Genomic DNA, 142,199 nt, shown 5'->3' on the forward strand with positions numbered 1-142,199 from the left:
CTAAGGTAGATGCTTGCACTTCTTTTAATGATTTAATAGATCTACCTAGCTCATCCCTTTGCAATGAGATATGTGTTAAGAATATTATTGTAGAGATATATGATAATCTCATTACACAAGAAAATGATGAGCTCAAGCAAGAAGTAAAAAAAAAAGTTAAAGAAGGACTTAATAAGATTAAAGGGTAAGAACAATGTCCAACCTTCTTAAGATAATCATGCTATCATGGTGAATAAACTTGCGGAGGGATCCACCGTGAAATGCTTCAAATGTCATGAAGAAGACCACAAATCCTTCCAATGCAAGCAAATTAAGAAGGAGATAAAAAAAAGAAGAACATCATGCACCTCTCTAACAAGACTTCCAACATATACACCAAGCCCAACTACAAGAATGAGATCAAGAGCAATCACTACAATCTCAAGGAAAAGAAAAATATGAAAGTGGTTGCACATATAGTTGGGATAAAGGATCAGAGATGGAACCAACTCATTTGAGTGGCTAAGAAAGTCATCACCAATGTGAAGGGACCCAATCGGTTTGGGTTACAAAGAATACTTGAAGCCCGAGGCGGCTATAGGGATTTAGAGACTTGTCTTACAAAATAAAGTGAAGGTTCAAGCTAAGAAGCCAATTGTATAAGATTGAACGCTTTGATGAAGATCATAATCATCATATACTCAAATCCCTATCCAAAGGTAAATAAGGCAAATGTACTAGATGCAAAATATTTTAATTATTGTAGCTCATTTGCCTTGTCTAGGATTGCATGTATTTATTTCAATTCATTGCAATGTCTAGTGTAGATTTTTATATGGTAGATTGCTTATGTTTCTCTTTTTTTTATGTGTAATCTACATGGTTTATTAGTTATAAGTTTCTTTCATGGCACTAGTTTCACAATTAGTATCTTTTATATGCCATGAATCAATCTATAGGGTACCCTTCCTATTGATTTAATAACAAGTGCATATGTCTTGCAAGTATTTAATACTTGTATGCACCTATTTATGGGGAGTATATCCTATGGGTTATGTTTTTGAGGCTAACATGTATTGCTAGATGTATCTTTTATAGTCTCATGGAGAAATCAACACGTTCCTAGATATATGCAATGCTTAAAGGCTCTAATTGATATCATTAGCAACTTATTTCTACATTTAAGCTACATCCACGCATGATATGATTTAAACTTTCTACATCTACTTATTGTCTATATGTGCATATATTGCTACATTACTACAAGTGGTATTCAGAAGTGAGTCTTATTATATGTATGCACACATAAAGGGGGAGTTTAGATTATATCATGCGAGTTTCATGAATTATGATCCTTATTTATCTTTTTCAATTGATATCAATGTCTCATATCCTTACAATTGTATATCTTTTCAATTGGTATTATTTCATTGGATCATGATTTATGAAGCTCTCACTCATGTGCTCTAACAAATTTCCTCGAGTTCAATATATATTTATAGCTTTTTTTTTAGATTGTTGACAAAAGGGAGAAGTTTGATGACAAAAGCAAAAAAAACAAGATAAAAGATGTCTAGAAATATCAAAGTTGATAAATGGAAGAAGAAGATACAAGAAGCAACATGAGACACCGATCTTGACAAAGGAGGAGAAGCTCTTATATGAGTCTGATCAAGGGAGATATTGACAATGGAAAAAGTGAGAGCCATAACTGTCGGTGAATCAGGAACCAGGGGTCCCCGAATCCCGAGGCCAGGCCAACATTCTGCCATGTGGCGCCTTCCCGCGGGGTTCATCTCCGCGAGGCCTTCCCGCGGGGTTCATCTCCGCGAGGTACGAAAAGACTAAGTCCCGGGAGAGGGCGTTCGGGGCCATGAACAGTGGTCCCCGAGTACCCGGGTTCCCCGATGATCTGCGAAGACCAAGTGACCGGGAAGATAGTGCTCGGGGTCATGAACAGTGGCACCCGAGCACCCAAGTACCCCGAGGACCCGAGGAAGGTAGTTCCGGGAGAGAGTGCTCGGGGCTGCGAACAGTGGCCCCCGAGCACTCGGTTCTCCGAGGATTCGAACAGTCAATTCTGAGAGAGAGTGCTCGGGGAGGTGAACAGTGACCCCCGAGCACTTGGTTCCCCGACGGCCCAAGAAGTCATTCGTCGGTGGCCCCACAGGGGTCCAGCGATGAGGTGTCAGCTTGTGAAAGGCCCGATGTCGCATTTAAGAGGGCGCGTGGCCTGTCACCTCCAACTGCTCCTGCCACGCTCAGTGTCAGTCCCTGCCACATTCTGGCAGAAGGGCGTGGGGACATTTAATGCACGGGTCCCATCCCGCGTCATCCGGCGCGCCTCGGGATAGCATCGTAAGGCCCGAGGTGCCCTGCCTGCCGCCCTGCTGTGTCAGACGAACAAGACCGGACGGGCACGCCAGGCTGCTCTGCGACTGCCCAGTGGGCACTCTCCACGGCGCCCGTTGCCAGCGCCATCATGGCGACCGAAGACAGCGCGGGGGGGCGCGTTTTCAACCCCCCGTCACTTCGCGCTGGCGAGCCCATGATGACTGTCTTTCCATTTATGGCGCCTTGGAACTCGTGCCCTTCTTTTCGGGGCACGCTACCGCCGGTGAGTATTTAAGGGAGCCAGCGGGCATGGGCAAAAAAAACTCTCGAATTCTCAGACAACTCTCAAAGAGCGCAGACGCCAAGACTCGGAGAACATCTTTGTACAAGCATAGAAGCTGAGACCACCGAAGAACAAGGAGACCTAGGATAGACAAACATTCTTGTAACCAGCAACATTCCTGAGAGATATTCTCAGGGCATTTATAGCATCCACACAGGAGTAGGGTATTACGCTCAGTGCGGCCCGAACCTGTCTAAAAATCCCTCTAGTGCATTTACTGTGTTCTGCATTCGATCCTTCCACCCCACCTGCCATCGCATTTACACCCATTTATTTATCCCGCAAACATATTCAGAATCATCCCCCGGCCGAATCTCAAAAAGGGGTCCCTCAGGATCCCTGCGATAGGAGTTCACCCTCCGACAATAACAATAGGGGACTAAATGGTAAGAATATGCATCCAAACAATATGGTAAGACTTTGTGCTCTTTACGATTGATATCATTTATTATTTGTCATATGCTTTGATTGTGTTGTCATTAATCACCAAAAAGGGGAAGATTGTAGCGAAAATGACCATATTAGACAATGGTTGTGATTTTGGTGATTAATGAGAACATAGTCATTGGGGCTAACATGTTTGTCAAGAATATATGTTAGTAGGTCTTATGGATGCAATACATCAATAAGGCATCGTAGCCGCGATAAAGTTTGATTGAATTGGATAAGTCTTAGGAAGATTTATCTCATTGTATGGTCCAATGCAGAGAAGTTTGCACACACCAGAGCATTGCGTCAAGAGGCTATCAGATAGTCCGATGAATAGGACATATGACCACCAGAGTGTTCCTGAAAAAAGGGGAGATGGCTGAGGACCTCACCGGATAGTCCGATGATCTGCACTGGGTAACACCGGAGTATATTATCTAGTGGCAAAGTGAAGGCTGATAACTTCATCGGATGATCCGGTGCTCTGTGTGTTGAACTCACTGGAGTATTTATGACAAATGGGGAGAAAACCGAGGACCTCACCGGATAGTTCGGTGATCTGCACTGGGTAACACCGAAGTATTTCCTACAAAGAAGAATACAAGTGGAAAAGACTAAAGATCAATCCACGAGATGGTCTAGTGCTTGTTTAGTTCACACCAGTTTATAGCATCGGAGTATTTCTTGTAAAAGCAACTGCAAGTGTTGAAGAATGAAGAACCGAGAGTATATCCTAAGTGAAGTTCTAATGTGAAATATGGGTGATATTCATGCAATCGATACCATGTGATAATTTTTTTTTACTGAGTTCGTTTCTCTACTTTATTTACGTTTCCGTATTTACTTTTTTCAATTTACTCTACAAGAGTATGTTACAATCATCTTAAACGGTAGACTAGACACACTAGATAAGTCTAGAACATATTTAGATAAAAATTAAGATAAATTTATCTTATGATGTTTTTAAAGCTATTAATTTATAAATATATTAATTCATTCTCCCTTACAACATCATCATTACTCACAAGAGAGTAATTTCCTCCATCCCCGCTCCCTGCCGAGGATGGGTCTCCATCACGATAGCAGTAACACATTATTATTAAGAATAGCAATAAATTAGTATAATTTTATTATCAAAACAACAATTTTAAAGGGTAAAAATTAACATAAACTGACTTATGTACATGTTAAAACAGATATAACATATAATATAAAGTTCTATCAACTGTATAAGAGGACAATCGAACATTCCGGTCCCTGCGTACCCATCAAGAGATTTTTTTTTCCCCTCTCAAGTGCACCACGGGGCAAAAGAAGCCTCCATCCCTGTCCCCTAGAGGAATTTCCCGACGGGAAACGGAGAAAGGGGTCCCATTGCCATCCCTTGTGGCGCAGGCTGTGGTAAGTCTTCTTTTCCTCGTGATCTTTCGTGACGAGCATAAAAATGGGTCGCTGTTGTACTCGGCATGTCCACGTAGGCGGTCCCCTTCTGAAGCTTACAATACAATCGTCGCCATTGCCAGATCTGTGGCTTTGTGAAAATAAACAATTGAGCTGCTGCCTCTGTGGGGGCCATGTGACTCTCGCCATTGATCGACTCGCCTCCGTGTGCAAGTCAGCCCCACTTGATTTTTCTGCTCCCCCGCCTCCCTCGTTCTTCCTCCATTTAGCCCTTGAAATGCTCCGAAAAAACACAGTTTTTCCGCCCTTTCACTCTGGATTAGGTGCCAGTGACTGGTGAGAGACTGCAGTTTTCTTCGGCGGTGGGCGTAGCAGTGACACCTGCAGCGGCGTCTCTTTTATCTGCTCCGCAAGGGCGCGCGCTCGTAGACTCTCTCCACATGCCCCGCTTTATCTAGCTCTCAACTCTCATAGCCATAGCAGGCCAGCCTCCCGACTCCTCTCCCTCCCATTCTTCTTCCATCCTTTCCCTGCTGCTCCTCTGCTCTCCTCTTCTGAGCTGCTTCCTCCCATCGCCGTGTGACGGTGTGAGGCATGCTGCGTTGGAGGCGGCGGTGGAAGTAGCTTCTTGGTTCGGGGGATTAGGGGTACAACGGCGGCGGCGGAGGTTGGTATATAGGGTGGCGTCGTCTTCTCAGGGGCTACTCGGAGGATGCGTTTCGCGTTCCTTTGTTTGTGCTCGGAGTTTCTTTAGATGTCCGGCTCATGATTCCCTTCCATATTTGCTCCCGCCATACCATCCGCGCCTGCTTGGCCGCGCTCCTGCTATTTTAATGCATGCCTTCTCCTAGTCTCGCCTCATAAAAAAATTAATCCTTGGGATCTGAGGGGATCAGCGGGGGTTGGTAGGATCGCGGGCAGAGATTTAGCCAGGAGAGGAGAAAAAAACTAGTTTTTTCCCTGTTAGTTCGAGAGCGCCGTTGATGAGCTTCGGTGGCATGTTCGATGGCGCCGGCTCCGGCATCTTCTCCTACGAGGCCGGCGGCGGCGCGGGTATGCACAACCCCGGCCGCCTCATCCCCACGCCGCCCATCCCGAAACCCGCCGGCTTCGCCGCCCCCGGCCTGTCGCTGGGTCTGGTAGACTCCATCTCCATGCGCTCACTGGTTTCATCATCATGGGTTTCTCAGGTTTTGTGGTTCGTTGTTGTGCTTATGTGTGATTTTTGTTTGTTGTTGTTTTAGCAGACGAACATGGACGGGGGGCAGCTGGGTGACATGAGCCGTCTTGGCCTGATGGGAAGCGGAGGAAGCGGGAGCGGCGGCGACGGAGACTCGCTGGGCCGCGGCCGGGAGGACGAGAACGACAGCCGGTCTGGCAGCGACAACATGGACGGCGCCTCCGGCGACGAGCTCGATCCGGACAACAGCAACCCGCGCAAGAAGAAGAAGCGCTACCACCGCCACACGCCGCAGCAAATCCAAGAACTTGAAGCGTGAGTCTTATTAACGTCTCGAGAGATTCCATGGAAAAAAATCGAGTTTTTAGACCTAAACATCTGCACATACAGTGTGTTCAAGGAGTGCCCCCACCCGGACGAGAAGCAAAGGATGGAGCTCAGCAAGCGGCTCAACCTGGAGAGCCGCCAGGTCAAATTCTGGTTCCAGAACCGCCGCACCCAGATGAAGGTTTGGACTACATAGATCGGTCAATCCATGGACGATATGTGTCTCTGTGTGTGCTTGCGTGATGATAATTTTGTGTCTTGCATAATCGTGATGAGCAGACGCAGATCGAGCGGTACGAGAACGCGCTGCTGCGGCAGGAGAACGACAAGCTGCGCGCGGAGAACATGACGATACGGGAGGCGATGCGCAGCCCCATCTGCTCCAACTGCGGCGGCGCGGCCATGCTTGGGGAGGTGTCCCTTGAGGAACAGCACCTGCGCATCGAGAACGCGCGCCTAAAGGACGAGTTCGACCGCGTCTGCGCGCTCGCCGGCAAGTTCCTCGGCCGCCCCATCTCCTCCGCGAGCCCGCCGTCCCTGCAGGGGTGCTCCGGCCTCGAGCTGGGCGTCGGCACCAATGACTTCGGGCTCGGCTCCCTTGGCGCTTCGGTGCTGCAGCCCATCCCCGACCTGATGGGCGCTGGCCTGCACGGCTCCGTGGGTTCGGCGGCCATGCGCCTGCCCGCGGGCATCGGCAGCCTCGACGGCGCCATGCACGGTGCGGCCGAGGGCGTCGACCGCACCGTGCTCCTCGAGCTCGGGCTCACCGCGATGGAGGAGCTCGTGAAGGTGGCGCAGATGGACGAGCCGCTCTGGCTCCCCCGTCCGGACGGCAGCGGCTTCGAGACGCTCAACTTCGACGAGTACCACCGCGCTTTCGCCAGGGTGTTCGGGCCGAGCCCCGCCGGCTACGTCTCCGAGGCCACCCGCGAGGTCGGCATCGCAATCACCAGCAGCGTCGACCTCGTCGACAGCCTCATGGACGCGGTACACAAACATTTTCAGCCATGTTTAATCACATACGCGCTCCGTATCGTAAGTACTGACACGACACATGTTTCGTGCGCGGTTTCAGGCTCGGTGGTCGGAGATGTTCCCGTGCATCGTGGCGAGGGCGAGCACGACGGACATCATCTCGAGCGGCATGGGCGGCACGCGCAGCGGATCAATCCAGCTGGTGAGTCCCATTCGCGCAGTTGCGTCACGCACGCACGGGCCTGCCTAGGCTGGCCGTGCCACAAGCCCACGACTACTCCTACTGGCGTACGTACGAGATGTGACGACGTCGTGCTGGACTGCATGCAGATGCACGCGGAGCTGCAGGTGCTGTCGCCGCTGGTGCCAATCCGGGAGGTGGTCTTCCTCCGGTTCTGCAAGCAGCACGCCGAGGGGCTGTGGGCCGTGGTCGACGTCTCCGTGGACTCCGTCCTCCGCCCCGACGGCCACCACCACCACCACCACGCGCAGAACGGCGGCTGCGGCGCGGCCGGCTACATGGGCTGCCGCCTCCTCCCCACCGGATGCATCGTGCAGGACATGAACAACGGCTACTCCAAGGTACGCGCTGTCCGTCCGTACGTCACCGTGGTTGTGCTCGTCCGACTTGATTGCCTTAAATCCGCACGGCGCAGCGGCATGCGGCGGCTACAGTGCTCAGTATTTTATGCTCCTACGCGTGCGCGTACGTGGGTGAGCGAATGAATGCATCCAAGGCTGCACTGCGCTGCGCACCAATCGATGCGCGCAGGTCAATGTCCCTCGCGTAGAGGCTTGGCTCGGGCGCCGAGACGTGTGTGCGATCAGTTGGTTTCCGTGCCGTCTGCGAAGACTCAGACTCGGAGGTCTCAGGCTCAGTGGTCTGACGCGCAGCGAGCTTGACCTGTAGCTGGGCATCTAGCTCGGGGTATCACATGATCTTCTTACCCAATTTTGAACCATTTCGATGCTTCTGCGACCATATCCTCGCGCCGTACGTGCACCGAAATGCCCGTGCCGCTCGGTCGCAGATATAGATCCAGTTTTTTAGGGTATCATGTAGTTTAATCACTGGCAAAGCTGGTGTGTGCATGCAATGTGGTCGATAAATCCAAACCTCCCATGTTATTGTTATGACCCATGGACAACTCTTGGTTGTAGATCTTGTTTGTTTCCTGGGCTTTAACATATCTTTTCCTGCAGTGCCGCTACTGTAGTGTATAGTACACGTCTAGCTAGGGTTTTTGCAGTGGTCAACTGGGTTTCTTCTGAGCCCTGAATTCCTGATGCCTTGCTTGTTTTGACGATGATGAGCAGCATGCAGCTGTTGTGGTGCATGTGTATTGCATCGCTTGTCCTCTTGCGTGACGGCGTACGCCTTCGATCGATCTTATCGTGGCCATTTGCTGCGCGTCTTTTACCTTACGCGACCAGCGGCGCTGCCCCTTTTACCTGCCTCCACCATTACTGCCCTGTGGCAGCAAGTGGCAGTGGCATGCACACATGGGAGGTGGGATCTGGCAGCTCGTGCTAACGCTGCTGCTATTGCTTTGTACTGCGCGTACGTGTACGTGCTGTACCGCAGGTCACGTGGGTGATTCACGCGGAGTACGACGAGACGGCGGTGCACCAGCTCTACCGCCCGCTGCTCCGCTCCGGCCAGGCCCTGGGCGCGCGCCGCTGGCTCGCCTCGCTCCAGCGCCAGTGCCAGTACATCGCCATCCTCTGCTCCAACTCCTTCCCCGCGCGCGACCACGCCGGTGAGTTCTGCGTTCTTCGTACATGCATAGGACTGGAAAATGGTTACGAATGGCGTGCGTGGCTAACAATGGTGGTGGCGGTGGTGGTGTGCAGCGATAACTCCGGTGGGGAGGAGGAGCATGCTGAAGCTGGCGCAGCGGATGACGGACAACTTCTGCGCGGGGGTGTGCGCGTCGGCGGCGCAGAAGTGGCGGCGCCTGGACGAGTGGCGCGGCGGCGAGGGTGGAGGAGGCCCGGGCTGCGGCGCCGCGGGGGAGGGGGAGGAGAAGGTGCGCATGATGGCGCGACAGAGCGTGGGCGCGCCCGGGGAGCCCCCCGGCGTGGTGCTGAGCGCCACCACGTCGGTGCGGCTGCCGGCCACGCCGCCGCAGCGCGTGTTCGACTACCTCCGCGACGAGCAGCGCCGCGGCGAGTGGGACATCCTCGCCAACGGGGAGGCCATGCAGGAGATGGACCACATCGCCAAGGGCCAGCACCACGGCAACGCTGTCTCCCTCCTCCGGCCAAATGTAAGTGCTCACGTTTCACTCACTCGCGTTTACCATTGTTTTACCATTGTGATTAGTGAATGAGCTCTCTCTCTCTATCCATTTGGATTTTTGATACCACTTGTTGCTACAGCTTTTCAAGTACCTAGTACTGTACCCTGGCGCTGTATTTGTGGGTATATGCATGGGTTGAGGGACACAGTGACATTAAGAAGAGGACAAACAAGAAAAGGTTAAAAAATCGCATTGGCGCCATATATATCACCAGAAACTGGGGCAGGGTTGACATTTGTGAGAAAAAGCTTTTCTACCATGCTTGGAAGCATGCATGCAGCCTAGCTGCCCTTGTCCTTGCTCACAAAAGCCTGCCTGGTCTTATCTTCCCTCTGTGAACTCATTTCTGGATCTCTTCTCTCTCCTTTCTCTTTTGAGGTGCATCCTGACTGATTGAATCTGAGATTGACGACTAGTAGTGTAGTACTCTGTGATTTTATCAAGACAGTTATTCCAATATGATAGTTTATTCCTTCCAAAATTGGCTCCATACTCTCTGACAGATTGATGTGATTCTTTTACACTTGCAATGGTTAATTTAAATTTTTTTGATTTGCCTGCAACTCTACAGTGGTTTTGCCAACAAAAAGCATGCATCAATGCAATTCACACAATACAATTTCCACGTGCATTTCATACTAGTTAGTGAAAAGTCAACTGATGCTCAAGTCCATTTGTTCTCTTCAGATTCCGACCATTTCACAAGATCCTTATATACACGCTTTTGTGTTTGGAGATGTTGCAGGCAACAAGCGGCAACCAGAACAACATGCTGATCTTACAGGAGACCTGCACCGACTCATCCGGCTCCCTCGTGGTGTACGCGCCGGTGGACGTGCAGTCCATGCACGTCGTCATGAACGGCGGCGACTCCGCGTACGTCTCCCTCCTCCCCTCCGGCTTCGCCATCCTCCCGGACGGCCACGGCGCGCCGTCAAACCCCGCGCAGGGCTCATCGCCGAATGCTCCTTCCACCGGCGGCAACACCGGGTCCCTCGTGACGGTGGCGTTCCAGATCCTTGTGAACAACCTGCCCACAGCGAAGCTCACTGTGGAGTCGGTCGACACCGTCAGCAACCTGCTCTCCTGCACCATCCAGAAGATCAAGTCGGCGCTCCAGGCCAGCACCATCTCGCCCTAGTGGGCATTTGACATGGATTCCGGCCACCGACCGGTCTCGCTAGCTAGGCCGGAGCCGGATGCCATGTCAAATGCTTAACTTGAGGCCATGGCAGATTTTACAAGCTCGGGTTAGCTCATCATGCACTTCAGAATGGTACAACAAGAATGGCGGCCATGCAAAGAAACTCTTGCAGGCGGTGTTCGATTGAGAGGCCCTGCCAAAAAGAAGAGGAAAAATAAATTATATAGTGTGGAGTATATTTCATAGAGCTAGCAATGGGGTGAGGTATACAGGGATTAAGTCAAGAACGAACCGTGCGCTAGGCTTTGCTTGAGCAGACGTGTTTAACTGTGGCTTAAGCTTGAGGCCGATGTGGTGGTTCGGGTATTGACTTAAGTCTCTGGTAACGAAATTAAAAACCCCTATGGCTTCTCCTAAATACACATCTAGCACTTTGTTCTGTCCACTTTGTTAAGAGTTTTTTTTCTATTTTTTTTTTCTTTCATTCTCTTCGTCTAGTTCTGCAATATGGGAAAATATAGAGTGAATGCTGATCAGAGGTACCTAGATGCATGGTTGGTGTTTGTTTAGTTTGCATAATGTCTTTTCAACTATATGCAGAACGTTTATTTGATCTAGTTGATATATATCGGGGTGATCTCCCACTGAGATAGTATGTTGTCCTTGACGATGCGGAAATTCTCCAATCGGCCGCTTGGCCTCGCGTCCCTGGGTCGCAACTCGGGAGTTAGCTCAATCATATCGAGACTCTTTTTTATCGTAGTGCAGGGCTGTCTTTCAGTTGCCCATTATGGTGATAACTTCTATAGGATCTAGGATCTTGACTGTCTGGTATGCATGGTGGGTGACAACCATGAACTAGGCTATTGTTGGTCAATCTAGTATGGCGTTATATGCGGTCCCATAGTCAGCCACATCGAACATGACCATTGCGGTTTTGAAGTTGCTCGGTGAACCTAATGTGACGGGTAGCTCGATCCGTCCTAATGGCTTGGCCAAAGAACCAAGGGTACTCCCAAAGAAGGGAGAAGATAGATTCAACGTACTCCTCAGAATCTACAGGGCATCTAGTGCAATAGCGAAGATGAGGTTGATAGAACTCGCTCCATCAACTAGTACGTGGCCCTTCTGCACATTGTGCACCGTGGACTCCACCATGATGGGGTATCATACAGGGCGTTTGACACACGAAGGGTGGTAGGACTAGCTGAAGGTGAGGGGACCTCCGACCACTTCACTCACGGACTCAAACCCGGTATGGTCGTGCATACTTCACGGACCACCGATTTGTACTCCATATTCAAGGATTACGTCACGGCTCCCCCGAAGATATGGTGAAATATATGCTCGGCCTGCTAGAATCCCAGAGCCGATTGGTCAGGGATGACCCCGTCCTCACCATCTCTATTGCGCTTGGTCTTACGCTCCCTGAGCTCCTAGTCGATAATGTCCCGCACGACCTTGCACTCGGTCAAGTCATGGGTGTCGATACGGTGGATTGGGTAGTAGCCTTTGCCCTTCTTCCCAACTTCTTTCTCGAATTGGCAGCGCAATTGGCTAGTTTTTTTCAATAGCCATGACGTCAAGCGGCCCGACCTTACACTTGTTTTTTTTTCTTATCCTTCGGGCTGACTCCTTTGGAAAAAGTGGGTTGATCGGAGGTCGGTTGTGGCTTCACATTGATCTAGTGCTCTTGAGCCTCAATGACTTGTGTGCATTTGTCTGCAAGCTCAAGGAGCTTACTGGTGCTCCGAACCTCCTTTTATGGCCAGCTTTTCAACCATCTTCTGGTCTCTGACCCCCCCCCCCCCTCCGGAATGCTATGGTCATGGACTTACTTGTGATATTTGGAATGGTGTTCCAATATTCGATGAAACACCGGATGCAGTCTTGTAGCAGCTCACCCTACCACTGTCTGACCTTATACAGATCATTCTCGACCCCTAGTCGGGAATAAGTCCCTTGGAAGTTAGCAACGAACTGGTCACACAAGTCTTCCTAGGACCAAACCGACCCGCGAGAGAGATTCATCAACGAGGATCGTGCTGAACCGGTCACGATGGTTGGGAAGTAGTTTGCCATGACCTTCCAGTCGCCTCCCGTGGCCTCACCATGGTGATGTAGATCTGCAAGAACTCCTCTAAATTGGTAGAACCGTTGTGTTTTAGGGCTTGGATCGGTCGGGACTTGTTCGGCCAGCGCACCTCTCGCAGTTGTATCGATAGAGCGTTGCACCCCATTCCGTAACGAGGAGTCACTTGCTGATAGGTGGTCACGCCGCGCCCATTGTTGTGTGCCGTGCTCGTGAGTAAAGCTAGGTAGCTAGAACCGTTGTACTTGTGTTTATGCTTTTTATTTAATTCTTGATTTTATTTGAGATTACAAAAATAGTCTAAATTTTTTAAACGTTTTTATGAGCAAACTAGAATTCACTAGCAACCCGTTTTAATTGATTTGATCAAAAAAGGCTGAGCCTATATTTAACTAAAATTCTCCAAATAAACCTAGTTTTATAAATTATAGTGATTTTTATTTCCCCAAATAAATTTCCAAAAATCTAGAAAAATCACTAATATTCATATCATATGATGTACTAATTTATAAAAATATTTCCAACCCTAGGTTATCTGGTGAAGAAAGTGAGTTCCTTTGTAATACTCTATTTATATGTATTTTTATCATTTCATGTGGTATTCTCTTTTTAATTCAATTTGAATAAAAATAAACTCAAACATGGACAAAACCTACAATTAAGGGGTAAGTTCACCAAAAAAAATCATCATAACCAACTCAACATCATCATTATATACACAAAACAAGTGCATAATATATAATGAGAGACTTAATAGATGCATAGCAAGAAGCCCAGTTATTATGCTATTTAATTAATAGATATATAGTTTTTGAACCTCTCAGATTAATATTAAGTCTCCTTTTGCCATTCTCTATGCTTCATTTATTCCTTGTTCTCTCTTCTTGCTTTGAGAGATGACATACTTATATGTATGATCTCATTTGGTTGTTTAAATTTCAGATATATCATTTGTCATATATAAATATTAAAACTTGCCGTGTCACTATCTATTTTGAACAGATGAATGTAAATATATATTCGTAATTCTTGGGTTTTATGCTTCTTAAATGTCTGACTTAGTAGTAGTTGTCAACCTATCATGCATGCATGGTTCAGTTTAAATATAATATTTAAGGATTTACCTATAAAATAGCAATAATCTATAGTGATCAAGGAGACAACTGTATATTATATTTACATATTTTAGGCTAGCATAGTTCATAAGGCTGGAAAAGTGTATAAATGTGTGTTTGGTTGTAGGGCGATGCTAGGTGGGATAGGGCTATCTTTATTTTTTGGATGTGATGAATCAATTTTATGTTTGATTTGATAGGTGAGATGAGCTAGTTTTCTGTTTGATTGGTGTGATTATAATGGATAGTATAAGTCAGTTTTCTGTTAGGTTGGTAGGATGTAATGATGAGCTGAATTGGTTATGATTTTTTTTTTTGAACTTACCCCTTTATTGTAGGTTTTGTACATGTTTAAATTTATTTTTATTCAAATTGAACTAAAAAGAGAATATCACATAAAATGATAAATTGCATATAAATTGAGCATTAAAAAGTAACTCACATTTTCCCCATATAACCTACGGTTGAAAATCTTTTTATAAATTAGTACATCACATGAGTAGAATATTAGTTATTTTTGTAGATTTTTGGAAATTTATTAAAGGCATTAAAAATTGCTAAAATTTATAAAAATAGTTTTATTTGGATAATTTTAATTAAATATCGACTCAGGTTTTTTCGATCAAACCGATTAAAACGGGTTGCTAGCGAGATCTAGTTTACTCATAAAAATGCTTGTAATTTTTTGAGCTAATTTTGTACTCCCAAATAGAATTGAGAGTTAAATAAAAAATATAAACACACACATACAACAGTTCTAGGTACCTAGCTTTCTTCGCGAGCGTGACACACAACAGTAGAATGTATTCGGCAGCTCATATATCAAATACGATGCACAATACCTTATTCGACATATAATGTGCTAAAAACATCTAGGCCTAACTTTTTCGATGCACAATATACTAAAAACCCAATTTTAATAAGTAAGATGCTGAAAACACATGCTATATTTATACATACAATAATTTACTATCTATTTTTCATAAATACAATTTAATATATTATCTATTTTTGAATTTTGGTCTGAAACTTTTGAGGAGCCAGTAGATAGATGGGGTTAGACCATCTCCAGCAGCTACCTTAAATTTTCATCCTAAAAATACTATTACAGCATCCACTATCACTATTACATCATCCCTTATTTTTTCATCTCCAACATCTATCCTATTTTCTAACTTTTACTTCTCTTTTTCTCTCCGGGCTCACTGACAACCTCTGTAAACAGTATTACTACATAACACACTGTTTGCTTTCCCGAGCCCACTGGCAGTCTATATGAACAGTGTTGCTACAGTTCATGACCAGTGCAACGCAAATTACTGTACCAGCCGGATTTGAAAAATACTACCTACCTCTGCTGGGACTTAATCCAAACACGGCTGTAGTATCACAGCATCCGCATCGGTGTGCGTGCAATGCAAAACGAAGGGCAGTATGGGTATTCGCTAGCTTGGGTGTAGTGCGGGCCCCGCATTACCCGGCCAGGCAATAAATCGTGGTAGGCTGCGGCGCTGCGCTTGCCTGTCCATCCTGCTCACCGCACGGCGACCGAGGGCTCACAAGATTCATTGCCTTGCCCCCCCCCCCACCCCCGCTCTGCGTTGCACCCGGCACCCCACCTCAGATCCGCTGACCCCCCGGCCTGCATGCTTCTAGATTTTCAATAAATGAGCTATCAAGATCATTTACTACATAAACGTAGTATTTACGTTCAGATTCATATTAAAAAGTGGATAAAACAAAAATAACATAGATAAAAAACATAAAGTAACTAAGAAAATCAACCGAAAAATATATATCAATAAATGAAATAAACAAACAAGATAACATGTATGTCCACGTACAATAAAGAATTGCTTTTCCATTGCGACCCGGTTGAGCGCTGGAACTTCTTGCCCGTCCGTTCCTGCAGGTTCTGAAAGGTTTCCTACGAAATTCCTGTGAAATCGATCCCAGAGCCTATATTGTTACGTAACAAGTTTACGAGCCATACACCGCACGTGACATGTGACAACTTACTTTAAATCTGCAAACCCTGCTGCACGCACAAAAAAATCCGCTTTGGGAACTACCCAAACAAGACCTCTCCATGCACGAACGAACGCGTGGTTGTTGCATCAGTGAGTCACCGATGGTACCTAGCAACTGACGAGGAGTCATGAATGGTGGTGGCGATAATAACTTTGTTGAGCTTTCTGAGACGTGCCAGGCCACTCCTCTCTGGTGCGTACGGCGGATATCGCTGGGCTCGGAAGACGACGTTGACCTCCGAGCGGTGGTACGGGGCCGGCACGGCGCGGCACCGGCACGGCACGGACGTTGCCCGAGTCGCTGTTGGCGGCCGCCGCACAGGCCCGATGCGCACGGCGATGCCCTTGCGAGTTGCAACACAAAAGTCCTCCTCCCCCTTCAGCAGTGCAAGTAGGCTGCAGCTTCCTGTCCTCTTTTTAGATCAGTTTGTTTTTTTTAAAGCTATTTTTGAATTTTAACTATTAGTTTTTAAAATAAAATTTTAACTTCTCAGTAAACTATTTTTTAGAAAAACTATTCTCAATTTCTAATTTATTTTCTCAGGAATAAACTTCTGATTTCTCCAGACATCATTTTTTAGCAACCCGTTTATTTATACTTATGACTTTTAACAGCAGAAAAGACAAAAGCAGCAGAAAACCAAACAAACATGCTCTTAGGACTGATATGTGTGTAAGAGATAGTAAAATATAGAGATCATAAGAAATTTAATAGAACAGTTGACTCAATACACAGGTCTGTTTGAAAGATAGCAATTTCCTCATCATACTTTGTGAGGAACCAAAGCTATCAAATTTCCTGCAAGAGCCTTGTGAAACAACTCCGCTCCAAACATGTGTTAGACGTTAGACTAGGGGTGGCAACGGGTCTGCCCCCGTTGAATTTTGCTAGTCCGCACCTGACCTGAAACCCGATTTGTCAAACCCGACCGACCCCAAAATAAATAGCGGATGTAAACCGACCCCCGGCCCTGGATTCGGCGGGGACTCGAGACCCAACAAGGACCCAAAACCTGCTCCCACCTTTCTCCTTTCCCTATCCCAACTCTAGAGCTGGCACATGTACATCTCACCGCTGCAGCGCTGCCACCTACTCTCCCTAGCTGCCCCTCCCTCTCCCCTGCGGATCCCTCACCGGTTCACCACCAGCTTCTTAGTCCGCTGCCACTGCTCCTGTCTCGCGGGCGTCGGCCCTGCCTATCACAGTCGCGGCAGCGAACAAGCGGATGTTGTGCGACGCCGAGACCACAGGCGCCATCCACCTGAGGACCTCTCTTGCCCAGACCACGCAAGGGAAATCAGAGTCAAAGGCTGCCCGTTTCTCCCGTCCTCGCAACCACCACGTCTTCGACCTCGTCATGCTGCTCTTCAACCAGAGCACGGCAACGGGTGTGGCGGCGAGCGCGAACTTGTCGAGCGCACCGTTTTCGAGCATCGGTGGCCTTCCCCAAGCGCGGTGTCAGGTACAGCGGCGGACGTGAAGGCATGAGGCGCAACGTTGCCGAACGTGAGGAGCATGATGGTGGCCACAGAGGGTGAGAGGCGGAGCCGCTGAGGTGGGTGGAGAGATAGGAGACAACGGAGGTGAAGTGGGCCCTCGTGATGGCGGCGAGGAGGCAAAACTCGGAGTGGCTTGTCGCTGCACCGAGGAGACCAGAGCAACCATGGCGATGGATTTGGATCTAGGTGGGGTGGGGCGTAGGGTACTGGGGTGGGGGTGTGGTGTGGCCGTGTGGGACACGAGGGTGAAGAGAAGGTCAGGATGGGCCGGGGCCCGAGGAGGTGCCAGGTGTGGATTGATCAGGGGTTTAGGTGGGTTGGTGGGGGAGGAATATGTGAAAGAGATGTGGAGTTTCTGGGGGTCGTGTGGAACCCGTGGGTACTAAACCAATCCTGACTCTGAACCCAACCCAATTCGAAGCTCCGACCTGATAGCCCCGTGTGGCGATTTTTAGACCAGAACTTGCCTCTGTCGAGTCTGAAATCCATAGAGACCCGATCTGACGGAGCTGACTACCACCCTTAGACGTTACCTTCAACATGAAGATTAGCCTACACTAACCTCAAGTGGCTAGACTAGACCCTCCACTGACAGGTGGGGTCCCAATTTACACACAACCTTCCTGCGTAATATACATGGCCCCTCACGTGCCAATAAGCGATTTTGGTTGACCGATCCACTATATTCTGGTACCATGATCCACACCTGTCTATGGAGCTAGCAGATAAAGCTCAATACTCAGGGGCAGATCAGTAGAGGCACCACGAAGACATATACCTTTATTTAAATTCTTGTTTTTCAGTAAACTTTAATAGATTTAGATTTTTTTTCCAAAGCTAGAAGTCTCGATCACTGTTACGCCTGCGCTCAGTTTATAGACCGGATCCGTCCCTATCAATGCTCATCAATATATCATCGCAGAAGAAAGAACTCTATTGATGCTCAAGCACTGCACCTCTTAAGAGCCACTGTTCATGCACAGTTATCATGTACGCCTTCCCTGCAACAAAGCTGTAGCCGTTGGTGACTTGCTGTTCATCCCCTACCACAGAGATCACCGTTTGCGAGTACTGGCAGCTTGACGGCAGAGAAAGGTCGGGAGCAGTCCCAGCATCGTCGATCTTTTCACGTGTTGGGTTTGCACCTCGCGATGAACAGAAAGGTTGGCAGAGAAAGCTACTGATCCAGTCAAAAGAAGAGGAAAAACGCTGCTGACAGTTGTAGCGACCCGTCGCGATCTTGAGAGTTGCCGGTCATGATATGTACGGAGTAGAACATGTTGGCTGCTTCACCCTTCTCAGAGACCATGTATACACTTGAAGGGAAAACAGTTAGTGATATCTTGCCACCTTCAGTTCACGTGGCCCTGTCCCCGACCTACCATTCTCGACATTTCTCATCTTCTTCCCGGTAATCTCTGTCGCTAAACAGACATACGTAGCCTGTACACTTATACATTTTTTATTGACTGAGGTATATCGATCCAGTTACCGAGGCAAAAGCATTCTTCTGTGATCTGTTCACGTATATAATAGTAGCTCCATACGGCCGTAACGCTTCTGCCATTGATACTGTAGTTCGTGGGCGCGATCAACGCCGAGGAGCTTTGCCGACACCAGGGTGCGCATGGAGTACATGGCAATGGCAGCAACCAGCTAACAAACAGCTGCTCGGCCGGGAGAGCAAGGCGTAGGGCGAGAGCACGTTGCTGGTTGCAACCGGACGTGCGATTGCGCTCATCCAGGAAGGAAACATCAGCAAGTTAGACTGCATCAGGAACGCAGCATCAGCAAAAGCTAACGCATGTTTGTCAGAGACGTTGTAGTAACAGTAGCATCTAGCTGATTATTACCTTGACCAGTTGACACAGGAAGCACGAGACTGCAGTCCAATGCTATCCCGATGTCTCGAATGCAATGGAGACCGCAGCACCACACTACTTGATCTTTCGAATCCAATGGAGCACCACAGCACCACACTACTTGATCTGACGGTTGTGGGGTACGAGGATTACTGCCGGGGACCAACCAGGAGGTAGACCAGTCTGAGTTCCATTTATTCTCAGATGAGTAAGAACATTCGGCGTGTTACATCTGATTTGCTTGACGCCAGTAACATCAAACTTCCTGTAGATTAGCATTTGCACAACAGATTTATTGTATTTTATCAGACCATCAAAGCGCTAACTTCCGATATCATGCATTAAAAAAATATTAGCAGAATGAAGGAACAGCTATGGCTCTATTCACATCCCTGACGTTTACCTCTTCCTTACCACTTCGTGGAGCTCTCATGATCCTCTGACGTTTCCCTGATGCCCTCCTTAACCCTGGAACAAATGGTACTGTGGTACCCACGTCGGCCTCCTGATCCCTTCCAATCAGAGCCTGCGCATCGCATATTCATTTCACAAGATTGTTGTTGAACCATAACAAACAGAAGGTCCAGTGATGCACCTAATATAATTTAATCAACTCAAATAATGGATACCTCATGCCACATCAGCCTTGGACCAATCCAACCCACCTATTTGCAACTCAAATAATGGATACCTCATGCCACATCAGCCTTGGACCAATCCAACCCACCTATTTGCAAAGGCTCAACAGAGATGGCATAAATCTATTCTAAACCATACCAAACAAACCTACCTAAAACGCCCATTAACTCTTAACTCAAATTAGCACACTTTATTCAGCAGCTGAAAGCTAATGTCATGCCAGCATACCTGTAGGCCACAACACAGCTAGTATAGGCAACAAATATGGAGATATTCCCAGATCTGATAAATATGCGTGTCGAACACATGACACTTCTCTTTGCTCTGGACCATTCAAGTAACATAGTCAGCTCGGTTCCAGATAAAATGGGCTTACTGCGTCAAAGCAAAGCTATCTTTGATGATTTCCCCAAAAGAAGTAACAATAGAACAGGAGAAAAAGTAGAGGACAAAAGAGATACCCGAAACAGAAAGCAAAGTTAGGATGTAGATAGTAATGCCAATTATCAACAACATTATATCAAGTGAAAGTAACCTTGATATGTCATCTGAATCAGACACAATGTGGCCCATTTTATGCATTGCAATCTGCTGTACTTTCACATCTTAAATGAGGTTTAAGCTTGATTGATGAACAAGACTCCTTCACCCAATGCTGTCATCAATAAATCATGCGAGAAACAGACCATTAAGCATTAGCATCTAAAAACACTAGCAGATAGACAATTTTTCAAGAAAAGGGCAGACAGATAGATAGCAAAAGAAGCAGAACCAAGTTACATCACACAAGAAGGCCAAGTGAGAAATGACAAACACTATCTTCTGACATGAAAGACAAGATTATTATTGCTATCTGCAAGGAGAGCTAACAATCTCAAGTGGCAAACTGACAGCAAGTCAGTTTAGGTCAAAATACAACCAAATCGGTTCCTGTTTATTATTCAACTATTATGGAATGAATCAGTAAAACAAAGCTTGTCAACCATGCTCAAAATCCAAAACAGAACGTCAACATTTTGGAAGTTACAGCATCTTCAAGGCAGTGATCAGAGTAAACAAAAGACAGCATCATCTCTCCAGACAATGTCAGACATGATATCAGTAAGTGACATCATGTACCAACTATTTGCCTTCAAAGGTTTTGTAGCTGAAATTCAGAGCCTTCCAATGATAGTACTATAGAATAACACAAGCAGTACTGCACAGGTCCAAATCACTACGTGCATCTGTTCAGTGTATAACACAACAGTGACAACAAGGACCACCTATCAGCATGACATCCGGCAATGATCAGGCCTAAAAAAGGCCAGCGGCGAGCTACAAGAACCTCCATGATTCTGTTCCAAACTGAATGGACTAGTCATGCACAATTTGTACTGAAGCTTCATCATTGCCTTTCTGTGTGTCTATTGATTGTTCTTTCAATCATAAAAAGCTTGGTTCATTGCATGGACACCAAGCTGCTCCCGACATTCAAATCAAAACATTTGTTGTTTTTCTATTTTTCTTAAGTTTTAGCAGGAAACTGAAAGAATCTATGCTGATGATCAAGGGATTATAGATATTCAGAATTGGATAAATGTCTGAAAGATAAGTAAAGCTGATTAGGTTTGTATGTTTGTCGTGCAGTCACTGAGTGCAATGCAATAGAAACATTCCTTTAGCAGGTTTCAATTTCATTCAGCTGTTTGACAAGTATGATGCTAGTAACATCAATTGATTTACAGACATAGTTGCATATGTAGATAATAGCGACCAGATTGAATATTGAAACCGTTCAGAGCCGAGCCCTTCTTTTTACTGAACCTTACAATCACTTAGAGTGTCAGACATGCTCAGGTCAGGACTATGGACCTAATAAGCATATAATGAGAAACCATTATCCCAGTTTGAGAGGGCTGTAAGTTATCTCGAGTCAGCTATTCCAATGGGCTCAACAAAACAAAATGACTGAAAGAAGATACATAAACACTGCAAGTCAAATGCAACAATGCTCAGTAAATTAAGTATCATAAGTACAGACAAAGGCCTGACCTAATCCCGGCTCAATCCTCCACATCCAAACAAGCCCTGAGAACATCAGAAAAACTGGCATAGGACCAAACATGGCTATTAGTTTATCTGGAAGGAAAAATATGTACCCAACAGTTACCCTTCAAATGGTTGTTCAAAAACAAGGATTGTTTAAGCTAATATTATTACTTTTGGATAAATATCAACATCTGCAATTTTTATGGTCAGATTATTGCATTTCCAAATATCTTTGTCATGACATAGCAAGACAGTAAACAATCCCAGGCATTAAATTTCATGTGAGACAGTTAGTCAGTTAGTCTAACTGTAGCAGTTATGATAATGGTCAGTTTTGAAACAAGACACAATCTGCTTTGTTTCAATAAATCAGCCAGTGTCTTTACTTTTTTTTCCCTTTCCAATAATTTATTTCACTCTGTTGATACTAAATGGATGCAGATAATAATAAGTTCCTTATTGGTGCTATCACCCCACCATTTTAACTGTTTGCATACATAACATAAGGAATAATCAAGATAACTATCACAGACCTAATGCCAATCCCTAAACATACACAATTTTCAGTGGGCCAAACAAAAGACAGATCCACTCCTTGTACTAGAGTACTCAACACTTGACTAATTAAGCTTAGAAGCATAGACTCTGAGTTCTGAAAGGTGTTCTCCTGCCTGAGTTCTATCTTCGCATTGGGTCGCAAGGGAGGAGGACATCCAACCATTCACAGCATATGCATGGACGCATGGTAGCACCTAGGGTCTTCACTTCCACAGTACAGTGATTCACATTTTACTCATGGTGTCATCAATTTTAGCCAGAGACCTCTTCTCAAATTGGAGACTCCAAACGTAGCATCATCTCATCAGTCCAAATCACACCACCGCAGTGATTATGCCAATACAAGAAGTAACCTTTCCAAATGAGGTCAATGCCTGTTCCAGAATCAAGCTGCCCAAGTTGATGCCCTGTGCCGTCATATGATTCTATTACTCACTCAATGTAGAGTGATTCAACACCCGAGTCCTCCCCACTATCGGCACCATCAGCGGCAACATTCTTTTTCCGGCCACCTCCATCCCCAAGAAATTCATCCCTCACTTCAGCTCCACCGCGGTGACCACCACCAAGCTCATCCCATCCACGACCCATGCTGGTGAACATCGGGTCCAAACTCGCCTTCTGTGGGCTCATCATGAGGAGCTCCTCCAGCCTCCGTCTCGCTGCATATATCTCATTCGGCTCAACAAGTTCCCCTTTGTAGTACGCCTCCCTGAGGAACACCGTGTGCAGCTTCCCCTGATTCCCCCGCGTGGATATGTAAAATATGCCCTGGTATTTAAGCAAGAACTCCTTGATCTTCTTGGGCACACCGAGCGCATCGCGGAACAACGCCAGGCGCTCCAGTGTGGTGCGCTTCTCAACGGTGAGCGAGAGCAGCTCATGGACGGCAGCGACCGCACGCTTCTCCGTGCGGCATTGTGCTTCCAGTGAGCGCAGGTCATGGCCTGAAACGTCCACGTAGGGTGATGCGTAGGGGGGGCGCTGCCATTTCCAGACAGCGATCCGGAAGTACTTGCCGATCTTGAACCCTGGCGGGAAACGAATGGGGAACGCGAAACGCGCGTCCACCACGCCAGAGCCTGGGGCGCGGTGCTCGCGGTAGTGGCGCTCCCGGGCGTGCTCGACCGGTGGCGACGGTGAGGTCGGGCGGGTCGGTCGGGGAGGGTAGGAACTCAACGAAGCCGTCGGGGGTGAGGCGGAAGAGGGAGGGGTGATGCAGGATCACGGAGTCGGCGAAGTCGTCGGGGAGGCCGAGGTCGCGACGGAGGAGGTGGATGTGCTCGAGGCGGAGGCGGAGGCGGCGGTGCGGGGGCGCGAGGAGGAGGAGCTTGCTGACATGGAGGCGGCGGTATTGAGCCGGGGCAACTAGTTCACCCAAAAATTAACTTTGGTGAATTCACTTAAATTTTAATATTTTTTATTACGTGGAGGCTCTGTCTTGATTTTTTTTTTAATTATGCTAGTCAAAACTTAAACTTGAGATATCTAGATCTGATATCATATTAAGTTGCATATATCAATTAGTCCACCTAAAAGATTAAGCTGATATGAAAAGATGATCAATTCACTTATATTTTAAGCGGGGTGAAGTGAGTGTGGAGCATGCGGTGGACGGGGTGGAGGAAGAGGTGGAAGGTGTGCGGTGGCACGAGAGGGAGCAACCAAGCAATTAGTATCGAAGGGCGTGAGACACGAGAAGGAGATGGACATGGCACGACGAGGTGGCAGTGCAGAGGAGGATGGAGTGTAGGGAGAGGAAGTGGTGGACGCGCTTCTGGACCTCCATGATGTCGTTGAAGGCATGGCAGCGGACGCTCTACTACTTATGAGGGATGGAGATGGACTTGGACTAAAGGTGGTCAAGTAGGCCAGGCCAAATAGGCTGACACGAGGCACGACCATTTCGGCCTGGCTCAGGCACGACACGACACGACGACTAACGGGCCGTGTCGGCACGGCACAAGGGCTTTGGCCATGCCCAGGCCGGAGCTGCAACACGACGGGCCAGCACGGCACAACCCGTTTAACTGTTTCTATTTTTTAATACCTTATATAATTTGTTTAGATCTAATATCATATAGAATATATTGTGTAATGGTAGTATGTTTGACTCCCAAGCAGAAGTTCGTGTGTTCAATTCTGGGTGACAGCAAGTTTTTGTGGTTTTTTCTAATTTTCCGCAGGCTGACGGGCTAACAGATCAAAAAAGGTCATCGGGCATACCGTGTGTGGACCGACACGACACGACCCAATCTTAAGTGGGTCGTGTCTAGGTTAGAGTCGCAACACGTAGGCCAGCACGGCATTGTCCATTTAACTAACGAGCCTAAATGGACCGTGCTTCAATGGGCTGTCGCCCATTTAGCCACCTCTGACTTGGACGAATAGGCTGTCGCCGCCACACGTGGTGTCGTCGGTGGTCGGAGGGCAGGAATACGACGAAGCATGGAGGCTTGGGAGGGGTTTTGCACGGTGGTGATGGAGAGTGGGGTTGAAGTGTATTAGGTTAGGCCAAGATGGTATAAACTGAGTTTGATCTTAGACTATTTTGGGCTCGAAGGATTAAAGTCCGAAACACAAATTAGTAGCGCTCTAGTTAACCATACATGGTTTTATTTGAGTCTAACCGTGTGAATTTTATGATTTTTTTATTTTTATACTTTAAATAAAAAATTGCAAATATATTTGTCCCTTTTGAAAAATTATAAATATGATTTATTTGGTTAACCATGCATGGTTTATTTGGGCCCAACCACATGGATTTCTTATTTTAAAATAAAAAATTACAAATATTTGTTCGTTTTAAAAAATTACAAATATGGTTTACTTGGTTAACCAGGCATGGTTTATCTGGGCCCAACCACATGGATTTTATACTATGCCTTAGTTTGTTGCCAATTTTTTGGTGATCTTTTAGTTCATCCTCACCAAAACTTAGCCAAATCCATGAGCAACCGTTTTGATGCCTAAAATTTAGCAACATTTGATATAGCAATTTGGTCATGAGTTGTGACCGGCGGCTTGACGTAGATATTCAGGACGCATTTGAGATCATTAATTGTCATGATAAATCAACAGTGAGAGAAATTGATTAACATCCTCCAATTCCCATATGATGGAGCGGCGGTGCCCGACTTAAATTCCGTTGAGGACCGATAAAGTAGGAAGTGAAAGGCAGTCATTTTGCGATTACTCCCACGTGACGTTTTGGGTAATGTTCTGATCAAAATTTTAAAACTTGATCATCACTATATTTCAAAGTATTTAGATTCGAAATATGAAAATCATATGTATAGATTTTTAAAACTATTTTCATAATATCACAACTTTATATCAAATAGAAAATACCGGTCAAAATTACACTTTGAAGACCGTGTCATTGTCTAAACCGTTCATGTATTCGTGAATGGAGAGAGTATTCATGAACAAATACGAACCAAGGTCATACACGCGCTCTGCCATTTTTTCAAGAAGAAGATGAATGAACAGATGCTACGCAACTGCTGCCTATGGTAAGGAATTGTGCAAATGAAAGTGGTGCCCAGCTGGCCATGGCCAACATCTGTCATCACGAAGCTCCTCCCTCCATATGGATTTTTCACTCATCTGTGAGTTTACCTTGCATACACTGAAGGCATGAGCAAGGAGCAGCAAAGAAACAATGCCATTTGTTGCGAAGGGAGTGCAGAGATGAATGGGTCCAGGACAGCTTGCCCAGCTCGGAATGATTGAGGCGTTGGGACGTCGTCAGAGCACAGCTTCAACCAAGCAGCAATTTACCGAGACTTGAGTGGACGGCCTGCAGAAGCTGCCACCGCCATGTGGATGCTATGCTAGATACACCACTCGTTTCGCCAGTACGCGAGGTCGATCGCAACGTGATTGCCTGATTGGGCACTTGAGACTTGCGTACCAGCTGCTGAGCAGAGCAGCTCGGTGAGGTGAAACAAAGCGAGGAACCACTGTTCGTAGAGTTGGCCCTTCGTGTGGGCACAGTGATGGCAGGCTATCATCATCAAGCTGGCGAGATGGACGACGATAAGCTAGCTGCAACGCGAGCGAGCTCACAGCTCACTGACAGTCTCACATGCTCATGCTGGCAGCTGGCGAATGGCGACAGCGCAGAAGCAGAGCTCCAGCCCATGGATCATCAGACGACGAGGCAACGAGCGGCCATGGATGGTTAGGTCGATGCGACACGGGGCGTCCCATGCGAGGCCGATGCACGTGTTGTAATATTTGCGATATAATGAGCATAAATATATATATCCCAGATAACAAATACAAAGAGCAGAAGGAACTTCTGAGCAAATACAAAAATCTAGCAAAAAGTTCTGTTATACTGAAATAACAGAACCTAATAAAATAGCATCTGAAACTGAACTGGACTGGATGCATTATTGCAATGGCTCTCAGATTATGATTATCAGGTGGCCTCAAATCTTTAAAGATTTGTACCATAACTGATCTAGACAGCATATCATCGATTAAATCAGAACATGAGATCATACCTAGATAGTATTCTTGATCTACTAAGCTCTGAAAATTACATACACTTGGGCAAAAGAACAATACCAGAATGACCTGACAACAGAACCGTATGTAAACAAAAGGTTCCTCAACAGCATAAGCCATAGGCGCATGGAACATACAGGGACAGAGATGAATCCATGTTATGCTGTAATCTAAAGCAAGATCATCAAAGCTCATATCACAGAATAGAACATACTAGGATGTTCCTGCCCAAGTGTATCTATCAAGACAGTGACAATAATTGAACAAATCAAGATCTAAAGACAGATAATAATCTTGACAATCAAACTCAAAAACAGGTCACTGCATATGATTTAAGCAGAGCTTCAAAAATACATCTATTGTACTCAACATTCTAATTTAATCTCATCTAATTAAATCATCACAGAGCATGGTTTATATAAGCATCCAACAGTTCAGATCTGAGAGAAAACTCACAGGGAGAACGATGCAATCAAATCGGTCACAGAGGATAAGCACGGCGAGGGAGCCGCTGCCCCAGAAATCCAATTCGCCGACGTAGACGCCGACGTGGAAGACGGAGGTACAAATCCTCACCGCACCGCAGACGGCGCGTGCGGACGAGCCTTGACAGTCGCAGCACCAGAGAGCACCAAGACAAGGAACTCACTCACCAATTCCTTCCTGTATCACTATCATCAACACTTAATCCAAGCTTCACTCGGATTGTGCTCGGGAGATGATTCCCAGGACCAAAGAGGTGAACCAGTGAGAGAGAACAGGGTATGGAGGGGGAAAAACCTCATCTGCGCAGAGGAGTTCAGCGCCTCTTTAAAGTAGCGACAGCCATGGAGCCTTCCAGCCCTCGTTCCCGAAGGAACCGGAGGCAGTTGCGCCCTTCCGCCGCCACTCCGAGCAGCCGCCAGCTCTCTCCATCGTGCGCCCCCAACTTCCAGGGATGCCGAATGAGCTAGAAGCCCTAGCCAGCTCCCTTTTAGCAGGCCATTCACAGATCTCGGCCCAAATGGAGGAAGAAAGCCCGCCGGACAAAGCACAATGAGCCCATAAAGGAATATTAAAATTTCCAAGTAAATACAACAGCACGTGCCTAGCTACGGCGTCGGTGCGTGGCTGCATGCAAGCTTTCGTTGCGTGCGGTGGCGCTCAGGGCCGACGGCCTCGAGCCATCACGCCGTGCGCGTAAATGCAACGCAGGACGACATGAAACCATCTACCAGATTACCACGAAAAGCTGATCTCCACAGTTATATCGCGGTCGGCCGAATTTTTCGATTTTAGCCTTTTTTTTAACTTTTATTCTAAGTATAGATCTATATAGAAATAATGTTAAAAATAGATCTTTTTTACAGCACTATAACATTTGATATTGCGGTTGAATAATACTGTGTCGTAAAAATTGATGTCGTGTTAGCTACCGTATACGATCTTTCGAATCTAAAATATAAGGTCTCTACCACAACATTAAATGTCACGGTGTTATGCTATTTTTAACCACGATGTTAAATATCATGACGTTGTATAAAAGGATTAGTTTAAAAAAATTATTTTTGCATAAATCTATTTATAGAATATGTTAAAAAAGTCAAAATTTAAACATTCTACCACGTTCCAGATCCGTTGCGTTGACACTAGTTCCCGTCTGCTCCATGGAGTGTAGAAGTACGAGAGCCGTTCTCTCCTCCCAGAGCTGTACGAGTACGGCCCCGGAGCACCGTTTTACTCGGTCTCGTGCCGTACCTCACCAGAGAAAGGAACGGAAGCCGACGGTGACAGCCGCGAGAGGCGTACGTACGAGCGACAACTGGCCCGGCAACAACTCACCACCTCAACGCGCTCTCGCCCACCTCATCACGATGCGGTGCCGTGCCGAGACGCGGCACCTGCGTCTCCACCTCGGTCTCCACGCGCTCCGCGCCTCCTCGTCACGTCAGGGATGAAAACAACGGAAACGTTCGGAAAAACTGTTAACCGTTTTTATTTTTATATTTTCTTTTGAAAACGTAATCGAAAACGAAAAACCGAAAACGAGTATGAACTAAGAATATCGAAATATCAAAAATGAACCAATCCGAATATAAATATGCTAGTATCAGTCAGGAACCGATAATTTAAAATAAGAATACCGATTTGTAAAACAATGACTTTAAGCATCAGCCCGACACATAATTAATTCATACTAATAAAAAAAAAATCATATATAGATGAACCACATAATAACATAAATATCAACTGAAAAAGTAACTCGAGTATTCGACATAACATACAATCATACAAATACTAAGATTGGAGATGGCGTAAGAGCTTGAAAAACATCAGTAGGTCAGTAGCCGACTAAGCCTGGACCACTTAGATCTAGTTGAACTTTAGGATAAGAGCTATGTTTAGACTGGCCGGCCGAACTTAGCATGTAGGCTGTATTATGATTTGTGAAATTTGATCTCAATTAGAAAAATAGAAGATTCTAAATTAAAAACGAAAAATCCGAAAACGGTTCAAAAAAAAACCCTATAACCGTTTTCATTTTTACATTTCCTCTCGAAAACAGAATAAAAACAGATAAGAAAATAAAAAAACGTATCGAAACGGAATTTATCCCCGCCCCGCGCGCGGCCTGATCCTTCCATCAGCGAGCGGAGCTGCCGTTCTCGGCTCTCTTCCTCACGCGGAGCAGCTAATCCACCCCTCCCCACCCGCTCCCCCAAGTAAACCCGAACCGCTCCGGCCGCGGACAGCAACGCCTCACCGCCCGGTGGTCCCGGGGCCCCACGGACCCCGCGCGCCAGCCTGACGGCGCCCCACCCACCGCGGGCCCTGACGGTCGCTGTCGCGTGTCCCCAGCTGCACCCACACCATTTCATCTCTCCCCTCCTCGGCTCTTCTCCTCGCTTCCAAGCGACACCCGAAGCGGCAGCGAGAGGCAACAGCCACCACTTCAGCTTCCCCTTGGCTTCTACTCCACTGAAGCAGGCCGAAAGGAGGAAGCAGACAAGAGGAGGAACCCATGGCGAGCAACGGCGACGGGAAGGGCCGCGTGGCGGCGGCGGCGGGGGGAGGGTACGGGTACGGTTACGGCGGATACGAGGGGCCGGGGGAGAGGAAGTGGTGGCCGTGGCTCGTGCCCACCGTGATCGTCGCCTGCATCGCGGTGTTCGTCGTGGAGATGTACGAGAACAACTGCCCCAAGCACGGGAGCACGGTCGGCGACGGGTGCGTCGCCGGGTTCCTGCGCCGCTTCTCGTTCCAGCCGCTTCGAGAGAACCCGCTCCTCGGGCCGTCGTCCTCAACGTATGATGTCGCTGTACATGCTAAGCTTTCTTTTGCTGAGTCGTGCTGTCGTGCCAAATACTACTCGAATTGTGGTATTCTTGGTGTGCTTGAGGTGGATTTGGGAGGGGAGACTGGCGAATTTCGATGATTTATGTTTTGTTTGGGATCTTGCGGTTTGATGGGGATGATACTAGTAGCAGAAAGTCGTGATTTTTACCACGTTCGTAGTTAATTTTTGAGCAAAAGCTGGATTGTTGGGTGGTTTTGAGGGTTTACAACTCGCACGTTGTAGTAAGAGCTGGTGATTTTGTTGGTCCGAGGTCTAGGGGGAGGAAATCTCCGAGCATTTCTGCTGCTGTTCGAAGCTTGTGCTCCGGGAGAATCAAGTCACGATCTTTTGCTTCTATACTTTAATCGCTTTTTCCTTAAGTCCTTTTCACTTTTAAACTCCGAGCAGGGAGTTTTTGATGTGACGGTGACAGTTCAGATCTCTGTCGCGACTAGCTTGAACTGATCTAAAAGCCTGCAATTTCAATTTATTTGTCCAATCTGCTCCATAATTACCCAGCAGTTCGTCTATATCCAAGGGTCTATCTCCACACACTGAAAATAGCTTAGATTTCATCTACTCGCAGTTCTTCAGTACCAAAATCACAGAGGCTGTGAGCAACGATGTTCTTGATGGATACTGTTAGCTTTGGCACTTCTGTTGGAATATAGGTGGTAACCGGGTGACAAGGTTATGTTCAAGGCGTAGGATTCTGTATTATAGCGATATATTATCTTTCATACTAGCTAAGTGCCTGATCGCAACGAAAATATAAACATTGGACATCAAGCACAAACTTAAAGTATGGAGATATGGACGCGCCATGCAAGCACCGCCCAACGAATACAAATTTCTTCATTTATTTTCATTAGTAAAATGGGTCCCATATACGTAGTAGGTAACGAGGCGGGGAGGCTCGAGGACGAGGGTGGATGGCAAAAATAGGTAAATTATTCAAATTTTAGAGGTTTTTATTAGATGTGAGAAGAGCAGGAGAAGATGTGACGGTGAAACCAACTTGTGTTTTATACAGTAGAGATTCTATTCTACATTGAATCATGGGAACTGCTTTGACTTGTGTAAGCGTTTGTTTTACCTCTGGCCTTTGCAGAACAAGCTAAGATAATAACACATTCTGGAGTTACCTGTTTGACCGTATTTGCATGCCAGCTTATTTTAACTGTAACTTATGTCCTAGGATTGTAGCTCCATGGCCACATACATTTTTTCGTCGTGAATGTCGTCTAGATTATACTTCCTCTGTATGATAGTGAAGGATCTATGCCATGATTGTATTAACAGTAGTTTTTTTTTTGTTTGCCAGTTTGGAGAAAATGGGAGCTCTTGACTGGAACAAAATTGTTCATCAACACCAAGGGTGGCGCCTTATTAGTTGTATCTGGCTCCATGTTGGCCTAATCCATTTGGTCGTGAACATGCTAAGTTTGTTGTTTATTGGAATCCGACTTGAACAGCAATTTGGGTTTGGTAAGCTTATGACAGTACTGAATTATTGTAGTTGTAACTTCTAGGATATGGTTTTCTTATCTGTTGAGAATTTATTTGAAAGATTTTTGTAAATTCTCTTCTTAGTATTCCAATGTAGACCAACCAAAAAATTTACAATCAAATGCTCCCATATCTGTATTTCTTACACGTAATTATTTTATACTGAGACTGGTTTTCTTGCCTGCAAGTTCGCATTGGTGCCATATACCTACTATCTGGTTTTGGCGGTAGCGTGTTGTCTGCGCTCTTCCTACGGAATAACTACATCTCTGTTGGTGCTTCTGGACCTTTATTTGGCCTGCTAGGATCCATGCTTTCTGAGCTACTCATGAACTGGACTATTTATTCCAACAAGGTCATCAAAAGAGATCTATAAGCATACATTTTATTCTATTCAGCTGTTTGATAATCGTTTTGCTTATCGACTTAAATTGCTCTTGCAGGCAGCAGCCATAATAACTCTCCTGTTTATTATTGCACTCAACTTGGCTATCGGGATACTACCTCACGTCGATAACTTTGCTCATATTGGTGGATTCGCGACGGGTTTCCTTTTGGGTTTTATTTTGTTGGCGAGGCCTCAGTTTGGTTGGATGGAACACCGTGAGTTACCACAAACCAGCCAACCTCCCAAGTACAAAGCATACCAATATGTTTTGTGGGTTGTGGCGCTAGTCTTGCTTTTGGTCGGGTAAGTGAATCCGTCAGAATGTGGTTCGGTATATATTTGTTGTTGTCATGGTTTTATGTGTTTAAGCATGTTGCGGAAATGTTAGTGCAAAATATGCGTGATTCTGGACTAATGCCGAGCACCTTTTAGCTGAGCTACTTAGCTAGTACTTGTTTTTATGCTAGCTTTGAATGGAACTGATATCAAAGGACTCATGGTGCAGGTTTGTGATTTCGCTGGTGATGCTCTTCAAGGGAAAGAATGGGAGCGATGGCTGCCACTGGTGCCGCTACCTGAACTGCGTGCCAACATCGAAGTGGAACTGCAACTCCTAGGCACCTTAATTTTCTGTTAAACTTTCGGCGAAATATGTAGCGTTCAGATTCAGAAGACCATTTTTTATGCCTGTATGTCTGTAGATATGGACAAGTTCTTTGTTCTTTACTGGATTGGGGTTTCCTGGTTTCTGTAAACTACTTGTCGGGCGTTGTATGTTTATAACTTGAGCGTTATACCGTTTCCGATCTGCTGTTTAGAATGCCAGATTGTTCTGTCTTTATTTTTTCGTTGATCAGTAAACTGAACTGGGCTAAAATCCTTCCAACCGGAAACCACAGCTGTAGTCCATTGTTTATATTGGAAAAACGTTTAGCGATGTCCACGCAAGCCGTCCTAGCTCAGTGGTAGAGCGCGTGGCTTTTAACCACGTGGTCGTGGGTTCGATCCCCACGGACGGCGTCTCTTCTTCCGATTTTTTTGAAGCTCTCCACTCCTCACGCTCCGCTTCTCCGGTGGCGGCAACGGCAACCGCTGTGTCTCCTCCCCGCCCCCCTCTCGTCGCCGTCATCCCCGTCCTGCTCGCGCTCCTCGTGGCCGGCGGCGGCGGCGGCGTGGAGATCCTCTCCAAGTCCCGCCTCGAGCGCTGCGCCCGCGACTCGGGCGCCGGTGGCCGCCTCTCCTGCGACCGCTCCTCGTGGCCGGCGGCGGCGGCGGCGTGGAGATCCTCTCCAAGTCCCGCCTCGAGCGCTGCGCCCGCGACTCGGGCGCCGGTGGCCGCCTCTCCTGCGACCGTAAGATCGTCCTCAACATGGCCGTCCCCAGCGGCTCCGTAAGCGCCTCTGCTCCCTCCCGCCCACCCGACATTTCCACTACGTTCCGAGCTGCTCGTTCTGATTGACCGTCGCGACGCTGGCGGTGTGCGTGTGTTGGGTGGGGTTCCAGAGCGGCGGCGAGGCGTCGCTGGTGGCCCAGGTGGTGGAGGTGGAGGAGAATGACACCCAGGCGACGCAGACCATACGGGATCCCCCCGTCATTACCATCAACAAGTCTGCCGCGTACGCGCTCTACGCCCTCACCTACGTCAGGGTAAAGTTTTTACTGCTCTCTAGCAGGTGTATTTCTAGTGACAAAGTTGATGCACACTGTATGCGCGCTTTGATACATTTATTGATTTAATCCATCCTTTGTGCCTCTACAATGTTGGGTTTGGATGTGCACAATTTTGTGTGTAGATAGGTTTTGGTTCAGGGGAATTGGCCTTATTTTTTTTAGTTGTGGTATTCGATCCGAACATACTATTTCCAAGCTTTTAGTGATGCCCTGAATCTATGGCTGTTCCATTATTGTGCCTCTATTGTTGAAGTGTGGGTTCAACAAAAGTCATGATCAAGGTTTTTGAATTGGCTCACCTTAGGGAGACTTCACATGGTACCAGGTTTGGAAATGAGATTATAGGATTTCTGAAATGTTCCCAAGCTACATAAGTTTTCGAATACCATTCAATATGCTTTGATATCACTTGATGCCTGGTTTCAGGAAACCGAGGTGGTTTTGTGCCTTGAGTTGTGAATTGTGATGACAGTCTCTTTTGTTTGCGAAATTTTCATGTGCATTTGCTCCACGGTTTTGGTTCAGATTGTTGTAAAGTTTTTACTTTGTCAAATCAGTATAATTCATAGTGTAATTCAAGCCCTTCTTTGTTTGTATCTTCAGGATGTTGCTTACAAACCTGAGGAACAGTTTCTCAAGACACGCAAGTGTGAGCCAGATGCCGGTGCTGACGTTGTTAAATCTTGTGAAAGGTAAGATATTTCGTGATTTAAGTTGATACATCATCATTGTTTTTCCAGTTAGTAGATCTTCACAATCACTTTCTTTTCATTTTTAGCACAATTTCATGAACTGTAAAAAGTGTGTGATCCATGTCATAACATTCTTGGACATGAGTAGGTTATAGTAGTATGGATCTCACTCTGCAGTACATTTATGTAGCTTATAAACTTTAGGAGTGCAACACATTATCTTTGGGAAGTATACCTGTTAGTAACTACAAACAATCGTGGTCACTTTTGTAAAGAATTTTTTGTAGGCCTTTTAGTAGATCCTTATACTGGGTCATATCTATGACTCTTTCGGTGGACTTCAGAATTTATTTAACATATTCAAAGTTGTATATATACCAATAATGCTTTTTCCATGATTATGGTTAGGCTATGGGATGTGAATGGTCATATAATCGAGCACTCAGAGGTGAGAAACAATTTTCCTATATAATTCTTATTATCTCAGTATCTAGATATATGATAATATTATACCTTCTATTCTGCATGGTCGAGTATACCTTCTTTTCTCTAAAATTGACTCCTAATTTTAGCATCACACTATGCCATATCACCTAAAAAAACACCAGCCCTTGGATCAAACTCAAATCAAATGTTAACCTTCAGATCATAAATACTTAATAGATGTTCTAGTTAGCCACACTTTGGTTGAAATGCTACAAGTTAGTTAAAATGTATACATCAGGCATCCTTTCCTGAAAAGACACGTATCTATGGCACCCTTTAGAAATCATAAATAGTCTAGAATTGTTGTTGGTAGTAAGCATCATTTCAACGGCCCACAGCAAGCATGGGAGATATGCTGTTATGTACTAAAACATAGGCATATATCATGACATGCTTATGTAGTAGATTTACCTGCATATTCTGTAATCTTGATTGGTTTGTGTTATTATTTTGACATCTGGATATAATTTGAAATCTCCTCATGATGCTCACTTTTTCCTCTATGTTGGCCTGCACTAGCCTGTTTGCTGTCCATGTGGGCCTCAACACCGTGTACCTTCATCTTGTGGAACCTTTTGTAAGTTCGGAAATGTTTGTGCATGCTCGTGCTTTTTCAGTACACTACATGACACATCTTTTACACTCATCTATTTTGTAGTTGATAAAATGGTCAAAGGAAAAGCTAATACGGCTCATTGTCTACGATTTCCAAGTGATTGGTACGGCATTATTTGTATGTACTTTCGTTCTTTATTATATTGTAACGATTAACTGAATAATTCCTTGACTGTGTCCACTGAGTTTACCAAAATAAAATGTTAATGTCTTGGCTATGACTTTTTGGACTTGTCTATGTCATTTGGTAAATTGTCCGAACTTGACTAGAGGCTAACATTCTTCATTACACAATGTATAATATATTATGCTAATCAGATATTATCTTATTCATTTTCCCCATGCTACCATCATGGAAGTAGGCCCCTTCATATTTCAAGACCTGTTTACCTCTTTTGATGCAGGGAAATACTTTCTCATTTTAAACTTATATACTCTTCACAACTTCCCAGGGTTTCCTTGATTATTTGTTCTGGTCCAATGTGAGTAAATATGTGTATATCTATTACTTTATTTTCTTATGAACAGGTTCCATGTTTTTGGAATTGGGACAAGGTCTCTTGGGTTCAGCATCAGAGTACAAGTGAAGAAAGGCTCTTCTGTATCGGTATGATTTGAAATTTTGCAATAGGTCTTCCAACTAGTAGCAGTTGAGGACTCTTGAATAAATTATCAAATGAATTGGTCATGCTAATTCTTGTGCTCTTAAGCAAACATACCCATGATCTGGACTCAAAGGAAATTTGGTAGGCTCGGTGTACTATACCGTTATTTATTTTGTTGATGGTTGAGATGGTTTTCCTTTTTAGAAACTAAGATTTTGAACATTTATGTTTATTTATGAAACCAAAGTTTGTTTGGAGGGCTTTCTTTTTCCTACTCTTATTTGCAACTGTGTTATGCTAGATTTCTGGTATGCCACTCACTTTAGAAGTGTTTCATATTTTTTACCAATTATACTGCAGGAGGTTGTTGTTAGTCCAGATAATAGAACCGTTGTTTCTGGAGATAACTTTCTGAGAGTAAATCTTGTTGGCGACTTTGTTGGTTATACAAGTATTCCATCATTTGAAGACTTCTATCTTGTGACTCCGCGGAAGGTACATCATCATGTTATGATAGGTGCCTTGACACTATCAATACATTTGCATGTTCTATTATGTGACATTAAACATTCTTTTAACGTGTTATGTTGAAGGGTGGTGGTAGTGGTCAGCCGGAGGTCCTTGGGAATGAATATTCCAGGTGGATGCTGTTGGAGAGAGTTCGTTTTACATTAGACGGTCTTGAATGCAACAAGATCGGTGTTGGTTACGAGGCTTTCCAAAACCAACCTAACTTTTGTTCATCACCATTTTGGAGCTGCTTGTACAACCAGCTTTGGAACTTTTGGGAGGTAATTATACAACTACAACCAGACCTTTTCAACGCTCCTTTTTTTTGCACCAGGATGAGAAATTCTGTTGTATTGATCCTATAGAAGAGTACAAAACAGAAATTCTACATATATTGGCCACCACTGGTTATGGCAAATTCAATGTGGCAAATGGACCACACTGAGTTTCTCTTTTTCTTTTGGCATCCTGAGTGATATTCTAAATTTCAAACTGTTTCTATCAGTAATTTTATACTAAAGTACTCCTTGCATTTAGTTTTTGTGCCAGTGACATCATCATAAGAGCATAAGTGCGAAGTTTCTTCTTATTAAATCATTATATGCTCGGTCTTGAAAGACTCACCATTTGTTTCAGGCTGACAAAAATCGGATAAGCAGGAACCAACAGCCCCAATATGTTGTGGATGGAAGGTTTCAAAGGATCGACCAACATCCAGTTATATTTTCATCAGTTGCTTCCCTTCTCTTATACTCATTTGCCAAAGTTGGATAAAGCTTTTGACACCCCTTACAGAATGAATGTGTTCATACTTTTTCTGTGGGAATCACAGAAGTTCTTAATACCAATTTGCTGGTAGAACTGAGTGCTGATGATATAGAATACGTCTATCAGAGGTAGTAATGATACTTATGCATTTTGATTAACAATTACAGCTGGGTTAATATTGCTAGACCACACTACCACAGCCCTACTTTAAAAACCAGATACTATTCCAAATAATGACTGGTTCTTTAAATGTATGTCATGTTTGACAAATAATAGGGAAACAAACATTGCTACTCTTGTTTCATCTCAAGTCCTGCTACAGAGTACATGTACATTTTGACGTTCTTTATCAAATTAGGATCGTGTTCTAATCTGTTGCACTTTCTTATCAGGAGTCCTGGGAAGATAATTAGCATTAACGTTCCTACACTTGAAGCCTTAAGTCAAGTTGGTACTGCAAAAGTCACAGCTAAGAATATTGGTAAACTGGAGGCTTCGTATAGCTTGACGGTATGGATCTAGTCACGGAATTTGCACCTTTGTTTACTTAGATGTCCAGCGTTGGGCCTTCGAGTGCCACTGTGGTTCAGTGCACTTTCAGTGCTTTCGTTTATGAGGCCCCCATCAGTCTTGTAGTGGGCGGCGCCTCCAGTGGCTTTCTTTCTTTGCTTCTTGTTGATTTTTCAAACTCTTTCCTCTATCTAATAATTAAGGCAGAACTCCTGCCATTTCCGCAAAAAATAATATTAAGGGCCTAATAATTTTGCAATATTATCCTTGCATCCTATCAGTGCTTTTTGTTCTTTTTATGGTTTAATGGTGTCAAGATCCTAGTTCTACCCTTGCTGAGTGTGAAACTTTCGTGTCTTCTATGTAGTACGAGGTCAAAGTAGTAGACGAGCTTATCTGCAAACATTGACTTCGATTTTCTTGAAATTTAACCAGTGGTTTGCTCCTTTTGTAGTTCGACTGCTTAAGTGGCATCAATTACGTGGAGGTAATTTTTACTATCATCTACATATTTGGTGCTTCTGTATGTATTCTTGGTTGCCAGACCTGTACATGTTCCTTGCTTGAAAAGTTCTTCGACATGTCATTAGTCTAATCAAGTAAATGTAGAATGTCATTCGATATAATCAATAAGCTTCCTGGCGATATAATCAATAAGCTTCCTGGCTATTCTGGACCTTTTATATCTTTTCATTCTCCTGAAGTTTGCTCAATGTCTCTTTCAGGAGCAGTTATTTATCATGAATCCTGATGAAGTGATTGTATGATCATTTTATTTGCGTCCATCAACAGATCAAGCAGCAAAATATCGATGTGCAGGTGGGCTAGAAATAGTAGTAGATCTTAACATCAGTTGTGCTGTCAATGTTTCCTTGTTAGGAATTAACACGACATTCCTATGCTCCATTTCAGCTATTCTGAAGGCATCAGATTTTAGTGAACTTGACAGAGCAGAATGCCAATTCTCTACTACAGCCACAGTTCTTGATAATGGAACACAGGTTCTGAAAAGTTTGTGCTTGCTTAATGATTCTTCTGGAATTCATTAGCTTTGTTTCTGTTAGAGTAACCTCAGAAAAGTACACTAATTCAAATTTGCAAACAGTCTTGAATGTCAATTTCTATGCTCCTTTGCCTAAAAGAAGAAGAAATCTCTCTGATCCATTTCTTGAATTGCTTTGATGATATCATGTCGTACATCTTCGTGGAGCATAATTATTATGTATGAATAAGCAGCTCAGCCACACTTTTTTTCCCCTTCATTGAGAAATCTTCAGAGTGCCCTGAACAATTCAATCCGTTCATTCTTGCCACAACAATACCGATGCCTTTTTTTTACCGTGACAAGGATATGGGTGTTTGCCCATGCTCCGTGGTAATACATGCTTACTTGTTGCTGTCAAAGCTCTGTAGATCAGTTCATCGAATGACCACAATAAGGGTGGCATCAGGGGTTTCTTTGAAGCCGTCAAAGCCTTTTGGCGCACGCTCTGGGATAGTGTGATCGATTTCTTTACCGGCAGACTGTGCAGGTACGTTCAATGCCATCCGGTTTGCATATTAGATCAGACACGTTTTTTGTTGGCTCTGCTCAGTTCCGTGAACAGCATATATGTTGTTGCATTTTCTGACCCTGACCCTATCATCTGGGAGCAGGACCAAATGTTCGAGCTTTTTCGACTTGAGTTGCCATATTCAGTACATATGCATCGGCTGGCTTGTAATGTTTGGCCTGGCACTTTCCATAATACCCGCAGGTAAGTACATCTTTGATCATTCCATTGTCACGAGACGTCAAAAGCTTAAGGCGAATTTTGCACCTGGACATGACAAACGGTCCACCTTTGGCTTGCAGTTGCAGTGCTTTTGTGGCTTCTGCATCAGAAAGGATTCTTCGATCCCCTGTACGACTGGTGGGAGGACCTGTTCGGGCCGGAGCCGCACGACCGCGCGCACCCGCGGCACAAGAAAGGCCACCACCGGCACTCTCACCGCCACGGCGACCACCCCCACAGGCACCACGCGCACCAGAGGCGCAGGAGCGGGCCGATCCACCACCACCACCACGTCCTCCACAGGCACGGCGGGCAGCAGCCCGACACAGCGGCGGAAGGCCACCGGCACAGGCACGACCGGGCGCTCGGCGTGCAGCACAGGGAAGCGGGGCACAAGCACCGGCACGGCAAGGCTGTGGCCACGGCGCTGCACTGGGACGGGCCAAGCCGGCTGCGCGGGACGGAGGAAGCCGTGGAGTGCAGGGACCGGAGGCGGTACGAGAGGCGGCGCCGGGCATGGGCAGCACGACCGCGAGCGCCACCACTCGCGGGCGGTGTAAGCACGGCTGTGCCGATCTCGTTGTGAAAGCAAGTTGTCCGTCGTATAGTGTGTGTTACTGATAGGAAGTGACATGCACGTTTGCCTCGTACTCGAGTGGTTCACCAAAATATTCGGAGTGTGATTGGAGATATTGGAACAGACTGTGAGCTACGCTTGAGGCGACACCAAGGTTTCCTCCTCTCGACTCGGGGAAGCACAGTGCCATGCAACCCGGTGATGTAGGTGGTGGTGGTGGTGTTGGTGCAGTGGTGACGATGAAGTAGTAGCCGCGGCTTTCAAGACGATCCAGCATCGCTTAGGATCAGGATTAGAGTTTGTTAGGGTTTTGAGTACCTTACGGGATAGCTAGATCCGTAAAACGCTGACTCCTTTATATTTATATAGCGTTGTTCAATTTAGGATTACAATTATGTGTTGGTTGTGCCTCCGATTGTGGAGCGTGAGTAGCTCTCTTAAGTCTCGGACTTTAGTTATCTGTCGAGATTGTAACTAGCATTCTTTTCTTTAATCGTAAGGCTGTAAGGCTAACATCATAAGCTCATTTCTCAATAAATAACACATCAAGATAATGTGTTACAACGGTCAATAAAGCGTCATTAAAATCTCAGTAACTATAGTGTACTATTCCATCTCGAAATGGATATGCACTACGTTTAATGGGAGTTGATTTGCTTTATAGCCTTATTATTCAGAATCATAGGCTTTTCAATAACTCTATGTCGGCAATATGATTATGAAAAATATTGGGTGATAAGTCTTTAATAAGCGGATGCGCAAGATTTGACTTAGTATTTATATAATGGGAAAAATGCACAAACCCCCCCATAAGTCACTCCATTTTTGAGATTCACCCCCATAAGTCATTTTGTTGCAAAAACCCCCCCAACAGTAATTTAGATTTGCAAAAACCCCCCCAGCAATTGTTTAATCCAGAAAATAGGTTTTCTTTAATATAAAAAATATGTAAATTCTTTAATAATTTAGATAAAGGTTTTAAAAATGATTCCTTTGGTGAAATAAATAAAATGAAATGTTTTTAATTCTATTAATCTTATATATATATATATGTTTTTCAATGATAAAATAAATATTTTAATTATGAGAAAAATTTAGAAAATCTAGAATAATGTTTTAATAGGTTTTCTATATTTTTAATTATGGAAAAATGGTAAATAATTAGAAAATAAAGGGAATTTTTAATTTTTCTAGGTTTTCTATGTTTTTAATTTTAGATAACACATAAGGCAAATGTATAAGTTGCAATGGTATAAAGGGAATTTTCTCTAATTTGTCCGGCCGGCCTACCCATTGGTATGGCACTTGACCGCATTCCAGCGCTCGGCCTCTCTTCCGTAGATGCAGAGAGTTCGGCAAGATTTAGCATCAGTCTCCATTGATTTATCATTATTTGTGAACACAAATAATAAATAAAATTATATCCTTATTCCTCTAAGGGACATAATTAAAATATTTATTTTATCATTAAAAAAACATATATATAAGATTAATAGAATTAAAAATATTTTATTTTATTTATTTCACCAAAGGAATCATTTTTAAAACCTTTATCTAAATTATTAAAGAATTTACATATTTTTTATATTAAAGAAAACCTATTTTCTGCATTAAACAATTGCTGGGGGGGTTTTTGCAAATCTAAATTACTGTTGGGGGGGTTTTTGCAACAAAATGGCTTATGGGGGTGAATCTCAAAAATGGAGTGACTTATGGGGGGGTTTGTGCATTTTTCCCTTATATAATTGACGCTAATAGTTTGATCCTGAATTCTATCTTTTATAACACGGTATTTAATATCAATGTATTTGCCAACAACATTTAACTTGTTGTTACTCATATAGGAAACTGCGGGCTGATTATTGCAGTATGTGGTAAGTGGTTTAGAAATATTGTCTAACACTTTTAATCCCGAGATAAAGTTCTTAAGACATATAACCTACTCGTAGCCTCAAAATATACCACAAACTCAGCTTTCATAGTTGATGATGCCGTAAGGATTTGCTTGGAGCTTTTCCACAAGATAGATCCTCTAACGAGTGGGACTACCATAGTCTAACATGGATTTCTTAGTATCCACCCACATCGTAAAATCTGCATCCGAATAACCCACAACGTCAAGAATATCAGATTTTCTATATATGAGCATGTAATGCTTAGTGCCTTGCAAATAACACAAGACTTTCTTAACGGATTTTCAATAGTCTGATCCTGGATTTGACTAATATCTGCCAAGCATCTTGGTTACAAAAGTTAAATCAGTGCACGTACAAACTTGAGCATACATAATGCTTCTAACAGCTGAAGTATAAGGAACTGACTTCATCTGATTAGTTTCAAATTAGTTCCTTAGACATTGGAATATCCTAAACTTATCACCCTTAATAATAGGAGTAGGCGAGACATATCACTTATACATATTGTATTTCTCTCTGTCGATATATGCCTTTTGTGACAAACCTAATACTCATTGGAACCTATCTCGGTGAATCTCACTGCCAAGAACATAAGAAGCTTCACTGATATCCTTCGTATAAAAAATTAGAGAAAAAAAATCTCTTAGTATCATACATCATGTCCTTATCGCTGCTGGCTAATGAGATATTATCCATATAAAGAACTAATATGGTGAATTTACCCCCTTTAAACTTAACATAAATGCAATTATCTACTTCATTTTTATTAAAGCTAAAGTTTGTTATGACTTTATCGAACTTAAGATACCACTGTCTAGACGTTTGATTTAGTCCATAAATTGATTTCTTAAATTGATATCCCATATGTTCCTTGTCTTTCATGACAAAACCTTCCGGTTGAGCCATGCAAATATTTTTTTTAAGTCACCATTAAGAAATGTTGTTTTAACATACATTGGATGTAGCTCTAAATCATAATGAGCCACAAGCGCTATAACAATTCTAAAAGAGTCTTTAGTTCAGACATGCGAAAATGTATCATTGTAGTCAATCCTTTCTCTTTGTGAGAAGCCTTTTGCTATAAACATTCCTTTCAACCTTTCAATGTTTCCCTTAGAGTCATACTTAGCATTATAGACCCATTTACAGTCTACTGTTTTGCATCCGTCGGGAATTTCTACTAAGCCACATACATCATTAGTGCTCATAGACACTACTACAGAAATAGGTTTTACTGTCGGCTCCAAAACCACCTTCACTGACGGTTTTGGAGCCGGTAGTGGGTAACGGGAAGTGATAGTCGGGGGACTATCACTACCGGTTCCTAAGCCAATAGTATTGCTCCTTTTAGAAACAAAAAAATGAGCTGGCTCAATTCCGAGTTGACTCAGCTGCCGCTCGCGTTGCCGCTCGATATGGTGCTCCCGCCACCACTGTCGTCAGGCACTGCTGCCACCGGAGAGGAAGCCAGCACCATGCTCATGCTCCAACCCCTGCCGCTGGGCTCTAGAGCCGCCCAGAGCGTGTGGTCGGCGTCGAGCTCCACGTCCGAGGCATCGTCAAATCCCACCCAGGCATCGGAGAAGTCGAGGAGCTACCACACTGCGCTAGAGTCACGGTGCTACGGCAGGAGGGGTGCTAGACCACGTGCTTAGGGGTTCAGGACCTTTAAGGCCTCACTGAACTCCTTATCAACCATGTCGCTCATCCGGCACAGGGTGAGGAGAGCCATGGCAGCGCCGACGGTGGCGTGCGGCGTGAGATGCAGGGTTGCCGACATCCACGCTTCCCAGTCGGGTAACCCACAAGGGAATTTAGCGCGATGGTTGGCGCCTTGGAGGCCGAGGTGCGTGCCATAGAGGACGAAGGTGTGTCCGATTTTTAATATGAACCGGCAGTGATAACTCATTATCATCATCGGTTCTTTTCTAAAATCGGAAGTGATATTGATTTTTTTTTTTTACGAACTGACAGTGATAATTGTATCACTGCTGATTTTTGATGATCTAGCAGTGATAAGGCCACATATGGGGGTTTATGTAGTAGTGAGACTTCAATTCATCCTTCATGATATCAAGCCACTTAGATGAATATTCACTCATCATGGCTTCCTTATATGAGTTAGGATCATCTATCTTTCCTATATCATTAACATCTTTATTCATGTAAATCACATAATCATTCAAAATGATAGATCTCCTGCCCCGTTGTGATCTCCTGATGGATTCATTAACTATTGCAGGACTTGGTACTGCAGGGGACTGCTGAGGCTCATCGTTAGGTGCAACATTAGTAATTTCAGAGTCCGTAATAGGGGGTGTAACAACAATATTCTCTATTAGAGGTGCAACCACCTGAGGCACAGGAACGAAAGTCTCTTGGATAAGCGGTGATGGAACATAAACCCACTTCTCCTCGAGATCTATTTCCTTTGGCTCCAGCTCCCCACTAGTTCTATCATTATCTAAGAACACAACATGTCTTATTTCTACAAACTTAGTTATTCTATCAGGACAGTAAAAATAATACCCCTTAGATATTTCGGGATATCCAATAAAATGACAACTCATTGTTTTAGGATCTATTTCCTAATATATGAATTAAATATTTTAGCTTCAGCAGGATAGCCCCACACATATAAGTACCTCAAGTTCAGTTTCCTCCCAGTCCATAATTTATAAGGAGTTTTGGGTACTGGTTTACTGAGAATCCAATTTAGTATATGCATGACTGTCTTTAGCGCTTCCATCCACAGTCCAACCGATAAACTGAAATAGCTAAGCATACCCCATACCATATCCATTAGTATACGATTACGTCTCTTAGCTACCTCATTTTGCTGAGGTTCAACAAGTGTGAAATATTAAGCTACAATGCCATTTTCCTGAAGGAATCTTGCAAAAGGGTCAAGATTTGCCCATATGAGGCATGCCTCCCATAATATTCCTCCTCGATCCGACCTCATTACTTTAATATTTAAACTGTGCTGATTTTCTACTCATCCTTAAACATCTTGAATTTGTCGAGAGATTCAGATCAATCCTTAATGGAAAAGATATAACCATAATGAGAGAAATCATCAGTGAACGTAATGAGAGAATCAAAACTATTCACTAATGTCACAGGAAAAGGACCACAAATGTCCGTATGAATTAGTTCTAAAAGTTATGTGCTTCGAGTGGTTCCCTTCTTAATTTGCTTAACATACTTTCCTTTAATGCAATGTATGCAATGGTTTGAGTCAGAGAAGTTTAAAGGGTGAAGAATCTCTTACTTAATGAGATGCTCAATTCTCCCCCTCGAAATATGACCCAAATGACAATATCACAATTTTGAAGAAGTCTCATCATTTGCACTTCTCTTGTGTTTATTGTTCACATCACACACATCCATAGACACAGATGATTCATTTAGATGAAGCATATAAATTTGTCTTGTATAACAACAAGACCAATAATATCTGAATTAAACTTAATAATGCACTTATTATTTCTAAAATTACATTCGAATTCATCATTATCTAACAAAGAAACTGAAATAAGGCTTCTCCTCATGGTAGGAACATAAATTACATTATTGAGATGAAGAATGAAGCTGCTATCTAATGCTAAAGGTAGTGATCCAACAACTTCAACTTCGGCTTCCTTTCCGATGGTGACTCTAAGACTTTGCTTCCCCCTTCTTAGGGTTCTCACGGTAAGAAATCCCTGCAATGAATTGATAACATGCATCGTAGCACTTGAGTCAATCCACCAAGAATTAAGAAAAAAATTGGCATAAAGAGATTCATCAATTAACGTTATAATATCATTTAGGAAATAAATACAATCATTCTGATGGTGCCCTGGTTTGTGGCAGAAATGACATTCATCCCCACCTGATGCTCCATGAGATGCAGGAGCAGAAAGAGCAGGTGCATTGGGCGCTTTGTGTCCTAACTTATCAGATTTATAGGAGAAATACAGTTTTTTCTTAGATTTATGATCCCTTTGAAATTTTCTCTTGCTAGGGTCGCTAACATGATGCACATAATCTTTCTTTTCAGCCCTCAGCCTCTCCTCCTCTTGGACACACATGACAATCAGATTGCTAATGATCTACTTCTCCTTCTGAGTGTTATAGTTCATCTTAAAAGGAGTGAGTTCAGGAGGTAGAGAGGTCGTAATGAAATGGACGAGAAAACCTTTAGATATCTCCATGCCCATGACCTATAGCATTCCAACCATATCATTCATCATCATTATGTGCTCTCTGAACTTGAATGGAAGTGTTTCTAATGGGCATGTTCTGAGCTCTATCTCTGATTATACCTTGGACATCTCCTCTAAGAAACCATCCAATTTGGGCCAAAATGCTTCAAAATAGAATCATCATTTTCCCATCTCATTGTCTCGGAGTCCAAGTAATAGAGGGCAGTGGTCTGAAGCCTTCGTAGCTGCGCTCTGTAGTAAGCAATTAGGGAACAATTGTTACCAGTCGTAGGTGCAGAACACCCGGTCAACTTTGACCAATGTTGGAGAGTCTCTTTCATTTGACCACGTATATTTTCTCCTGATGAGAGGTAATTCCTTGAGCTCAGTGCTATAAAGCAGCCATCGGAAATGGCCCATCATTACACGATCTATGTTTTGGATTGTTTTTATCCTTTGACCGATAAATAAGATTAAAGTCACTTGTTATCATCTAGGGGCCCGGGCATTAAGCTCTAATATCTCATATCTCTTGCATGAAGAGAAACTTGTCAGCATCTGCTTGAGGTCTATATACACCAGTCATCTACCATGTTTCTCTATTTGTATGTGAAAGTTGGATTGAGACAGAATAAACATCCACTCTTGAGGAAATGACCAAGCAGCTTCCATCCCGCCAAACGAGCAGCACTCCACCTACGACTCCAGAAGCTGGCAGGAAAACATAGTTACAGAAGTTCGGTCCTAACATAGACAACATTTAAGTGTTGAGAGATATCTGCCATCTTCATCTCTTGTAAACATATAATGTCGGTGTTCACATAATTAACAACATCTCGGACATAATTTTTATCTCGCGGTTGAGTTCAACCCGCGAACATTCCACACAAAAATATTGGAAGGATTCATGGTGAAAAAGGATGATAACGATCGAGAGCCGCTAGAGCTTGGATGTGCGACATTGTAAGCGGCTAGCTAGAAAGTTTAGCATAAGTGTCTTGTGCTTGTTGATCTATCCGCTCTTGCTCGTCGATGATCCCAAGAGTGCGCATCACTTTCCTACGGGGTTGTTTTGTTGGTGAGTTTGGCGACTCGACACTGACTCTAGCAATGCGACGACTACACCATGGAATGAAGCCAGGTGGTAGTGTCTTCTTCCTTCTCTTCTATATTTTTGGAGCAGGAGTAAAAGGAAATTAATAATACTCATGTGTATCGGTTCAGCTCAAGAATTACACATGATGGTCATACCATACTCTGATCATTCTAGCTTCCACTTATCAAATATTTTCTTCAATGCATTCTTGTTCTCATCTAGGTACTTACCATCTATATCCCGATCAGTTGGAGATGGGACATCCTCTCCTGTTATATAACTGATGGTCATAAGTCAAAAAATATATATATATCAACAATAAAATTCATTACAAACGTTATCACTCACCCCATTTCTATGTTTCTCTCACTATAGCAACAAAGAATGCATCGTCCCCACTTCTACCAGAAATACCTGAAGTGTGAAAAAAATTGGGCCATGCCAAACCAATAACTGCCTTTGCATTCTTTCCCCTCGCACTCCATGACCCAGTGTCAATCCTCTGATGCATAGCGGCTTTTGATACAACAACATTGTAATCCCTGACACTTGGTGGCTCTCTAGTCGAAGATGTCCTCCTAAGCATCCTCTTTGAAACATTGCCTCCTCTAGTACTTCCACTACCACCTCCATACTCGTAGGAATCACCTGCCCTCCTCCTGAACTCTTCCTCCTCCCTAGACTGAGCCATGGCACGTTGCACATGTTCCTCTTCCGTCTCATCATTATCGCTTGTCAAATCTACGTGGGCAGCTGCCTCTTGTCTCCGAAGCCTCTCCTCAGGCCTTCTCTTCCTCTTTTCTCTTGCCCTATCAAGCTCACGCATGAAGTAATCACACACATTTGGAGGCACCATATCTCAACTTATAACATTCGATCCGCGCCCTATCAAATGTTCTTTTAACCTTATGGCACCACCGCCTTTCTTTTCCTTCTAACAGTAATTGCACATAAACCCCGAGGCCAAGTTATCCCCGTGCTGTCACACCACATCTCTATCCATCATTGATTACTGCAACACAACATATACTAGGCGCTAACCAACATTTACGGACACTGACCAACTCTAACAACCTAAAAATCGACCATAACCAACACTACCTAGTGAAATTAATTATATCCATACATGTTAAATTGATAAACATATAATGTCATGTTGCTATTCAAGCACATTTAATGAAAAATCATAATCGAGCGAATTTAACAAAAAATCGCTAGGATTTAGGCGGTTACCGATCGAATCGCGTCGAAATGCACTCGGAGTCGGGCCCTCTGCTTTGCTCAGTGTATGCAGTCGGTAACCGCTCCAATGCGGTCGGTAACCGACGCTTCTCGTTCCATTTTTTGGCTGTCTCCGTCGGATTTCTGCACCAACGCAGCGGATCTGGCCGGCCGGGCGACGGAGCTGCGGTTTTTGCCGTGGGACGACACGAGGGAAAAGTGAGCTGCGACGCCACCGACGAGAAGAGCACATGCGCCCTTATCCACTCGGCTAGGCCGAAACGGGCCGTTTGCACTGTGCATTCGACCCGTTTCGACCTTTTTCCAATATTCTGATGCTTTAACACATATTTGCTGATGTAAACTTTATTTTTTTTAATTTTTTTCACAAATAGTCTTAGAATTACCTCTAGTTTTTTATTGATTTTTTTTAAAATAAATTTTCTCAAAACCAATTTGAATATTTAATTCAAAATCGATTAATGACTATATTATAAATTCGATTAGTAGTGATATGACCAATAATCACGATTATCAACCGATAACCGTCGCAACCGTCCACCCAACCCATTCCTATCACACTCCTATTGCCATATGTGGGGACTGAGATCCTCTGATGTGAGAGAGTCAAGGCATGGATAAACAGTAACTGTGACTTTACCTCTCTATGAACTATCAGATCGGAAATAAATGAACGAGATCGATCGCTACAGCTCTGATACAGTACCGTACTACAGTGCAATCGCTACGGTATTTTATATACAGTATATTTGTTACAGTAAATTGCTACAGTACTCGAAGAACTGTTAACCATCTAAAAAATACTGTTCGCCGGTGACTTTCTTCTTCAAGTTAGAGGATCCGTTACCGTATGGGGTTGGTGTTGCAAAAGACTTAGCAAACAAGTCACCGGCTCGGTGCCTGAGAGATCAGAAGATTCAGAGCACCCCTCTTCAGTTTGCCGTCTCTCTCTCTCCTTCACGCACCTCCTCTCCCCTATCCTCTCCCTCTCCCTCCTTGGCGTTGCGTCGCCTCCGATTACCCTCTCGCTATGGCGAGGCCGCCGCAGGAGGCGATCGACACCTTCGTGAGCATCACGGGGGCCGACGAGGTCGTTGCCGTCCGCAAGCTCGAGGTAGCGCCCAAAACCCCTTTCTTCTCTTCCTTCTGTTCAGTTCCGGCGCTGGAATCTCGCGTGACCGCTCGGCTTGTGGTGGATTTGGTTGTGTCGGGTGGGGCGTTGGGGTTTGGCGTTTAATTGTCTTCGGATGTGAGGCGGATGTGGTTGGGGTTGGGGTTTGGGTGTGATGCGATGCGACACCGTTGGATGAGGGGGTGTTCCCGATTTGTTTCACCACTTCAATTACTTGGCTTGTTGAATCCGTGGAGGCGCTAGCGAGTGCTGGGATTGTCGTGCAGTTATGGAATGGAATTACGTTACCAAATCCCGTGGCTTATCTTGTCCCCCTGCTATTGTAATTTTTATTCTTTATAGTTCATCAAAGTCCCCTTTTCTTAAAAATGTCATCAAAGTTCAATTTCTGCTCCTCGCGGAAAAAGGGCCCAATTTAGTCACAGTGCATCCAATTTGATTAACATTGTTTGCCTGATCTGGCTCGATTTGCTGTTCCTGTTCCAAATGAGTTACTTCTTTTTAAAGCAACCAACTGAATTACTTGGGTCATTGTGAACTTGGGCTCGTAGCATTTGTGGAAATTTCTCCTGCATGTCTACATATTAGTGCTCTACAACTGAATTGGAGTTAGCTCAGGCAGATATTTCGTAGTTACATTTCCAATAAGCTTGTTGAGTGTTGACTGCACTTGGTGTCATACCATCACCGAATGTCTTAAGACGTAACACACATAACAGTTCGCTACTTTGATATTCATACGGTTTCCTTTTTCAGAAGGTTAGCTAACTCTTATCTTATAGATATTGCCTCCAAAGTGGTAGTTAAACTGCAACATTATTTGCCTTTGTTGTCATCTACCTATCATCTAGTCATAATGGCTAACTGACGAATTTAACCCAGGAACATGGCGGTGACCTTAATCAGGCCATCAATTCACATTTCAATGAAGGAGACAGCACGTTGTAAGTGTTTCAAATTTTCCCACCATGTTCACTTTGGATATCAAAGTTTGCTCCAGATATCCATACTGTACAGATTAATGATTAATGATAAGTTGGTGTTTTACAGGAACAGAATCAATCAAAACATTATACCTGCTAGCCATGATGATATGATGGATCTGGATGGACCACGTGATAATACATTTCAAAGATCTTTTCCTGAAACTTTCCGAGACCCTTTCGCGCTAATGGATCCAAATTTTCAGCAACAATTTTTCGATAGAGTTGGCTCCACTGATAGTTTCAGTCGTGGACCGCTGGTTTCACACCCTAGAGAGGTGAGAGAGATACCTACTGAAGTTAACGATAGCAACCCTCAGACAGGTCTATCTGGTCAGGCCCCCGTTATCGACGATGTGACTGGACATGAGTCTTCACATGGCCCTGAAGTTCGTGAAACTATCATAATTGATGATGAGGATGACGGATTGTCATCTGCACCATCTGCTCTTCGTTCTAATATCCCTAGCAATTCACCATGGTCAAATCCTTCTGTGCCAACTGCTCCTCCATTGGTTCATGTTAATGACTATGATGATGACATAGAAGAGGAAATGATTAGGGCGGCAATCGAAGCTTCAAAGACGGATGCCGAGGGACTGGCATATGTAAACTCCTTTTTTTTTATCCAACATGCTTTTGTGAATATTGCTTATAATGTGTTTCCCTAATTTTTCAATAATTGTCAGACAGTGGAGCAAGGAAGAGACCAACATCCAGAGGGAGTAAGCTTGGGAAATCATTCTGATGAAGCAGACATGGGAACTGCGGATGGAACAGTTAGAAGGTGAATATTAACTTTTACTACCAAGCTCTTTACTCAGGTTACCTTACTACAGCATCACTTAATTCCTGATACGTGCCATTTCCTTTTGGAGGCAAGGACTAGCTTCAGGAAAGGCTGGAACATCTAGGGAACCAATAGATGAGGAGAGCTTCCAAGAAGAGACCGAAGATGTAGAAGAACAACCGCTAGTTAGACGTCATTCCAGGCGTTTCCCTTCTGGGAACGAGTTAGCACAACCGGTGCACCCAGGTGCTAGCCCTGCGTTAAATTTTCAGCCTCAGATTAACTTGAACGATCGCCAGTATAATGGAGATGATTTCCCATCTGAGGTATTATAATATGTGATCCCCATCTGCACTGTGACATTTGACAGTATTTGCTTTATTCCTCACATCCTTCTTTTGTAAAAAGTGGGGTGGCATTTCTTCTGAGGAACATGACGAAGCTGTTATGCTTGAGGCTGCAATGTTTGGTGGAGTTCCTGAAGGACCAACATATCCGTTTCCCATGCCTTCTCACAGAAGCCCAACTCATTATCCGCCAATAGTGCATTCTCCGCCACCTGAATTAACTGAACAACGGTTATTACGAGAACAGCAGGTTTGAGGTCTAAGCTTTACCCATTTATTGGTAAATACCACAATATTAGGTGAGGACTATTTATTAAGTTTGATTTACAGGATGATGAGTACCTTGCATCGCTCCAAGCTGATCAAGAAAAGGAGTTAAAGGCCCTACAGGAGGCTGAGCTCCGTCACCTGGAAGAAACTGCCACAAGAGAAGATGCTCTTGAAAAACAGAAGCAAGAGGAGGAGGAAAGGCGTAAAAAGCAACTTGAGGAAGAGGTACATTTCTGTTACATATAATTTTGAAGTTGAATGGATGATAGGCAACGAATGTTAGATAACTAATGCATCAGTTCGTCATTGTGAGCACATGAATCCTGGTGCTCTTGTTATCTAATGTTGTGGGATTGGTTTAGGTTTAGATGGTGACTTACTCATCAGGGTAATATCCTATGTTTAGTCGAGATTGTAAGCAATGTGGACTGTAGTGCAGATGATCCTGTCTCAACTATTTTAGAGAAAATAAAATGTCATGTATGAGTGAGATCCATGTTCATCTTGGAAATAGAACACAAACTGGCAACAGTGTCTACTTTCCAGGAGACTTTTTACGATAACCAGCCACGTCGCTTCTCTAATTTCACTGAGGCTTACTTCATCTGTATATTCGTTGTTTATCCTATCTGTTTTATTTTTTTACTGGATATCTGCTTCTCTGTTTCTTATGTTGTCCCTCATATTTTATGAAAATAGGAGCTAGCATCCAATCTCGCATCAAAGCAAGCAGCATTGCCGTCGGAACCACCTCCAAACAATGAAGGTGCTGTGACACTTGTAGTTCGCATGCCTGATGGTAGTCGACAGGGACGTCGGTTTTTAAAATCTGATAAACTTCAGGTAAACAATTTTGAGCTGCCAGAATCCAGAACAAAAGCATTCATTGGAGTTGCTTCTTCCTTTCTCTTGTTTTTTTAAAAGAGACATTAATACTTGCATTGCATTTGGCTTTCTGATTTTTCTTGCAGTTCCTATTTGATTTCCTAGACATTGGCAGGACCTGCAAGCCAGGGACCTACAGATTGGTAATTCTCTACCACCATTTTAATATTTTCTTAAGAAGCCAGTTGGAATTATTTTATTCATGAGTTATGACATGTTTTGTGACATTTGAGCGATCTGTTATGCAACAGAGTGCTTGAGGTCCCTGTATTGACCTTTTTATGTTTCTGTCGCTGAGGTGCTTCTAATTAGCAGCTACGAATTCATCATGTGTTTTTTTATGTTCCTGGAAGCGCTCCTGGTTAAATAGTGTATATTTGGTAGGCTAGTGGGCTATGCAGAGGAGCATTTGGAAAAACCGTTGCCACACAAAAACCTTGCCCATCTGGATTTTGGATCTCTTGAAACTGGTCATTTATCGGTGGTATTCTGGCAAAACAGTATATATTTGGCAGGCTAGTCATATTGTTTTTTCATTGTGTTCCGTAAACCATCTATAATCATGTACAAGTGTACCGTGGGGTAATACTACGAAAGTTGGTAGAAACTGACCAAGCCAGTGAGGACTGATATGACTGCTAACCGGCCAGTTATCACTTGTTTCAGAACCCCTGAGTCCTGATGCAGAGTTCAGTTCTGTGTAACTATGAAATGTGGAAGTACAGTTAAATTCTTGCAACTATTACAATCGTCCAGTCTTATATTTACCATTCTGTATCATGCAGGTGAGGTCATACCCAAGGCGTACTTTTACCAACAGTGAGGGTGACGTATCATTCAATGATCTTGGCCTAACAAGCAAGCAGGAAGCCCTATTTCTTGAACAGATTAGAGAGTAGAGCATAAGTGTTAGTCATGGATAGAGATACCATATGGAATTGGAGGTTTTTTACGTTGTATACTTGCTTCCGCCTTTTGTCGGTAAGAAATTCAGTCCGTCGTATGGTTCAGTTGAGAATCCATGTTGAAAAGGTCAAATTCTTTTGTGGCACCGCGTCATGACACTGCGCTTTCCGTATTTTATGTTATGCCTGTTATGAAAGGTCTACGTCAGGGTAAACCGTGAAAGGCATGGAGGCAGGGTATGTATACAATGTGACACCTTACACAATTCATTTCAAAGAATGGAAAGCAATGATGAATCCTGCCGTGTAAAGTTTCACTATCTCTACATTCTATTGGTTCCTGTCGTACGTGTTCGTGCCCGTCGTGTCGATGTCGTGTGGCACTGTGATGGAAGACGCACGTTCGCACAATCGAATGCATGCAAAGCTCAAGGGCCTGCAAGGAGGTTGCAGCAATTGCAAAATGATATTTCGAGCGGCCTTAAGAGTTGCATTATGCTAACACATTCGCTGGGATCAACAGACACGACAGCCTGAACCGATCAAGGAAGGCTTGAAGAAACGAAACGAAAACGATCGAGGACACATTGGTGTGGGACAACAGACGTCGACAAGAGCACCAAGCTGTCGACGATGTTCTTATTCTTCTCGTTCTCCTTGCGCTTGGAGGCATTCTTCGCCTTAATTCGTCTCACGCACTGCACCGGCGATCACTCTGCGTGCATGGCAAAAAGAACGATCTCTTCAGCACAGCAACATGTAAATTTGATCGACCAGGGCGCAAGTAAACGCGCGTGTAAGCAAGAAGTGATCTTACGGCAGCTGATCGGCGGGAGGCCGCACTTGGGCGGCAGGCTGGTGATGATGCCGAGGGTGCCGCAGGCGCAGTCCCTCGAGACGTACAGACCCCAGCGCGGCGCAGCACTCCGCCCGGCACGCTGTAGCGTGCGCAGGGGGCCAGCCCGCTCAGCTGCGCCTCGGCCCCGTGCGTCGTGCCGCCGCCCAGCCCCAGCACTAAGCAGCAGCAGCAGCAGCGACAGCGCCACGAGCGGCTGCACCTCGGCGGCCGTCCTCGCCATCGCAAAAGCACCGGAGCGTAGTACGCCTCGTACGTGTTTCCTCGTGCGGCGCGCGAAGCAGCACTGCTGGCTCAGCTTGCTCGTTGGGTGGTGCGCGAGAAACGACGGCGGCGCGATCGATTTATAGGCGTGCGCGCGTGAAAAGCGACGGCGGCTGCGAGCCTCGCGTTGCTCACCTACTGCGCGCGCACGCACGCACGCACGCAGTGGCTGGGCACTTCGACGGAGGAAGGGCATCGCAAGCTTGTGAGCCACCGAACGTTCGCGCACGGGGAAAGATGTCGGACACCTGAATCAGAGTCGGATTCCGTGTCTGTATCTAGGTTGGACCTTCAGGGCCTCCCTGTAAGAGAAGGACACACTGGGCCGCTGGACCAGCTGTAGGCTGCCCAAGCCCACACGCTCGCGCAGTCACAGTTCTGAATAGCTGATAAATTAATCTAAAAAAACTGAAAAATTAAACTTCCTCTCAAATTTTTTTTTTTGTGAAAGCCCTCAAAAAAATAATTGAAGTGACTCTGCAAAAAGAAGTGATAATTAGTCGTCATCATGGGCTAATCGCCTTGCTACTTCTCGAATATTCCCATGGTAGAATGGTGATCGCGTTTTGCAACTTTTCTCCGAATATATTCCACGCAGATGTCACCTTCCATTTAAATTACCGCCACTTTTGGAGTTTATACGTCGAGCCTCTGAGTTTATACAGTGCAGCAGTAGTGAGCTTGAAAAGATTATGAACTAGCTTGCACCACGCGTGTTGCCATGAGAGGAGTCAAAATTGTAAATTGCCATCATAATATATATCCGTAATATGCAACCATATAATATGTTATACCACATATAACATATTGTATATGTTATAACATATATGTATTCATATATATTACACATGTTATATCCATGTATGTATCCATGTGTAATTATATATCATATATGTAATTATATGTTGTATACATATGTATCCATGTAGTATATACTAACAATATAGTATCATGTATCTATATGGTACAAATTGTGCGATCATGTACTATGCATACATACGCAATTATTAGTAATATGTAATATTGTAACATATATGTTATGTTATATATATATATATATATAACTTTTTATATACATACAATTACAATTATATATGGTAATATGTAATATCCATATATATAATATGTTATGTAATATGGACACAATATTGAAATGGTAAAAATGCATATAATGGACCATCGCAAAGAAAAATACTTTTTCACAAAGTAACCTAGTGTTGGAAATAATTTTAGAAATTATTACAACACATGAGAAGAATATTAGTGAATTTTTTCAGATTTTTAGGAATTTGTTTTGGGCTTAAAAATTGTAAGAAGTTCTAAAAGTAGTTCTCTTTAAAGTTTTTTATTTTGAAACCTACACTAGGTATTGAGGTGAATACTTTTAAAATGACTTTATCATGAATCATAGAGCGCATAAGAAAAAGTTTGTGAATTTTGAAGCATAAGAAGCCTCACTGTCCGAATACAGAAAGAGTGGAGGAGAAGCCCACCATGCGGATACTGTTCATCCGAACAGTGCAATCAGTATGTTGGATAACATCAGCCACGCGACAGAGGAGCAATGAAAAGGAATTTCTGTGCCACAATTTGGTAACAAAACCGTGCGAGATCGATCAACTGGAAGCTACTGTTCTGTAAGGACCTGCTGTTTTGTTTCTGAGTTGTAAGCCACTCCCTATCTATGTGATAAGGACCTGCCACCGGTTTGGTTCACCTAGCAATGGAGCGGCATGAGGGTGCAAGCCTAGGTGATGTGATGTGCTCATGGACAGCCTAAGCGCATTGTTAAACGCTGTGAGCCCAGGTGATGTGATGTGCTCATGGACAGGACAGCTAAATACAGATGCGTCATTGCAGCATCCATAGCTTATCCTGCGAATTTAGGATTTTTAAAATGAGGTTTAGTTAACGAAAGGAGAATGAAAAATGAAGTAGTTGCATAGTTAAGAATAAGGGTATCAAGAAATAAAGAAAACAATCAAAAGAAAACAAAAAGAGGATAGTAAGTGGTCTACATCACTTTGACTTATGAGCAACCACGCTCACGTCGGTTGAATAAAAGCTTCTGGAGTAGCACATACACAGTTGGTTAGAGAGAGGGGAGAGGGAGAGGGAGGCGGCAGCGGCGCCATCGATCACTCTGTTCTTCTCCGCTGATCCAGAGGTAGGAGGCAAGGTACGCGCAGCTATCCCCTTCCGGTTCTTTTAAGAAGACAATCGTTGGATGATTGTGCGCTCTTGATCTGGAACGATTTCTCTTTGTTCCTTTTGTTTCTTGTGTGATTGGTTTCTTGATCGGAAAGAGATGGAATCCCAATACTCCTGCGTCAAAATTCTCTCTTTTGCTTGGTCCCTTGGGCCTGTGGCAATTGGAAGGCAGATTCTCCTCATACCCATGCAATTCCGTAGTGATTTGGATAAAGTAGTAGTCATTCGATAAATCAGACCTATATTCGGTATGGAAAGAGCAGGTTCACATTGCAAACATCAGCTTTCACTGGAATCATGAACTCGAAATCCAAATGTTACTTCAGTTCAGACGATTGCTCAAACATGTTTAAATCTGTAACGTTGATTTACTCGTTTCAATCCCGCTCTTCACCGCCAAATTGTTGCAGGGAGGTGCCATATTCCATCAATGGCGACTCCCACCACCTATTCTGTCCGCGTCTCCTCAGAGACTCACAAAATCGAGGCCTGGTTGGCGTCTGACGAAACTCTGGCTAGGCAGCTGCAGGAGGAGGAGAACTCGCGTGACGCTGCCGCCACGAGAGAACTCGCCGGTACAGCTCCACTCCCAGAATCTATCGATCACTTCGTTTTACGCGATTCCATTAGCTGTACTCAACTCACCACATGTTCATGATCCATTTGTATTTCAGGTAACGTGTCCTTGGAGCCATCGTCACCGGCTGTTGAGTACAGGCCAGGACAAAATGCAGCTCAGGTTTGTTGCTTTGGCACTCTTCTGTTTGAACTTTTTGGTTCATTGGGATCGCCATCTTACATTGAAAGGGACTCCATTAATCGGAACTCTGAACTCAAATACTGTCGATGATTTGTTTGCGCATTAGGTTACGAGGGAAGACAATGTTGACCCGGATAATATGTCGTATGAGGTATGTCAGTTATTCTTTCATGAAATGGAAGGAATGATGTGAATTTCTCATGCCATGTAGTATATGGTAGCAAAGAGTAAAATTTTAGGGCAAGTACATTGGTGCTATTTTATAGGCCATCTCATGTATTGGTACGTAGTCTTGAGATGATTTAACAGACAACCTGTGCAATGGATTGTCTTTTTCGCTGTCTCATAGTAATTTTATAGTTTCTTAATTTGTGCATTAAACAAATGAATATTATGAATGTATGGCAATAACAACTCGTACAATAATGTGGGAGTAGTCTGATAGTCATAAATTTTAGCTTATCATACCATCGCTTTGCAAAATAATGATATCCTTCTCTCTCCTCCACATCACCTAAAATCCTCTACATAGTATTGCATGAGACGACCTATGAATAAGATGGCTGATGTGCCCTAACTTGGGGGTTTAGGTAGAACAATTAGTTTTCTCTTTTCTGAACATACCTCGTGTGAGGAATAGAATATTCAAGGTATACAGCATGTTTGACTGTATTCCTGTTGTACTGGGCTCCCAAGCACCGATTATAGTGTCCAGCATAAATGTGGAGTGAATATTGATCGTAGAAAAAACGGCAATTCCTTTTTTTCTGAGATTGTGTTAAACCCTACTATCCTAGTGGTAGTGTCACTTCTAGCTACTGAATGTTCAGACTGCTGAACTGAAGTCATGATATGGTTTGGTTCATTCCTGTCCTTGACTACTTGTGCTGTTACTAAGGGTCAGGCCAATGGAGCCAATTTCAGTGTTGACTTATGTCCACATGCTTTGAAATTAAGGAGTGCAACTTCCATGCTTTATAGAATGCTTAAAACCCCAAAAGTGCAAATTGTTTTGAATTACATTAGAGTAAGCCGGACATGCTAAGTTCACAATTATAGAACAAGAACTAGGATTTATACAGACCACAAGTCTTGAGTGTCCTAAAACATTCAGGGGTTCTCTTTGGCTGGGCAGCAGCAGCTACATCTTTCAGCTTCAGAGCTTTAATAGAAATCTATTGCTTATGTTGGATCAAACAATAATCTTATTTATAGGGGATTCTTATTGTAAAAATTTTGTAACTGTTGTAGCAACTACAAGCAATGGGGGAAGCAGTAGGAACTGAGTCCAGAGGATTGTCTGATGACCTGATATGCTATCTGGTGCCATTTAAGCACAAGTGCAACTTCTTCTCCAGGAAAAAGAACAGTGAGGAGTACGTGACAGTCACTTTTACTTCGTCAGATTTGCTCATCCTTTTTTGATTTTGGTAGTTATTGTACACGTTTTAAGTTTCTGACGAATACATAACTTCATGGTATCTTCCGTGCAGATGTGTGATCTGCAAAACGACCTATAAAAGCAGGCAGAGGCTGATAAGATTGCCATGTAGCCACTGTTATCATGCAGGTTGCATAACCCGCTGGCTTAAGATCAACAAGGTACAGTACAGTTCTGGTTTGATATCTTGCTTCTAAAATCGAAAAAGGAGAAAGTGTTCTCTTCCTTGTATAGATGCTAATATATGCTTCAGATGTATGAACATTTTTTTGAAATATGAACAAAATTTCTGCTGTATTTGAATATCTTTTATGAAAGCAACTCCCAGTTTGTATGCATCAAATAGAGAGAGTATGCATTGTCTGAACTCTATTTGATGCATAGATATTATTTCCTGCTAAAACTTAGGTGTCATGGTAGTATCACCTGATCTCTACCTTTGTGTTGATTCAGGCATGCCCAATCTGCAACGAGGAGGTATTTGGATGAACTACCAAGGCTCCTGGCAAATGCTGCAGCTTCATCGTTGCACTGTGTTTTCAGAACGCGTTGGGCTCATAGCCTCATATGGCCCAATACTATGCGAGTCTAGTTGGCCTCGTGTGCTTAAGGAAACTGTCTTTTGGTTCACAAGTTCGCACGTACTGCTAATTGAAGCAGGTCATGTTTGATGATGCGCCTATCCAGCCTAGTTTTATCACAAATTGATAAATCTGTGTGGGTATTTTGGTACTTTGGTTGCCAGTTTTCTGACAATGCAACTAAGCAGGAGTAGTTCAGTAGAATGATATGCTTGTCTCTGTATCTCTCCCTCTTCTACATAATTTAATGCTGGAAATAAGCAAAATTATGGATATTATAGTGATTCTGAAGTATGTCAGATAGTGGGTGTGTGAACAGCGTTTTGGAAACATAGGGAGTTGATGAGTCGGCATTCGGTGAAGCACATGATGAATTGTGTGTATGACGAATTTTGAGATGTGAGGAGTTATACAGGTTCGGGTTTCCTATAGATCATGTGTGTTATGTTTATGAAGGATCTGAGTGGGTTACAGAGGGTGCTTTAGTTGGTTGTTTGGTTTTTTTTCTCCTTCCTTACAAACGGAGTCCTCATCCTTTTATATAGGAGGGAGGAGGAGAAAGGGGAGCTCCCGGCGTCGGTGTGATGGTCTAGGTGATGATGCCACCGTATACCGCGCTTTGTGCAGGAGCTCCTCAGGACGGCATTGGGGATGTGGGGGATGTCCTGAGGCGTCTGCCTGTCCGGCGTCAGGCTGGTATCCCTCTGGGCATATAGCCAGGGGTTCACCACCGACGTTCGGGATAGAAGGGCCTCCGGCGTCCCCTGCTGCATGTTCCGTCATGCATACCTCGCGTTGGGTCTCGGAGCTCTCGGACTCTGGCTCGGTGCCCCATGCCTGAAGCACACCGGGTTCATTCGGATGGTACCCCATGACGAATACCTCGCGACAGCTGAGGTCCTCGGAACAGGACTCCACGGTTGCTGTGGATTCGTCCATGGGTAGCCTGATTATTTTCTTTGAACTTGTTGAAACGATGAAACATACCTCCCTACCCGGCGCGTCAAATGTTGAGGGTTAATCCCTGATAGTGATTCCGGAGTATATTGGACAGTGGGTGCGTGAACGGCGTTTCGGGAACACAGGAAGTTGATGAGCCAGTGTTCGGTGAAGCACATGATGAATTGTGTGTGTGACGAACTCTGAGACGCGAAGAGTTATACAGGTTCGAGCCTTTCGGAGGATAATAACTTTATGTCATATGCGTTGTATTTATGGAGGATCTGAGTGGGTTACAGAGGGTGTTCTAGCTGGTTCCCATGCTTTTTTTCCTCTTTCCTTACAAACAGGGTCATCATCCCTTTATATAGGAGGGAGGAGGAGAACTTACATGTGAGTCCAAACATATGACTCCTGCTCATCCTAATATCTAACCCAAGCCATCATTAAAGAGGACAAAGTGTGCCAACTTGCCCTGAGGGTTTGATACATCTTCTTGTTGTGCGTCGTAGATCTTTGGTTGGCACGCCGTCTCGTCCAAGTGCTTTGCCTGTCGCTTGTATGTGGAGTTATCAACTTGACTGACCAGCCTGCTGACACCGTTTCATCTGTTGTGCGACGCCGTGCTGGTCTGCACTACCCCACCTCGTAGCATTTGATGCCACGGGACGGGAAGGAAAAACACTTGAGTAGATATTAATAAATGTGATTGGACAGTTTATGTCAAGTTCAGCCCTGTGACCAGCGGTCGCCGGTTCAGACGAGGTTCCAATGAGGTTGGTTCCATAAGTCTCGTACTGGTCGCAGGACTTCGTACTCTAGTCGTGCGACCGACTAGTTTTTAGGAAATACGCATCCCTGATTCTTATATTTCTTAGTGGACCCTTTACCATGATGCCTCTATACTTCAAACACCGACACACTTCTTTTTCTTCCTCTTTTGCGGACCTCTATATCTCAATTGTGGCATCTTTGCTTAGTTCAGTAAAAAAAAATGTGTTTATGGCTAGTAGAATTTGAACTGCATCTTCTCAGTGAAAAGTTTGCTATTTTGTGAGCCAAAAATATCTTGGGGGCTTGGATTAGTATTCTGAGTGTGATTGGTTGTTTAAACAATGGTACTAATTACCAGCGAAATCAATTAATAAATGGTGCATGATCCAATGCTGACTCAGATCCACACCACCAGGGCATATATTCTTGTGTTGATACAGATGTCGGCGTCTCCTTTCCATTGTCGTATTGTTCTTTCTGCTACTTTATTGCTCTCTGATTACTTATTAGTTATCCAGTGTTGTAAAGTGTGGATGTAGACATGCAACAAACCTCACAGATGAACATTCTGTTGTACCTCAATGTTTCTTCTTTGTATAGTCCAGGGACCTTACTAAGCTTGGGTTTGTTCTGTAGCAGCAATGGTCACTCTCAATTCGGATTTTTTGTGCAGTTACTTCTCAGTATTTGCATCCTTCTGTCCTCTTGTCAATTTAATTTTGTGACTCAAATTTTTCCTTACTCCCTGCACCCCCCCCCCCCCCACACACACACACTTACACCCTCTTTTCTTTTTTTTTTCTTTTTTTTGCAGGGAAACAATTTTTGTGTATAGCACTGCAATCCAGTTGAAAGCTTCTTTCTGAAGCTATAGCACACACATACACACCAAAAAAAAGGAGCTTCTAGGCAAAGTTCCATGTTACCTGGGGCAATAGCAAATAGTTTAACTCATTTTTCAATTTTCCATGTACCGCTAAGTGAACCAGGTCATGCCCGTTAGAAGTCAAATCTTTAATGCATTTCAATTTTCACTCATTTTCTTTCAAAATTTCAACTAACTTTAGCAAGAATACGTACTAGTTAGCTTTACTAATATACAACAGGGTTTGGAACCTTGCCTGTGTTGTTCTTTGCACCAGGATTCCTGAACTTCTGGATCCACCGAAAGAAAGGAATGATGCCATGTACATCTTAAACTAACATGCATGAGCACCTCTCTCGTCCATTTGCAGGCCCTACCGATGTACAACTGGAAGCATCAACGACCAAACACTTGATGACTCAGACAATTCACAATTGCCTTCACGACGTCTATTGCACCAACGCATGGAAACAGATAACTTTAACTATTGCTGCAGCAAAGGTCCAGATCAGGAAATGCTAGTACTAAGTAGCAGCTATTATTGGCATGTTATGTTATTCTGCATCTGCATCTCCCCTTTGCTGAACTGACCGAACTCGCTTTTGCTTCAGTGAGCCGTCTGTCCGGCCAAGCCGGATGGAGCAAGCTGACACAGACGGTTCAGAAAAAAGAAAAACACATCAGTTTGTGGAATAGTTGCTCAATCATGCAGGTTTGTGTTTAGAAGAAAACTTTGCATAGATCTCAGGTCAGATGCTTATATGACGAAGGCTTGAAGCATAGACTATTGCAGGTTAGGTGGCAGTTGTCAAGACTAGAATTTCTGTAGTCTGCACCGCGCCCGAACCTAAGCAAAGGAAGTCCAGTGCAGCATGGCATTAGATTTTATCCAGAATCTATGCCAAACCAGCAGCTTGCATTGTTTAGAAGGTACTCATGCACTAGGACATTCATAGTGAGCTTTACACTGGAACAAATTGGACGTGACGTCAACAACAGCAGCAGGGCAGATTAATGTGAGGCTCTGCAGTTAACAACATGAACAAGCAGCCGTTCTTTCTGTTCATGTACAGAAACAGAAAAGTAAACATCGGGTGGCTCAGAAGCTGAAACGAAACGACGATGGCCAAATTGTTGATTTTATTGAATGTGTTAATCCCCATCGCTGTCAGATCATAACCTAACCTGATCTGCAAAGCATAATTGAAAAACAAAACTACTATACATGTACCATGAACGCATGCAAATGCAGACGCAATGCCTTTGACTTCGGTTGGAAAGCGATGAGTTATCTATGTCATCTCCAGCTGCAGCCTCTCTCTCTGTATGTTGCATCGCAGCTTACTTGAAGGTACGATTGATTGAACTACATTGAAGTGTATACGTGGTTGCTCTACATGCTTGACATCTCGAGAGACTCTTCCGGAACTCTCTGAGGCATCTGCTGGTGATCGAAGCATCAAGTTAATTATTGAACATTTAAACTAGTATTGTATTGTTGCAGATATGAATAACTACCATTATCGTTTTACCAGATAGATGTATCAAGATTTTTCTTTCCCGAAGATGACATCATGGGATTGATTTGTCGCGTATACTTTCTTTTTCTCGAAAAGATGTCGCGTATACTTTCGGCGACGTCTCTTTCTGACTTTCTGTCTTTCTCTCATGACCTGTACTAGGATACAAGAAGTACATAATGGAGTAAATTAACCCATGGCAAAGAAATCTTTTGTTTACACCAAGGCCAGAATGGTCCTGCTTTAAGCAAAGAACTTCTCCACTGAACAAAGCTGATTTTTAAATATATATTTTTAAGAACTTCGGTAGGGGAATCTCTACTAATTGAGAAACTTTTATTAAAAGATATTGGAAGAAAGCCTATACCGGATTACAAAGCTTAGAAGAAGGCGAGCCAGTGAATCACTAGATTTCAGCAAGAACTCAACACTATCCCTCTAGAACTACTTAGTGTGCTCTTACTTGCAAGTTGCAACCTCTTTTTATGAGGCGGGAAAAAAAAATATACTAAGAACAGGCTGATAGCACAGTATTGGGGGTGTTGGTGTTTGCTCCCACCCATTTGAGTAGGATCAACTTAATATCCCATCAAATTTACTTCTAATATTAATCTTTCTAACAGTCTTAAGTACATGTGATCTATCATAAAAAAATAACGTGCTCATAGTTTGTGGAGCTTGAAGTTTCGTAAATATCTTCGGTAGGCACATGTGAATATAGGTTGTAAATTTAATCTATAACTTATGTGTGGATGAGCATGCGTATGTAGGTTATGCTATTTGAGTGTCGATATGTGTTTTTGATAAAATTTGTACCTATATTAAAGGCTTAAAAAAAAGACACACTGCTCACCAAACTTGACTGGTGTTCGTTGACTTTGATCCACCCCTATCGAGCACTGAAAAGACGTCACACTTAACCTGCAGACAGAGACACTGAACAGCACGAGTAGCAGCTGTAACAAGACATGAGCATTCGCGCTTGGAATTTCGTAGCCTGACTGCCTGATCCTGACCATCAACGTTGATGTTATTTTACGGGCAGAACATAGAACAAGGTGTCTGCTAGTCGAATATTGGTATTATCTACAACCACTTTCCATGGGACAGACGAAAACCTCGCAACACGCGACCAGCGAGAACGACGACGCGTGAAAGAAAAAAAAAAAAGTTGCACTTACCCACAGGCAAAAAACCGCTTACCACAGATTGCACAAGCAGAGGAACCCTATCAGCCCATCGACTTCCACGCCTCCACTCGTCTCTTCCACGGCTTCCACTCTCTGCCTCTGCACCAACACACAAAGGCGCAGAAGCAAGAGGAAAGAATCGCTTGTTTGATCAAGAACATCTGAGAACCCAAAAGTGCAGCCTTTTCACTTTGCTTCGATTCGATCAGCTGCAAGAACCGATTAAACAAGCAAGGCAGGGAGAAAGGTGAGCAGCTCGGTGTTGGTTGCCTTCGGGGACCAAACGACGACGACACCGAGCGGTCTCCCCTTCCCCGACGGCACGGCCACCGAGGCGGCGCCATCGCGATGGTCGGCTCCCTGGCGCTGAGGCGTAACCTGCCGTCGCCCTTCTCCAAGTCACCGGCGTCCTTGCTTCTGCTTTCCAAGTCGCTCACCCTCTACTGTTGAGCTGAGCCCCGGCGGCTGTTGTCTCTTGGCTCATGGGCGCCGTGGCCTCGTCGGCGGGAGGGAGACGTGGAGGTGAGGGGACGGTGCTGGGGGATTTGCCGGAGAGCTGCGTCGCGGAGGTGCTGCTCAGGCTGGACCCGCCGGAGATCTGCCGGATGGCACGGCTCAGCCGCACGTTCCGCGGCGCCGCGTCCGGGGACGGCGTCTGGGGGTCCAAGCTGCCGAGGAACTACGCGCGCCTCCTCGCCGTCGCCGCGGCCGGCGGTGAAGAAGGGCTGCAGGCCGCCGCCGCTGCCGCACTGGAGGCGGAGGTGCTGCCCAAGAAGGAGGTGTACGCGCGGCTCTGCCGCCGGAATCGCTTCAATGGCGGCAAAAAGGTTTGCGCTTTCTTCGAGACTGACTTGCCCTTGAAACAAGAGCAGGTGTCATCCTTTGCCATAACTATTATGCTTGGTGAATCATATTCTGTCTGGTTAAATTCGATGAAATTTCGTTGCTTTTGATCTATTTTATGTTTTGTTGAATCGGTTTGTGCTTCAACATTGTATTGTCGGAACTGTGCATATGCCTGACTAAAATGCCAGGAATTTGAGTTTGTTTTGGGATCAAGGCTGTGTCTTTGTGTTTGAACTTTGGAGTTCCGATTAGTGCATCAAGTTGGGTTACTTGTATCCCTAGGTTTTTGTTGTAATTTCTTAGACATAAAATTTGTATGGCACATTGTGTAGGAGTTCTGGCTGGACAAGGGTGGTGGAGGTGTCTGCATGTCAATCTCTGCAAGGGCACTTTCAATAACAGGCATTGATGATAGGAGATATTGGAACTTCATTCCAAACGATGAATCAAGGTGATTCCATCAAACTGAAAGCTGACATTGGCAATTTATATGGCATACGATAGTGTTTAATCTGTACAAACCTGAAGGAGTCATTGTTGGTCCATGATGAGATAAATTTCATTGTCACTCGGTTCTGTAATTACTGATTAGCATACCTGAGATTTTGGAGTATGGGGGTGAATTTCAGCCCAGTGATGGTGTTTGTGTGCTGCACCATGGAACCAATCAATTTGTGTCACAACTCGTGAAAGCTTGTTCTTGGGGAAAAAGTTGTAGCTTTTTTAACTCACCACTTGCCCAGTTGCCCTTCCCACCAACTAGTTATAGTGTCTACCCAGTTTAAATATAGTTCCAAGTGTATATCTTATGGTACTTCTTTGTACTTCCTAGATTGCATGATTGTGTAGGCACTATTTCAAACCCTTGTGGATAACAGAAGTCTAACAGAAGTCATGAATTTGCGGATTTTCTTGTAGATTTCGTACAGTTGCTTATCTCTCACAAATTTGGTGGTTCGAAGTCAGAGGGGAGGTTGAATTCTGCTTCCCAGAAGGTACATATAGTCTGTTCTTCCGGGTTCATCTAGGCAGACCATTCAAGCGGCTTGGACGACGGGTTTATAGCTCAGAGCACATCCATGGCTGGGATGTAAAGCCAGTGTGCTTCCAAATGTCGACTTCCGATGGACAGCATGCTCAGTCCAAGTGCTATTTAACTGATCCGGGTGTCTGGATCAATCACCATGTTGGCGATTTTGTCGTGAAGAATTCAAATGAACCGATAAATATCCAGTTTGCGATGGTTCAAATAGATTGCACACACACAAAAGGAGGTCTCTGCGTGGATTCAGTGGTAATAAAACCACAATACCTTTCGCAGAAGAAAAAGCACCTCGCAGCTGTGTAGATTTGTCAAACAAGCGACGTTGATATCATTATAGGCATATAGCTTTGTTTCTGTGGTTGCATTTACAAAGAAATTTCGAGACCTGTAATGTAACTGAAGGGGAAGTGATTTTTAGTTCCTCTTGACCCTCTAGGAACATGTTGCGTCTCTGTAAATTGTTCGTTCTGAACGTTCTAATGTATATCTGGTGTCTTCTGCAGAGCAGCTGGTCCTTGTGTTCCCAGGCTTTTGTCGAAACATTTTGTCCCGAACTCCAAATCCTCAGGATATGTTACATGAATGTTCTGCGAATGCCATTATTTTTAAGCGTGGATGTCTCTTTGCAAAGCTGACAAGCTTTATGCTGTGTGCTCAGTTGTCAGCGATGGGTGTGTTGGATGCTTCGATCGTGTCTTGGACTTGCCTGAGCTGTTGCTTCGGCGACGAAGGAGACGGCGGCGGAAGACAGCTGAAACATGCCACTCCATTTTCCACCTCTGTTCTGATTTAACTGAAGCAAACAACTGCATTCATGCTTGTGAGACAATGCAACAACGTCGCCGCTGCCAAAGCCACAAGAATGCAACACGCTCTGCAGCGCGGCCTCTGCTCAATTCAGGAATAATTGAGTTCTGCTAGGGCCTTTAGATTGGTTTGCGGAAAAATTCTAAACGATTGAAACGAAAGGAGTAAAAAAGTCATATCCATAGTTTAATTTAGCGAAACTTGTTAATGTTAGTAACCAGAGCTCAACGTAAATTGTGGACAACTTTAACTCTCAGGAGCTGATGAATATCTAGGGCAACGGAAGTAGCGGAGGACGCTGACTGTTCCTTATGGATAAAAAAAACACCCTGATATCAACCTTTAGCCTGAATACATTATTAAGCACCATCTCCATTCCTTCGGTACGGCATATATCGATGATCTTTAGAAGCATTCTTCTTCCGCCGCCTCTCCATGAAGGCATCAAGTTTTCCTGCCTCCTGTGAATTGATGAACACAAATTATAAGAATTTGGGGCAAATAAACCAAAGTTTGAAAAAAAAACTGCAAGCAAATCTAGTGAATTTTACCTTGAGCTCATTGTACTTATTCATCAACTTCCTTTGGCGAAGTTCAGCTGGTTAAGAAAATAAAAGTAACCTTCAGGTTTGCATATAGAAAGACAGTGAGCAAGGGAACGATGGGACAGGATTGAGGGACAGACATTTCTTTAGATAATATGGTCGTTTTCCAGTCTTTGCTGCTTCCCTCTCTTTCTTGATATGTTCACGCAGGATTTCTGATTCAATGTTCTTTTGAGGATGAGACTTCAACTGCTTATCCTGTAGATGTGTATATTCCAGGAACCAATTAAAACAAATACCACAATGGTATTCTCGAAAAAACCCAATCATCACAATGAAGCAAGCTGACCACGTTCCTCACACAAGCATAACAAGGACTAGTTCAAAAGGAAGTACCACTTTTCCTATTGTCAACTCTATAAAAGTATACAACTACACAATTGCAGTTGCCAATTCCTTATTTGATGGCTGCAGCTAGTTTCTGGCCATACCTAATAATCAACATCATATTATCCTGACTCCATCCAAATCAAAACTCGCATGAACCTTCTCCGGTTTGTGAAACAACGGCTAATAATGATAATCACATTATACTTTAAAGATGTTCTGGATACATATAAATTGTCGACAGTTTCACAGAACAAATCTTTCTACTCATGCAGTATAGCCGACAATGCCTATTGCCCACTGAACTGGAATTATGTTTCAAACAGAACTGCCTTTAATTCAAATATCAGAAATCCAGTGAAGAAAAAAGTCAACCAAATTTGCTACCGGTAATGGTCAGTATCAGAGCCTACCCTCACATTTGGTAAGTTAAACTCACCAAGTATCACAAATTTAACATCAATGAGAAATTACAAAACCTATTACTTTTCATGGATGTAATGTCGACAAGTTAAGAAGTAATACTTACAATCCATGTGACACGACTCTTCATTTCGTCAATGGCGTTTGGGTCCTTTGATTTCTTAATCATCTTTTGGAGTTTCTGCATATACAAGACAATGCAGGATGAAATTATTGTCGTTGAATAGAAACATCTCCTAACAGATGAATTTTGATAATAACATTGAACACACCTCTTTTTCGGCAGGGAATTCATCATCAAATAAGAAATTATATCTCTTCCTGAACCTGCGTGCGAACAAAAAGTGTCAATGACACCATCAAGCTAACAGCCTATACCAGATTAAGCAACAAAATAACACTATAGTGTGTGGGGCACAAAAGAACAAGTACATTCACATCCATGCATCAACTCTTACCCTTCTTTGTCAAGAGGTCCATGTATAGGTTCAAATCTTGGATCCCTTACAACCTACAGGAAATAGCAATTTAGTAAATGGGTATGAATTTTGAAGAAAATGTACACAGTACATCCTCTCGAGACCAAGCCAGCTCATTACATAGTTACATGTAAAATAAGAAGATAGTTAAGCACGTTAAGGGGAAGTGGGGAAAGTCAATATATATAAACTGATTTGCTTTGGGATACACTATTTCCAATCTAACCAGTAGCGGACCCATCCCAAAAATATAGGTAAGGCGGAGTCGTCCGCTCCGCCATGAATCAGTGCCGCCGGGGGTGAAAACACGATGCAGAGAGGTCAGCATGAAGGTCTTGCCGCCGGAAAGGTAGGGCGGGCCCTACCTCGCCCTATTGGTCGGTCTGCCTATGAATCTAACTAAATCAATTAATATGTACGTTGAGATAGACTTAAAAGTATTATTTGCACATTAGTTTGCTCAAAAAATTAATTCATTAGACTAAGTCCCACCATAATGAAGTCCACTTGCACCACAACTTCAACTAGAGCTTAGGACTTGGGCCATGCTTTTTAGGGTCGGCCCAAGCATGACACGACATGACCCAGCCCAAGCATGGCCCGGCATGAGCACAGATGGGTCAGGCTGGCCCGGCATGATTCATGGGTTCGGCCGGGGCTTGATATGAGGCATGATGGCTGGCCCGGCCCAACACAAAAAATAGGCCGTGTCTGGGCCGGCCCGGCACGAAAAGGGCCTAACTAGTTGGGAGGGGGCTGGTTGTGTTTGTCTCCTGTAGTACTGCCACCCATGAGCTAGTACGCCACAAGCTAATTGAGATGTTCCCCTATTTTGTTGAGACTGTGTGGTCAAGCCAAGCAGCAACTACGCTGCACCGTGACGCCGCGGCGCGAAGGCTACCACTGCCACTGCCACTGCCACGCCATGGGCATTATTGCTCGTGCGACATGGGTAACCGGCGTCACGACGCCAGGCCCCCCATGCCGCCCACCTGCTCGGCCGCCACATAGCGCGGGAGACCACTTACTAGTTTGAGAGTAGTACTCCACAAGGTGTGAAGGCTTCTGATGATAAAAAATTTGAATGCAAATCAGTGTTGCAGAGGAATGAAAAAACATGAATGAAAGAAAGAGAAAAGGCTAGCATGGTCTCACTGTACGTCACGTTCTCTACCTCCTCCTGTACATTGTCCTCCTCATCCATTTTTGATTTCTCAACAGCCAATCCAAGTACAGGGTGTTCGACGTTCTTTCTCGTGTCGTGAGCAACGATGACGCGTGAGGAGGCGATTTGGGTCCTTGTGTCGCTCCAGATCCCGGAACCAGCCTGGGTGATTGGGCTGAGCAAGGAGCTCCTCACCGAGGTGGTTTGCGACCGCATCTCAACGCAAGCGACCAAGGCAACACTCCACGCGCTCGCCGTGCTCTACCTGTATGGCTGGACCCGCATCAAGATTGTTGCACCGATGCGGTCCCGGTGCTCGTGGACCTCCTGCTTGATGACCCGAGAAGCGCGTTTGTGAGCTCGCGCTCTCAGCGCTGGACCGACTGTGCATGTACGCCGAGGGGCGCGCCAAGCTGGTTGCGCACGCGACGGGCCTGGCTGTTGCGGGCAAGAAGGTGTTGTGGATGTCAAAGGCCATGAGCGAGCGGGCAATGCGCGAGCTGCAGTCTGTGGTGCGGCACGCGGCGAAGCCCGCCGTGCTGCAAGAGATGGCACAGGTCGGCGTCGTGACTAAGATGTGACTAGCGCTTCGTTCAGAGTAGTGCGGAGTGAGGACCAAGGAGAAGGCCAGCGTGTCGGAAAAGATGTCAGGCGCTTGGACGCGGAGCTCACTCGCGCAGAGGCCGAGATGGGGATGTGAAGCTTGCCCACGCAGCATTCGATCTCGCCGACGTCCGTCTTCTACCGCCGGCAGGTGCCTACACCTCCGCCAAGAACGGTGCTAGGCCCGTGCCAGCCCGACACAATGGAACCTGTCATGCCTTTATGCCGTGTCTAGGCCTCGTTGAAGGCTCGTCGTGCTAGCCCAACACGGCACGAACAGCTCTTCAGCCCGAAGGGGGCCGGGCCAGGCCGGCCCGACCCGACACAAGTCCCAGCTCTAGCTTCAACAGGGGTACCGTTCCGGAGATATAACTCATACTACAGTAGAATCATCTTTTGCAGCATATAGTATCAATGGATTCACGAAAATTCCATGTTTGCATTTATCAAGCCTAGAAAGCGAAACGATAAATCAATCTACATATATAGCATTTGGAAGCTTCTACACTGCAGCAGCAAGGCATGCCTGACTCACTATCGTAAGTAGAACAGGCAGAGAGACTGCCTGCTATCTGTACGTAAGTTGAAAGGATGATTTGCATATTTTCAACAACTTGTTAAGGATAAAATTTCAACTGAACATATATACTCTACTTCCCATCACTAAATATATTGAGTTTAATTAAATCGAATCGAATCACACTCTCAGCACAACACATGACAAATTGAACGAAATAGGGAACACCACTGAGGCACTGACCTTCTTGGCAACCTGGATCACCTCCCTTAACCTCGGTGGCCGCACTTTAGTACTTATCTCCATCGGCCTATTCAAAAAGCACATAAACCCATCAGTACCAACAGCCACCAGGAACAGCAGAACCCCAAAAAGGGCAACGGATCGGCACTGAGTCGGACCTCTTCTTGCTCGCCCTGCGAGCCTTCTCCGGGGCGGCGGCAGAGGCAGCCCGCGCGGCGAGCGACCCATCGGCTCTCGCGCGCTGCAGTTCCCCGAAGGGCACATCGGCGAGCGCGCGCTCCAGCTCCCGCTCCCGCTCATCGTCACCGTCGCTCTCCGACCCCGACCCCGACGACGAAGATACCTCCTGCGGAGCCAACAAATCCCGATGAAGGCTCTGCGCTTCGTGGGGGCGTCACGTTACGAGAAGGTAAGAGCGATCGGCGCACCTCCTCGTCGCCTGATTCCTCGGAGGCGGTGGCGGATTCGTCCTCAGGGTCGCGCTTGCTAGACATCGACGCGACGGCGGCCGAGGAAGAGGCGGCCGCGCGGCGGCTGTTGGGGCCTCTCATGGCGGCGGCGGGGGGGGGGGGGGGGGCGAGGCTTCCTTCGCTTGTCGGAGTGTGAGCCAGGGTTTACCAAACGGGCATCGGGTTCGGGCCGCTTCGAGCCGTTTGCTATTGCAGACCTGAGCCTATTTGGGCCCGTCTGGGTTGAGCTAGAAACCCAACTGCTCCTACTGGGCCCATGGATGAGCAGCCCATGTGTGATTGGATTTTCCGGCCCAGTCTATGCTGAAGTCTACGGCAGTCACTCGACGTCGCCATCTGCCTGCAGCAGGCCAAATGGGCGGCCCGGCATGACCCGGGCCCAGTAATAGCACGATCCATTAGATATGGCCCAGTTTAGCCCGGTTAGCCTTGCGTGTCGTGCCAAGCGTTCGGTCCAAGTATAGCCCAGGTAAGACCGTGTCATGCCGATCATGCCGACCCGTGGCATGATAGGCTGACTTCTACCCATTAAGCATGCTAGCATCATGGTTCTTAACAGACCATGCCGTGCCAACATGATATGACGTGGTGTTAGTCAAGCAAGATCCAACCCGGCACGATTATAAACAGGCTGTGTCCACAGTAGCAGGACGCACAGCGACCCATTAATCCCAGCCCATGGGCCAACTCTAATCTGCCTATCTTCTTGGCGGTTCTCACCGAGAAGATTCAAGGGCACACACTGCACAAACCCAGTCTCTGCGTACATGATCTTCTCTAGTTCTCTTCGTTGCGTGATCGTCTCGTCTACGTAAAAAGATCTGTGCAGTGCAGGCCGTTGCTTTCCACAGGGCTGCGAAAGTCCAGTCCAGGCGAGGTCGCTCTGCCAGCTTGTGGCGAAGACGATCGGCGACGGTAACTGCTCATCAGAACGCGATGCGACCGGCCAACACACTGGCTCTGGCTCCTCGGAGAAGCTACGCCGTTGCTCTCGTCTCAGATCATACACATCCTCCACGACCGATCCCATCCCATCTTCAGAAATGACCTGCCCGGTTGTTCTCTTGTGCCACAAATCTTCAGCATCTGGCTCTCCTGCCAGCTGCTTCTTGCCAGCCAGGTCCTTGAATAGGTCACAGCTGACACTTGTAATCGACACAGCTCGTTGGTTTTGTGTGTCACTTTCTGACACCGTTTTGCATCAACTGCAGGGTTGCCGGTGTACAGCACGGCATTAGCTAGCTGACCACATAGTGCAGTGCTTGCTGTCGAGAGGTTACGGTTTCTTCTACGATCAGAAACCTGTACGCTAGGAGTGCTGCACTGATCCACGGCAAGCAAGCGTCCGGCGCAGAACTCATATTCGGAGCCAATGGTTTTCCTTTTCCAGATGAGATGGATTCCTCGGTTCGCGCGTCGGTGCGGTTTCGAGAAGGAAAAGGAGAGACGAGTTGTGGCACTCACACTTCTGAACAATGACAGGTCTAGATCAGGCCTAATTGCGATTGGGACTGGCTTAATTATCACTGGTTTGCTTTAATTGGATGCGACCGCTGCGACCTGTATGGCGTTGGCTCTGCTTAATTGCTCTCTATGGACGTTTTATTACGACCTGATAAAGATAAACAGTTGTGCTTAGAGCGTCTAAAAAAATATAGTCAACCACTGGCTATAAAAATTATCCATATCATCTATAGATAACACAATAACCCTTCTAATGAACTATCTATATCATTTTTTCCTAATTTAATACATATCCGTATGTAATAGAGTATTAAAAGTAGTTTGGTTCGTGCGACGGATGGAGCAGATCCATTCCGTTTTTGAGTTGTTTGGATGGAGAGCAGTATGATGAAATGGTTCAGAATCAGAGAATATTCTTCAAATTCGTGACAGAATCGTTCCAAAAAAAATTAGTAGAACGCAGTTGTCCAACTTCGAAATGACACTGACAATAGATCCGAGGGTACTAAAATAGACTTGTTTCATTACACCTATCAAACGAATATCTATATATAAATAGAATAATCGTATCCTCAAATATATAAATAAAATCATCTTATTCCAACTAAATCTTTAACCAAACACTAACTAAAAGTCTATATACATATTAAAATGTGTTAAAGACTAACTTGTTAGTAGCTAGTTTTTCTCTCTACTCGCATTAACTCTCCTCCACCTAAGCAAAAGTGACATGACACCCTTAAAAGTTAGCTGAGGTGTACTGTTGGAGACGCTGTTACCAACAGATGAACAACGATAAGAGTACGGCAAAGATTAGTACATCATGCATCTTGTTCATGTGCTCTTGTTTTGCAGTTAGTTGAGACTTCCAAGCATGGATGGGGCTGCTCTTTTTATTTCTAGTGATGCCCCTTTTTAACCCTTTAAATGTGCAGGTACAATACTATTTGCTCGCTTTCTTGGCTGATACAGCTTGATAAAAGTGGCTTTAACTCCTATATTACTTGTCTAATGATTGTCAAAAAATGATTCGTAGCAATCGTTTTCAATAGCAATCGAGTCTCCCTCAGTTCGGTGCTTGATCTGATTCGTAGTGATATTGACCTTTGGTGCCGGACTGGTGTAACCAAGTTGAATGTCCTTCACAGGTGGTTGCGTAACCACGGCACAATCCGATGAGCTACGCCTGTCGTGCTTTCTTCTTAGTTGTTCAAAAACCTATGTAATTCTCCTTTGGGTTTTTTTGGGTTCATAGGTATTTCCGTGCCTGTAGTTGCTATTTGTACAAATCTTTTCTATTTAATTCAACGATACATAGCTCTCCTGTGTATTTAAAAAAAAATTGACCGACATATTTTTCCTCTTTAAACTCTTATGTCACCAAGTAAAATGAATGCATAGTGGTATGTACACCAAACGCAACAGCGCATTTAGATTCTCCCAAGTGAATCGGCGACTCTATCGTCCCAACTTGCAACGCGAGGACCGTGAAATTAAGAAGGACAACGCACCGATTAGATGCCCTGAAATCATATATTTAATCTTCAGAAGAACACTTTTCCTGAAGCGAAGCTTCGGAAGAATCTGATGATGTGTTTTGGCACATACTAGATGAGCATATCTCGATCGATCCGCCATGCTCGCTAAGTGCGGTTTGCGAAGAACTACATTATGTGGTTATGATAGTATCCCAAAAGCAAAAGCAAAGGCAGGCAGCCAGGCACGCATTATGGCTAAAGAAGCTCAGCGCTATGATTGCTGCTAAAGCCTATGAGATATTCTCGCTTCATGATTTTAGTCCTTGTACTTTTACAGCTTTTGCTCGCATCAACTTTGGAAAAACTTTGTGGTTGATGCTTCAATCTTCTCGTGTTGCCGTAGTGTTAGGAGAATGCATCATCACTGAGCAGGAACTGGATCACTGAAATATACATCGTGAGTTCGTAGATCTCTTTTACAAAGTTGCTTGCGAACATTCTAGCGCCATATCTCAATGACCTAGTGTCATCGAACCAAAGCGTGTTCGTCAAGAAGAGATGTATTAAAGATAATTTTACATACACTTAAAATCTGATTAAATGCCTACATCGGAAGAAGGAGTCTGCCCTTTTTCTCAAATTAGACATTGCAAAGGCCTTTAACACAGTGAGTTGAGAGTACTTACTGGAGCTTATGCAGCACCTGGGTTTTGGGCAACGTTGGCGTGATTGGATTGCTTTGCTCTTCTCTACCTCTAGCTCCTATTTTTTCCTAAATGGTACTCCAGGTGTACGCTTCTTTCACCTGCTAAAACCGCTGCAAAAAGCTTCTTTCAGAAAAGAGGCCTTCGGCATGGAGATCCGCTTTCACCAATACTTTTCGTTTTAGCCATTGATCCGTTGCAAAAAAGCTTCTTGAGTTGGCAGTGGCACAAGGACTGCTAAAACCGATTCGCAATCAAGCAGCAAAGCTAAGAAATTCCCTTTATGCGGATGATGCTGCTACCTTCATTTCTCCAACAAGAGATAATTTATGAACAATTAGATGCATTTTGGAGATCTTTGGTAAGGTCACTGGTCTAATTACAAATCTGGAAAAGACCAAGGTGTATCCCATTAGCTGCGACGGCTTTAACATTGAGGAAATTTTAGAAGTCTTCCATGCCTAATGCAAGGTTTTTCCTTGCAAATATTTGGGGTTACCATTATCCACAAAATGGCTACACAAATTGGACATACCACATCTAATTGACAAGATGGCAGCAAAACTAACGCGATGGAAAGGCAAACTTCTCACGAGAACCAGAAGACTCACACTAACTGATTCTGTCTTGTCATCTCAACCTTTATACCACATCTCAATTTTTCAAATGAATAAATGGGCCATAAAAAGCATGGATAGAATTAGATGAGCTTTTCGTTGGAAAGGAGCCGAGGAAGTAAAAGGTGGATATAGCTTGGTCAATTGAAAGAAAGTTTGCCGCCCTAAGAAGCTAGGTGGCCTTGGCCTGAAAAACTTAACAATGTTTGGAAGAGCACTTCGACTATGTTGGCTGTGGTATGAATGGCAGCAACCGGAGAGGCCATGGCTGGGGGTTGCTCTCCCTTGTGATGACATAGATCGACGCTTATTTGCAGCTTCGACTGAGATCACCATCGGCAATGTCCAAAAGGCAAAATTTTGGAACTCAAGATGGCTACAGGGTCAAATGCCATATGAAATAGCCCCAAATCTCTTCTCAATTGCCACAAGGAAAAACCAAGAAGGGGCCTATGAACTCTAGAATGGTAACTGGATTCGCTCCGTAAGAAACATCATAACTTCCATCTGGCTGCTTAAATTTGTTGATCTTTGGACGAAAATTCAAGGGATTGTGTTACAGCCTGAGACCTAAGATAGCATCTCTGGAGGTGGACGATGGATGGCACATATAGTGCTAAATCTGTATATTTAATCCAACTCTAGGGCTCTTTTGTCGGTTCAGAGCCAATCATATTTGGAAAGCCAATACAGAGAACAAATATAAGTTTTTTACTTGGCTATTCGTGCAACACAAACTAAACACAACGGACAATCTTGTAAGAAAAAACTAGTTGCATAACATATTATGTCCCTTATGTGATCAAGCACAAGAATCTGTGGTTCACCTCGCCCAATAATGTGTTTTTTCAAGAGAGGTATGGAAGTATGTAGCAAATTAGTCACATAGACATGAATTCAAGAGTATGCTCTAGCGAGACCATGCCTCAGTTCATGATTGGTGGGAGGAGATAATGACGTCCATTGTGAAGCCCGATCGTAAGGTGGCTACCCCTATTTTTATCTACACATATTGGAATATTTAGAAGAAACAAAACCCACGAATTTTTCAAAACAAGAGCCTGCAGCCATTGCAGATTTCCTATCTGGCAGAGGACGATGCTGGGCCAAGATGAGAACAAACATGGTGCCAAGTTAGTTTATTATTTGTAGCTTCTTGGTTGCTCTATCCCTATTGTTGTTCTTTTTTCTTTTCTTTCATAACTGTTTTTTACTTATTCTTCTCATATACTCGCTGACCATCATCGACGGCGTACTCTTCGGTTCAATGTTCTTGTAATCTTCTTTTCTCCTATAATAAATGACAGAGCTCCTGTCACTTCTTCGAAAAAAGTTCATAGATCTCGATCGGACAAGGAGTTGACCCGGTTAAAGTGCACAGCAGATTCACTTCCACGATGTAAAGAAGATAGAAAAGCACACAAAGATCAGAACGAACTATTATACTTCAGCATGTCAGGAACCCAGCCAGTGCCATCTTTTTATTGCTATCTTACAGCGCTAAGAGTACAGTGCCTATGATTAATCGAAGTGTCAGTACTACTAACAACAGGTAGCTAGATCAAAAGAGAAGGCTGCGGCTAATATATTTTGCACAGCGACTGCAGGATCGAGCGAGCACTGAGGTAGCAATCATCAAACTATGATGAATGCCATCAGTAAGTGCAGCTGCTGGTCAGCTTGCGTGTAGACTATCCATCAGTCCTGGTGAGATCCATCACGAGAAGTGCTCGTAGGCCGCTGAAACGGAGCGTGCAGATATGGTTATCTGAAGACGAGTGCTTACAGCTGAACAGATAAGTCAGCAATACGCTAGTACATACATACAAATCGCAGGAGGCGAATGCAAAATTGTCTGCATATAGGCGTGCGCTGTTCACAATATGATTTATACTCATGGAAGGAATCAGCCGAGTGACATAGCGACTGGGTTGTCGCCTATGCTGGACCACGAGGTGGGCACGACGAGCGACGGCAGGAGCTGAAAGAACCAGGTGTCAGTATGGGAGAGCGGCTCTGTGTGCTCCCACGTCCGCAGTCTGCTGATGCGATCCCCGCAAGAGGCCGGGAGGTTGCGGACGCCCGCCATTGACGCCGAGCACGCCATGCGTTTGCTACGATCTCAACGCCAGATCAGTAACCGACTGATCTCTGCCTTGTTACTCTTGTGCTGCGAAACGCGTTGGATCATCCTACCTCGTTCCTGAATTGGTGATCCCGACCTCGTTCCTGAATCCTAACCACCACCATCATCATCATCCCGCCTTTCAAGAGGGTATCCGAAGTTGCAACTTGCAGCAGCCCGACGGGCTGCAGAAGCGGCCAAGGAGGAGGCCGCCTTGGCCCCGGACGGACGCGCTGTGATGATGGGGGCTGAGGCGAGCCAACATCCACTTGGCAAGCCGACACTCGCAGCAGCTTGCTTCCATGCCGCTGCTCCAGTTAAGAACTGCTGAGCTGCACGTGTGCGTGCAGCCCAACAAAAAAGATCCCATTTTTTGCAGGCTCTGAGAGCACGGGCCTTGCAAGCGAAAAGCGAGAAGCTGATGTTACCGTTGGGCTGTAGAGGATTTTCCTTGCGCTTTCTTTACTCTCTCCTTCGCCGGCGTCGGCGGGGTTCGGGGAAGGAGGACCCTCGCGACGCGGTCGTGGGTGGGTGCCGCGTCACCGGCGCGCGGGGCCCGCCGCCCGTAGGTTGCACGGTCCCTTTCCGATCACGTCGCCGGTGGCGTGGCGGGCGAGGCCCACGCGTGCCGACGTGGAGGGTCTGCGCACCCGACGCGTGGACCTGCTGTCGGTGCTGCGGTGCGGCTCCTCGCGCCACCGACGGGTGGGGCTGGATGGGGGCGTGCGACGGTTGTTGTGACAGGTAGGTCCTGTAGCCCTAGTGGCTACCCCATCTGATAAGTCAGGGTGCAGCGCTCGCCGTGCCCGTGTGTATGCTACATGCAGCACGAGCAAAACGATGCGTAGACATTGGAAGCGGCAATATCGAGGAAGGAAGACACATCCACTGTAACAACCTGAGTTAACATGCTAAATGGTTATAAATTTTACTCCTAATTAAATATTTTATGATTAATTAAGCTAACCGAAATCAAGAAAATATGTGTATGTATATAAATGCATGTATACCGGTACGTATATATTCATATATGCTAAATGGACTGAGTATTCTAAATACACTAAATTTATTTCTAAATAAATCCCTCCATTGAATTAGTTCATACGAATTGGTTTATGGTTTTTGTGGCTTTTTGTGTGGAGAATTGAAATTGAATGTTTCTCAATTTCAAATCATCTTCAAGATCTCAAGATCCAAATCCAAATCACAATTCAAATGTCCTCATTTAAATTTATCTCAAGACCAAAATTAAATCCAAGTTCAAAAACTCTCTTTTGAAATTATCCCAAAACCCTTCTCTTTTACTTTTTATTTTCCTTTCCTTTTTACCCCGGGCCGAAATTCCCCTCCCTTTTCACTTTCTTAGTCCAGCTAACTATTATTTCTCTCCCTTGCGCGGCCCACGGCACCCAACCCGACCTCCTTTCCCTTTCCCCCTTTCCTTTTTACCCCGGGCTGAAATTCCCCTCCCTTCTCTCTTTCTCAGCCAGCTGTTCGACCCAGCTTACTATTCTTTCTCTCCCTTGCGCGGCCCACGACACCCAGCCCAACCTCCTTTCCCTTTCTCCCTTTCCTCACGCACGCTCGGCCCACTCGCTCGCGTTGCCGGCCTAGATCGCTCATGTGCCACCTTGCCTACTTGCCAGCACGCCCGCACAAGCGTGGCCGTACGCGTGTCGGTCATCTGCCGCTCAGTTGCTCGTGCTCTGTCCTTCCTCCTCCACCGCGACGTCGTGCAACTCGCCATCGTGACAGCCGCACCCCTCCGAGAAATATCACCGCGACACCTGTCACGTCCCGAAATCCATAATTGTGTGTTTTAATCCTAAAACATGCAATTTCAGCTTCATGTTCCAGTTTGGGTCACTGGAGCACTTCACTTTGAGTCAATGAGGTGGGAGAAGGAAAAAATAAGAGAAATAAAGGAGCTGGAAGCAAGTCTGGACTTTCCTCTAGGTAAATGGGGCCCACTTGGGTGGAAAATATCTCTCTATAAGTGGACAACACTCTCTCTCCCCCTAAAAAGCTTGCCCATACGTACTACTCACCCACTCCACCAGATAAGGCTTTTTGAGGAAGCAAGTTGGAGTTGGCTGTCTCTCTCACTCTCTCCCTTAGGCTTCCTTTTTTCCCCTTTGGATCCCTACCTCTGGGAGCAAGATCAAGGTACGTATGTGGTACTCACGAGACCACCAGCTCAAGGACTACTCGTCCATCCAATTCATTTTCAGTTTCCCCGAAGGAATTCGAGCTGGTTCTGAACTTGTTTGGTGTTCTTTGGGAGAAGCAAGGAAGCAGCAGTTTTTCCTCTCTTCTCCAAGCCATTTTCCGTCGTTTCCTCCTTCAACTGGCGGTCACCAACCTCAGCAAAGGACATTGGGTGAGTCTGCTAGGCTCCCATGGCAAGTATGCTCATTTTTGGTTGGATAGATCTTGAATCTGGAACTAGGGTTGCAAAGTTCTTAAAGTTCTGCAGTCTGGGAACAAATGAGGATTTATGTGGATTTGAGTTAGGAATCATGTTGCTAGGCGGTTGAGCAAAGTCTAGACCCTGTACACCCTTCTAGGTATTTTTACTTTTGATTTAGAGAGACTCCCAGGTTAGTTTAGCCCAGTTTTTCCCTTCGTAATGGCTGCTGTTCTGGAGCTGCGCGAGGCTGATTTTACTGTAGCGCCGAGTACTGTTCACCCGAGCACCCGGGCACTGTTCACCCGAGCACCCTGATACTGTTCACCCGACGACCCCCGGGGTACTGTTCACCCCGAGCACTCCCGACCCCCGGTACTGTTCACCCGAGCACGAGCGCAGTCACCCCGAGCACTCCCGAGCACCCCGGGTACTGTTCACCCGACGACCCCCGGTACTGTTCACCCGAGCACGAGCGCAGTCACCCCGAGCACTCCCGATCACCCCCGGGTACTGTTCACCCGACGACCCCCCGGTACTGTTCACCCGAGCACGAGCGCAGTCACCCCGAGCACTCCCGAGCACCCCGGGTACTGTTCACCCGACGACCCCCGGTACTGTTCACCCGAGCACGGTCGATCCGGAGGACCCCGGGTACTGTTCACCCGAGCACCCCGGGTACTGTTCACCCCGAGCACCCCCGGGTGCCCCGTGAGTACTGTTCATCCCGGGCACCCCGAGCACGGTTTATCAGGCTTTCCTGATAGCTGATAGCTTGTAAAATTCATAGTTAGTTCGTAGGAACTCCAAACTTTTTGAGACCACTTGGAAAATTCTGGTTTGGACAGTACGATCTTGGAATAATGTTGTCATGTATTGTGGAGCATATTTTTCTTACATGATCGCATTTCATACATGCTCATTACATTGCACGCGTTGCTCTCTGTAGTGAACGCCGATCCGTCGATCCCGGAGGCCGTGGGCGATCGTGAGGCGTCCCACCTTTCGGATTCAGGGCAGCAAGGCAAGCATCGTTCATATTGCACCGTGTCTACTTGAAATTTTAATATGTTATCTACGCTTATGTATACATTGCATGTGTCGGGTACTGAGTTGGGTAGAACCTATGCCAATGCATTATCCCATTTCGATCACGTATCATGTGTTGTTCCTAGGAGCCTAGTGGTGTCATCGAGGTCTAATTTTAGTTCGCTATGCTTAGTGGTACTTAGGCTTTCCGGTAGAAGTCGACGACGGCGTCCACCGTTGTCGCGAGCCTAGGACTTATTATTTGTTCGCACTTATGGTTGTGTTGATGATGAGTCGGTTTGGTGAGTGGTGAGTTGAGACGAGGTGTGGGCGGTGTTAGGGGTGTCATCTGCTCACGAGGAGTCCTCAGGCAGTTCGGGGAGGGAACCCGGACACCGTAGACCGCTTGCACCGGTTAAGCACCGATCATCGGTGTAGTCGGCTTTAGCACATACCTTACTCACCACATGCTGATATAATGGTAGGCGAGCTGATTACCTTCGCAGACGTGGTCATGTGGGCCTCGTCATAGACGGTGTGAGTCCGGTTTGAGTCCGGGCTTTTAGCGGTATTAGTTTGCTCGGGGAGTAGTTCTAATACCGCCTCGCCGAGCTATGGTTGATCCACATGGTTGGGCCTGGTTGGGAAAGGTTGTCACGGGTACCCTCTTGTGCGCATCTTAGCGGGTGGCACAAGCCGTATGGTCCCTGTGTCGTGTGGGTCCAGGAGTATCCCCCTGCAGGGTGTATAATCAGTTCGAACTGCCGCGCTCTCGGTTATGAGCATCGCTATCGCTTATCTCCACCGAGCGACCATATTTTGGTCGTAGTGTTTCGATGTGGGTTGTGACATGGTTGGATTGGGGTGGTTTGGTCGGTATGTGGTTGGTGGTTTGGTGGGAATGGTTTGCTTTTATACACTTGTTGTTATATATCTGTTTTGATCAGTTGGTTGGCAGAGTTTGAGTCGGTGGTTGGTTAAGTCAGTTGCTTACACCTAGAGTCTAGGTTGCTTACCGCTTAATGAACTTAAACATGTCTTAATCCTTGCTACAGCTTCAAATGCATGATCCTTGGAGTCGAGAATATATATACTCATACTGTGTAAGTCTTGCTAGTACCTTCGTACTAAGGGTGCTGCCCTTAAGTTGCTTCCAGGTTCGCAGGTCGGCGAAGAAGAGGCAGTGTTCGGCTACTTTGTGCCTGCCGATCAGGGTGGCGGGCAGGAGTAGCACCTTCTACTCCGAACTCTGGCGCTTTTGGTATGGAGCCTAAGGGCATACGGCTCCATACTCTTTTGTTGTATAGGTTTTTCTTCCGCTGCATAGTAGTTGTTGTTGTTCCTCTTTTGTTGTAAATTGTGGAAGCAGTTGCTTGTTTAACAATGGTAATCCAGTTTAATTATTTGCTCTCTATTAAACTGTGTTGTGATATTTGAGTTGGAAGGCATGTGTTCCGATCCTGGGCACAAAACACGTGCCGGGACTACCGGAATGGTATTCTGGTTAATCGTCGAGGTTGTGATTATGACTAATGATCCTCCTGATGATTAATTAGAATACTATTTGGACGGTTCCTCACAGCTTGGTATCAGAGCCTGGTTTAATTTAGTAGCCTAAACATAATTAGTGCGTTGTTTAGTAAGTCGACAACTTCACCTAAACAACCCATAATTTATGTTTATGCCTCTTCATGTCTAATATGTATTAAACTGCTATCGTTTATGCCCCTAAGTTAAAATGCGTATTATGAGTGACGTTTATATGTCTTATACCACATTGTTTTGCTTTCGACCCTGCATTGATTCATGTTGAGCATTGCATCTTCGGCTTTGCATCGTCGGAAGGTAAGGTACGACGCTCGGTGGCGGTTAATCACCGAGGGCTCAGCCGGATGCGAGGCAGGGGCCCGGCATGTTCCGTACGGTGATCCGTACGGGAAGTGAATACGCTAGCAATAGCGTATGAACATCCACCATGCGATGGGAGACATGGTCGTCTACTCGTGTGGCGTTTACACGAGATGTCCCGTAGGGTCTACGGGAAGTGAATACGTCGTTGTCGACGTATGGATTGTCGCTTGTACGGCATGTGGTACAAGGGCCGTTCGCGCTCTTACTCTTTCTAGCGCGAAGGGTACGTTCTGGATGTTATAAACTGCCTGTGATTTTGATGCTTGCAGGTGCGGTTCTTATTTTGAGAAAGAAGCGGTAGCTAGGTTCGAGCATGCATCTTTTCATGGCATTCATGCATGCATTCATGTTTGTACATGTATTACGGGATTCTAACAATATATCCGGCGAATGCATTGTGCTGAGTCAGAATTTGACGTTTCCCCCTTTTATTTTACATTTCAAGAATGGTTGTCACTCGGCGTAGTGGAGAGGTTCCGGAGGGTTCCGGTCAGAACAACCCTCCTCCACCGCCGACCATGGCGGATGTGCTCATGCAAATCGAGCAGAACCGCCAAGCGAATCACGCTCTCCTCCAGACGAACCAAGCGCTCCTGGAGGCTCTCGTGCGCAACGCGGCTCCTCATGGAGGAGGTGGGGCCGTGCGCCGAGATGACTTCTCGGACTTTTTGCGGACTCAGCCGCCGGTCTTCTCGCGAGCTGAGGATCCTCTCGATGCTGATCATTGGCTCCGGACGATTGAGCAGAAGCTCGCCCTTCTTCGTTGTGAGGATCACGAGAAGGCGCTCTTCGCCGCCCATCAGCTTCAGGGCCCGGCGGGTGCGTGGTGGTCCGGCTTTCTGGCCATGCACCCCGCCGATCACCGCGTGTCATGGGCGGAGTTTCGCGAGGCCTTCCGCTCGTTTCACATACCGAGTGGCCTCATGGAGGCTAAGAGGCGGGAGTTTGAGGACCTCAAGCAAGGAGGTCGTGCGGTGATGGAGTACGTGCAGGTGTTCAACCACCTTGCACAATATGCTACCGAGGAGGTCAGCACGGATGCGCGCAAGCAGCGCCGCTTTGTGAATGGCCTGAACTCAAAGATGCAGGACCGGTTGTCCGCGCATAAGTTCGCCGACTTCAACGAGTTGGTGAGCACGTCGATCACAGTGGAGCTCAAGTATAAGAGCCACCAAGAGGAGAAGAGGCGGAAGAGGGGTTCCTCGTCTTCTGTGGGCGGGAGCTCGCAGCGCGCCCGCACTGAGAGTCAGCCTCCACAGTTTCAGGTGCCGTCGGCTGGCTACCCACGACCGATGTGGTTTGTACCACGTCCTGCGTTCTCCGCCCCACAAGGGCAGGCTGCACGACCCGCCGGCTCCCAAGTGAGCGTGACTGGTGGCTCAGGCGGTCCGTGCTTCAACTGCGGTCGCGTCGGCCATTTCTCGAGGGAGTGCCCGTATCCGAGGCCGGGAGCCGCGGTGAGTGCCCCGCGACCACCGCCGGCTCAGTCAGCACCGCAGTCTTCGCAGGCGACTCACGTTCCCAAGCGTGGTCGAGCTCGCCACACTACCGCCGACGAGGTTCAGGAGGGTGACACCGTCCTAATGGGTACGTTGGATATGAGTTTCAACTCTGACATCTTTTCTGCAGTGGTTTTGTTTGATTCAGGAGCCTCTCACTCCTTTATATCTTCGGGTTATGTTTGGGAAAGTGGGTTGAGAGTCAGTGCTACCCACACGCCGTACCTTATAGACGCCCCAGGGGCCAAAGTTTTAATCAACCAGTGTGTGAATAAAGGGGCGGTAATTGTCAACGGAGTTCCCTTCTTTGTCAATCTGTTAGTGATGAACTCGAAGGGAATTGATATTATTTTGGGAATGAATTGGCTCTCCAAGAACAAGGCTGTGTTGGACTGTGCTCGGCGGACCGTCACCCTCAATGGTCTGTCAGGTACTCGGGTCCAGTTAAAGCTAGAGGATGTCAAGTCCTGCCTGTTCGCCGTAAAGGCTGTCCCCACCAGGGTTATGGAGACCATTCCTGTGGTGTGGGAATTTCCGGATGTCTTTCCGGATGAGTTGCCTGGAATGCCGCCTGGTAGGGCAGTGGAGTTCTCTATTGATCTCGTGCCCGGTGCGGCCCCGGTTTCGAAGAAGATGTATAAGATGTCGCCAGTTGAGCTAGTTGAGCTGAAGAAGCAGATCCAGGAGCTGCTGGCGAAGGGTTTCATTCGTCCTAGTTCCTCACCTTGGGGATGCTCGGCTCTATTCGTGAAGAAGAAGGACGACACTCTCCGGATGTGTGTTGATTACCGTCCGCTGAATGCAGTCACTGTGAAGAATGTGTATCCGCTTCCTAGGATCGACATCTTGTTTGATCAGTTGACTGGAGCCCGAGTCTTCTCAAAGATTGACTTGAGGCTGGGCTATCACCAGATCAAGGTCCGACCAGAGGATATTCCAAAGACAGCGTTCTCTACTCGATACGGCTTGTATGAGTTCACCGTTATGTCGTTTGGCTTGACTAATGCGCCGGCTTTCTTTATGTACCTCATGAACTCGGTATTCATGGAGGAGTTGGACAAGTTTGTCATTGTTTTCATCGACGACATTCTGATATACTCCAAGACTGTACAAGAGCACATTGGGCACCTCCGTATTGTTCTGGGCAGGCTCCGAGAGCATCAGTTGTATGCCAAGTTCAGCAAGTGTGAGTTCTGGCTCAGGGAGGTGGCTTTTCTGGGACATGTTCTATCAGAGAACGGAGTGGCAGTTGACCCGAGCAAGGTGCAGGATGTGCTCGACTGGGTTCAGCCCCAGAATGTCAGTGAGATCCGGAGTTTTCTTGGACTTGCAGGCTATTACCGTCGGTTCATCGAGAACTTCTCCAAGGTTGCGAAGCCGATGACTCAGTTGTTGAAGCAAGGCAGCGTGTTTGAGTGGTCAGATGCCTGTGAGTCTGCCTTCCAGACATTGAAGGAGCTGCTCACGACCGCTCCAGTGCTTGCTCAGCCTGATGTGACCAGAGGATTTGATGTGTATTGCGACGCGTCCGGCATCGGTCTCGGCTGTGTTTTGATGCAGGAGGACCGAGTCATTGCATATGCATCCCGACAGCTGAAGCGTCACGAGGAGAACTATCCGACACATGATCTTGAACTTGCAGCTGTCGTGCACGCTCTGAAGATGTGGCGCCACTACTTGATGGGCAACTTGTGCCGTATCTACACGGATCACAAGAGCCTGAAGTACATCTTCACGCAGTCAGATTTGAACATGAGGCAGCGCAGGTGGCTTGAGTTGATCAAAGACTACGAACTGGAGGTTCACTACCATCCTGGCAAGGCGAATGTGGTCGCCGACGCTTTGAGTCGAAGGGCTCATTGTCACTGTCTTGTAGCCTTGCCGATGGATTCCACGTTATGCGACGATTTCCGGCGTCTTGGGCTTGATATGGTGCCGGACGGTTTTATTGCCAATCTCGAAATCAAGTCCACGCTCATTGATGAGATTAAGGCTGCACAGAGGGATGATAAGGGTATGGCCCGAATTCGAGAGAAGGGGAAGATCAGGCAGGCCCTGTGCTTTACTGAGGATGATCAAGGCGTTATCTGGTTTGGGGACCGTCTAGTGGTTCCGAGGGTCGAGGCGCTGAGGAAGAAGATCCTTGATGAGGCTCATGATTCGTTGCTATCCATTCACCCTGGCAGTACGAAGATGTATCAGGATTTGAAACCCCGTTTCTGGTGGACTCGCATGAAGCGGGAGATTGCTAGGTATGTGTCTGAGTGCGACGTCTGCCGAAGGGTGAAGGCTGAACACATCAAGCCTGCCGGCACACTCCAGCCTTTGCCCATTCCATCTTGGAAGTGGGAAGAAGTTGGGATGGATTTCATTACTGGCTTACCGAAGACTTCGAGTGGGTATGACTCTATTTGGGTCATCGTGGACCGGTTGACAAAATCCGCGCATTTCCTTCCTGTCAGGACCACTTATTCTGCTAAGCAGTATGCGGAGTTGTACCTCACTAGAATTGTTTGTCTCCATGGAGTGCCGAAGAAGATCGTTTCTGATCGGGGTACACAGTTTACTTCTCATTTCTGGAGAAGTTTCCAGGAGGCTATGGAAACCGAATTGTTCCACAGCACGGCGTATCACCCGCAGACGGATGGTCAGACGGAGAGGGTAAATCAGATTCTCGAAGATATGCTCCGTGCTTGTGTGCTCACTTATGGGAAGAAGTGGGACATATGCCTGCCGTTCGCGGAATTTTCGTATAACAACAGTTTCCAGGCTAGTATTGGGATGGCGCCATTCGAGGCCCTTTATGGTCGGAGGTGCCGTACGCCGCTGAATTGGTCTGAATCTGGTGAGCGGGCTTTTCTGGGTCCGGATTTGGTCAAGGAGGCAGAAGACCATGTCCAGAATATCCGCAGGAGTATTCTCACGGCCCAGTCTAGGCAGAAGAGCTATGCGGATCGACGTCGCCGAGAGCTCACCTTTGAGGTGGGGGATCACGTGTACCTGAAGGTCTCACCTCTCAAAGGCGTTCGTCGATTCCAAGTCCGAGGCAAACTGGCGCCTCGGTATGTTGGCCCATTTCAGATTCTTGCTCGGCGTGGGGAGGTCGCGTACCAGTTGGACTTGCCTCCATCTCTCTCCGCCGTACACAATGTGTTCCATGTGTCACAATTGAAGAAGTGTCTCCGAGTCCCGACGGAAGTCGTTGATATTGCACCCCAAGAGTTGCAACCGGATTTGACATATTGTGAGCGACCAATTTGTATCTTGGATGAAGCCGAGCGCAAGACACGACGCCACTCTACCAAATTCCTGAAAGTCCAATGGAGCCACCATACAGAAGCCGAAGCGACATGGGAGCGGGAAGATAAGCTCCGCTCCGAGTATCCTGAGTTCTTTGAGGACTTGTGAAAGATGTCGTAATATGGCATATTTGGAATCTCTCACATGAGTGTGCTCATCGTTCTCTCCACGACTCGTACTGAATCTCGGGACGAGATTCTTTTTAGGGGGGGAGGTTTGTCACGTCCCGAAATCCATAATTGTGTGTTTTAATCCTAAAACATGCAATTTCAGCTTCATGTTCCAGTTTGGGTCACTGGAGCACTTCACTTTGAGTCAATGAGGTGGGAGAAGGAAAAAATAAGAGAAATAAAGGAGCTGGAAGCAAGTCTGGACTTTCCTCTAGGTAAATGGGGCCCACTTGGGTGGAAAATATCTCTCTATAAGTGGACAACACTCTCTCTCCCCCTAAAAAGCTTGCCCATACGTACTACTCACCCACTCCACCAGATAAGGCTTTTTGAGGAAGCAAGTTGGAGTTGGCTGTCTCTCTCACTCTCTCCCTTAGGCTTCCTTTTTTCCCCTTTGGATCCCTACCTCTGGGAGCAAGATCAAGGTACGTATGTGGTACTCACGAGACCACCAGCTCAAGGACTACTCGTCCATCCAATTCATTTTCAGTTTCCCCGAAGGAATTCGAGCTGGTTCTGAACTTGTTTGGTGTTCTTTGGGAGAAGCAAGGAAGCAGCAGTTTTTCCTCTCTTCTCCAAGCCATTTTCCGTCGTTTCCTCCTTCAACTGGCGGTCACCAACCTCAGCAAAGGACATTGGGTGAGTCTGCTAGGCTCCCATGGCAAGTATGCTCATTTTTGGTTGGATAGATCTTGAATCTGGAACTAGGGTTGCAAAGTTCTTAAAGTTCTGCAGTCTGGGAACAAATGAGGATTTATGTGGATTTGAGTTAGGAATCATGTTGCTAGGCGGTTGAGCAAAGTCTAGACCCTGTACACCCTTCTAGGTATTTTTACTTTTGATTTAGAGAGACTCCCAGGTTAGTTTAGCCCAGTTTTTCCCTTCGTAATGGCTGCTGTTCTGGAGCTGCGCGAGGCTGATTTTACTGTAGCGCCGAGTACTGTTCACCCGAGCACCCGGGCACTGTTCACCCGAGCACCCTGATACTGTTCACCCGACGACCCCCGGGGTACTGTTCACCCCGAGCACTCCCGACCACCCGGGTACTGTTCACCCGACGACCCCCGGTACTGTTCACCCGAGCACGAGCGCAGTCACCCCGAGCACTCCCGAGCACCCCGGGTACTGTTCACCCGACGACCCCCGGTACTGTTCACCCGAGCACGAGCGCAGTCACCCCGAGCACTCCCGATCACCCCCGGGTACTGTTCACCCGACGACCCCCCGGTACTGTTCACCCGAGCACGAGCGCAGTCACCCCGAGCACTCCCGAGCACCCCGGGTACTGTTCACCCGACGACCCCCGGTACTGTTCACCCGAGCACGGTCGATCCGGAGGACCCCGGGTACTGTTCACCCGAGCACCCCCGGGTACTGTTCACCCCGAGCACCCCCGGGTGCCCCGTGAGTACTGTTCATCCCGGGCACCCCGAGCACGGTTTATCAGGCTTTCCTGATAGCTGATAGCTTGTAAAATTCATAGTTAGTTCGTAGGAACTCCAAACTTTTTGAGACCACTTGGAAAATTCTGGTTTGGACAGTACGATCTTGGAATAATGTTGTCATGTATTGTGGAGCATATTTTTCTTACATGATCGCATTTCATACATGCTCATTACATTGCACGCGTTGCTCTCTGTAGTGAACGCCGATCCGTCGATCCCGGAGGCCGTGGGCGATCGTGAGGCGTCCCACCTTTCGGATTCAGGGCAGCAAGGCAAGCATCGTTCATATTGCACCGTGTCTACTTGAAATTTTAATATGTTATCTACGCTTATGTATACATTGCATGTGTCGGGTACTGAGTTGGGTAGAACCTATGCCAATGCATTATCCCATTTCGATCACGTATCATGTGTTGTTCCTAGGAGCCTAGTGGTGTCATCGAGGTCTAATTTTAGTTCGCTATGCTTAGTGGTACTTAGGCTTTCCGGTAGAAGTCGACGACGGCGTCCACCGTTGTCGCGAGCCTAGGACTTATTATTTGTTCGCACTTATGGTTGTGTTGATGATGAGTCGGTTTGGTGAGTGGTGAGTTGAGACGAGGTGTGGGCGGTGTTAGGGGTGTCATCTGCTCACGAGGAGTCCTCAGGCAGTTCGGGGAGGGAACCCGGACACCGTAGACCGCTTGCACCGGTTAAGCACCGATCATCGGTGTAGTCGGCTTTAGCACATACCTTACTCACCACATGCTGATATAATGGTAGGCGAGCTGATTACCTTCGCAGACGTGGTCATGTGGGCCTCGTCATAGACGGTGTGAGTCCGGTTTGAGTCCGGGCTTTTAGCGGTATTAGTTTGCTCGGGGAGTAGTTCTAATACCGCCTCGCCGAGCTATGGTTGATCCACATGGTTGGGCCTGGTTGGGAAAGGTTGTCACGGGTACCCTCTTGTGCGCATCTTAGCGGGTGGCACAAGCCGTATGGTCCCTGTGTCGTGTGGGTCCAGGAGTATCCCCCTGCAGGGTGTATAATCAGTTCGAACTGCCGCGCTCTCGGTTATGAGCATCGCTATCGCTTATCTCCACCGAGCGACCATATTTTGGTCGTAGTGTTTCGATGTGGGTTGTGACATGGTTGGATTGGGGTGGTTTGGTCGGTATGTGGTTGGTGGTTTGGTGGGAATGGTTTGCTTTTATACACTTGTTGTTATATATCTGTTTTGATCAGTTGGTTGGCAGAGTTTGAGTCGGTGGTTGGTTAAGTCAGTTGCTTACACCTAGAGTCTAGGTTGCTTACCGCTTAATGAACTTAAACATGTCTTAATCCTTGCTACAGCTTCAAATGCATGATCCTTGGAGTCGAGAATATATATACTCATACTGTGTAAGTCTTGCTAGTACCTTCGTACTAAGGGTGCTGCCCTTAAGTTGCTTCCAGGTTCGCAGGTCGGCGAAGAAGAGGCAGTGTTCGGCTACTTTGTGCCTGCCGATCAGGGTGGCGGGCAGGAGTAGCACCTTCTACTCCGAACTCTGGCGCTTTTGGTATGGAGCCTAAGGGCATACGGCTCCATACTCTTTTGTTGTATAGGTTTTTCTTCCGCTGCATAGTAGTTGTTGTTGTTCCTCTTTTGTTGTAAATTGTGGAAGCAGTTGCTTGTTTAACAATGGTAATCCAGTTTAATTATTTGCTCTCTATTAAACTGTGTTGTGATATTTGAGTTGGAAGGCATGTGTTCCGATCCTGGGCACAAAACACGTGCCGGGACTACCGGAATGGTATTCTGGTTAATCGTCGAGGTTGTGATTATGACTAATGATCCTCCTGATGATTAATTAGAATACTATTTGGACGGTTCCTCACAACACCATACCGCTCCCTCGCTCTCTCTTCTCTCTTTGCCCATGCTCGCGTCACTCATGCCTCTACGTCGCGCGACTTCCGCACCCACGCAAGCGCGTGGACGACGCAACGCGCCCATGCCACGGGAAAAATGGTGGGCACTGCTCCGCCACCTCACCGTTACGCTGCCACCGACGACCACATGACGTCATGCGCTGCACCGCCTCACTGCTCCGCCTCCCTATATAAATAGAGCCGCTCGACCCCCCCCCCCCCTCCCTCTCTCTCTCTGTTTCCCCATTTCGCCACCACCACAGCACCGGCTCCGCCACCATTTTCGCCACTGCGACCTCGCTGTCGATGTTCTGCCCCCACGAGCTGCTAAGGAGCACCTAGAGGATGATGTCGACCCCTTGCTACTCACCAGTGACCAGAAGCCCGACGGGAGCCAACCCGTGCTAGTAGCTGAGCTGCCTTCGCCGCCAGCACTCTATCGCATCACCAGCTGTCGTCCAACTTCTCGCCATTTAAGAGCTCGGTGAGCTTCCCACCCCTCGCGTAACCCCCCTAGCTAGCATGTCGTCCCGAGTGCTCTCTCTTAGCGTGTTGTCAAGTGTTGGCCATGTCCTTGCTCCGTCGCCATGAAATCGCTCGCCATCGGTGTGCTTTTGCCTCTGCTTATGGTCCGGCCATCGTGTTGTGTAGTCCAGGGAGCCTTAGGCTTCTTTTTTCTAGCAGGGCAATCGCGCATAGACTAAAGTAGGTGCTGCTCATTTTTCTTGCGTCGTCGTCGTCTCCTCTAGTCATCATATGGTGTCATTCTCGCCGCTGGCCACCATCGATGTGCCCCTAGCCAAGTTCCCCATCACGCGTAGATGCTCGGTGTTAGCTTCCCGCTGTGGAACCCCGGCGACAGCGTGTTCCTGACGAATTTGCCAGTGCGGCTCTGTTGAATCGCTCATCACCGGCCGGTCATTCCCCCGTCGCCGCCCTGTTCACCGGCGCACTCCGCGCGCGTGGCTAGGCCATCGCTCACCCGCGCGGCCTAACCAAGTCTGGCCGCGGTTCGGCACGAACATCGCTGGTCTGCTAGGCTGGCCCAGCCACCCAAAGGCCACGCCCTAATGGGCCAGTCCAGCTTCACAGTCCGCTAAACTAGCGAGCCCAACCCGAGTGAGTCGGTACCGTGTAGCCTAGTACTATGCGGCCCAAGCCCAGCTTAACTTAATTCAAACCCACTTCAGCCCAACCAGTACTGTTCACATGGGTCCCACCCATGGGCCCTACTTGTGAATAGTTCAATTTCTTTCATGTGGGTCTCACCCATGGACCACAAATGCAATATATCCCCTTATAACTGAATTTCTTTCATTGACATCATAGCATGCAATAGGTATCCTCTTACCAGGATCACGAGGAAGGTTCTCAAGATCATAAATATCACCATCATCTTCCGATTCACCATCTTCTATTATTAGGGGCAAAGACGATGGTTCTGTGCTTGCTATCTCTGGTTCAGGTTCAGTGCTTCATATCTCAGGTTCAGTGCTTGCTATCTCAGGTTGCATCTCACTTATATCATGAGGACTACTCTGATTTACGGCTGCACTCTCAATGGTAATTTATGTTAGGGTCGATGAGGATGCTACCTTCTGTGCCTTTGCAGCCCTTTCCCACAAAGTTCTCAAAGCAATTGATTTCTTCTTCATTTTCAAATTGAAAGCCAACTGCTTTATCTACATTAAATGTACACATTTCATTCAAAATTTTAGACTGTGCAACCGCAGCTAGTCATGTTCCTCACTTGGGCTAGCCGCTGCAGCGTCCTCCGGGCTTGATAGCTTGACCTCTCAGCTTAAGAAGCTCATCTCGTGCTGTTGTGCAATTTTAGGCATCAGTTTGGACAAAACACTAAGAGAACACAGCGAGATCTAAGCACGGAGGCCAAGAAAAATATCGAATTGAGGGAGAAGGAAAGGGCATCCGGTACCTGTAGCTTTTTGGCCTAGATGTGCAGGTCCTTGGCCATGATGGATGCAACATCAAGGACCTTGGTGGAGTTCAGAAGGCTTCAACTCCACGTCTTTGGCCTCCATCGTAGCACCGCTCTAGTCAGCAGAGCAGGCGGAGCTCAGCCTCGGCTCCTTGAGCCGTTGCGCGGACACGTGTGGCCACAGGCGAGGGGCGGCACATACTGGCGACCGTCCGTCGTTGTCTGGCCGATTGGTGATTCGGGATTAGGGTGCAAACTACCTAGGTTGGGGGATTCAACACGTGCGGCGCCCAGACAATTAGGGATCAGAGTGGCAACAGAGCGAGAGCCCGAACGAGAGCCTCGTTCTGCTAGGTGATGGCTGGCCATGATGGGCTTTTGGCCTGACCGGTGGCTGTTAAGGAAAACTCCGGCTCAACTAAGCTATATAGTATATACATCTATGTATAACTTCTATATACTAGATTTTTTTTTTAAAAAAGTATTCATGTGAATACCTTTCCACCATAAAAGATCCGCCCGTGCGAGCACACGCCACTCACCAGCCATCATGCATCCGGCCTTGTTCATCACCGAAACGGAACCACTGATGACAGTACGGCGAAATCGCCGTTTTTCATCAGACGATAACAAGAATGAAATCACCGGTAATCCAGCAGTACTGCATTAGTGCGTGACATGACAAATAAACTACTCGGAGCCAGTATCTTTTGGTAACCGATGGTACGTCATAGAATTTCTCCGGTGATTCGAGCTGACAAAAAAATCACAAAATGCTACTGCCCGGTACCGAGGTTGGTGGTCGCCTTCCGATTATCACTCTAGGCAACACTTGGAGGTGAAGAAAGGCACGCACGGGCAGCTTTGTCGCGGTTGCAGACGTGCAGTATGCGTCAAGCCCCTCCTTTTGCTCCCCCTCCCCTAGTGAAAGCACCGGGGAGGAAGAAAGCGAGCCAGGTGGGGAGGAGAAAGCTGGTTGGTGGTTCGCTGCCGATGCCCATCGCGCACGGCCAAGTGGCAAGTTTGGCGCCCGCGCGAACGGTTGCTTGGAGGCTAAGGCCCGCCGGCAAGCCGTCGTCGTCCCAAACAAGCCTCCACCGCACCCGCGCCCACGCCCGCTGGCAGTGCGACCTCCCGCTTTTCACCGTCCCCCCCCCCCCCCCCCCCCCAAACTGTCAGAACCGCACGGCACGAAACGAACCGAGGCTGAGCAAGAAAACGAAAAGAGATGAGCACTGTAGCGAAACGGTGGGGACTTTTGCTTCCGCGCTCGGCTGTTCCTCACTTCCTCCTCCATGTTTGCTTGCCCTGTCTGTGTTTGCGTGGTGTCACTGGCATGCCGAGTTGTGTTTTATCGGTATAAATATTCTGCGGCCCTGTCCCTGAGTTGTACCCGCTGTTTTTCCCCTCCTTTCTCTCTCTCTCTCCTCTTTCTTTCTCCCCCACCTCACCTCCTTACCCTCCACCTACTTCTCTGTCTGCTGCCCAGCCCCTGATCCTGATTTCCCCAATTGAGGCCGGGAGGGGGCACCTGCGCAGCAGCTGGAACTGTGTATCCCCGCCCTGCCCAGATCCGGCGCCTCCAAATTCGCCTCTTCTCGCGGCAGGGGAGTCGTCCGCGCCGGCAAAGCAGAGATCTTTTTTTGGGAGAGAGCAGAGCAGAGTGCTTGCTTGCTCGTTCTTGGTTGCTTTTGTTGAGGAGAGTGCAGGGGTGGTTGCTGGTTGGTTCTTTTGCGCGCGCGCGGGGTGCGTGGACGTACCATGAGAAGATGATGCGCGCCAAGGCCAGAGGTACATTCGCGGACGCGATGAAGGAGAGCTCGCCTCCTCCGGTGTCGGTGGCGGCGAAGGAGGCAGTGAAGGAGGATGAGTGGGAGGTGCGGCCCGGCGGCATGCTGGTGCAGAAGCGGAGCCCGGACTCCGACGCCCCCGCCGCGCCCGTCCCCACCATCCGCGTCAAGGTCAAGTTCAACGGCATCTATCACGAGATCTACATCAACTCGCAGGCCTCCTTCGGTAATGCACCTGGAGCTGGGTTGGTGGTGAACCAATATGGTCGAGTTGTTCTTGTTTTGAGCTGCTGCTGATTGAGAGAGCGTGGTGGTGGTGCAGGTGAGTTGAAGAAGATGCTGTCGGCGAAGACGGGGCTGCACCCGGAGGACCAGAAGCTGGTGTACAAGGACAAGGAGCGGGACTCCAAGGCGTTCTTGGACATGACCGGCGTCAGGGACCGCTCCAAGATGGTGCTGCTCGAGGACCCGGCGGCGCAGGCCAAGCGCCTCCTCGAACAGCGCCGCACCGACAAGGCGGAGCGGGCTGCCAAGTCCATCTCCCGCATCAGCCTCGACGTCGACAAGCTCGCCACCAAGGTAATCTATCAATTTGTTAGTACTAGCTCACGATGATTCTGGTTCGGTTGTTTTCGGGCGCTGCAGTCGAATTGGTGTTGAATTTGGTGGCTGGTGCAGGTGTCGGCGCTGGAGACCATCGTGGGCAAAGGCGGGAAGGTGGTGGACGCCGACGTGGTGACCCTCACCGAGGCGCTGATGAACGAGCTGGTCAAGCTGGATTCCATCGCCGCCGAGGGCGAGGTCAAGGTGCAGCGGCGAATGCAGGTCAGCACGTTCATGCCACATCAGTTTTTGCCATTCCTTGGTCGAATTCGCGACCGCCGAGAGTTCAATCCGCTGCGACTCTGACGAACGAACGAATGATGGTGCAGGAGAAACGGGTGCAGAAGTACGTGGAGACGCTGGACGCCATCCGCGCCAAGAACTCGGCGGCGCCCAAGGTCAACGGCAACGGCAACGGCCGCGCCAAGGCCCGGGCGCCGCACCTCCCGCTGCGCCCGCCGCCCGTGTCGCAGCGACGCAATTTCCAGCAGCCCGACCCGGCGGCCGCGCCGCCCACGCAGAGCTGGGAGACGTTCGACCTGCTGTCGTCGGTGCCGTCCACATCCTCGGCCACCGTGACCACCATGGCGGCCGCGACCGCAACATCGCCAACCACCGCCGCCGCCGCCTCCCCGATCCCGCGGTTCGACTGGGAGCTCTTCTAAAGCGCGGCTCCACCTCCGTGCCGGTTGATCGATCAGACGGTTGGATCTTCTCTGCTCTGATAATTAGTGCCAAAATTGTTTCTTTCGCCTGTCGATTCTTTCCATTTCTTTTTCCTCCTCTTTCTCTTCTTCTTCCATTTCCTTTCGATTTGTATATCTATATCTACAAAAGAACAGAGACCGACCCAGGTGAGTGCGTTCAGTCCAGTGAGTCAAGTCAGTCAGTTTACTCCTCTCATGAGGATCCATCCATGCATGTTCAGTCACAGCAAATAAGTGGTGGTCTTATGATGAAGAAGAAATTTTCATGACAATACATATACACATTATAAATAGCATGTATATGTGGCTTGTTCATACGCTTGTGTATGATTACAGATGATTGCTTGATTTCCATTCCAGTGCAATGTGTAGGTCTGTAGGACTATTCTTTGGGGAGAGAGAACCAGAGAGGCAGGGAGGGAGGGAGATTTGCTGTGCAGCGCAGACGCATCATTGATTGGGCTGGGCGCTGGTGTTTTGTGGGCGCCGGGCACAATTATTGTTGGCCATCCCGCGTGCCAGGGGAGGGGAGGCGCTCAGCTTAGTTGAGTCCAGGCGAGGCGCGGGGCCGACGGCCAGCGGGGGTGTCTGCTCTGCTCCGCGTTTGGGTGCGCTCTGCTGTGCTTCCTTCTCGCAAAACCGTGTGCTGCGTTTGCTCGGCCGGGTTCGGCGCTGCAGCAGGCCATCAGTCTTGACCTGCTTGCTCCAATTCAGGCTTGTTGATTTGCTTGCTCCGATCGCTAGATACACCATAAAAACTTGACCTGCATTTGCTCCGATTGAGGCCTGTTGGCTTTATTCTAATCGTGTACTGGCTTGGAATAGTAACTGTAACAATCTCGTTGCTTAGTTTCATTTTGACGTGTTTTTTATTTTTTTGCATTGCAACCATAATGTGGTTTAGTTAAGCTAGCTACATTTGAGCCTACATAAGCTTATATCAGTACAATGCTGCCAACTGTCCAATTGCAAAAGGTCTTCAAGATTCAGTTCACTGATATTGTGTGCCTGATCTAAGTGCCGAGATGTATTATGCCGTAAATAAGATGCATTGGTAGCACTAATTTAGTCCACAGATGATATGCTTCGTACTTCTACTAAGACAATGCGATCTCCACATTTTGCTTCAATTTTGCTATGCCTCCGCTTTTGTAGAATTGCAGTTGCAGGCCTCGCCAGCTGCAACATTTAGCCATAACAACAGGATGAATTCTCTGCAAGTTTTCCTGCATTCTGAGAGAAGCAAGCTCAATCACAAGCTGGCATTTTGCTCCCAATTTCCCGCCGCGACTTCCAGAACTAACCACTTGAAGTCTGTAACATTAGAATACAATTAGATCCGGACCTCCTGTAATCTATAATGCAGGTTACAGCTGATCAGTCGGTTTTTTTGCTATTCCCAATGGAAGAAGAGAAGGCCACGTACACGTTAAAAGACCTGACCGAAAGCGGTTTCTGAAGCACACTGTTCAGGGCCAGGCCAATAGGTGTCCGTGCCCATACTAAAACAAAGGCTGACCCTTACCCGCAGCTAAGCTACAAGCCGTCACGAACCAATGAACCACAGGTTAATGCAAGTGGCCGGCCGGGCCAGAACATGAGTGTCAAAAGCTCATCATTTGGCACTCGTTCGTTGCTTTGGCCGGGCGAGAGCATCCAGATAGCCACTGGGTGTGTGTAGAATATCTAGAGAGAGAGAGAGAGAGAGAGAGAGAGAGAGAGAGAGAGAGAGAGAGAGAGTCCAAGGGTGGGCACGGAAAGAGAGGGGCTGATGAGTTGGCAAATGTGGGCAATGATGAGGTCGATCGAAGTGGACTTTTGGAAGCTTCAGGCCCATGCACACCTCTCTCTTGGCCGGATCGAGGTAGCAAGAATTCCGGCCTATAATTTCGCTGCTTGACTTGCTCCTACCTCGTTCATCCATCCGTCGCCCTCCATGCACGCGTAATTGCGCCCTGTTCTTATCGGCACGGTACGTAGAGACGATCGAGCCGTAGTTGTCAGCCATCAACTTTTAGTTACCCGTAGTAGACAAAACCACGCGTGGCTCGCTAGCGCGACAGCGACAAGCGCTTCAGAATTTTGTGCGGCTAGCGGTGCAGTACGTACATGCGACGTGACCATGTTCCTTCGTGTCAATCGGGCACGTTTGGGATCAAGGTGTAGATGGAACCCTCTCTTTCACCGGCCCGATCGAAACCGCATGCCGTGCGTTGCGCCGGTGCAGTGCGAGCCAAGGCCTCCGCAGATTCCACGGCCACCCGGCAATATTCTTCGGGCACCCTTGGCGCGGGGCGCAAACCACCACGCGCGGCTCGGTGACTGGGTCGATCGGGTTAGGAATCAGGATGCCGCCGGCCGCCGCCGCCGCCGCCGCGTGCGTGCTGGGTTGGTGCTCCCACATGAGCAGCAACCAAAAGAGACGCAGCACGGCGCGCCAAGTCACCCACTCCACCTCCACGTACAAACCAACCACGCCATGCATACCACCCCGAGCCCCCGACCGACACATACACCTCTGCACATTCCCAGTCCGCGCGCGGCGGCTGAGCGGCTTGATGATTGCTGCTGCTTTCGCATACCTGCGCTGCGTTTTTTGGCACAGAAGAGACGGGTAGAGTTGGTTAGGAGCAGTTGCATGCATCGATCTTTGCGTGCGTGCAGGATAGTCCGTAGCTGGTAGGAGCAGTTGCTTCAAGGTGCTGCTATACGGGTAGAGGACAGGACGGGACATGGCGCTTGTTTTTCTGGTTGCCGGTTCCATTTGGGCGGCGCGTTCGTTCAGGCTGTACATGCACGCCAACCAAGATTATCTTCAATAGTTAAGATTAGTGCTAGCTCCTAGATAAGATAATATATTTATTAAAATTTATATTGGTTCTGTCGTTCATAATTTTATACTTTTAGAGCTACTCCCTCCAATTATAAATGTAAACCGTTTTAGATATATACATAAGAATTAAGAAAGTAGATCAAATGATCTTATTACCCTTTATTTATTCTGCATTGGAAAAGATAACTTATTAATTTATGAGAGTGTTAGTATTTATTAAATAAGGGTAAGATGGAAAAAAAATACATAAAAGTTCGAGAATAACTTATATTTAGAGAATAGTTGAAGAGACTAAAACGCTCTATATTTATAACCAGAGGAAGTAGTATTTATTTTTATGATAACCCTCATCACAACATATAAAATATGAGAAACTATGAATAACTAGAATCTTATAAATTTTGAAAATCATACTCTCTAATCTAAAGCTCGAACTAACTATCGGAGATGTCCTAATGGCGCGCAGCTGGAGCCGCCCGGGCCCTGCCGCGAGGGGAACAGGCCACATGACGCGCTGCTAATTATTGGAGGGGAGTAGCTGGAGTGGCGGTACTTTTCGAGAAGTGCTCTGCTTGCTCTCTGCAGTTGTGTGGACGCGACTGATGGAATTAGGTGAGCTCGAGCTAGAGAGTGCCCCTGTGACTTGCATGTACAGTACTGTCACATGTGATCCGCGGACCACCGGTCACAGCTGTGGCTGCATGCTACCTATGCCATCGACCGAGCACGGGAGTGTCCTGCGTCGCGCCCAGCCCAGGGAAGGAATGGCCGAATGGGATTCGTGCGAATGGCGACCGTCACGAGCAGCCTTGGGAGTTCGGGATCTGGAGATCTGCACTCCCTGCACATACGCTGCGATGTACTACTGGCTTTCGAAGGATCTTGCTCGGACAGATCTTGCAGGTTCCAGACCAGGGGCCTAGTAGTAGGACTGGCCTTTTATTTCTCCTCTCTTCCTTGCTGTTGTTTCTGGTTGCAGCTTTTGGTGCGAGCAGTGATCACTGATCAACTGCCGACCTGGCCATTGTTCCTTTGTTCCTTTCGTTTGTCGGGGACAGTTGGGAGCAGTCCACCTGGTGGTAAGACTATAGTCAGTGATTTCTTTCACGAATAGAATTCTGATTCCTTCAATATTCTAACGTTTTTTTTTACAATTTCCGTCATAAAGTGATTTTTAAGATTATTTCTTTTAAGATAATATTTTCTCTTTTTTTCTTTACGAATCAATTTGAAAGAAAGCTATTGAAGATGAAAAAAATAAATATAATAAGAACAAAGAGAGGAATTAGAAAGAAAATAAAATAAGGAAATATGGTTTAAGATAGTCTAATGGCTTCTCATACTGTTTGTTCTGTCAAAGCGAGCCCCATCTGAGCCATCTTTTTAGCAACCTATTCGGTGACAGTAACTGTAGTAAGCCTGTTCGTAGGGGTATATATAGAGCTGGCTTGCTGTCTGCACATCTCGACCGCAACAGACACCAATAAGAGTATGTTTGGTAGAGTTTTCTCTGATTTAAATTCTCTGTGAAGATTGATTCTATAAAGAAAGTGATTTTGTGGCTGAAAGTGATTCTCTATTTATTCTTTAGAATAAACTATATGTAGAAAGTGATTCTGTGTGGAAAATGAATTAGTTGAAACTGTATTTTCAGCTCTTCGGCTTCTAATTTATTTTAGAGAATCATTCCCATATATTTCACTCAGGGAGCTAAAAGCTACTGTTTGACATACCTCCCCTAATTCCAACCAAAAAAACTACTCTGAAAGCTCTGTCAAACAAGCTCTAAACCTAAACCTAGTTCAGTTTTCCTATCGGCGAACTCAGCGGTTTCCATGGGATATTTAAAGCTGCCACGCTCGGTTTGTTCTTTTTTTGAAACGCAATATATAGACCAAACGTTGCTACATCAGCCTTAATTCTCCATTAGGCCTAACGGCAATCTCCAAATTACTGCTAGACAGCCAGCTCAGATGGCCCCGTCCCACTCCCACACCTTAATCACAGTGATGTAGGCCTACAAAAACCTTTTATATTTTTAAATCCAAAAATTGCAAATATATGTGTTGTTTTAAAATTCAAAACACTATTGAAATAGCTATAAAAAATTCTGAAAAAAACAATTGTGGTGTAGAGGATACTATCATTTAGCTCTTCAAAGATTTCTAGACAAAAATATGACCTGTAAAATACAAAAAAAAAACAATTTCAAGGATGCTAAAATTTATCTTTTTTGTTTATCGTTTTACAAGTAATTGTTTGGGTTGAATTTTTTTAGTGTTAGACTGTATCATCCTCTACACCACAATTTGCTTTTCAACTTTTTCATGACCATTTCGAAAGTGTTTTGAATTTTGAGAGTATTGTAATGTTGTAGTTTTATCTTTTTTAAGGGTGACGAAGAATATAAAATTGCAAATTTCTAAATTGACATATATATTTATAATTTTTTATTTGAAAAATAAAAAATCGGCCTACAAACCCGTCCACGCCTCGCCACTACTAGAAAGTAACGACTCTTCCACCGGGCCTGCTCGACGCCCGTGGGCATCATGTGAACAACGCGGCCTGCGCACCGCGGCATCTGCGCGTCGGCGAGCGACCTGCCAAGCACACACACTGCACGCACAGGCCTGGTGCCGCTGCTGCTGCTGCCCACGTCTTCCCGGGCCGGGCCGGGCCGGGCCGTCTGCCTATGAAAGCTCGTATTGCTCTCGCAGGGCGTCTGTTCGGTGGGAGCCGAGCGGAGAGAGAGTCCGATCTCATCTGCTGCTGGGCCGCACCTATCGTTCGTGCGAAATCTCAAATCGCATGGCCCGTGCGCTGCTGCTGCGGATTTTTTTTTGTATTTTCTAACATAAATAATTAAAAAAATACACCCAAACAGATATATTTGCAAGAATAGATATCTATCATCCTCATATAGGTTAGACTCTTACCACCTCCTGAGAGGAAGATAAGCAGCTACCGTAGCAGCGTTGCCCCCTTACCGCGGGGCCTTATCGCCAATTCAACGATACTCGACAAAAGTACTCGATAGAAGTACTGTTTATAGCTCTATTTTCTCCTCCTATTTTCTATGTACAAAATAATGATTTTTTATTATAAAAAAATCATAGAATCTTTTTATGTGTTTCATAATTCATGTGTAACCTATTTAATTAAATTCACTAAAAAAATCTATGTAAAATTTAAACTAAAATTTTCTAAAAATGCTACTTTTATAACTTCTAACGATTGTTAGAGTACCAATAAATTTCCAAAAATATGAAAAAATACTAATATTCTTCTTATATGATGGTCTAATTTCTAAAGAGGCGGTAAGGGCCTAACTGCCCCTTCAAAGCGCGATAAGGGCTAACGCTGCTACGGTAGCTACTTACTGTTCTCTGAGTAGGCGGTAAGAGTCTAACATCTCAATGAGAGGGCAGTATGCATCTATTCTTGCAAATATTTTTATTCAGGTATATTTATTTAAATATTTATGTTAATTAGAAAATATATTAAAAAAAATTCCTGCTGCACGCGTGCAGTTTTGTGGCATTCCAGATCAGGGATGTGTGTGAAGCGATCATGAATCTATGTTAGTTCAACTCAATTAACTAATTTGTTTTTTAATTAGATCAAACTAATAAATAAATAAATTAAATTGTACTAAGATAGATCTACGGATACCAATTAGTGCTCCGCGCCCATCCATATTCTAGGTGCACATCCCGCTTGCCCCGACCTGCCCCGCGTGCCGTGCTAAATGGTCTCATCGTGTCAATCGAGCTGCCTGGTCGAATTATAGCAAGGAAGGCTATTCGTTGATTTTATTTTTCCAGATTGTTTTATTTTTGGCGACTTAGCCGTGCTTGTTGCTCAAGTGTTGACATTTTGTAGGTACAGTAACGAGCTAAAGTCCAGGATATCTCTGCTTCAAGAAAGGCGACATGTACGTTCTTACGTACGTAACAAATGAGGCGCCGGATCTGACGGACCCCCTGCAAGATCGATCCAGACACGGGCAGCCTCTATCTGGCAAGGCGGGTACTTTTACTGTTCTCACTGTTGGCTCAACGTGCGACATGTCTCTCTTCGATCTGGTACATGCCGGTGTAAATTAGGGCCTTGGCCTGGAGCTAGCCCGGACGGACGGATAGCCTAATCTCTTGGGGTTCGGCCGGGGGAGACGAGCATTATTGATCGCTGGGACCTGATGATCATGGCCGCATCTTGGAAGGTTTCCATTCAATGCCTGCCTGCCTGCTTATATTCCAATCCACATGCATGCGCCTTCAGAGAACGTCTATAGCCCTTCAATTCTAGAGTCTAGACGATTGTTCAGACATGTTGACCACATATTTTCTTTCTGCCCCATCCCTCTATCACATTTCCGCTCATATTTCCTGTCATTTCGTATCTACCAGATATGCTTTCAGTACAGTACGTACAAAATATAACATGCAATATCAAAACTAGCGGCCAAAAACCGGCCTGTATATACCAGCAACGTGCTGCTAGCTTGCTCGCTCCGTTTGTTTTCATTCCCTCCAGTAATCACGCATGCATGCAGTGATGATTGGGAAGTACAGGAAATGAAAAGCAAAAGTTTCCGGTTAGTACCTTCTCCATCTTGACTTGCTAACGCTCCAATCATCCAATAATGCAAGATATAACAGTGTCCCCACAAGAAATTATTGTTCACATCTGACTGTGCATGCACGCACCAGCATGCTGTTCTGCCCATATGAGGCACAGTAACCCTAGGGTTCAGTGGTTGCACCAAACCACTAGGACGTGGATCTCACATTGTGGTTAGGTGAAATCCATTGCGGATGGTCAAGACACCACCCTCCTTCGAGAATATTTGCCAACCAGGAAAAGCTTTGGTGCCTTGCATGTACCAAATCAAATGATGGATGGAAATTTCCTGTCATGAAACGATCACTGACATAAATCTCCTTCGAACAATCCAACAGCACGACTATTTCTCCTCATCCACCTTTCTTGTATGTACAGTAAGTGGAGCTGGCCCTCGGATTTGGGCCGTACGTATCTTGTCGCAACGTGCCGCCTTCGCATTGCTCCGCCTGCAGGCGGCCCTAGTACTGTGTAGTAGATGGTGTTGGATGATTGGATCATCTAAAAAGTAGATGGTGTTTCGGACTTCAGGAGAGTTGTATGCGTCAGTCAGATATTTGTTGAGTACAAGCCAGTGCTAGCTGAAGATAAGAGCCCAGCTAGGTACGTAGCATGCTGCTTCTATGGTTCTAGAACGGGGACAGTAAAATTGACCAATAGTTTCTCAATTGAGAAAGTCTACCGATCTTACGTCAGAAAAGCATGCGTGATCTGACTGCACAAGCTAGTGCATAAGGTAGTAAAAAGGAGTTGCATATACATCACACGAGATGGAGAAAGTCTTTGACAAGTCTATAACAAGTGTTCAAGATGCCAGATTTCCCAGACAACTGCGTCAACATAACTGCAGAATGATGCTTACCTATATCGGCCCACGGCTCATATATCCGCGAGCATCGCTGCGTGTACAAACCAGTTCTATACGAGATTTTCACAAACACGCGTGATAAATCAAAGCTAGGTTAAGATGACAGATATATAATGCCAGCTGGTTCATATATATTTATCCGCGGTGCAGTGATATATAACATCAGAATTCAAGGAAGATGCAGATAGGGTTACGTGACGTACTGAAGATCCATGCTCCCAGACACAACTGTTCAGCGTCGTTTGGATATGCGTGGTGTATCGTTCTGCCCCGCGTGCGCGCGTGTGGAATGCAAGCCTGTACGCGCGACACGCCCCGGGAAAGCAGCTGCATGCCAGCATGGGCGAGCGCCGACTTGCTGATCCGGATGTTTATCACGTTGCAGCTGGCCGGGGGAGACCGCACCGAAACGTGCGATTCCTTGCGGCGCCGGCGGCATGCACGCCCGCCACCGCAGCAGTTATGGCCAGGGACAAAGATCGTGGCGCAGTGGCCTCCAAGTTTTCTGCAACAACCCGAGCCGGGTGGCCTTCTGGCATTTCAATTCGCTGCCCTGCGGCTGCTGCAGCTGCAGTCCGCCAGTACTTACAAGCACGCCCGGCCAAGATCCGAATGGCACGGTCCATGCCGAGGAATGAATGAAGGATATGTATCATATCCGGTTCTCAATTCCAAATGATTTTTGGGGGTCAAGTTTGGATAACGATGCCGCAGGAAATTTAGCGCATTTTGTAGTGCGGTGCCCCCAGCAGCTAACGTGTGACAGTGTGTCGAACAGGCACCGAATTATCTCCGAAATATAAATTTCTGCTCCACTTGACGACTTGACGTTCCTTCTTCCGGGTGGGTACGTGCAGAGGACACGGACACGGACAGGACGCCATCAGATCAAACACCTCGCATGGCAGCGGCAGCAGCAGCAGGCCGCAGCAGGGGCCCTCTGAGCGTCAACAATTTTTTTCTTTGTCGTGGATGTGGAAGAGGAAGAAAAAAGAGAGTGGGAGAAGAAGAGGAAGAGGGAGGGTAAGAAGAGGAAGAGGGAGAAAGTGGAGGATGAGTCTTCAAACTAGTTTATCTATATTTGTTATTGGGCAGCAGTGGATGTGTCTCGTCCAACCTATACCTGACGGACCGACCAGTGGCCAGCACTTAGCCTAATTGAGGCCGACGCCATCATGTCACAGCAGCCGGCGGGCGTCCTCAGCGCGAGTATGGTAGACGAGCGTATACACTCGAGCTTATACTTATGTATATAGTATGATCGAGAGACAATTGTAAGTGTGCGCGCGCTTAGGATCAGTAGGTTGTTATAAGTCAGGCCAGGGGTAGTAACAGGAAGGCATGAACTGGATGATGAACGACGACGCGCTTTGAGCGTGACCGCGGCGTGAGGAACACACTGTTCCTCGCATTTCTCTCTCCCTCCCGTTGTGATCGAATCTGTGCTCGGGTTCCTAACAATTTATCATCAAAGCCGTGTTCTTCCGGTTCCGATCTAGCGTTATCCACTTTAAAAACCACCAAAAAATCTTCTCATCATCTCGGCGTCTCCTCACGAATCTGACGCTAATCCATATATCCGACCTCGATACACATCACGCCAGTAGCATCACCTAGAAGCCATGGATACTCATATCACTCAGATCACTTAGATTCTGTAGCGGCTTGATGAGGATCAACAGAAGCAGGAGGCGGATCGGGTGAAACAAAAAGCATGTTCTTGTCTGATGCAGGAGAAGATCAAAGCGATGCAGTACTCCTTCGATGCATGGAAGCCCAACATAGAGACTCAGGTTCAGGAGCTTCATCATGCGGTGGACGAGTTACGTGTGCACTTCAAGTTGTTTGAAGACCACCCGATGCTCAGTAGCGCGGTCATCTCCATTCCAACACCGCATGTTGCGATGATCGGTGTGGCGACAAAGACGATGGGAGCATCTACTATGAAAACCCGCTCCGGGCCCTAGTGCCACTACGAACTTCATGATCACTGGTGGTCGGTCCATGGGTGCGCAAGCACCTATGTGCCACCTCCAGCCACACGTGCACCACCATCCTTTGAAATATACTATTCTTCATCCCGCATGTCTGCACATCCGCATAACCCCACTGCTTGCTCTAGCTATTCTGGTTCTTATGGTGTGTCGCTGGGGCAACATTTTAAACTGGAACTTCCTTGTATCGATGGCAATCATCCACAATGTTGTGCACGTGATCCAAGGATTACTTCAAAATCCACAAGGTGTTGAAAGAGCAATGGGTTCACAAAGCTTCCAATCATTTCTCGGGATCTGCTTCACCTTAGTTGCAATCTCAACACCATGTTTTGACTTAGGAGGAATTATGTGGCCACTTAATTGATCATTTTGGTCGGGTGCAGTACGAGGACCATATTCACCAATTTTTTGAGATCCGTCAGACACGATCGATGGCCAAGTACAGAGCATTTTGAACCTCTCATGCATATGATTCTAGCACATAATCTAGCTTTCGACGCCGTGTCTTCACAACACAGTTCATTGATGGTTTGAGAGAGGACATTCGTTCAGCAATCATGCTTCACTGTCCCAAAGACTTGGATACAACTTGTTCACTAGCTTCCCTACAAGAGTGTGTTGCTGTTTCCCCGTGTTTTAGAGCAGAGCGTGCTGGATTGTTGTAAGTGCCTACATGCGCACTAATACACGTGTTCGCACCTCCGATTCCGGTGGTGCGCCCAGTGGGGGACCCTACTACTATGGATCAATGTGGTATTGAGAGCGCCCGACCGATCCTACCTCAATCGTCCGAGGATCGACTATCTGCATTACACGCGTATCACTAGGTGAAGCATCCCTGGCAAGGGCTACCTTTGAACATAGCGACCTGGGAGGACCGAGCTGGGCTGCACTGTCAATTTCTCGATGCATCATCTTGGAGACAAGCCGGTATCTAAGGCGGTCAGGGGAGGGGATGTCACACCAGCCGGCGGTATCCTTAGCGTGGCTACGACATACGAGCATATACATGTGTATCAAGAGATAGCTGTAAACGTGTGTGTGCTCCGGACCGGCGGGTTGTTATAAGACGGCCCCGGGACAGTAACAGGCAGTCATGTAATGGATATGAACGATGGCGCGCTCTGGGCGCGCGTGACCGCAGGGAACACGCTGTTCCACGCATTTCTCTCTCCCTCTCGCTGTGATCGATTCATCTGTGCTCGGGTTCCTAACACATCACCCGCTCGCTCGTCAAAGCGAAAGAAAGCGCGCTACCTGCGCCGTGCGCCCATGCGTGACATTACGTGAGCAAGCAGGATCACCCATCGGTCGCGGTCGACAACGTGCCCCCGTCGGTTGCGAAGAAACGGGAGCCAGCAGAGGGCTAGTTACTGCACCGGCAGGCAGGATGCGCGCGAAGGTACCGGCGAATGGAGGGCAGCACCCGCAGCATGCAGAACGTTGGCCTCAGATGTTGGCGTCACGGTGGTTGCGATGGCCGGATGTGGACCACCGCGGTCACGGGGGCCGTAGCTAGCTAGCTGCTAGCCTTACCCTCTCTGCTCCAGTGCTCTGTCTCTTTTCCTTTCCCGTTGATTTCCATGCACATTTGAGACCAGCTGCATGCAATGCCTGACTGTGTCTCCTTGTACTGTCTGACTTCAAGTGGGCTGCTGCGTCTGGGCACGACAGCAGGATGCATGATCCCTATCCCTACTGGTCCTCTCTGGGACGCACATGTACGTTTCCCATCCTCCCCAGTCTATTCCTGCTTGGAAAAAGATAACCGGATATGTCCTGCTATCTATCTATGCGAGTGAAGCCAAATTCACCCCGGAGGCCCAGGACCCATATGTCAGCCACCGATGCAGAAAGTTAGTGAACCGAATATCATAACGCTGCATGTGTGCAGAAACGAAAATGGTAGTGCGCAGCACAGTGCTGCCATGTTGCGTGGTAGGTTGGCCAGGGGACGGTGGCCGGCGGGGGAGCCCAATGCCATACCGGAGTAGTGCGTGCATGCATGTACTGTGCCGCATCGATAGTTAGGTTGCACGAGCTAGCGTCCTGCACGCGCGCCATGATTGTCGTCCCGTCCCAGCTTTACGGTCTTAATCGTCGTTAGGTCTCGATTGGGTACGTAGGGCTGGGCTGGGAGGTTGTACTGAAGTGACAGGACCAATGCACGGAGGAGAAAAATAATTCCACACTACCAGCGTACCATAGCATGCATGCAAAGCATTGTGGGATTAGAGAGTAGCTAGATTGGGTTTGGCCCTAGCTAGACGGTAGCCAGGCCTCACCCTGCGTACGCTAGCTCCTAACGGACGGCAAATTGAGCTGCAGCAGTGGGTGCCACACAAACACGACATTAGCGGGTAGATCTGAACATCGCTGTTCAGATTAACAGTACGCAGCACTCGATCTGCCACCAATATAATCACTGTTAAGTTCCTCGTGGCGGTGGTGAAACATATGCACCTAGGTTTTTTCCGAAGAAACGGTACGAACGTTGGCGTTGATATATTAGGAGAGATAAAAGGAACCAAAAGAACAAAGTTTCAACGGCCCGAATTAACTGGGCACGGAGGGGAAGCACGACGAAAGAGGTAGAAAACAAAAAAGGAAAAAGAGACACAAAGATGAGGCCGATAACAAAACTACTAAGCTTGGTCAAGACAACTCCTCGGAAAGAAACCAAAAAAGTATCAGGGCTAGGTCGCATAGGCCTGTCTTCTTTGATTGATGTCGTCCTTAATCAAGCCAGCCACATGCAGAAAGGATCTTTGTTTTCTTCAAAAAAAATTATTCTATTATTATTTTCATATATTCCACCAAAAATAAATCACTGCTCATAAAAAAAATCTCTGACCTTTGTCAATTTTGATCCGTCACTTCCTCCACCAGCTTTTAATCATAGAGCATTCATTTAGAGCAGGCAGATTTACGATGCAATATCAGTGAGCAATTTCGCTCTAAACTAGTTTTATAAAACTACATTCCTTGCAAAGTGAGTTGGCTTAGATTATGCACTAGATTTAAGTCTTAGACTTAGCACGTGTGTTTGTATTTATAAAATAACTATATATATGTTAACGTCTTGACTTTGTTGTTGGCAGAGGCCATAAGATGTACTTTCTACATCTAAAAAAAAATATAATTGGCATTTCGTTTCCTACAGAAAAAGAGCAGGGATCTCTCACCGCCTGCTGGTGCTGGATGATCGAAATGCATGTGTTGGTTCTCAAGGATTGCATGCCCGAGTTGTGCGTAACTGAGCGAGATCGCGTTCAGTGTAATAAGTTCAGAAAACATGTGCTATGGTTGTGATTTCAGGCTGTAGAAAATGCCTACAGGTAAAAACGTCAGTTTTGGCACACGAAAACGTGCCCCAAACAGCATACGACGAGAGTCTCTTTCAACGAGAAGGTTCAAACTTAGGGATGAACAATGAGCCGAAAGGAGAAGACAAGAGAGAAACAAGTTAGTGTAATAGGGGAAAACCTCTGGGCCTCCTCTCCTGTCTTTTGAGGGCTTATTTGTAGAGAGAATGGGCAATGAAAATTACCAGTCTATCCGTAAAATTTTATGTTACAATCATATGTATATAGGGGTATTTTAGGTATTTTACCACTTTACATACTACGCGATGGCTGAGACACTATGATCGCTATAATAATACCACAGTATGTCGTCTAACTATCTCCAGGCTAGGATATTCCCCCAACAGCACTCCCTCATCTGCTGGTTCCAAGGTTCCGAGGGGCGAGCCGCGAGCAGATAAACAGAGAATTAGCTCCAGCCCTACCTCAGAGTCAGGATATCCTGAACAGCTTCCCGTCCTTGTAGAACCTCTCAGCAATGGCCGCAAGCGGTGATGGCGGGGTTCGATGGAGGTTGATGAGGACATCACTCATTCGGATACATACAATGATCCTCCATTGAACTTTCAAGGTCCAATCACAAGAGCTCGCGCACGACAATTAAATTTAGAGGTGAGCTCGTTCCTAAGAAACTCTTTATATAATTTTAAAAATAGATTGCTACCTAATGATTATGTATTGCTTAGGAATCATGGAGAGGACAAGGAGACACATAGCGGAAGGCTTGGAGGCGTGGAGGAGCAGCTAGGACGTCCAACAACTGCAGGAGGTCCAGTCCAACTCGAGTCCGAATCAGCCTCGACCTCCAGGACCAGCGAGCAGTAAAACGGACGCCCAGGACGCATCCGGACTCCGTTTTCGACGATCCACATATGGTTGGAAAGATAATTTCATAAGGAAACCAATGGAGTTGGTTTGAGGTCCAAATTCCTTCTGAGTCAATGGGAAACGTCAAAACAAGTCAGCGTCCAGAATCTGTCCCGGTGCTGCGTCACCGTTTTTGGTCCGTTGGGCCGTGTATCGTCGTTGGGCCCATTAGGGGGGCGTGTCCAGGGGGTGTGACGACCCTTAGACCCTTATTATCAGCCGCCGCCGCTCTCGTTAGGGGGGGGTTTGCTTAGATTATTCTGTCAAGAACAGTTTCGCCGTTTCGTCGGTTTGTGAGACCCCAACTCGTGAGATTAATCATTCATCTGCAATTTGTTTGCATTCTTCCTTGTTCTTGCTTGTGTTCTTCGATTCGCAGGCAAGGACTTTAGCCTTCTTGGCGAGGTCAACCGTGCAACGCTGGTTGATAACCAGAGGAGACGTGGTGCTGCGATTGCGGGGTTTCGGATCGTGTTGTTCGGAAGGCGGATCGACTTGTATCTCATTTCCACCAAATCGAGAGTTACCAGAACCTTTCGGAAGATCGGGAACCCTTGTTCATACCAAGTGGCATCAGAGCTTCAGGTATATCGTCAGGTTCATATCTACCCTTAGTTTCGAGTGTTTTCGCCTTCGTCCCATAGTCCACTACCATATTATTTTTTTCCCTGTCCTACAACCCTTCCGCGCTTTTAGCTTTTGCATATTTCAGTTTTAGAGTCCGTCGTGTTGAGTTTGTGTCCTGGTTAAGGTCTTGTTGCTGGTTAGGTCGTGTTAGAGTCCAGTTCGTGTGTTTTCCCCCACCGTTTCCATCAAACCCTAGCCTCCGTCGCATATTTTCCCCACTTTCTTCCCGTTTTGTCCTCTAATTCGGAGTCGTTTCTCAAATCGGGCATAACTTTCGTGTACGAACTCCGTTTTCAGAAAAGTCACAGAGTTTTTCGCATCGAAACGGCGTTTCGGATCCGTTCGTCCCTAGCCTTGCTGGGTTCGGCGAAATCAGAATTCCCAAATTCGCCTCCGAAGTTTGAGTTTTCAATTTCCAGATATTTTCTCATTTTTCGGCTGAACTTCAGAAAATTCTACAGGCCACTTCTTTCACTTGTTTAAGCTCAAATTTTCTGTGGTTCCCTCTTGTGTGCTCCTAAGTGAAAAAAACAATATCAAAAAAATAAAAAGAAAAAGTCGAATTTTCCCAAAAAAACAACGACAGCCCAAAAAAATAGAAAAAAGAGAGGGACAAAAGAGGAACAATATCTAGAGGAGCACATAGAGAAGGGCAAAGTGAGCTGTGTTAGCGTGTGCTGTTTAGTTCCTTGTTTCTGTTGCTCTTGCTATCCATCATACTTGTTTCTCCACCTTGTTTATCACACATACTTGGTACTTGCAACACTTTAGACCAGCAACGAGAACAAGTACTTGGGACTATAATTCAGCATTACTATCTGTTTCTGATTTGTGTTCCACATATACATATTTGTTCTCTTTGTGTGCCTTCCAAGCTCCACAGATTCTTCTGGACAGCACTGGTTTGCATCCCTGCAATCGCTCGCACGCCTTCCAGGTATCCTTTGCTTTGCTGGTAAGAACCCTGGTAAGAGCTTGGTAAGGTGTCTACCTTTGCTGATCTTGATTGAGAGGCACCACTCCACCTTTGTAGTACGATTATTAGGGATAACCTTCACTGTTTGTTGTTGTGTTTGTTTCCACAATGTCAGTTGATGGAGATAAAACGCCAAAGGACTTCAAGGAGTGTGTCAGCCAAGAGCAGCTACAAGCTGTTGTAGACAATGCTCAGAAGGAGATGAAGGAGACAGTCATCAAGGCTGTCACTGAAGCGATAATTGAGATGAAACTCGCAAACGCGGTTGAGCGGGTGGACAAACGGTTATCCGAGCTCACCGACAGGGTAAATGCTTTGGAAAACCGTCCTGTGCACAACGAAGATGTGAATGGAAGCAACACCGTTGATGAGGTGTATGATGACGATGGTAATGTTGATCCAGCGGCGACATTGCAAAACAGATTACGGCGTCATCTTTGCACTAACACCACAGGTATGGGTGGCGTTCCACATCACCACCACCATCGAGGTATGTATAATCGAGCTCCTGAAGATCCTTATGCTAAGGTTAAATTTGCTATACCTTCTTTTTCGGGACATTATGATGCTGAGGGATATCTTGATTGGGAGATGACAGTAGAGCAAAAATTTAGTGCCCACCAAGTACCTGAATAACATAGAGTTAGACAAGCCACTAGTGAGTTTAAAGATTTTGCTATTATTTGGTGGACTGGATTAGCTGCAGATGGTGCCACACCTCGTACATGGGAAGAGCTTAAGGTTGCTATGCGTGATAGATTTGTTCCCCCATCTTATCATAGAGACCTACGTAAGAAATTGATGCGCTTAGAACAGGGAGATAAATCTGTGCAGGATTATTATGGTGAGCTTCAAAAGGGCTTGATGCGTTGTGGCATAGTAGAGGGAAACGAAGATTCTATTTGTCGATTTTATTCGGGTTTGAGACGTGAAATCCAGGATATTATTCATTATAAAGAATTTAACAATGTCAACCAGTTGTTTCAGTTTGCTATGCTTGCAGAGAAGGAGTTGCAGGGGCGTGAGCAGCAGGGCAAATACAAGGCCAGCACCACATACACGCCGCGCATAGGACCATCCTTGGGGCTGTCCAAATCATCCACTTACAGGGCTCCCTCACCAGCGAGCAAGCAACAAGCAGCTACGGCACCAAATCCGGCCACTACACGACCTTCAGGCTCAGGTAAAAATTCTGTTTTGCAGGGACCTTCCAAGAGTGCTTCCTCTGTTGCATCAACGGAACGCACCTCTGGCATTCAGTGCCGTCGCTGCCATGGATTCGGTCATGTGCAGAAGGATTGCCCAAGTCAGCGGGCATACATTGCAACGGAAGATGGGTACATCAGCGCCTTTGACATTGAGGAAGAAGAAGAAGAAGAACCAGTTGTTGAGGAGAGCAACGAAATCTTGGGCAGTGATGACACAGCGACCTATAGGAGCATCATTGTGCAGCGGGCGCTCAGCACAAAGGTACAACAACCAGAGAAGCTGCAACGCCATAACTTGTTCCAAATTTTCTTCGTCATCCAAAATCGGCGAGCACGTGTCATCATCGATGGAGGTAGTTGTAATAATTTGGTGAGTTCAGATTTGGTCAAGAAGCTTGGCTTGACCACACGCCAACACCCCCATCCATATAACCTTCAGTGGTTTAATGATGCTGGAAAAGCTAAGGTAACACAAACTTGCAGAGTTTCTTTTTCCATTGGTTCCTATGCTGATTATGTTGACTGTGATGTGGTACCTATGGAAGCTTGCTCACTTTTATTGGGTCGACCTTGGGAATTTGATAATGATGCTATACACCATGGTAGAAGTAATACATATACTTTTATGCATAAAGGAAAGAAAATTACTTTGGTTCCTATGACCCCTGCTGAAATTGTACAAGCTGATAAAGAACGAGCTGCTAATTTGCGTGATACTAAATCTGAAAATCAGCAAGTTGCTAATTCTCTTTACCCACCTAAAAAGGATAAGTCTGCACCTAGTTCTAAGGTAGAGGGCATAAAATTGAAGGGTGGTGTTATGCTTGCACTAAAAAGTGACCTTGCTGAAATTTCTAATAATGATATTTGCTACACCTTGGTTTGCAAACGAGTTTTGTATTCGCTTGATGATGTTATTAGTTCGATACCTCCTGCTGCCACTAACCTTTTGCAGGAGTATGAGGATGTTTTCCCAGCTGAGATACCCCCGGGACTGCCACCTATGAGAGGGATAGAGCATCAAATCGATTTGATCCCGGGAGCAACATTGCCAAATCGTACTGCGCATCGAACCAATCCCGAGGAGGCTAAGGAAATTCAGCGGCAAGTCCAAGAGCTTTTGGACCGTGGGTATGTACGTGAGAGCCTTAGTTCTTGTGCTGTTCCTGTGATTTTGGTTCCTAAGAAAGATGATACTTGGCGTATGTGTGTTGATTGCAGAGCCATCAATAACATTACTATTCGATATCGCCATCCTATTCCTAGACTTGATGATATGCTTGATGAGTTGTGTGGCTCTGTAATTTTTACAAAGATCGACTTGCGTAGTGGTTACCACCAAATTAGAATGAAACTTGGAGATGAATGGAAAACAGCTTTCAAAACTAAATTCGGATTATATGAGTGGTTAGTAATGCTTTTTGGTTTAACTAATGCACCTAGCACTTTCATGCGTTTGATGAATGAGATTTTAAGAGCTTTTATTGGACGATTTGTGGTGGTTTACTTTGATGATATATTGATTTATAGCAAGTCTTTGGATGAACATATGGATCACTTACGTGCTGTTTTTAATGCTTTACGTGATGCATGTTTATTTGGTAACCTTGAGAAATGCATCTTTTCCACGGATTGAGTCTCTTTTCTTGGCTATGTTATTACTGCACAGGGAATTGAGGTGGATGAAATGAAAATTGAAGCCATAAAGAGTTGGCCGGTGCCCCAAACCATCACACAGGTGAGAAGTTTTCTTGGACTTGCAGGTTTTTATCGTCGTTTCGTGAAGGATTTCAGCGCCATTGCTGCCCCCTTACACGAGTTGACAAAGAAAGGTGTGGTGTTCCACTGGGGTAAGGCACAAGAGGAGTCCTTTGACACTTTGAAGGACAAGCTTACGCACGCGCCATTGCTGCAACTTCCAAATTTTGGTAAGACCTTTGAGCTAGAATGTGATGCTAGTGGAGTTGGCATTGGAGGTGTTTTGATGCAAGAAGGTAAGCCCGTTGCATACTTTAGTGAAAAATTGCATGGCCCTATTCTTAATTACTCTACGTATGATAAGGAATTGTATGCACTTGTACATTCTTTAGAGACGTGGCGTCATTATTTGTGGCCTAAAGAATTTGTTATACATTCAGATCATGAATCGCTTAAGTATCTTCGTTCTCAAAATAATCTGAATCGTAGACATGCTAAGTGGGTTGAATTTATTGAATCAGCCTCGACCTCCAGGACCAGCGAGCAGTAAAACGGACGCCCAGGACGCATCCGGACTCCGTTTTCGACGATCCACATATGGTTGGAAAGATAATTTCATAAGGAAACCAATGGGGTTGGTTTGAGGTACAAATTACTTCTGAGTCAACGGGAAACGTCGAAACAAGTCAGCGTCCAGAATCTGTCCCGGTGCTGCGTCACCGTTTTTGGTCCGTTGGGCCGTGTATCGTCGTTGGGCCCATTAGGGGGGCGTGTCCAGGGGGTGTGACGACCCTTAGACCCTTATTATCAGCTGCCACCGCTCTCGTTAGGGGGGGTTTGCTTAGATTATTCTATCAAGAACAGTTTCGTCGTTTCGTCGGTTTGTGAGACCCCAACTCGTGAGATTAATCATTCATCTACAATTTGGTTGCATTCTTCCTTGTTCTTGCTTGTGTTCTTCGATTCACAGGCAAGGACTTTAGCCTTCTTGGCGAGGTCAATCGTGCAACACCGGTTGATAACCCGAGGAGACGTGGTGCTGCGATTGCGGGGTTTCGGATCGTGTTGTTCGGAAGCCGGATCGACTTGTGTCTCGTTTCCACCAAATCGAGAGTTACCAGAACCTTTCGGAAGATCGGGAACCCTTGTTCATACCAGAGGTGACCTGGTCCGGAGCCCCGTGACGATGCTCGACAGATACGAGGCCGACCGGAGCGTCACGATGAAGCCAGATACGAAGTCGAAAGCGAGGTTGAGGGGCGTGACGGAGGCAAAGCCGTCTCGAGCCCTTGGCGGCAGAAGCTGGAGGCGGAGTCGATGATGAGGTCGAGGGGGGCAGTTTGCTACCCCCTCTGCGGTGGACGCGGTGAGGCTTGACAGAGGCAGGGCCGTCCGGAGCCTGGCGATGTGAGATGGAGATAGAGTCGACGACGCGACCGAGGGGGCGGTCTGCTTCCCCCTCAGCAGTGGACGTGGCGAGGCTTGACGGAGGCAGGGTCATCTGGAGTCTGACGATGTGAGACGGAGACGGAGTTGACAACGCGGCTGAGGGGGGGGGCAGTCTACTACCCCCTCAGTGGTGGACGCGGCGAGGCTTGACAGAGGTAGGGCCGTCTGGAGCCTAGCGGCGTGATCCGCATACGGAGTCGACGACACGGCCGAGGGGGGCAGTCTTATGCCCCCTCAGCGGCGAACGCGGTGAGGCTTGACGGAGGCAGGGCTGTCCGGAGCTTTGTGGCTTGAGCTGGAGACGGAGTTGACGACGTAGCCGAGGAGGCGATCTGCTACCTCCTCTGCGGTGGACGCGACGAGTCTTGACGGAGGCAGGGTTGTCGGGAGCATAGCGGCGTGAGCCAGAGACGGAGTCGACGACGCGTCTGAGGGGGGTAGTCTGCTGCACCCTCAACGGTAAATGTGGTGAGGCTTGATGGAGACATGGCCTTGGAGCCTAGCGGCTTGAGCCGGAGCTGGAGTTGACTACACGACCGAGGGGGCAGTCTTCTGCTGTCTCAGCGGCAGACGCGGCAAGACTTGACGGAGGCAGGGTTGTCCCGAGCCTGGCGGTGTGAGTCGAAGACGGAGTCGATGACTCAGCCGAGGGGGCCAGTCTGCTATCACCTCAGCGTGGACGCGGCGAGGCTTGATAGAGGCAGGGTCATGCCCGAATTTGAGTCAAGATGAAAGGAGGCAAGACCATGTGTTTTTTTTTCTTTCTGAAAATGAACAGAGCATTCTATGGTTTGGGAACCGGCTAGTGATTCTGAAGGTTGAGGCATTGAGAAAAAAAATTCTGGATGAGGCTCATGATTTATTGCTATCCATCCACATCCCGGGAGCACGAAGATGTACTAAGACCTCAAGCCTAGATTTTGGTGGACTTATATGAAGCGAAAAATCGCTTGATATGTCGCTGAGTGTGATGTCTACCGAAGGGTCAAGGCCAAGCTTCTTAAGCCAGTCGGTATGCTACAGCCTTTGCCCATCCCCTCCTAGAAGTGGGAGGAAATCGGCATGGATTTCATTACCGGGTTGCTGAGGACTTCGCAAGGCTATGACTCAATTTGGGTCATTGTGGACCGATTGACAAAATCCGCTCATTTTCTTCCTGTCAAGACCGTGTATTCGATCAAGCAATATGTGGAGCTTTACCTCACTAGAATTGTTTTCTTTCATGTAATTCCGAAGAAAATCATTTCTAATCGAGGCACTCAGTTCACCTCTCATTTCTGGAGGAGCCTTAATGAGACTATGGGAACCGAACTCTTCCATAGCACCGCATATCATCCTCAGACAGATGGCCAAACTGAGAGGGTGAATCAGATCCTAGAAGATATGCTCCAAGCTTGTGTGCTCACATATGGAAAGGAGTGAGAGATTTGCTTACCATTTGCGGAATTCTCATACAATAACAGTTATCAATCAAGCATTGAGATGTTGCCGTTTGAAACTCTTTATGGCCGTAAATGTCGAACGCTGTTGAATTAGTTCGAATCCGGTGAACGGGCTTTTCTAGGCCCGAATTTGGTCAAAGTGGCAGAAGAGTATGTTTTGACTATTCGGAAGTGTCTCCTCACGGGACAATCAGGACGGAAGAGGTATGCGGATCGCCGTCAGCGAGAGCTTGAGTTCGAGATTGGAGATTTTGTGTATCTCAAGATGTCTTCTCTCAGAGGGGTCCAACGCTTTCAAGTTAGGGGGAAGCTAGCACCTCGTTATGTGGGACTATTCCAAATTGTTACTCAGCATGGGAAGGTTGCGTATCGATTGAACTTGCCTTTGTCCTTTTCTATTGTTCACAACGTCTTCCACGTCTCACAATTAAAGAAATATCTTCGAGTCCCAACCAAACTCATTGAGGTGGCCAATCAAGAATTGCAATTGAATATTTCTTATCGTGAGTATCCAATCCGCATCCCTGATGAAATCGAATGCAAGACTCGACGTCACTCAACTAAGTTTCTCAAGGTTCAATGGAGTAATCATTCCGAAGATGAGGCAACGTGGGAACGAGAAGATTGGATTCGTGCCGATTATCCTGAGTTCTTCTCCAACCTGTGAGTATTGCATTAGTTCTCATTCCCACAGTTGGTATCATGTCCACATCTGGTATTTTCCCCTGGCATGGTTCCTAGATTCGTCGCACTCTTCTCCGACTCGTACCGAATCTTGGGACGAGATTCTTTTAAGGGGGAGGGGGGAGCTTTGTCACGTCTCAAATCCTTAATTATGCAATTAAGCATAATCACGCTTCTTAAGGATTATGTTTAATTTTATGTAATTCGTCTAAAGTCAATTAGATGAGATAAATGAATTCAGGAGAGAAAATAATAAAATTCACAATTAAAACTGACCCTTTCTTTAACATGTGGGCCCATCACCCTAACCACCTAGAGGGGCAGCAATCACCTGCTCCCTCTCTCTCTCTCTCTCTCTCACTCCCCCACGCCTCCCTCTCCCTCTCCAGCTAGCCAATCAAGGGAGGAGCTCCCCCTCTCACTCTCTCTCAAGCATTCTCTCCTTCTCCCCAAAATTTGACCTCAAGAGAAGGATTTGAGGTATGCATGTGGTATCCACACGATCACAAGCTCATGAGCTACTCATCTATCCAATTCGTTTTCGTTTTCATGGAGGAATCGAGTTATTCTTGAGTTCTTTAGATGTTCTTAAGTTTTTGGAGCAAAATATAGTTTTGGGCAATTTGAGCTATGAAGTCATGTTGCTAGGTTTATGAGTGAGTTCCAGACTTCTTGAACTATCCCTAGCATGTTTCCCTTAGACTTGGTGTGGCTCATAAATCAAATCGACCCCAAAATCCCCTAAAAAATGGCTGTTCTGGATAGCCCGGATACTTCGAGTAAACCCGGATACTCCGGGTTCAACATGAGAAAGCACATCGAATTTTATTAAAAAATTGATAAGGTTTAGGGTGCAAGATGGGTCTAGAATCCTTTGGATAGGGCAGATACATGTTTATATAGATATGTCATGCGAGTTGAATCGCCCGAGGGAAGATTTTTGAGAATGTCAAAGTCTGCCTCACCCATATAATCCAGATAAGCCTGGAGGATCCGGGTTAAACCGATGGATTTAACCGAGCACCCTCGCCCGGAACCTCATCCAGAGTTTTCGGCACAACCCAGATAGTCCGGACCAACCCGAAGGTTCCGGGTTAAATTGAAAATGGCTAACAGAGAACCCTCTCCCGGAGGTTGGCCCGGAGGCTCCAAAACCCGGATGCTCCGAGTCAACCCGAATACTCTGGCCTTATGATATTTTTCTGACTTCGTTTAGATCGCTTAGTGTGACATTAATTCATGTGTCTTGCACATCTAACATGTTTTTATGTATATTGTGGCATGCATTGTTGCACTTCCATTATACTCATCATTGCATGCATTCTTCTCTAGTGAGCGGAGAACCGGCTCGTGACCCGGTGGTGATTGAAGACGACACCCATCTCTCCGAATTTTACGAGTGTTGCGCGGGTAACATAAGGCAAACTTCAGAGCAGCAAGGTAAGCATCTAAGCATACTTATCTCAATAATTTGGATTTTGTATGGTATAAATTGATAAATATGCCTTATGTATGTATGCATGAGTTTGAGTCGATGTCATAATATGGTGGGTAGAACCCATGTAGATGCATGATCTTTTCCTTCATTTGTTATTGATCCATATCCTTATAGCCCGGGCATAATCATGTTAATGTCTAACTTAAAATATGATATGAGTTGCTTAGGATTGCATAGGTTTACGGTAGAAGTCGAGCGATGAAATGTTTCATCGTTCGCGAGCATATGCTTAATAGTTACTTACGCAATGATATTGATGATGAGTCATGAGCATGAGACAAGATTTGAGTGGTGTTAGAGGTATCATCTACCCTAGAGAAGGTTTTTGGGTAGTTCGGAGAAGGAGCTCGGATACCGTAGACTATTTTGCATTGGTTAAGCACCGATCGTTGGCCGTCGTTGGCTTAAGCACATACCGTACTCACCACATGCCGATCTAATGGTAAGGTGAGCCGGATACCTTTGTAGCTATGATCATTTGAGCCTGAACATCGACGGTGTGAGCGGGCGAGCTTGAAGAGGTATTTAGTTTGCTCCGGGAGTAGTTCTAGATACCTCCACACCGAGCGATGCACGTATCAAATGGTTGGGGCTTATTGGGAAAGGTTATCACGAATACCCCCTTGTGTGCACTTTAGCGGGTGGCACAAGCCTAATGGTTCTCGTGTTGTATGGGTAAAGAAGTATCCCCTGCAGGGTGTAAAATATTTTAAAATGTCGCACTCTTGGTCATGAGCATGTCTTCTGTCCATTCGCACCATCGTAGAGTTCCGTTGTAGATTATGGTTGGTTATGGTGGAGATGGTTCATGTTACATATATGCTCGTTTTGGTTCCATTTACAATTATGTACAGTTGGTCTTTGCAGGGTATAGTGGTTTTTTTGTTAGTTAAGTTTATATGCTTACACATGTATGTGTCAAGTTGTCTTTGTATGTAAATTTTACTTAACCATATGGCCGTTTTCTTGCTAACATCCAAATGCATGATCATTGGAGTTGGGCTAATTATTAGTTGCTCATTATGGATTAAGTCTTGCGAGGACCTTCGTACTCAGCTGCTCTACAGGTTTTGCAGATAAGGAGGAGTTGATATTTGGCTACCTCACACTTGCCAAGGGTGATGGCGGACATAAGTAGTGCATCCTACTCTGTTGGTGTGCTTTTGTGATGGAGCCTAAGGGTATGTGGCTCCATCCTGCTTTTGTTGTATAGTTTTAGTCTTACGCTGCGTAGTTTTTTTCAGGTTAGGAGTTGAGTAGGTTTTAGTTTCCTCTTAGCTCTCTTTTGTTGTAAATTATAATAACTTGGTAAATCCTTAAGAATTTGTAATATAATTTACTTACTGCTTTTTCTTAAGCTGTGTTGTGATGCTATATGTTGTAAAGGCATGTGTTATGATCCTGGAAGTAAACACGTGCTGGGACTACCGGAATGACATTTTGGTTAATCATCGATGTTGTGATTGTGAATAATAATCCTCCTGGTGATTAACTAGAATACTGTTTAGACGGTTCCCCCACAGTGAGCACGGTGGGCTCATCGGAGGCTAGGCCGTTCAGAGCCCTCGACAGTGGTAGCCGGAGACGCGGTCGATCTTGATTCTCGCACCAGTCCTGTAATTCTTTGACAATAATGTGTTTTCACAGAGTTAATCAAATTCTTCAACTTGTGCAGGATCGATCAAGCCTTTTGGAGCTAATGAAACTATGCAACCTATGCAGGATCGATCAAGCGTTTTCGCTCCCTAACTTCCCGGACCCCATCGCTCTTTTCGACTGTAAGCGACGGAGGGCGCGTTCTATTAGCGGCGCCGTGCCCTGCCGTGGTGGTGCGTATGTCATGTGGACTCCATACCTTTTGACTAACCCAGCCTTCCGCGGCGCTTTCGTACGACGGAGTAACTACGGCCGTATTATCTTAAACAAGCATGCACCCTTTTTACTATTATCTTTCTAGCTTGGGCGTAGCTCTTTTGGTGCTAATAAACAAGGCATTTCAACACCCTGAAACTATTAGCGACCAGGTACAACAAACGCCTGCCCAGACATAAGCATGTAATGATAAAAGTACTTGACACACGGAGGCGTGTTTACCTTTGCTTTTGCCCTCACATGGGTTAGCCTTCGCTCGAGGTTGGATGAGCATAGGGAGTCACACTCGTACATGCTTCGCCTCCGAGGGCCTTGGGAGTGGCTCGTAGCATGCCATAGCCACCGTTCGCGCTCGCCCAGACTGATGCAACCGCGGCTTCTTCACCCGCAAGACGCTAATGAGGCAGTGCTCATAGAGCGGCGCTCGCAGCTGCATCCCCTTCACAATGCGTTTAAGCCTGCGCATCACGACCTTCTCTGCGGTAAGCCCCTGCTGCGGGGGAAGCCCGGTGGCAAACCCACCTATTTGGAGCTACCCGGCGACGACCCTCAACACCGCGAGATGACAGCGAGATCACCCAGTGTGATGGTATTTCTTATAAACTGCTAAATCTTTGTGCGCTTCACTCATGATGAGCTCCCAACTTCCTTTCCTCATGACCTCTATTGTCGCATCCTCACGGACAGCGTTATCTGTTGGCACACGAAAATGTGCTTGGCACACAAAAATGTGCCTCAAACAGCATACGGTAAGAGCCTCTTTCAACGGGGAGGCTCAAATGTAGAGATGAACAGTGAGTCGAAAGGAGAGGGCAAGAGAGAAACAAGTTAGTGTAATGGGGGAAAACCTCTGTGGCCCCCTCTCCTGTCTTTTGAGGACTTATTTATAGGGAGAAATGCAGAAGAAATTATCAGTCTGCTCCTAAGATATTATGTTACAATCATATGCATAGATGAGTATTTTACCCCTTTATATACCACGTAATGGCTGAGACATTATAATCGCTATAACAATACAACATTGCGTCATCTAACTATCTTCAAGTTGGGACGTTCCGCCAACAGCCAGTGAGAGTGTGAGCAGCCCTGAATCTTGAGAGTCGGCAGCTTCCAGCTTTTGCTGAATACTGTGCCCATAATGTGAATTATGCAAAAATTCAGAAAGCATGGCGCTATGAATTCAGGCTGTAAATTTTTAGTGCAGATAACAAGGTTGAGAGAGAGTGTACTGCGCTTAATCCTTGCAGCCAGTAGCTTCCACGTTTTACTGAATACAGTAGTGCCTGTATTATGCAGTACCATGCAGATATATTATGAAGGCACGATAGAATTGCAGGACGCGGTAATTTGGTACTGCACCGACAAGTTACTTCTCCAGTAATACAGCCAGAAAGAATTGCGAATCCTCGATTCAACCGGAAGCAATTCGACGCACACAAATTACCTGCTTCCTCTACCCACTGTAATGCATATGCCTGGCGCGACATGGTCACAGCCAGGTACACACATGTACTTGGCGATTGTAACTTGCAAACTGGGAGGAGGACGTACGATCGACGAATAGCCAACGCGATGCTCATGATGATTGCAGGATCCCCAGCCCCAGCCCCCATGTGTGCACTGATCTCTCTGAGACCTGGACCTGGACCTGGACCTGAGAATTCATTCGATCGTACCTTGTTGGAAGCATTTGGCCATTTGGGCATTCAATCCGCCCCATGTTCTGTGAGTGCCAGGCGCCCATGAGTGACAGACAAGCTTTGCATTGCCGCAAGTGCACTGCCACTGCTACGCCAATATATATATGTACATACGGTACTGCTATTTTAAGTAACAAATTATTTTATAACTATTGAACAAAATTTTAATAGTAACTATTGAATCGTGTTTTACTATTAAAATTTTATTCTACACCCACTACTACACCTATATATATATATAACATAATTTAGTAGTTAGTTATTACTGAAATTTTATTCAGTAAATATAGAATAATATGCTATACCACCTAAATGTAAAATAACATTACCATGTATATATATATATATATATATATATATATATATATATATACACACAGACGCTGCGTCGCTGTCCGGTTAAAAGGGGCCTGTCCCGTCCTGCCGGTTAACATGCACGGCAGAAACGAGAGAAACCGCCTGCCGAATCTGCATCCATTCTGAAGGCATCTCTCTTTCCCTTGCGATGAATGCCATTCATGCGTTCACCATTGCCGGCCTGCGCTTTTCGGTGCCGTCTGCCTGACCGGCGCTTTTGCAGCTATTGCCGATGTAGTCTCTGAACCTGTAACTGTCACGGAGCACGATAGGCTTACTACAATTCGGGGTTGCATCACCGCATCAGGATGCAAGGGCCATAGGGCGTTCGTGCGTGGTTGACTGACCACCCCAGCCAGGCCGGACTCAGCCTGCACGTCTCTCAGCCTGCACGCATCTAGCGTGTCGGTTTACAATTGGCCATAGCGCATGGGCCAGGATAATACAAATCACGACGGAAAGTATAAATGGATTCAAACGATTATGGAAATATTTGCCCCGAGTTGATCGGTTTGATAACTGAATATTTGCCCCACGGAACAGTACAACGTCCCAACTTGAGGATGTGAGCATTCTGCATACTCGGCACTTTGCAGAGTCCTGCATATATAATTCTGTTCATATGCTGTGACCCAATCAAAAGGATAATACCAAAGGATTGGTCTTTGCCGACGGAGATAACATATAGAAATATGTCAACTCGCGAGTGATTGGATTGACACGGTGGTCCACGTCGTCTGGCACACAAAAAGTACTAGTAAACAACCAAATCCTTGTTACTGCGCAGCTAGCTAGATAGAACTTGATAGATTACATAAATTCTTTCAAGGTAGAAAGAAACCTAAGCTAGGCTAGGAAGAAGACAAGCATAGCCTAACACTGTCACTTGAGCTCCTCCACTACGAGCAGAATATACACAGCTTTCTCTCAACAGACATGAGGCTATTACAAGCAGGGTTTGACCTTTCAGTTTAATTATTACAAGTGTTCAACCAAAGAAAGCTTATCATCAGATTATTATCGATCTCCAACTATACCTGTCAACTCAACCATTACTAGTTGAAAAATAAAAAGTCGCGTTGCGAAAACCAAGCATCGCCAGTACGAGGTCGATTGCGGGGGATTGAATGGATCAAACCACACGACCGTATCACGTTTGTAATCTTCGCTCAGGTGGCATCACATGATAATCTGATCACCGGCTTCTTAATCGCATGCTGTTCTTGGCAACCACTGCTGCATAACTGGCGAAACTATTTGACCAGAGTAGCATAATTGCCTAATAATTTCCAAGGTCGCCGTTGATTTCCCGCTGCATCTTGAAAACGTGCGTGGAAATGTGCGAAAGGTCAAACACTCAAACTAAATCACTCTAATGTGAAGCTGTACAAGCGTGCAGGCTGACTAGGACAGTGTCAACCATCGGTAGGTGCATAGTCACCGGGAACGTGGAACTAGAACGTCGTCCCCGGCCGGAACATCGTCGCTGTTTCAGGAATGTGGAAACAATCTTGTCCCCATCTTATCAAAATCTTTTGCAAGTAGCATATAGTGTTTCTCCATCATATTTCTTGATCTCATCAACTCGGAAATTATGTGACAGTCCATACTTGACATTTAAGGGAATCACAGTTTTTTTTTTTTTAAAAGGGCAAGCATCCCTAGCCTTCTTTAGAGGCCTACAGCGATCTCTAGCGATCAGAGATCGATCCCTGACCGGCTCACTCCACCCTTAAAGCTTTGCCAACTGACCTAGGGTCAGTTCCTAAAGGGAATCACAGTTTGTCAGCGTTTGATGAAGATCTTGCCAGATTAGCATATCTCAGGTTATATAGATTAAGAAATGGAGCGTAAACAATCAAGGCCAACCTTAACACTGCTATAATGAGTAAACACCTCGAAGTGCTCTTCCATCGAATCTTCGCTGGAGGAAGCCTTGGAAGCTGCAGCAGCTCTTCGGACTAAAATTTTGAGAACTCAGATGCAATCTTCAGAGACTCTGCTGCAATAATCCTATCTGAATATTCTACCAAGTCTGACTTTTGAAGACTGGTGAGAGTACCAAAATCACATAGAGAAAAGTAATTCTTGACAGAATCTCTAGTTATATCATGCTTTCTGGGCAATTTATATTATACCTCCTTAAAAATCTGCGACCTCTCGGTCTCGTGGAAGGCCAGAATGCATTATATATTTTTGTGCTTGGCCAATAAAAGGAGGCACATGGGTTTAATTCTTGGAGGAAAAAAATACGGAATATTTGACTAGCCGAAATGTAATAGAAATCCTATTTTCACAATGGATTATAGGCAACAAAGTTGGATACGCATGTACTTGCATTGGGCCGTTGCGCCTACCTCTGCATTTTGAGCAGGAGCTACTGTGGCCTCACCTCACAACAGGGAATCAATGGTTGTGGCAAGCATTTCCAGGGAATTTCTACGTGCGGAAATCGATCGAAGCTGAGAGATAGTAGCTCACGTAGCTTGGGAAAGTTGTCTGAGGAAATGACCTCTTTGGAGGGGGCAAATAAAGTTGTTTGGCATCGGTCCATCACAATGAGATGGCTCAGCCGTCACCAGTCACAAACTGAACGCACCCAAGTGACGAGATCACTCATGGCACCGAGAACGTCACTGTTTTTCTACTTCCATTTTGTGCATTGTCACGTGATCACGTCTCCCAGCACATCGAAGGAGTTCCTGCCGAACTGCCGATTCTGTCCTGCAAAAGTAGAGCTCAATTTCCATCTTTGAGCTATTCACCTATCAGACTCAAACTCAAAGGTTATAGCAACGTCTCTACTAGTCCGTATATTGGATCTCATGCAGGGCGGGGCCAGAGATGTGTCACGCCTCGATCGAGCTAGGATAGCTTTGGGCCCTCTATCCTATTTGATCTTTTCATATATAATTTGTCAATAGGAACTAATTTTGATTTTGGTTGGATTGTTATATTTTACGTACGATTTTGACCGTTGATTAAAACGTATACGAATCAGTACAAACTTGAAGTATACATAATTTTTTTCACTAATATAACTTTTAATTCTTCTTCTAATTTTATGTGTTTTATAACTAAATGACACCTTTATAAAAAACTAAGGAGACTCATTTTCAATCAAAGATTAGCATGACAAATATTATAGCAACACTATCGGTGACACAGGAACCAGGGGTCCCTGAGTCCCAAGGCCAGAACAGCAGAGTGCCACGTGGTGCCCTCCTGCGGGATCATCTCCGCAAGGTACGAGAAGACTAAGTTCCAGGAGAGGGTGCTCGGGGTATGAACAGTGGTCCCCGAGTTCCCCGATGATTCGAGAAGACCAAGTGCCAGAAAGAGAGTGCTCGGAGCTGCGAATAGTGGCCCCCAAGCACTTAAGTCTCCCGACGACGAGACAAGTCGAGTACCGAGAAGAGGGAGCTCGGGGCCGCGAGCAGTGGCCCCCGAGCACCTGAGTCCCCCGAGAACCCAAGGGAAGTCAGTTTCAGGAGAGAGTGCTCGGGGCTGTGAACAGTGGCCCCGAGCACTCGGTTCCCCGAGGACCAAGGAAGGGCATATCCGGGAGAGAGTGCTCGGGGCTGTGAACAGTGGCCCCCGAGCACTCGGTTCCCTGAGGGCCTAAGAAGTCTTTCGTCGGTGGCCCCCACAGAGGTCCAGCGGTGAGGTATCAACCAGTGAATGGTTCGATACCACATTTAAGAGGGCGTGTGGCCTGTCACTTCCAACTGCTCCTCCATGCTTGCTGTCAGTCCCTGCCACAACCTAGTAGGGAGGCGTGGGGACATTTAATGCACGGGTCCCATCGCGGGACATTCGGCACGCCTTAGGATAACATCGCGAAGCCCAAGGCGCCTCGCCTGCTGTCCTGCTGTGTTAGACTCGCTCTGATCGAGCGGGCACACCGGGCTGCTCGGTGGCTGCCCGGTGGGCCCTCCCCGCGGCGCCCGTTGAAGGACGGCATGATGACGAACAAGACCGGACGGGGCGCGTTTTCAACCCTCCTTGTCACCTCACGCGGCAGCCCATGATGGTTGCTTTTCATTTATGGCGCATTGGAACTTGCGCCATCTCTTTCTGGGCATGCTACCGCCTCAGCGGGTATTTAAGGCGGGGTGGACTCCCCGAAGAAGGACCCGTGGACACAGAACAATAGACATAGTTGAAGTAAGTTGAGGCTATGCAAGGCAGAGGTTCAGTACAAGCACAGAAGCTCAGATCATCAAAGAACAAGGAGCCCGAAGCTCTAGACTAGACAAATATTCTTGTAACCCAGCAGAACCTCTGAGAGACATTCTCAGAGCATTTATAGCATACACACAGGAGTATGGTGTTACGCTCAGTGCGGTCCGAATCTGTCTAAAAACCTCCTGAGCATTTACTACTTTCTGCATCCGCTCCTTCCATTCCACTTGCATCGCATTTACGCCCATTTATTTCATCCGCAAAATAAATTCAGAATCATTCCCCGGCCGAATCTCAAAAGGGTCCCTCCGGATCTCTGCTTGGGGAGTTCACCCTCCGACAGACGCTAAGCACATTATTAGTGTGGACCACTTACTAATTGATTGAACTGAATACTCTTAGATTAATTAATTTTCACCCCTAATTTTGGGTTGAGAATGAAAATGTGACTAACTATTTGATCGAACTAATTCCAAATGAAAAGGAAAATAATGTTCATAAGTTGCCACATTAACACATGTCGTACAAATCTATATTTTGGGTGAGGATACGTTCACATCCCATCTCTGCTTCTTATTGTCATGCGTGATAGCTAATCGTAACACAAATACACAACACTAAGGCCCCGTTTGGTTGCAAGAAACGTTTCAGATTCTCTGGTGATTCTCTAGAATCCCTGCCAAACGCACTAAAACGTGAAACGTTTCACCTTGAATCACCTGAAACGTTTCTCATTTTTAACACTACGAGGAGAATCACCTAAAATGGTGTTTCACCCGTTTCTAGAATCACTCAGGTCATTTTTCTTCAAGAATCCGAATCCAGAATCCCTGCCAAACGTTTTCAGAAAATTGAAGGTGATTCACCAGAGAAACGTTTCCAGGAAGAATCTGAAACCGAAACGTTTCTAGGAGAATCTGGAGCCCTGCCAAACGAGCCCTAAGTTGTCCCAGTGAAAAAGAATGAGGTGCTGATTCTGAATCTTCGGCATTTTGAAGTACGTCGACAACATCTTTTGCCTAACGCAATAAACCTTTTAGTTTTCACGCGCTACATCAAGGCACGCATCGTTGCGCCCTTCACTACAAGTTGTGAATTATTTGATCAAGAGCTAGCTTTGGAAGACTAAATTACATCAACAACATTTTTGTTCCTATCGCTACGAGGCTCTTATTTTTCACGTGGTATACTGATGTGTGTACCACTCCACTCTCCACCCTTTGCTACAAGTTTTGGGTTTGTCCGGAACCACCTCTTTTTCATACCCTAGCTGGATCTCTACCTTGTGAGCCAAGTGAGGAATTCCTTTCAATGTTACTGGATACGGATACACATAGCAAAATCTGACTTGAATTTGGACGTTCAATTTAGCAAAAAAAAATTAAACATATAAAATACGGAATCCAATTTAGATTCGAATTGTCTGATTCAGAAAAAAAAAATTTAAACACGATTGTCCAGATAACACTAGTTCCCTCACCATACAATTAGCAATTTGCACATTATCGAGTGTGCCACCCACTCAGGCTTAAACCCGGGTGTCCGCTCACCCTCTTAAGAGTATGCCAGAAGTTCCCTGGTCCTTTAAAAAACAATTAGCAATTTTCTCGGTAATTTGACTTGGATTTGAGTGTTCGAATCAGCAAACAAAATTTAGACCGTGTAATACAATTTGGAATCTAACACAAGTGTTGAAATCTGATTCAAATTTGAGGTGTCCGATTAAAAAAAAGTTAAACAACGATGTCCAAGTTAATACTAGTTCCTCACCATACAATTAGCAATTTGCACATTGTCGAGTATACCACCCACCCGGGCTCAAACCCGGTGCCGACTGGGCCCACTTAAAATCGATAAAATCGAAAAGATTAGAATGCCAGGCAACCAGCATTGCCCTATATATACTGCCACTGCCAGCTCCCTTCCCTGCCACCAAGCACGCACACGACGCTGGCCTCTGTGGAGCAAACAAAACAGAGGCCCCGACACAGACACTTCACGCAGCGCGCACACTACTGCCATGGCGATATGCCAGTGCCCGGAGCCGAAGCAATGCCACCACAGGCCACTCCTGTTACCGGCGAAGAGCTATCCTAAGCTGCAAGACCGCCCGAGGCCAGCGGCTGGCGGGGGCGGCAGCGTCCTGGCCGAGGTGGCGTCCATCCTCTGCCTCACTGGGCCGATGGTTGGCGCGGGGATCCTGTTCTACCTGCGCTCCCTGGTGTCCATGGTATTCCTCGGCCGCCTCGGCCAGCTCCCCCTCGCCGGCGGCTCCCTCGCGCTCGGCTTCGCCAACATCACCGGCTATTCCGTCCTCTCCGGCCTCGCCGGCGGGATGGACCCCGTCTGCGGCCAGGCGTTCGGCGCGGGGCGCACGGACCTCCTCCGCGCTGCGCTCCGGCGCACCGTCTTGCTGCTCCTGGTCGCGTCCGTGCCCATTGGCCTGCTCTGGGTGACCATGCACCGCGTCCTCGTGGCGACGGGCCAGGACAGGGAGATCGCCGCCACGGCCTACGCCTACATCCTGTGGTGCCTCCCCGACCTCGCCGTGCAGTGCTTCCTCCACCCGATCCGCATTTACCTCCGCGCGCAGTCCGTCACGCTGCCGCTCACCTACGGCGCCGCCGCCGCGCTGCTCCTCCACGTGCCCATCAACTTCCTCCTCGTCAACGTCCTCGGCCTCGGCATCCGCGGCGTCGCGCTCGGCGGGGTCTGGACCAATTTCAACTTCTTGATGTTCCTCGTGGCGTACGTGTACTTCCGGGGAATGTACGGCGTCCATGACGACGGCGGCTTCAAGAATGACGCGGCCGAGGCGCCGGGCGAGGAGGAAGGCGCCAAGGAGTGGTGGAGCCTGGTGAGGCTTTGCGTGCACAGCTGCATGTCCGTCTGCTTGGAGTGGTGGTGGTACGAGATCATGGTGCTCCTCTGCGGCGTGCTCATCGACCCCAAGGCGGCCGTGGCGGCCATGGGGGTGCTGATACAGACCACGTCGCTGATATACATCTTCCCGCACTCGCTCGGCTGCGCCGTGTCCACACGGGTCGGCCACGAGCTCGGCGCCGGGAGGCCAGAGCGCGCGCGCCTCGTCGCACGCGTCGGGCTCGGCCTTGGCGCCGCCCTCGGCCTTGTGGCCTGCGCATTTGCGGTGTCCGTGAGGGGCGTCTGGGCGCGGATGTTTACGACGGACGCTGCCATCCTGAAGCTGGCGGCCGCGGCGCTGCCGCTGCTCGGTTTGGCTGAGCTTGGCAACTGCCCACAGACGGCCGGGTGCGGTGTGCTGCGTGGCAGCGCGCGGCCTGAGAAGGCGGCGCGGATCAACGTCTCGGCGTTCTACGGCGTCGGCATGCCCGTGGCGCTGGCGCTGGCGTTCTGGCCGGCTGGGCTCGACTTCCGCGGCATGTGGGGCGGCATGCTGGCCGCGCAGCTCGTCTGCGCGGCGCTGATGCTGCGCGCCGTGCTCGGCACCGACTGGGCGGAGCAGACGGAGCGCGCACGCCAGCTCACCGGCCGGCGCGGCGTCGGCTATGACGCCGTCGGCATTGTCGACGAGGACAAACGAAGCCATGCAGAAGAGGCCAAAGCAGAGGTCGAGAACACATTGTTCATGGTAGCGGATTGCGTATAGCGGACGATGGAAGCAATACTCAATTCATGGATGATTGCATCCTTAATTCATTAGCTATAGGTTTTCTTTTCTTTAGTTTTTGTAATTTTACCCGACCTTTTTTTTGGGGATTTGTAGCAATACAAAGCTTCAAACTCCCTCCATTGATAGCTTCTTTTTACCTCTTTGAATTGAGGGAGTGAAGAGACGAGAGAATTTACAGTGAAGAGCGAGTGCCCCGCTGTACAAAGGAAGGCATAAGACTGCAGAACAGAGGGTACTGCCAAACAATTTTTTCTTGGCCTCAAAGTGATCAATGGAGTATGGGACCTGAATGTTCTGATCTCCAACAGTGGAAATTGCATTTCTTTAACCCTAGGATTTCATTATTAATGCAGCATGATTTAACTGTCATTATCTCTGCCATGTGCAAACAAAAATTCTTTGGCCGTGAGTGTGCTGCCTTGTCTCAGCTTATTTGTTTTCCTGATGCGCAATGTGTCTGAAACAGACGAAACAAAGTTACATTGCTTCTTTATCAGTACCCTCTTTTTTTTAGAACTTCCCTGTTTGCTTTTGGACGATGCTATCCCTTTTATTTATGGCTGTTGCTATACTTCAGGCGTCCGCTTTTAAAGAAATTCAGGCGATGAACATTAGATGTCTGATTCCAAATCAATAATCTAGAACCGAGTGGATATTGTTTATCTTATTTCTCTGTTTTCTTCTCTCAGCACTAACTGTTTCTTCCTCCCGTGATGTTGTGATACGCTCTTTCATGCTGCCGGCCTCCTACTGTCTCTAACGGTATCCTCACCGTCGGATCTATGCTTATCGTTCATCGCCGCGCTAACTGCTTAGTTTTCATCGCCCTTGTCATCAACCTTACCAATCTATCACCGATGCTGGCGCCGTCGACTTTGCCTTGCCGCAGCCCACCGCCGGTCTACCTCCGGGGTCACCGGTGAACCTCAAAACCCTGAACCCTAACCTCGAGGTCGCTGGTGTTCACACGATCACGTGTGAAGTCGCTGGTGTTCATAAGATTGTGTGTTCACACCGTTGACTGAATGTCTAGTGATTTTCAGATATCTTATCATTAGAGAGTGTGTTTATTTATTCATATTCTATTTACAGTGCTTCCTAAAACTTGGCATATATTCTTCATAAGGGTGATATTGCTATATAAAACAAAATGCCAAATGTGAGTTCTGTTCCACGCGCCCACGGATTACAATGAGGGATACAGTAACTAGCTGTGCTAGTTTTCAGGGTGTGGTTTTCAATAATTCTCGAAACCAGTAGGAATATGATACTGTAGTACAACCACTACAGCAATAGTTCTACACTGATGTGTAATAACGCCGCAGACCGCAGTGGATCCTTGGAAGTTGGACTGAAGAGTTGTTAGATCCCAAGTAAATTCAGTACAGTAGGAGTACAGTATAGTGATGTTTAGATTAAGGTCTATTTGTTTACCACTTTTAATTCTGGTTTTTCTCCGTGGCAGGCGTTTAAATAAATGAGATTGTTAAAAAGTGGTTTTTGAAGAAGCTATAAATATGTTTTTGAGAAAAATGAATTAGAAGTTAAGAGTACATTTTCTGATAAGTTGTGGATTGAAAAGTTAAAAAATTATAATAAAAATTAACGGATAAAATTTAAAAGTAGCTTTTAAAAAAAGCAAAAGTATGATTTTTCAGAAAAGCTAAAAGAAAAAGCAGCCAACAAACCTGCTCTTATATTGGTGTTTTAAATGGGGAGGCTATATTTTTTTCTATGCTTACCTGAGATGCCATAGCTTAGGAAATTTTCATAAATGAACATGGTTCTTGTTTGGCTTTATTTGTCTATCCATATGTGATAACTTTGTCTTTCGTTTGTTAATTACTCCTACTAAGATCGGATCCATCATCCATACCATCATTCTCTCCTTTATTTCTTTAGATTTTGAAAGCCCAACCATTTTCACATTTTTTTTCTCCTCCTTCGAAGCTACCTGCTATTTTCGTATCTCCCTCAAAAACTTTAAAGCACGGTTGATTCCAAGATATTTGCAGAGCTAATAGTATGTTCGTTTTTGGAACAGGGAAGCATCACATTTCTCTCTCTCTAAATTAGATGGCTCAACGTCCTCTAAAAACTTTTGTTTTTGAAGCAAAAGTGGAGACTCCTTTTAACCTCAAATAATAAGATAGTAAATTTTGATCACTTATTACAACAGTGTGATTCTGGTCAGGATTGGTACTCATACTCCTCAATGTCATCTTCAAAGATGACAATCGATGGTGGCCAAGTAGGGGTTCACTTATATGTATGGAGGATCTACGATGGCCCAACAGCGGACAACCGTGGTTGTGGATACAACTACATAGTTGTGCACATTCGGTTGCCAGAATGGAGGAGGGCGGTGGGGGCAATGGCGCTAAGCAGCATGTCGCCAAGGAAAATAGACAGTGATAGGTGGTGGAGGCAGCCGATCCAGTGATGGCACACCGAGTCACCGGTTTATATTGAATAATAAGGGGATCTAATGGCTTAGAAAATTCCACTAAGCTATGCGGATGTATGAGCTATCATGATCATTCATTTTTGTTAAGATTCATGTTGAAAAGTTAGGAAAAAAAAAGAATTAATAGATAGATAAATTTTAGATAAGAGGGTTGAACGAACGAGATAGCATATGTATTTATATCTCTTAGGCTATCCCCAACAGAACCGGTTTTCATCCTGTAAATCACTGTGCCAATAGCTTTTATGTCCTTTTGCCGATCCCAGCGCACCGCAAAGCACTCCAACAGCTCTCATATTAACCTCTACAGGGATACAGGTTGGGGTTGGAAGCCGGCAAATTTGCGGAGGAAAAAAGGATTCCGTATTACTGTAGCTAGAGTACGACTATGGGTCCGAATGAAAGATGAGAGTAATAGAAGGTAGAAAATAGGGTAACTGTTGGGGATAAAAAAAATAGAAGATGCTGTAATAGTATTAGAGGGTACTGTAATATTGTTATGAAAGATGAATTTTTAGATTATCTATTGGAGATGACCTTATAAAATTATTATTTTTAAACAACGTAGCTGTATGGAAATCACTGAAGTGACAGACGTTAATTACCGAAACATAGAAAATCTTCAATCACTCGAAAACACATGACATCGTACTGCATTCCAGGCGATTCGTGTTTCAGAGGCATTTTTGCGTCCTTCGGCCAGCCAAGCGTACTCTCTGCGATGGATAAAAGCTCATGTACGAGACACTGCCGTGTGGGCCAAAGACTGACAGACACAGCCTCGCATTTCTCCTAACTTTGTCGGCGTCGAGCTCGATCGATGGCTCGCTCGCCCGCGCGGCCCACATGCCCCGCATTCGCTGCTGGCTGCTCTGGCCGTGTCTCAGCTCCGCTCAGCCACATCACAATCATCTACACCGGCAAGTACAGTACAGCGCTGGAGCTCTCTCTCTCTCTCTCTGTGGTTGTCGCTCGACCCCAGCTCAGAAAAGAATTGCCGGGTCGATGAGGGCAGCAGGGCATGTATGCTGTAGCTGGAGTGGCAACACGCTCGAGGGCTCGATCGCAGTGTGGGTTCAGGCTAGCCTGCGCCTGCCCCAGAATTCACGTGCTCCCGCCAGGATAACTTTCCCTTCCCATCATTGCCAGATCCCGCACGTGTTGCCGGCACGTGCGCGCTAGGTCAGCCTTACCCCCGCCCAGTCGACAGCTTGGATGGCTGTCACGTAGCCCGTCCTCTTCGACGCCGTCGTCTCCGGTTGCCGAGTCCGATGCATCAGCTACTCACCTGTGTCTTGACCAAGCTAAACGTTTCCCGGTTATTTCCGAAACCCCTTGGAAAGGTGGACCTTCGTATTCATGCTCATTCAAACATGTCACGTTCCAGCAAACACCGAAAGAAACACGACCATCACAGCCCATGTGTTTGCTTTGATTTGGCACGGCACGACGTTGTAGCGAAGAAGTACAATTGCAGCAGGTGCAACGGCCGGCTTACGTACCCGAGCAACGACTTCCGGTGAATCCTGTCTCGAAGGATTTTTGACGTACGTGCATCGTTTTCGCCTCCATGGATTCGCGAGATTTGACACTGCACTGATGCACTCCTGTCGTTTTTGAATCACGGACCAATCGTATACCCAAAGATTAAGCGATAACTGACGTGCCACCAATGCTTGCATGCATGGTTCTAATTAGGATCTGCTGTTGGATTTCCTCGACAGGGCACTTAAGATGCAGGCGAGGCTGAAGCAAAGCAGTTATGAACTTGAAATCGTTGCAGATGGAAACGTAGGAGCAGATAATCACTGAGACAACAACTCCACTGTCACTTGTATCACAAGCTCACACATCTGATCTGAAAATCAAAAGTGCAGTGGTTGCTGTATTTTGATCTAAACTTCACTGGCTAAAGCTGCTTGCCAACAACTGAGGCTGCAGGCACCGGTGAACACGTCCTATTCGTGCTTCTGCTTTTAAGTATTCCCACTTGTGAGTACTACGTAGTACGTACGTGAGGCAACGATTTTTAAACATTAAGTACGTACGAGTATCTGATGAAGCAGCCATGATTAAAGATAAACATGGGAGCATCATTTCTGAATAGCCCTAGGCTGCCTTTGCATTCAGCACCACATGAGCCTACCACTGCAGCAGTGCTGCTGCCCTTTTTAAGCTTTTGACAATCCGAAGGGCCGTTTCAACGCAGAAATTCGATCCCTTGATTTATTAAAAGGAAAAAAAAAACCAAAACTCTGGCTCGTACGACGGTCCTTGGTCGATGGAGAATTCAGGCGCCATGCACCATTGGCTGTAAAGACAAACGGAATAAAGTCTGCAGGGCAGATTAGTCTAATGTGCCTGCCATGTCGGCACTGAACTGGGCAGATTATTAGCTATAAATACATACATATTCTCCATCGCCTTATTTAACCTGTTAATCCCAGCAACTTGCGGTTAGATAAACTAGTCCAAGGCGCCGCTCGTTGATCAGCCATGCACGGATCACTGCGTACGCATGCACGCAAAATCTCCAGGCCTCCAGCCTAGCTCGCTCGCCCGCAGAATGATTTGAGCAGGCAGGCAGCTAATGCAGAAAGCACTTCACTCGATCGATCATTGCTCCTAGGTTGGTTGGTTGGTCGGTCAGGTAGCTAGTCGGTTAGTTTGTTAGTTAGTTGCTGCTATGGGCTGGACGCGTCGTTGATTAGCGCCATGCATGCCCACGTACAGCGCGTGCACCTAGTTTAATTATTTCGTTAGCGCGCTCTAAGCTGGAACTGGAACTGGAACCCGGCGCGGTTAGCTAGCCCATCCCTGTCGTGATGATCCCGCGCGTTGTACGTGCTGCGCATGCACAAGCCATCGGGCCGTGGCGCGCAGCATGGACCAGCCGTACGTGCGGCCGGCGCCGAAAGCATGCTTGCGCGCGGGGAGTCCGTGCCGTGCCCACGGCACAACCGCACAGCCCACCCCGTCTGCCGATCGCACGCGGCCGAGCAAGGTAGCTACCGGCCGGCCAAGCGAGCGAAGCGAACGTGCGGCTCGAAGCTCGCGCGCGGTCGTGCGCACCTGCCTGTCTTGTCCTGGCCTGGCCTTTCTGAGTGCGTGGGCGCGAGGCGAACAGCTCAAAGGGCGCTGCTGTACGGCGGGGCACACCGGGCAGGACCATGCATCGATGGCATGCATGCGCGCACGGACGGGTGCGGTACGTGTTCTGGGCCAATGGTGGCGACAGCCGCGACCGACCGATGCGCGGTCCGTCGACGGGCTGGTAAATGCGTTCCGGGGCCGGCACGCAGGTCTCGGGCTTGCCCGGCCGGCCGGTCGAGAGTCGGCGAGCCAGGCATGGATCCGCACATGCACGAAATGATTGTGCAGGGGGCTCACTCACTCAACCGAGGGCTTCCCCAGCTACGAGAGTGACGCCGCATCTAACACATGCGCGCGGCCCCTGCTCGATCGTAGTGTTGGTGGTCTGCAGTTTTTGGACAACCTGGAGTGGGACGTCCTCTGATGTTCAGTTCGCGTTGGACTTCTCAGTTTGTATCCGGTCCAGAATCGGATACGTCTCCGGCATTGTCTTCTCCTATACCTTGATATCACTAGTCCATTCTTCTTAGTCCGTGCAAAGAATAAAAGTTCCTGTTACCACGTACTCGTCTATCTGCTGCGGTCACAATTTGCAGCACAAGAGGGAGCAGTAAGCGATCGAGTACAGACGGAGGAATTGCTAAGCAATGATCAAGCCGCCGTGCGATGCGACGGCATCAATCCAGAAGGCCGCGGCACCCGGCGGATTGACCGCAGTGGGTTTCATCGCATCCGCACGCGCGCAAGGGCGCAGATCTATCCATTCGATCCCTCGACGGCATGCACCAACCAGCAGCGATCATGCATGCAAGTAGGGAGACGGCCCAATGGGAGCGCGAGCGGCCTTAATTTCCTCTCGGCTAGCTCCATCCATCGATCGGTTCCCGGCTTCCAGCCAGGGACCATATGATGAAGCGACGCGTCAGTGGCGGTGGTTCATTAGGGGACCGGTTTAGCCATGCCTTGCCGGCGAGGAGCAGGGCCTGATTTGAATGGGGAGCCGTGTCACTGCCGCCCCGGCTGCTGCATCAATGATACGGCGCTACTTAAAAAGTGCTATCGCTATTGATTTTAAAACCATCTTTATTATTAATTTTAGAGTAAGTAGGAGGCAATGAGCAATAGTAGTCTTCGATTATTATTGTTGGACTAGGGATCGAAAGTGAAAGGGTTATTATTATGGGCTGAAAACTTCATCCAACAGTGATAGTTTATCTCCGATTTGATGTTTTTAGAGCTGTTTTTTTTTAAAAAAAAATAATGCACCTGAGGAACCTCACGAACGTGCCGTCACAAGTCGCATGAAACACGTGTGCGTCCGGTTCGTAGCACTCGAACCCGTGACCTCTCAACTCGCGCGATACGTCTTTACCATTCCATCATAGAAGTACTGGTGATAGCAATAGTGTATGCAATCCTTTCGATCTGTTTCGTATGAAAATTTAAATGATTATTTGGATATATAAATGACAAAAAATGAAAAAGTTTTTCACTACAAAGTTGTATATCCTGTCAACGTCTACAAATTTCATATAAAGTTTGTCCTCATTCAACTTCGTATGAAAAAATTATAATTTTTTTAATATAAGTTGTCATTCATTATCACTGTTAGTGCGTAACACGAACAAACTATCAGCGTCGATCCTTGTTACGCAACAACATTGGTAGTCAAGTGTTTCGTGCAAGGAAAACTCGTGTTCGAGCTGTATTTGACTTTGAATGTAATATTTCTCGTTTTACCTCTGATTTAGACGATTTTCACGCTCTCACGTTTATAACAGCGTGTACTATCGTTTAGTACTTTTTTTTTAATAGATGTTAGCTATTGTTTGGTATATTATTGTTAGATAGTTTTGTTGTGTGCTTTTCCTATGTGTGTCGAGAGTAGACGAAAAGCAGTTCAAGAATCTTTAGGACCAAGTTTTTGAAGAGTCTGAGCAAAAAGTTGGAAGAGACAAGTGTCCTGAACATTTTGATCCTAGTTTTCAAATACGTACTTTATTTTAAATATACATGCTGTTAATTTTAAATCTCATTTACTTATAGTACTCTGTTTCATATATCCCTTGTCACCCTAATTGCCAGTAGTGGTTATATTGGGTAGCTTATGCTTAGCATTGATTAAACATGATTAATAGTTTGTGCAACTATGACTTAGGAATACTGATAATTGTTGTATCAACATGGAATATAGGGATGTTGAGCAAAAGGTTAGAGGATGATGATGTGGGAATGCACCTGTGCGTGAAAGCACTATGGTTGGTGGTAGTGTCTTCTTAGTATCCTAAGGATCGGTTCGTAGAACGGGTAACCCCGATTAACAGTTCAACCACGAGGCTTATATGGTTACGACCTGATCAATTAATTAGCAGATCCTCAACATAGTATAAGCCACTGGTGGTATAGGAAGGAAAGAATGATTCTTTCTAGATCTATAAAGTGCAAAAGTGGGCTTCCAGGTGGTGCAATACTGCTTTGACGACAATGAAATTTCAGTGAGCTTATTCTTGTTGGGAGGATGTTTTGTAACGACCTTATAGCAGAACCTAACCGTGCACCTCAGAAGTGTGTAAGTGATGTGATGGTATAGGCATACGGGGAATCACGACTCGTGGATAAATTTGGATGATCTCTGCAGAGTGTTAAACTGATATATCAGTCGTGCTCACAGTTAAAAGTGACATGGTCCTTTCACATGATTAGTTGATCTGGATTTTGGTTTTGGTTGGTTCGTGGGTTCGTTACTTGTGATGGGTAATGGTTGGTGGGTTCGTTACCTGTGATAGGT

The 142,199-nt window shown here is 46.4% G+C and overlaps 9 protein-coding genes, 1 non-coding gene and 2 pseudogenes across 11 annotated transcripts; 9 read left to right on the top strand and 3 right to left on the bottom strand.

The window, feature by feature from the left end:
• The first annotated feature begins 4,743 nt into the window (after positions 1–4,743).
• Positions 4,744–11,063, top strand: LOC133901365 (homeobox-leucine zipper protein ROC6-like). 2 transcript variants are annotated; one of them, XM_062342721.1, is made up of 9 exons: positions 4,744–5,625; positions 5,731–5,981; positions 6,057–6,174; positions 6,273–6,980; positions 7,069–7,170; positions 7,299–7,550; positions 8,554–8,728; positions 8,823–9,238; positions 10,017–11,063. In XM_062342721.1, the coding sequence occupies exons 1-9, from the start codon at positions 5,470–5,472 to the stop codon at positions 10,410–10,412; spliced, it is 2,574 nt and encodes an 857-aa protein (XP_062198705.1). In that variant the 5' UTR covers positions 4,744–5,469; the 3' UTR covers positions 10,413–11,063. The 2 variants fall into 2 exon arrangements, with proteins under 2 accessions (XP_062198705.1, XP_062198706.1); XM_062342722.1 differs by having other exon boundaries at positions 4,747–5,625; positions 5,734–5,981.
• Positions 11,064–22,084: 11,021 nt separating this feature from the next.
• LOC133901666 (protein ROOT PRIMORDIUM DEFECTIVE 1-like) lies at positions 22,085–24,147 on the bottom strand (annotated as a pseudogene).
• A 5,361-nt stretch (positions 24,148–29,508) lies between these two features.
• On the top strand, positions 29,509–32,776 carry LOC133902544 (RHOMBOID-like protein 2). Its single transcript, XM_062344158.1, has 5 exons — positions 29,509–30,045; positions 31,401–31,564; positions 31,774–31,940; positions 32,029–32,276; positions 32,479–32,776. The coding sequence occupies exons 1-5, from the start codon at positions 29,762–29,764 to the stop codon at positions 32,588–32,590; spliced, it is 975 nt and encodes a 324-aa protein (XP_062200142.1). The 5' UTR covers positions 29,509–29,761; the 3' UTR covers positions 32,591–32,776.
• Positions 32,777–32,921: 145 nt separating this feature from the next.
• TRNAK-UUU (transfer RNA lysine (anticodon UUU)) lies at positions 32,922–32,993 on the top strand. The gene has a single exon. It is a non-coding gene; the product is annotated as a tRNA-Lys (tRNA).
• On the top strand, positions 32,929–40,276 carry LOC133902543 (protein HAPLESS 2-A-like; annotated as a pseudogene).
• A 9,228-nt stretch (positions 40,277–49,504) lies between these two features.
• LOC133901382 (plant UBX domain-containing protein 8-like) lies at positions 49,505–54,233 on the top strand. The gene is made up of 10 exons (XM_062342748.1): positions 49,505–49,740; positions 50,641–50,702; positions 50,809–51,349; positions 51,431–51,528; positions 51,620–51,857; positions 51,940–52,128; positions 52,209–52,373; positions 52,848–52,991; positions 53,120–53,176; positions 53,819–54,233. The coding sequence occupies exons 1-10, from the start codon at positions 49,657–49,659 to the stop codon at positions 53,930–53,932; spliced, it is 1,692 nt and encodes a 563-aa protein (XP_062198732.1). The 5' UTR covers positions 49,505–49,656; the 3' UTR covers positions 53,933–54,233.
• Positions 54,234–54,274: 41 nt separating this feature from the next.
• LOC133901383 (anther-specific protein MZm3-3-like) lies at positions 54,275–55,198 on the bottom strand. Its single transcript, XM_062342749.1, has 2 exons — positions 54,756–55,198; positions 54,275–54,653 (listed from the first exon to the last, which is right to left on the bottom strand). The coding sequence occupies exons 1-2, from the start codon at positions 55,015–55,017 to the stop codon at positions 54,649–54,651; spliced, it is 267 nt and encodes an 88-aa protein (XP_062198733.1). The 5' UTR covers positions 55,018–55,198; the 3' UTR covers positions 54,275–54,648.
• Positions 55,199–57,098: 1,900 nt separating this feature from the next.
• Positions 57,099–60,271, top strand: LOC133901384 (E3 ubiquitin-protein ligase BIG BROTHER-like). The gene is made up of 7 exons (XM_062342751.1): positions 57,099–57,237; positions 57,680–57,844; positions 57,944–58,008; positions 58,136–58,180; positions 59,281–59,405; positions 59,523–59,631; positions 59,924–60,271. Exons 2-7 carry the CDS (start codon positions 57,700–57,702, stop codon positions 59,957–59,959), a joined length of 525 nt encoding a protein of 174 aa, XP_062198735.1. The 5' UTR covers positions 57,099–57,237; positions 57,680–57,699; the 3' UTR covers positions 59,960–60,271.
• A 5,062-nt stretch (positions 60,272–65,333) lies between these two features.
• Positions 65,334–67,732, top strand: LOC133901385 (F-box protein PP2-A13-like). Its single transcript, XM_062342752.1, has 3 exons — positions 65,334–66,166; positions 66,518–66,636; positions 67,104–67,732. The coding sequence occupies exons 1-3, from the start codon at positions 65,822–65,824 to the stop codon at positions 67,531–67,533; spliced, it is 894 nt and encodes a 297-aa protein (XP_062198736.1). The 5' UTR covers positions 65,334–65,821; the 3' UTR covers positions 67,534–67,732.
• A 470-nt stretch (positions 67,733–68,202) lies between these two features.
• LOC133901386 (uncharacterized) lies at positions 68,203–73,032 on the bottom strand. Its single transcript, XM_062342753.1, has 9 exons — positions 72,828–73,032; positions 72,558–72,745; positions 72,400–72,466; positions 69,851–69,903; positions 69,665–69,719; positions 69,499–69,573; positions 68,723–68,840; positions 68,589–68,635; positions 68,203–68,498 (listed from the first exon to the last, which is right to left on the bottom strand). The coding sequence occupies exons 1-9, from the start codon at positions 72,948–72,950 to the stop codon at positions 68,397–68,399; spliced, it is 828 nt and encodes a 275-aa protein (XP_062198737.1). The 5' UTR covers positions 72,951–73,032; the 3' UTR covers positions 68,203–68,396.
• Positions 73,033–96,022: 22,990 nt separating this feature from the next.
• LOC133901781 (BAG family molecular chaperone regulator 1-like) lies at positions 96,023–98,262 on the top strand. The gene is made up of 4 exons (XM_062343272.1): positions 96,023–96,863; positions 96,960–97,216; positions 97,316–97,462; positions 97,570–98,262. Exons 1-4 carry the CDS (start codon positions 96,617–96,619, stop codon positions 97,903–97,905), a joined length of 987 nt encoding a protein of 328 aa, XP_062199256.1. The 5' UTR covers positions 96,023–96,616; the 3' UTR covers positions 97,906–98,262.
• Positions 98,263–132,146: 33,884 nt separating this feature from the next.
• Positions 132,147–134,060, top strand: LOC133902190 (protein DETOXIFICATION 49-like). Its single transcript, XM_062343787.1, has one exon. It carries the CDS (start codon positions 132,220–132,222, stop codon positions 133,825–133,827), a length of 1,608 nt encoding a protein of 535 aa, XP_062199771.1. The 5' UTR covers positions 132,147–132,219; the 3' UTR covers positions 133,828–134,060.
• Positions 134,061–142,199: the final 8,139 nt, after the last annotated feature.

This window comes from Phragmites australis, chromosome 20, assembly GCF_958298935.1.
Source record: "Phragmites australis chromosome 20, lpPhrAust1.1, whole genome shotgun sequence".
Taxonomy (NCBI): Eukaryota; Viridiplantae; Streptophyta; class Magnoliopsida; order Poales; family Poaceae; genus Phragmites; species Phragmites australis.

Coding starts and splice junctions, on each gene's coding strand:
- LOC133901385 (XM_062342752.1), top strand. CDS start 65,822: ATGGGCGCCGTGGCCTCGTCGGCGGGAGGGAGACGTGGAGGTGAGGGG. Junction 66,167..66,517: donor GCTTCAATGGCGGCAAAAAG/GTTTGCGCTTTC, acceptor CACATTGTGTAG/GAGTTCTGGCTGGACAAGGG. Junction 66,637..67,103: donor ATTCCAAACGATGAATCAAG/GTGATTCCATCA, acceptor ATTTTCTTGTAG/ATTTCGTACAGTTGCTTATC.
- LOC133901781 (XM_062343272.1), top strand. CDS start 96,617: ATGATGCGCGCCAAGGCCAGAGGTACATTCGCGGACGCGATGAAGGAG. Junction 97,217..97,315: donor TCGACAAGCTCGCCACCAAG/GTAATCTATCAA, acceptor TGGCTGGTGCAG/GTGTCGGCGCTGGAGACCAT. Junction 97,463..97,569: donor AGGTGCAGCGGCGAATGCAG/GTCAGCACGTTC, acceptor ATGATGGTGCAG/GAGAAACGGGTGCAGAAGTA.
- LOC133901383 (XM_062342749.1), bottom strand. CDS start 55,017: ATGGCGAGGACGGCCGCCGAGGTGCAGCCGCTCGTGGCGCTGTCGCTG.
- LOC133901365 (XM_062342721.1), top strand. CDS start 5,470: ATGAGCTTCGGTGGCATGTTCGATGGCGCCGGCTCCGGCATCTTCTCC. Junction 6,175..6,272: donor ACCGCCGCACCCAGATGAAG/GTTTGGACTACA, acceptor CGTGATGAGCAG/ACGCAGATCGAGCGGTACGA. Junction 7,551..8,553: donor TGAACAACGGCTACTCCAAG/GTACGCGCTGTC, acceptor GCTGTACCGCAG/GTCACGTGGGTGATTCACGC.
- LOC133902544 (XM_062344158.1), top strand. CDS start 29,762: ATGGCGAGCAACGGCGACGGGAAGGGCCGCGTGGCGGCGGCGGCGGGG. Junction 31,565..31,773: donor TGAACAGCAATTTGGGTTTG/GTAAGCTTATGA, acceptor CTTGCCTGCAAG/TTCGCATTGGTGCCATATAC. Junction 32,277..32,478: donor CTAGTCTTGCTTTTGGTCGG/GTAAGTGAATCC, acceptor CTCATGGTGCAG/GTTTGTGATTTCGCTGGTGA.
- LOC133901384 (XM_062342751.1), top strand. CDS start 57,700: ATGGCGACTCCCACCACCTATTCTGTCCGCGTCTCCTCAGAGACTCAC. Junction 57,845..57,943: donor CGCCACGAGAGAACTCGCCG/GTACAGCTCCAC, acceptor TTTGTATTTCAG/GTAACGTGTCCTTGGAGCCA. Junction 59,632..59,923: donor GCTGGCTTAAGATCAACAAG/GTACAGTACAGT, acceptor GTGTTGATTCAG/GCATGCCCAATCTGCAACGA.
- LOC133901386 (XM_062342753.1), bottom strand. CDS start 72,950: ATGAGAGGCCCCAACAGCCGCCGCGCGGCCGCCTCTTCCTCGGCCGCC. Junction 72,467..72,557: donor CGCAGGGCGAGCAAGAAGAG/GTCCGACTCAGT, acceptor CTTTTTGAATAG/GCCGATGGAGATAAGTACTA. Junction 68,499..68,588: donor ATAAGTACAATGAGCTCAAG/GTAAAATTCACT, acceptor ATCAATTCACAG/GAGGCAGGAAAACTTGATGC.
- LOC133901382 (XM_062342748.1), top strand. CDS start 49,657: ATGGCGAGGCCGCCGCAGGAGGCGATCGACACCTTCGTGAGCATCACG. Junction 49,741..50,640: donor TTGCCGTCCGCAAGCTCGAG/GTAGCGCCCAAA, acceptor AATTTAACCCAG/GAACATGGCGGTGACCTTAA. Junction 51,529..51,619: donor GCGGATGGAACAGTTAGAAG/GTGAATATTAAC, acceptor TTCCTTTTGGAG/GCAAGGACTAGCTTCAGGAA.
- LOC133902190 (XM_062343787.1), top strand. CDS start 132,220: ATGGCGATATGCCAGTGCCCGGAGCCGAAGCAATGCCACCACAGGCCA.